The sequence below is a fragment of the Talpa europaea genome (assembly GCF_964194135.1).
Source record: "Talpa europaea genome assembly, chromosome: 14".
Taxonomy (NCBI): Eukaryota; Metazoa; Chordata; class Mammalia; order Eulipotyphla; family Talpidae; genus Talpa; species Talpa europaea.
Window position 1 is genome coordinate 86,569,053 of NC_140082.1, and position 144,179 is coordinate 86,713,231.

The 144,179-nt window shown below is 43.4% G+C and overlaps 2 protein-coding genes across 2 annotated transcripts in view; one reads left to right on the top strand and one right to left on the bottom strand.

Annotated features, from left to right (window-relative positions):
- Nucleotides 1-3,157, top strand: part of RGMA (repulsive guidance molecule BMP co-receptor a) — a gene marked incomplete at its 3' end in the record, with an annotated part of 19,546 nt that extends 16,389 nt beyond the window's left edge. Inside the window, exon 3 of the mRNA XM_084254001.1 lies at nucleotides 2,432-3,157. Within this exon, the coding sequence (XP_084110127.1) occupies nucleotides 2,432-3,157 (726 nt within the window). The remainder of the gene's footprint in view (nucleotides 1-2,431) is intronic.
- A 13,584-nt stretch (nucleotides 3,158-16,741) lies between these two features.
- CHD2 (chromodomain helicase DNA binding protein 2) lies at nucleotides 16,742-113,731 on the bottom strand (the record flags this gene model as incomplete). The annotated part of the gene is made up of 38 exons (XM_084253509.1): nucleotides 16,742-17,075; nucleotides 18,852-19,098; nucleotides 24,305-24,518; nucleotides 26,554-26,653; nucleotides 28,814-28,992; nucleotides 33,035-33,169; nucleotides 35,092-35,232; nucleotides 36,144-36,272; nucleotides 37,441-37,563; nucleotides 38,714-38,864; nucleotides 39,046-39,184; nucleotides 43,609-43,748; nucleotides 45,014-45,055; nucleotides 49,513-49,688; nucleotides 50,673-50,843; nucleotides 52,679-52,771; nucleotides 53,185-53,281; nucleotides 54,611-54,759; nucleotides 55,510-55,659; nucleotides 59,305-59,376; nucleotides 62,926-63,078; nucleotides 63,910-64,072; nucleotides 67,132-67,320; nucleotides 72,828-73,018; nucleotides 73,854-73,943; nucleotides 75,752-75,968; nucleotides 78,492-78,616; nucleotides 81,059-81,237; nucleotides 81,407-81,451; nucleotides 82,607-82,707; nucleotides 83,812-84,037; nucleotides 85,226-85,359; nucleotides 86,737-86,877; nucleotides 88,863-88,970; nucleotides 94,226-94,287; nucleotides 95,941-96,027; nucleotides 99,774-100,005; nucleotides 113,670-113,731. 38 exons carry the CDS (start codon nucleotides 113,729-113,731, stop codon nucleotides 16,742-16,744), a joined length of 5,487 nt encoding a protein of 1,828 aa, XP_084109635.1.
- Between the last annotated feature and the right edge of the window lie 30,448 nt (nucleotides 113,732-144,179).

Sequence of the window (144,179 nt, forward strand, 5' to 3'; positions counted from 1 at the left end):
GAAGCCTAGTGGGCAGCAGAATTGTTGCAGGTGCCCCCCACCCCACCCTCGTGGACCCCTCACTTAACTACCTCCCTTCCAAGACTCAAGAAAAGGGAAGTCCAGGAGCCTGAAGCAGTAGCTTCTAGATCCAGCCACATACCCAGGGCAGGAGGGGACCCTTCCCTGTCCCAGCTTGGCAGGGGCACACGGGGAGTTGAGGGGTGAGCGGGACAGAGACCTTTGGGGGCTGCCCCACCCTCCCCAGGGTGGTGCATGTCCCACGTGTGACGAGAGCCACACACAGACCTGGAGAATCACGCTGTGACCAGCGAGGGAGGAGGCCACCCCCACTGATGGAGTGAGGCGGAGCCTTCAGCCACCCCTGTTGGGTGGGCAGACTGGCTCCACGTGGCCGCGTGGACACTGGCACCTTGAGGCCAGGCATCTGTCCAAAACGCAAATACTTTAATTGAGCCTTTCATTCCTCCGTTCTTTCTGGCATCCCATTCGATCAGCATGTTTTTCGAACGCCTGCCCAGCTCCCTGGGCACTGTGGGCAGCGGAGCAGCCCGGCGGGGATGGAAGCACCTCCCTCCGTGGCCCTGTGTGCACTTTCCAGAAGGGTCTGGAGTGCTGTAGCAGAGACCGCCCAGCCCCTTTCTGCTGTGGCAGACCCCCAGCCCCCCACCCCGCCCCAGCAGGCAGAGAGCCCCGTGGCCTCTGTTCTAGCCCAGCTGCCGGATACGGCGCGAGCTCTGCCCAGGGCCCGGCGGGGACAGGATCGGGGCCAGTGGCCGAGCCAGGCCAGCCTCGGGACTCGGGCAGCCGGGGACCTATGGCTCCCCGCTGAGCAACATCCCCTTGGGTTGCCCCTGCCTGCTGGCTTCGGCCTCCATGGCTCGGGTGTGTTTGCTCATTCTTGGACCCGGCAGTTTCGAAACCTCCTTGCTCAGCTTCCCCCCTCCCTGCAGCCCCCAGGCTACCCATGGGAACAAAGACCAGCCCAGGGTGTTGGGGGAGCGGGGTGCTCGGGGTCCTGGGACCCCGGCTCGGCCTAGAGCACTGGACAAGGCCTCCTTCAGCTACCGCTGCTGAGGTTGCCCCCAGGGGATGGGAAGAAGAAAGGAAGAGATGGCTGGACTCACCGTCCCCCCCTGGCTGCACCCGAGCCCCTTCCTGTCACCTACAGAATTCACGTCTTGGGCTGCACCCCAGGATGTGGGCTTCCTGAGGCCAGGCCTCTGAGCCTGTTTCTTTCCCTGGCGTGGAGACAGCGGCTGGCACATGCTTGCCCTCCGTAGAGCGTGGGTGAGGCCCTGACCCAGTGGTGGACAGGGCCTCGGCCCCCATGGGTGGGGGAGACAGGAGCAGCAGCCCCACTGCGGCTGTGCTGGCAGCCGGCCGCCCGGCTTTCGACAGGCCCCCTTCATGCCGTTACTTGTGGTTGAGGCCCTGGCACGGGTGCCAGGAAGAGTCAGACCGCCTGTCAGCCCTTCCAGGAGGCTGTCTCTGCGGGAGGGCGGGAGCGCCGAACCCGCCTTTCCTGTTCCAGGGAGTCTGATGGCACTTGGAAAGCAGCCCCCCAGTGTCTGTGTGGCCCTGCACACCCGCCAGGGACACCCGAGTCCCTCATCCACCGCCCCGCCCCCATACAGGACCACCCACTGCCCAGACCACCCGCAGGCACCCAGCTCCGGGGCACAGGAGGCCTGGCCAGAGGAGGCCGCCGCTTTCCTAGGTCACCCTGGACACCCGACCCCTGTGTCCACAGGGCCCCCCATCCCAGCCGTACCTGGGGCTGATGGACATGGAGGTGGCACGGTCTGCTGTCTTCACGGGACAAGCGGGGGCACTGGCATCCCGAAGACCAAGCGTGGAGGCCAACCGCTCGCAGCCTCCGGTCTGTGCCCCCGGCCACCCGGGAGCAGCAGCAGCAGACACGCTCCACAGCCTGTGGCCTGGCCCCAGACCCGCCCTGGGCCTCACGCAGCCACAGCACTGACCCCACTGCTGGGCCGAGGTCCCCGCCTTGCCTTCCATGTCAGTCGCTTTGGGTCCTTGTCTCTAGTCCATCCGGGCCTTGCCCTTGTCACACACCCGCTGCAGGCCTGAGGCTCCCTCTCGGCACTGCCCTCCGCCTGAGAGTCTTATCGGGGGGCTGAATAGCCTATGACAGTGGGTGAAGACCTTTCATTCTTCATTAGCTGCCTTTCTTTTATGGTTCACCCCCACATGTAGTAAAGGAGAGCTGATCTGGGTCCCTTTCCGTGACAGTTTTTAAGTCAAGAGAAACATGGCTTCATAGTGACGGTGGAGCTGAACGTGGACCAAAATGGGGAAGGGACCGTCAGGGGGCATCGGGAGGCTCCTCCAGCCCCTCCTCTCAGCCCCGGGGGCTGGGCCTGCACCCCCACCATCACTCACCCCCTCTCTGTCCCTTCCTCTCCAGCTCACCATCATCTTCAAGAACTTCCAGGAGTGTGTGGACCAGAAGGTCTACCAGGCCGAGATGGACGAGCTGCCGGCCGCCTTCGCCGACGGCTCCAAGAACGGCGGGGACAAGCACGGGGCCAACAGCCTGAAGATCACGGAGAAGGTGTCGGGCCAGCACGTGGAGATCCAGGCCAAGTACATCGGCACCACCATCGTGGTCCGCCAGGTGGGCCGCTACCTGACTTTCGCCGTGCGCATGCCCGAGGAGGTGGTCAACGCCGTCGAGGACCGGGACAGCCAGGGCCTCTACCTGTGCCTGCGCGGCTGCCCCCTCAACCAGCAGATCGACTTCCAGGCCTTTCACGCCAACGCCGAGGGCCCCGGAGGCCGCCGGCCCCCGGCGGCCGCCAGCCCCGTCCCCACGGCCCCCGACACCTTCCCCTACGAGACGGCCGTGGCCAAGTGCAAGGAGAAGCTGCCGGTGGAGGACCTGTACTACCAGGCGTGCGTCTTCGACCTGCTCACCACCGGGGACGTGAACTTCACGCTGGCGGCCTACTACGCACTGGAGGACGTCAAGATGCTCCACTCCAACAAGGACAAGCTGCATCTGTACGAGAGGACTCAGGAGCCCCCGGGCCGGGCCGCAGCTTCCAGGCCACCCCCGGTGCCCCGGCCCCTGCTGGGCGGGCTCCTGCTCCTCACCTTGCTCCCCGCCTTCCTGGCGGCCCTGGCCGCGTAGGGCAGAGAGCTGGGCGCACAGCCTGTCCCTGAACCCCGGGTCCCCGCTGGCGTCGGGAGGTGACCACTGGCCAGCGGGCATTGGGACTTTACCTCAGAGCTGCCTTGGGCTGATGGCCCAGGGCTGGGGTGTGCGGGCGCCCCTCGCCTGCTCTGGGGCCTCTGACAGGTTGTGGTGACTAGTGCTGTGATGTTGGTGGAACTAGCCGGCCCCGCTGTGTGAATGTGCAAAGCAGCCCCTCAGGCCGCAGCCCCCGCCCCGCCAGGGACACTGGGAGTGGTTGGGTCCAGCCCCCGCCCCTACCATGCACTGAAAAGGCCACCAGGCCAGCACCTGCCCACCGGCCGCGCGCGCGCACACTTACACGAGCACACTCGCACACACCACGTCTGCAGGGCCAGCCGGACACAAGGCTGGGCCCAGCCCAGGTCTCCTTAGCCTGGGGCTTCGGGACACCCGCAGGGCGGCTGGGCATCTTCCAGAAGTCGATGTAACCCTTTGGCCAAAAGGTGCCCTCCTGTGCCTTGCTGCCCGGGGCCTCCGTGGGGGCCAAGGAAAGGCCATCGTGCGCGCCCCAGCTGCTGTGGCACGGGTTCGGAGCTCAGGCCAGCACCCCACAGCTGGGGACCATGCATGTCGGCGCGTGGTCTGAACAATGCCACTCGTGGGGCCAGGCGCCCTCTCGGGCTCCTTCCCCACCCCCATTCCCCTGAGCTTAGGAAGTCAAGTCCTCGTGTCTAAATGTCTAAACAGAAGCGACCCCGTGACCTCTGTCCCTTCCTTTCGGGCAGGGCCCCGAGCCAGGGAGTGTGGGCCGCAGGGCCTGGCAGGAGACCAGTGGACGGGGCCAGCTGGCCTGCCCTGATCCTCTGCTCTCTCCCCACTCCTGTCCCGAGCCTCCTGCCTCTCCCTCACCCATGTCTGCATTCTGGGGAGAGCAGTGGGGTCTAGAAGGCCTGAGCACCCCTGGCCCAGTCCCTTCTTCACATCCTGAGACCGCACAGCCAGGAGACACTTGCCACTGGTTGCTGCTCCTGTCCCCCGCTGGCCCAGGCTGCCTGACCGTGGAGCCCCAAACTAGCCCCACCTGTGCTGCTGGTGCAGGGGCTCCCCCCACCCCACCCTGAGGGAGCAGCACCCAAAGGTGCAGCCCCAGCAGGCCATCCTCCCAGAAGCCCTGCCGCCCCGCACTGTCCTCCCTGCCCATCGGGCAGCCCCTCTGTTGTCCCCAGGGACCTCTCATACACTGGCCCGGGAGGCTGCGGACTTGTCCGGCCTCCCCCTCCACGAGGTCCCCTCTGCCGAACCACGGGTGGGTGGGTGGGTGGGCGGGAGGGGCGCGGCCCAGCCCCCCTGCTGGTGTAGATGGCCCCAACGTTGGAAGTACAAAGTGAAGCACTTTATTTTGGTTGTGTTTGATTGCGTTCTGCTTGGAAGTGGGGACCCCTCACTGCGTCCTCTGTCTGCGACCTGTGGGGAACGTCACCCTGTACATACTGTAAATTATTTATTATTGGCTAAATGCAAGTAAAGTTTGGGGTTTTTTTGTTATTTTCTTTGGGCCTCTGTCGTGCAGTTTTTTTTCCTGAGCAGACTTGGGTGCCATGGGGGGAGGGGGTCTTGGAGGGTTGCCTCTGGGCAATCCCTGGGTGGGTGGGTGGGTGGGTGGGTGGTGTGTGTGTGTGTGTGTGTGTGTTGAAGGCTGTGGCGGCAGCAGAGACAGCCCTGCGCCACTAAGATTGCTTTTTCTCCTTCCAAGACCTCCCAGGGCCTAGGGGTCCAGGTTCCCTTGCTCTTGCAAAGCTGTGAACAAGGTCTTGGGTCTCGGTCACAGCTGGACACTGGTGGGCACCTAGTGCCCTCTGGGATGAGGCGGTGGCCAGCCCGAGGCCCAGGGACTTCATCTCCGCCACCGACTGCAGTGGCCCCAGGCCTGGGACTCGCTGCCACCCCCTCCGCAGCCTCCCTCCTGGCACACGGCCCAGGCGAGAATGGTGCTGCTTCAAGGAGGCCGCCCTGTGGGGGAGAGTGAGGAGGACCACGGCTATAAAGGTCCATCATCACATTCATCTTCAAAACAGTGAGTTAGGAACAGATTCACCCCAGTTCACAGGTGGAAAAGGGACTCAGGTGAGCTGACTCGCCCCGGGCTGGTCGCAAGGTCAGGGCTGCGATGGACACCTGGAGGGGGGGTGCCCGCCCTCCCTGCTCTTAGCACCAAGTGCCACAGGCAAAGCCTCCAGGTGGAGCCCCCTCCGTCCCAGCCCCGCCACTTCCCCAGCTGTGTAGCCGCGGGCAAACCACCGAGCCTTTCCGAGCCTCCGTCCCCTCCTCTAAAACGGGAACGGGTGCTTGAATTCCCTGAGAGCGCTGAGCAGGGGGCCTGGCGTGCCGTGAGCATCCAGCGCAGGCTTGCTGTTCTTATAGCAAGAGGGGCCGAGAGGAAGCCCAGGGTGCGGGGGAGGGCGAGGGCCACAGGGTCCCAGGAAGCTCAGGAGGGAGGTGAACTGAAGGGCGAGGAGTCCAGAGAGGGAGCATTAGCAGCATCCCCTAAGAGGGCCAGAAACTAGGAAGAACTTTCTAGAACCTTAAACACAGTCTCCCAGAGAGGAACAGGAGTCTGGGCCGTGGGGGGAGGGAGCCAGACTGGGACACGCCACGCATCTCGCTGCCTGGTCAGCCTGTGGGTGCCGCTGGCCTCCCCCGTGGTAATGGACGGACTGCCTGGTGGGGAGGCACCCCAGGGCCTGGGCCGTGGAAGAACTGACCCCTGGGGAGCCGGGGTGCACGAAAGGAAAACAGCCTCATCTGCACCAGTGGAAATGCCACGGCACTGATCAGAAAACACTTGTCAGGGCCCTAACGAGCAGCTGGAATCCTCGTCTGCGTCCCAGGAGCCTGGTGTGCCGTGAACACAGAAACTGCCTTTCTCACCATGAACATGGCGCACAGGCCTGAGCCAACATGGTGCCCATGAAGCGACTTGGGTCTTGCACCGCCATGGGTTGGGTTTGTAGCACACGTCCTGGTGCCCGCTTAGGGGGGCCGGTCAGCCTAGAGGTTAATGCATGAGCAGATGGGGGTGCAGGCACCACCCCCTCAGGCTCCTGTGTGGTACCACCACTTGGCGACCCAGGATTTGCAAGGATAGATAAAAGACTGCAGAGAAAGGGCAATTCAAGCAAATAAAGGAGAGTCACTTCTAAGGGAGAGGGGGGCGCATCTGGGGAAGAAAGTAATTTCCAGAACACTCGGGCAGAGACCCACCCAGCCAGGCTCATCAGCGGGATGCCAGCTAGCAGGGCCCTGGGTCTTGGGCGGCAAGCCGACTTGGCGGGCAGACTGCCTCTGCCCGACGCTCGCTGTGTGGTCTCGCTTGGATTTTTGGAGCCTTAGATGCCTTATTTGTAAAATGGGGCTGTGCGCACCTACCTCCCAAGGCCACTGGAAACCCAGTGAGCTCATGCTCAGCGCCGCCCCCCACCTGGGCCTGGCAGTCCTGCTCGGCGACAGGGCGCCTGGTGGTCACTTGGGCTGGGGGGGGAAGGGCAGAGAGCCACACGGGGCCCTGGCATGCGCTGGGGGAGACAGGTCAATAAAAAGTCATGTTGCAGAATGCTCCTTGGTGCCAAGCCCCACCCTGGAGGAGGGGAAGCAGATTAAAGGTTCAGGGAGAGACAGACTCACCCCGGGTCCGGGAGGGTAGGGAGGAGCTTTCATCTCTGAACTCAGAGCTTGACGGGAATTTTGGGAACAAGCCATGCAAAGATGAGGGAGAATGTTCTAGACAGAGAGGACAGTCAGCGCGAAGGCCCTGGAGACAGCAGCCAAGAGTAAAGGGCGCAGGAAGCAATGTGGCCGATGCCGAATGGACAGTCCAGCGCCCAAGGTGAGGCCGCAGTGCCACTGAGGCACTGGCCGGGAGGACTTCCTGCTTTGCTCCAGGGCCACAGGAAGCAGACGGCAGCTTTGTGCGTGGGAGTGGCAATTGTCTGACTTGGGGCTTCAAAGGGATGGCTCCCGCTGGTGTAAGAAGCAAACAGGGGGACCCCTGGGGAGAGAGGAACCAGGAGCGCTGGGGCAGCAATGCCCCCTGGTTGGAATGGTGGACGGGGGTTCAGCCAGCAGGTGGGCGGGGTGGGGAGACGCCACCTGTGGGGCCGAGCGCCTGGTAAACCTCGGTGCCTTTTACTGGGAGCTCCACAGAGGATGGGTTTGGGGGCGCTGCCATCACAGCGTGGCTTGGGGACACCTGAAAGCACACACAGCTCGACCATTCTCAGTGTGGAAATCTAAAGGCTGCAAACTTCCCAGAGCACCTGGTACGGAGCGGCACGCTCGTAGAGCGAACTTCCCAAATAGAGGGATGTAGAGCACGCCTTGTAGGGGAGAAGCCTGGTTGGTGAGAAGACAGGAGAGCGAGCGCCCCTGCTTGTCCCGTGGGGGCTGAAACCCCAGAAGGCCCCAGATCTGCCTAGGCCCCCAACCCCTCCGGCTTGTGGCAACAATTTCACTAAGTTGGGTTTTACAGACAGTGACCAAAGTTCTGATCCGGACGAGGACAATGACTAACATTTGAATAAAGGAACCCAGGGTGGGGCATCACGAACCCCCCCAGCTGCCAGGTGAGGAGCTGGTGGGGCCCTCCCTACCCCCAGCCACTCGCCTGCTGGCGGCGGGGAACCTCAGTTTCCTCGTCTCGTGATGGCGGTGGATCCGCCGCCAGGGCTGATGGAGAAGCGCAGGAAGAGAGCAACGGAAGGAAGAGGCAAGCCCCCAGACACCCAGCCAGCGGGGGCCCTGCCCCCCCCTTCCCAGGCCAGGTCCCCCACCGTGGGTTGGCCCAGCCAGTTCCATGGCCTCTCCGGGCCCGGCAGCCCCTGCCCCTTGCTGCGGGTGGCCAGATGACAGAGAAGAGCCCCCTGAGGCAAAGGCCTCATCCCAGCCTCGCAGGCCTGCGTCCTCCTCAGACATTTGGGGTGGACACCCAGCTTTGGTCACTGTCCCTCTCCGTGTGCTGACCTCTTAGGTCCAGAAATCACATCTCTGGAACGATGGGCCTTATATGTCCACAGAGAGCAACTGAAGACTCTTCATGCAGCTCCCTCTTGGGCTGAAAAAGCCTGGTGTTGCATCCAGGGGCCCACGGGAGCCCCCTTCCCGAATCAGGAGTCCAGGGGTCGTCCATCATCCCAGGGAACCATCACCTCCTGAGTCTGTGGGGCCCTCGGCCGCCATCCAGTGCTGGTGCCCATCCTGCCTGTGCTATGGGCTTAGGCCCCGGGCCTGGAGGAGAGGGGCGGAGATGAGCAGGCCCCTAAGTCCCTGCGGGATGGCTCACCTCGGGGACCGCAGCAGGCAGAGACTGTGTGGGTCCCCCACGTGTCCCTCATGGTCTAGATTTGGGGGGCCTGCTCATTTCCTCAACACATATGTAAGGCAGCCCTGGGGTGTGTCGGGCTCTTGGGGGACACCGCAGTCATGCAGGAGGTGAATGTGGCCTTCCCCCCGGACTGACTTTGTGGGGTGAGAGGCCACCAGCGCAGTTCTGTGGGGTGTCCGCAGAGCAGGAAGGGGATGCCGGAGGATGCCCCTCAACTGAAAAATGGGATCAGTCCAAGCTCATAGCGACTCCTGGGACTGCATGCGCAAGGGGGTGGGGGCTGGGCTCTCAGCCCCGCGGCTGTCACTCACAGGTCGGGGTCACCCCGGGCTCAGGGCTCCCTAAGGGGAATAACAGGACGCTCCCTGGGGCTGGGGTTGATTTTATGAATCATGAGGCTCGACATAAACGTGCAGTCACAGCGCCTTTCAACTCGAGAATCAAGACACATTTTCTAATTAAGGTCAAAAGAAACTGCAAACCTCATAAAACTCAACCAACAGCTTCCATTTAAAGCCTTGGCTGCACCAGGGCCGGCGCGTCTGCATTCGCTCTCCCGGGGAAACCTGTTGGCCCGCCCTTCCACCACCCCACACACCAGGGGTTTCCCCACCCTTCACCCCACACACCAGGGGACGAGGCCCCTGTGCAAACCTCAGGCCCTGGCTCCCTCCCACCCTTCCGGATAATCCAGGATTTGCTTACATGGATGTAAAAAGGTCTTACAACCTTTGAAAACTCAAAAACATTTCATTCTTCCAGAGGCCCTAAGGGCCCCCTCCCAGCACACACTGTGGGCCCCAAGTTTGGGCAGCACAGAAGCAGCACACAGGTAGATGGGCTGAGACTGCTCCGAAGGAAGCGGCGGACAAGGCGGTGGGGACAGGGTGGAGGCGGAGAGGACCCCACCTGCTGGTGGGGGCAGAGGGAGCTCATTGGGGGGAAGAGGAGCCTGGTGGTGGCCAGGGGAGGCCCTGAGGCCAAGGCCGGCCTCTGCAGGGCAGGGAGGGGCTGGCATAGAGGCCTGGGCCTGGGCGCAAGCGAAGACGGCCAGGACGGTGACCCCATGTGCCCGCACACAACCGGCCCAGGTGCCAGGAGACTGAAGTAATACCCCATGTGGTGGCAGAAGTGGTGGTGTTATTAGTAGTAAATAGTCTCTATTTTCATTTGCCCGGGCTCCTAATCACCCTTCCTGCCGGCTCCCTATGGTTCCCCCTGACCTCCCAGCATCCAGCAACTACAGGTTAGCACCAGGGCCTGGGGCTGGGGGTAGGGGTGGGGGCAGTTAGGAAGGATTAGAAAGCAGTTCTGCCACAAGAATTGGCTAAAACTCATTAAACATCCCCACCCCTGGGCTTCCCTGGTGGCGCAAGGGGTTGAGCACCACACTATGAAACCATCCGCAGCCTCTGCAGCACGGGCTCCATCCCCGCCGGCCAGAGAGCAACCCACATGGCACAGCAGACCTCTTCTGTCTCCCCGCTGCTCCCCTCAGCAGTGTATTTCGTCAGTCTGCCTGTTCTGCTCCCCGTTCTGTCTCTGGTGGACCCTCTCACCCCTCGCATCTCTGGCCTGTGCCCCAGCTCTTGTGTGCATAAATAAATAAATAAATCTTTAAAAAAAATAAACGTCCTCACCCCAAGGTCGAAGAAACCAATTGAGACCTGAGCTCTGGCCTGAGCCGCAGGCTTCTCAATCCCCAGAACAGAAAGGCACGCTTCCTCACCTGCACCCCCATCCCTGGGCACCCCACACTGTGGGCACCCAGAAGTGCCCCCAAGGCCACGGCCCAGGCAGAAGGACCCCCAAGGAGTCCCAGCTGGAGAGGAAGGACATCACACACACACCCCCCAGCCACCTGTTGGGCACCCAGCGATGACTAGGAGGCTGGGGGCAGCACAGGGCGCCAGGGCCTCTGAGCACCCCGGTCCAGGGAAGGCAGCACCCGGAAAGGGAAAAGCAGACCTGAGACATCTTGGAGCTGGCCAGGCCCACTTGGGGCTGCAGGTGACAGGGCCGGGGAGGGCGCAGGGCCCGTGGCCTAGAGACCGTGCTGGGATGTCTGCGGTGGTCAGGCCAGTCGGCTCCGGAGGGGCAGCAGCACCAGATGCTAGAGGGCCCAGACCCAGCCCAGGAGCCTGGAGTCCGGGGGTGGCGCGGAGCAGCGGGGCGGTGGTGGGGCCCCTCTCACTCGTGGGCAGGAGGAGCAGGAGGCCGCGCGGTCCTGAACCCTGATCCCAGGGGTAGGTGCCCAGGGCCCTGCTCGGCTACAGCGCCCCGGCCGGCTGCAGCGTCCCCCTCACGGCCTCTCGGCTCCGGCGGCCACGCTTCCTGCGGGGACACGGCCCCGGCTCCTGGCGCGCGACGGGGACCGCGCGGGCAAGTGGCGGCGCCCAGGCTTCCCCGGCTTTGGTTGGGGTGGCCGAGGCCTCTTTGTGGAGCCCTGCTGCCCCCTGCAGGACGGCCCCGGAACCGCACCCCCTCCGACCCCGCCGCCCCAGGACCTGACACCTCAAGGGCCCCACCTCGCCCTCACACTGACCCATGCCGAGCCATCCTGTGACGTCCCAGGGACCCCACGCACCCCGACACAGCCAGGGAGGGGCTCACGGATCCGCCTTTTGTAGTTGAGGCTCCTTGACTGTCCCGGCCCAGACCTGCGCCCCCTCCCTTGGTGCTGGGCCCGCCCTGGGGCCCTGAACTCGCCCCTGCCTGATGGGACATTTTGACGTCTTAACTCTGAGCTGTTCAGGGTCCCCCTCAGCTCCCAGCGGAGGGCGCCACCTGAGCCGGCCTCCAATAGGGCTAAGACCCGGGACTGGGGTGTGCCCGGCCAGTCCCAGCCCTATCTCCACCTGACGGTGGCGCCTTGTCAGACCCCCAGTCCCTGCCAGCTCTCCCGGGGGTGTCATCGCCCCCAGAGCCACCCCTCTGTGGAAGCCCTTCTCCAGCGCCAGCAAGCCCCGGGCAGCTTCTGTATGCATTTGGACAGACTGGTAAGAGTCTTGGAACCCTCAGAGGCCTTTTCAGGCTGTAATGATCTTTCCATGCCAGTGGTTGTGGGGCAAGCCCGCAGCCTGGGCAAGGCAGGGAGGCCAGGGGGGGCGAATCTTTACTCACTTTTCTCTTTGGGCTCTCCGGCGTCTTCCTCTCGTAGCTATCCGGCTGTCCATTCTTTCCGTGTGACGCCACCCTTAGAGCCTCGGGCTCAGGCTCAGGTGTGCACGCTCACACACGCCCACACCACACTCCAGGTGTGTACAATCAGGCATGCTGCCTCGAGGCCACGCTCCCACGTGCCTTCTGCATCAGCACGACCGAGGCTGCAGGTGATAGGACCTGAGGCCAGAGGCGTAAAAGCCTGACAAATCCTCATGGGTTTGAGGAGCAAAGCTAAACCAGGCCTGCCCTCAAGTGGGGGAAATGCAGCCCTCGGCCTCCCCATGTCCCCTTCCCAGTCAAGGACTGAGGAAGTCTCCTTCCTCCGAGGGTTTAAAACCTTTTTGCTTTTCCACTGTGCCCAGCAAGTAAAAACCGCAGTAATCGCAGAAACTGCCTCCTTCATTGGCAAGTGAGGATGCCCAAGGGCACACAGGTGGACCACATGGGCCCAGGGAACAGACTTTGCTGCTGGGCTCCCAGGGGGCCTGTGGTTAGCCAGGAGGGGGCTTCGGTAACTTAAGATGCCCTCTCAGGTTGGGAAATGGCAGCAGGTGGGAACTTTCCTGCAGCAGCTGCTACATCGTTGACCTGGAAGTTCTTTCCAGTCTTCCAGGTGAAAAGCCTGTAGGCCACGGACTTAGCCACTTTCCCACAGAAAGGAATGGCCACAGCCCTGACCAGGACGCCCAGACAGCAAGCGGAGCAGGGTTCCGCAGCAGCAGCACCCAGCCCAGGCTTCTCCGGGATAAAGAACTTTTATTCTTCAGGCCTCATCTCTCCCCCTCCTTCACGTCAGAGAACAGTGAGGCAGGCTGGGTGGAGACGAGAGCAGAGTGGGAGTCCCTGAGGCCAGGGCCGGCACCAGGCTGGGTCAGCCTTAGTGAGGAGGCTGTTCAGCTCCTTTAAGAGCCGCAGGTTGGACTGGGGACCCGGGCTGGGCTGGCAGAAGCAGGGCCTCCCGATTCGGCCAGTGACCTTTCTGCTGGCGCTAAGGGAGGTCTGGCCCAGCTGCCAGGGGGGTGGGAGGGGCCCAGGCCTGCCACTTCCAGTAAAAGGCGGGTGTTTGGACACAGCCAGATGCCTCAGCAGCCTTGCTGCTATCAAGAATGCTAAGATTAAGGCACTTGTTCTTCGTTTCCCCACGTTTCCTGCCGACTTGAGAGTTGCGACTCAAGTGTGAGTGGACTCTAAGGCGGGAAAAACACTGTTTTTAGGTCTTTCCCTCCACACCCCCCGGCACTGAAACCCCTGCTTCTCCTCCCCACAAGGCGGGGGGGGGGGGGGGGGCGAGGCCGGATCTCCAGGGCTGACGGCCACCGAGTTAACCCTCCACTCTGAGCTATGGTTTCTCTGGTATCAGTTTCACAAAGATTGGGGTTTGGTTGCAAAGTTACTGGAGTGTTAGTAAAACCCCTTGGGCCTGGCAAGCTTCTCCAGGACTGTGCAGACGGCCCTCCACCCGCAGGCCGGGCCGCCCTTCCTCTGTCTGGGCCTCGCCGGAGCTGGGCCTGCCGGTGCCAAGCTGCTCGAGTTAACATTTGTGTCAGTGTTTCCATTATAAAACGCCTTTTTCCCCTTCAAGAATATATGACCCAACTGCTAAATTACCCTCAAGGCTGCAGGCTGGCAGGCATGGCGTTTTTATTTCCTCTGCACGGAGGGGGCTGAGGACCCGTTGGGACGGCACAGGTCTTCCCCGTCCAGGCCCCCAGGATCTTCCTCCCGAGCAGGACCAACACGGGCCATGAAGGGCCACCCTCTGCACCGCTCATCTCCTCCAGGGGAGGGACTGGCGCTTCAGCCAGGGACCATCAGCCTCCGAGAAAGGTTACTCGGGGTCAGCAGCTCAGAGAAAGCCTAAGAAACCTGCGGGGCGGAGCCCAGCCCCAACACCACAACCGTTGTCAGGGGAAAAACTGCTACTCTAAAGGGCTGACAATCTGACAAAACACCGATGGCCCAGGGACCAAGGAAGGGGGCTGGAGGGCATCCAGTCACGGCTCACGCCAACGCAATGCATTTGCCCAGTTCTCAAGACCCTGAGTGGCACTTCTCACAATGTAAGAATCAACAGTACCGCAGTTTTACAATGTAGGAAAATTTAATACATACTATATAAACAACATTATTTACATCAGAAATCACTAGGACAGTGGCATTTTTCACAAATATAAATTAATTACTGTTTAGTCAACAGGTTTTTAAAAGTCCACAATTTTACAATAAAGAAAAACCATCTGTCCCAAACGAGTGGGTGCAGATGGACTAAAGCAGCCTGGACCCTTGGCCTGGCTCTCCCGGCCCGACTTGCCCGCCCTCAGCATCCAGACGACCGCCGGGGCCGGGGCGGGGGCTGGGCCCGGGCCACTGCTCCTGCTGACGAGTGGGTTTTGGTCTGTAGGGTTTCAGTGTACTGTGTCAACTTGTAACGTGCACCGCGTCCTGAGGCAACTGTCAGACGCCAGCTAGAGGGGCGGGTGCGGGAACGTTCTGGTCTGCCGAGGGGCTCAAGGAATGACTGGCAGGAGAGGGGCCCGAGGGCGGGCTCCTCCAGGGAGCCCGGGGCGTCCCCCGCCCTCTGCTAGGGCCGTGGCTGACCAGAGTAATGCTTGTCATGCTCGGGCTTTAGGTGATGTTCACGGCCCTCCTCCTCCACCCTGCTGTCTCTACCCAGTACATCACATTTTCCAAAGCGAGTTTCTGGGAAATACCCGCCGACGGCCTGGGCCGCCTCTCCTTCCCCGCGTGAGCGCGTCCACCTGTGCCAGCTCCCGGCCGTGCCCTAAGCACGGTATTCACACTGATTTCGCATCAGTGAGGAAGTGCCTCCTTTCCCCCCACCCATTCTTCCAACACTTCAGCATCTCAAGGGGATGCTTCTATGGGGATACTGTCGTTTATAATCAATTTAACACTGATCTGGCGGATACTGCCTTTTGCTACATCATATGGCACTCAAAGTCCTGAATGTGAACAAAAGGAAGTTGCTTTTTCCTCATGATGAGACATCTTTGGGAATAACTCACACCTCCCACCAACTTCAGAGAAAAAAACCCTGAATATGCAACACGGAGGGCAGCGAAGAATCCTCCTGCTGTCTCCCCTCCCAGGGGACACGTCCTGGCCCCCTCAGCCCCACCTCGGATGGCTCAAGGACCCAGGAAGCCAAGCTGACCTAGCCCCCTCGGGCTGGGGCAAGATACACATGGGGCAGCCTGTGTACTTTCAGCAAGAAGCTACACCTGAGGTGGTAAAACCCAGCCGTGACTTCCTGCCTGTCCCAAGCCTGAGCAGTGTATCCTCAGCGAGCGCGCCCTGGCTGGGGCCCTCTGGGCTCTGCTCCCTGATGAACAGCCCCAGGTGCCATAAGGAGATGAACAAGGGGCTAAGGGTGGGCCCAGCCTCCAAACAACACACCACGAGGACCCAGAGGGCGGGCAGGCCACCCAGGAGTCTCAGTAAAGGCATGAATGGTGCTCCCCAGGGTCCAGCCTCGCGACGCCGGAGAGCTCACGAGTTCCCCACTGCTGACTGCCAGGAGCCGGACCCTGCGTCTGCCCGATGACAGCGTGCCCCAGCCGAGCCTGGACTCCCTGCAAGCACACTGTAGGCACACTGTGAGTCAAGTCAGTGAGCCAGCCTGCATCTAGAAAGGCCTTTGGATATGCTAACAATACTGACAAGCGATACTTAAAAGGAATCAAATGGAAGGTCCCAAAATCAGTCCAATGAGAAGAATCTTGTGTGGATACAACCGACTTCAGCCTCCCAGTCCTACCCAGTGTGACCCTGCTCTTCACCGCTCAGTCACCTGTCCTGGGATGCTCCCTGTTTTGGAAAAATTTTAACTTACATGTATACTTGATGTTACGCTAAGAGAAACGGAGTTTAATTCTAACGCTTTCCAACTGGCAGTGGATACCTGTTCGCCATGGTGACTTCGCTCACCCACCCACCCACCATGTTGAGTAAGAGGAGAGGGACTGCCCTGTAATCTACTTCTTCAAGCTGTGCAACAGGAACTAAAATGCAGTGGACTGCAACACTGACCCCATGCCCCTGGCACCCCTCTCTGGGAAGCTGCCGAGCATGCCCCTTCCTGGAACACCTGACCACCTGCACTGACCCCGCCCGCCCAGGTGTGCCTGCCCCTCCCTCCTCTCCAGGCCTCCTGGTTTCACGTCACATCACAGGGACCATCCACCAGGGACTCCAGTTCCCTGGCCACACTCCCCACCCTCCCCAGCCCGCCCCGCTCCCCTCCATGGAAGCCCATCTGCCTCACTCACAGCACTCAGGTCAGGTGCACGGGCCCACTTCCCAAATGCAGAAGACCCACTCAGAAGACTCACCCTTTGAAATGTACAGAGAGCATGGGGAGACCTGGTGTTGGCAGGAAGAAGCTGCTGTGGGAGCTGTTTCCCTCTCTGTAACCCCCCACCCCCTGGCACCACAGAGGCCACATAATGAGGCCCGACTGTCACTTTTCCCAAGAACATGTTTGAGGGGTTTCTGCCCCCTTCTAAGTCCTATGATGAGACCCCACCACTCAACCCCATGCCCTGCTCCCCCTCGGCAGCATTTGTCACAGCAGAGGCCGCGTGAGGCGCTGTCCAGCTGTCCTGCAGCCTGCACACACACATGTGCACAGGCACACATGCCTCTCCACCCCACGCCAGGTCCCAGGTCTACTGACCCGGCCAGAGAACATTCACAGCGCAAAGATCCTTCCTCCTTCAGCAGGGACGCAGCCCAGGAAGTGGGTACACAAAAACCACCTCTTTCTTCTAGCACCCGTTCAGGGGGAGGCCAGAACCAAGCTGGAATAGGACAAGGTGCCAAGTGCAGGAGTGGTGACCCTGCCCAACGGACCGGACCACAGGCCCTGCTCCGCGAAGTGCCCCTCAGGCAGCGAGCCGCCGTCGCATGTCCAGAAACTCCACTCACTGGTCCAGATGACTGGCTACTGTTGGATCAGACCAAAAATATCCAGGTGCTTAGTGACTCTTGCTCTCCCCTTCTTTTCAAGCTGTCTTTTATGTTTTTCGAACATTCCAGTTATAATCTGGGTTGTTTTTCTGTTCTAGGGATCTCTCCAAAGGAGACCGATGATCCAGGGGTGACTTGGAATCATGAGGCGATTTCTGCGACGGGGGTGAGCGAGGATCTGAGACAGCAGGGTGTAAGGGGGGCAGAGGCTGTTTATACTCCCCCAATTTGTCTGTGTGGAAAGAACGGTAATGGTCTGAAGGTCCCTGGCCATGGTAGCCCATAGGGGGACGGTGATCAGACATTCGTCGGAAATCCTGCTGGTGGTAATTTTGAGGCCGGAAGTCATCGGATCGCCTCCGCTTAGAGTCATGGTGGTGCCTGGAAGAGAAAGGCTGGGGGTGAGCGAGAGCCCAAAGCCAGTCCCGCCCTTCTTCCTGAGCCCACTGGGCTTCCTCAAGCATGCAGGGTGAAAGCTTGTGTCGTGAGAAAAAATAAAACTAAAGATGACAAAAGGCTACTTTATATTTGTTGGCAAGACACATCCTATAAGCGGACCTGAGCCTCATCAGGCTCTGTGACGAGACAACTGCACACGGGATCCGCCAATGGCACTGCTGGGTCACACTCCCTATAGGAAAACTGGCAAGAACTGCTAATGTTTCCAGACTCTTTGACCCAGTCCAGGGGAAGAAGAGGAACAAAAATGCTTTTGTAACAGCACAAGTTGCAATTAACTAAAATATTCAACAGTAAGTGAAGGAATAATTAAATTGTTTTTAAAATGGTGAAGAATATTTAAATTCTTAGTCAGAACCACAGTACCCTGCTTGTTCAACTATGAAGAGAACTGGGCGTGTCAATGATAAGACGACAGTCAAGCCGGTTCAAAAATGGGTGTGAACAGACATTTCTCAAAAAAAATGCACAATGGCTACAGAGTGCTGAAAAATGCTTCATGTCTTTAATAATTAGGGAACTACAAATCAAAACAATGATGCGATACCACTTAGTACCTAGGATGGCTACATATACATATATTTTTAAAAGACAACAGAAAATATATTGCAAAGATGTGGAAAAACGGCAATTCTTGCGCATTGCTGGTTAAGACTGTAACAAGGTCCAGGTGCTATGGATAACAGCTTGATGGCTCTGAAAAAAGTAAAACTGAACAACCATATGACTAAGCTAAGTACACACCCAAAATAAGTGAAGACAAGTATTCACACAAACACTTGCACGCCCATTTTTACAGCAGCACTATTCTTTTTATTTATTTATTATTTTTTAAATTTTTTGTGGGACCCTCGCCAGCAGCCGGGGAACGTACCGGCGCTCAACCGCTGCGCCACCAGGGGAGGCCCTACAACAGCACTATTCACTAAAAGACCGAAACAATTCAAATATCCTAGAATGTAGCACATAGATACAACAGTATATTATTCAGCCATGAGAAGAAATGAAGTACAGTCCTGGATCATGTGATGACAGGAATCTGTTCTGAGAAATGCATCCTTAGGTGACTCTGTCCTTGTGTGAATGTCATAGAGTAACACAAACTAGGATGGTGCTGCCCACTACACACCTAGGCTACATGGGACCACCATCACATACATAGCCCACCCTTCACCCTGGTGTGACGCATGACTGTGCTGAGACAGGCCACAACATGGATAAACCTCTAAAACATGCTAAGTGTTCAGAGAAGCCAGGAAACTCCTCCTGCACCAGTGAAATGAAACTGCAAATGGCTCCCTAGGGCCCAGAGAATAAAAGGATAAACCTGTAACATGAGATTCAAGGCTCCCCCCTATCTCACACTATCCAACCTGTTAACTCTTCTCAGCATTCCTCCTGGGCCTGCCCTGGACTTGGGCCTCAGCTAATCCTTTTCTCTCTGCTCAGTGGACTCTTCTGGGCCCAAGTCAGTCACAAGCCTTCCCTCTTCCCACAAGCCTTTCTTTCCTCAGCCTCCAGGAAACACTCAAACATGCCTCCTTTTAGCTATCTACGCAGTACCGTGCCAGCCCTCCACCGTACTTCCAGGCCCCAGTGTAAAGCGAATGTGACGCTGCTTATTTCCCCTATAGAAGAACAGTTCAGCCAGCGAGCCACTGGTACATGTCCAGAAACTCCAATCCATTATTATGATACCTGTCATAATAATCTCTGTGGCCCCGGTGGTCTCGGTCACTGCTATACTGGTCATAAGGTCTCTTTCTGGACAGGTTGTTGGGCCGGTAGCTCCCAGAACGGTGGGTGTCCATGTGTCGCCGATCCCCATAATGGTGGTCCTTGTACCAGTGCTGATCATATTGGTGGTGCCTGTCACTAGCCCACGGTGGGTTGTTGCTGCCTCCACCATAGTTGAACTTCCTTTCCCTCTGCCAGTCTCCTCGATCTACAGAAAAAGAAAGTGATTTCATGACTACAAAAATTGGTTGGATTTCACTTCCACAGAAGTTTAAATGGAATGGCTGAGCCAGACTATAAATAGACAATTAATTTCCTTCTCCTTGGCCTCTTTACTGCTGGTTAACATAATGAGTCTTGACATTCTTTCCTCCCAATTTTAAGGCAAAAGAAAATTCACCATCCTTCCCTTTCTAAAGCCTTAAGAACTACGATTTTTCACTTTCCACACCTGTTTTTCCTTTCAATATGGGGCAGATTCTTAATACGAGATTTGACCTTTCCCAAAAAAAGCAAACCAAAAAAAAAGTACATCCAAACATTAATTTGGAAAATGGCACTGCTAGATTTCACAGCTGCAGGTAATGCTTCTGTTTCCACATCTCAAGTTTATTTACCTCCTGGTGCCATAAGCTGTGCCTGGTCTCTGAAAATCTTTCTAGACTATACTTACTGATTATCATTTCCCAGTTCACATCTGGGCCTCCCCTATATGAAGCACTTTTTCTCACTCTGGACCTACATCGACACTCCAACAGGGCCCAACCAAAACGTTTTACTTTGTCATCCTTCCTTCTCCCCTGAGGAAAAGAGCTGCACTTATTTCAATCAGGAAGGTGAAAACACAGAAATCCAGAAAAGGAGCACAGAGTGAGCTGAACTGCAGACTTAGAACCTGTGCATGTGACCATCCTTGGAAATAGGATCTCTGTAGATGCAATTAAGTTAGGATTTTGTGATATCATCATTTAGGTCAGGCCCTATACCCAATGACAGATATTCCTTGAAGAGAAGGCAGAGGGCGCCTAGAGGTGCAGCGAGGAAGGCTACGTGGAGACAGAAGAGAGACTGGGGCCATGTGGCTGTGTTCAGGAACACAAATGCTGGCTGCAGGAGAGACCTGGAACAGATTCTCCTTCAGCCTCTCTTGAAGGAACCAACCCTGTCGACACCAAGATGTCAGAACTGTAAGGAATCGATTCCTGTTGTGCTGTGCAACCCAACTGGTGGTTCTTTGTTACAGGCAGCCTAGGAAATGAACAGACTTAACCAGGGGAGCTATGTGGCCTCCTGGGAAATCCATATTCTATAGCAATTATGTTAAGGCCAACCATAATACTACCAAATAAATGTCTCCATCCATTTTGTTGGCACTCTAGCATTTTCCCATAGGCAAAAAGTAGCGCCATCAAGGAACCTGTGCAGTTCAGATGTTTATACCGCTGAAACAACACAAGTCAGCCAGGGACTGATCCAGGAGACAAATGAGTGGAAACTTGGGCCTATTCAAACTAAGGATCACCGATCAATGATAGCCTGAACGGATCATTTGAAAATGGCCTCAAACCAAACGGAAAGAGAGATTTCAGAGGATCCATGGTGAGGTGGAGAAGCTGAAATTCAAGCCAAGTCACTTATTTCAGAGAAACCCAACAGCGCTATCCATTTGGTTTCATTCTTCATGAGGCAGGTCACCAGTTAGGAAATACTGAGAAAGGAGGCGAGTGAGGAATACAACGTTTAAACAAAAGACTAGAGTTACCTTACAAGTGGGGTTCTTTCAAAGGATCAAACAATAAGTGTCATCATATGAATAACAAACCAGTCTGATACCAGGAAAAACTCAGTACAACCAACACAACTGGCTCTAAGACCATGGAAACATTTCCCCATCACCTTGTGCAGTCATTATCTTTTGCCCCCCCTCAATAAAATGCTGCTCAATTAATGCTGAAATACTTAGATTTTTTTTAAGAAGACATGGAACTTCTGCTTCCAGGTAGTTTAGAGTAGCTTGTAGCAGAAGATAAGAAAGGCCAGATAAAATATAATCTGTTTAAAGACTTCAAAGAGTAGCCAAAACAATCAGATCTAAAAGGGGTAAGATCCCCAAGAGCAGAAAACCTCAAGGAAAGTAAAAGTTACTTTGCAGCCAGTGGGAAGATCTACAGCTATGAGGCTGAATATCCAGGCTTTCCCCAGGAGAGCAGAGCTACTAGGGGAACAGGGCCAACAGCAGAGTCTCTGCTCTTCCTGGGCTACAGGTGCATTAAGACATCAAACACATGGCCAATCTACCCTTAGGATACTTGCCAGAAGGAGCAGAAGGCTAAAAAAGCTAAGCTGATAGCCTTCAAAAAAGCAGAGCAGTGTGGAGCAACCTCATGGTGCGGAGGAAACCAAAACTGGTGCAGAAGACCTGCTGAGGAGAGGGTCTGAGAATACCACGGCTCTCTGTAGAGCACTACGCAGAGCTAAGCCCCAGAAGAGGGTGGCCAGAGGTGGCTAAATTAAAGCACTTCCCACTCCATGCGCACGGAGGAGGGAAAGGTGAATCATCTGAGGGAAGGTACCACCACCTGGAGCTTCTACAGTTTATAAAAACACATTTACCCCCATTTACTCAAAAATAATTAGGCACACCCAGAGACAAGACTGAAAGTCAAGAGAAAAAATGCATATACCAGAAAATGACTCACAGTAACTCAGACTATGTTAGCAGGAAAGGACTAAGTAACCATAATTTTTATGTTCAAAAAGAGAGGAAAAGATGAGAAAATAAAGTTTTCCAAAAGCTTGAGTTTTACTATAAGACTGAAATGTCTTTTTCAAAACAAATAGAAATGCTGAAACTGAAGTTTAGAAAGGAGTGTACTTCATTTTGATTATTATGGACTATATGCCTCTTTGTAAAATCTTGGATTATGATTCCACACACACTACATATTTTTTCCAAAAGATTTTATTTACTTTTGCTTAGAATAACTTGGGGTGTAGCCCAGAGGTATGTGTGGGGTATGTGAGAGAGAGGATTTACCAGAGACAAAGTGGGGAGCAGAACAGGCAGATCTACTGAACTACACTGATAAGGCGAGCAGGAGAGAGGAGAGGTTTGCTGCGCCATGTGGGTCAGCTCCTTGGCTGGGGATCAAACTCAGGTCATCGCAGTGGGCCTTTGAGGTGGTAACACTGAGACTTAACCGCAGGCCACCACACTACATACTTTTTTTTTTAATTAATTTATTTATTTATTTATTTATTTATGCAAGGAATGGGTACAGTCAGAAGCACAGGAGGGTAAGAGAATTCACCAGAGCCAGAGCAGGGAGCAGAACAGGCAGACTGACAAAGTACATTGCTGAGGGGAGCAGCAGGCATGGCAGGAGAGATCTGCACGCCATGTGGGACCCTTACTGATGGCTGGGGATCAAACCGGCGCTGCAGAGGCTGCAGGCAGCTTCACAGCCCAACACTCAACCACTGCGCCATCGGGGAGGCCCACACACTACATAATTTAAAGGCTCTGTTCTTTATGCTTTTTTTCCCTTACAACTTTTATCTTTAAAAGCAACTCAGGCTCACTGTAATCAGTGAAGCAATAGACAATGCAGAAATTATTAAATTTTCTACAATTTCCCCTCCATTCCCACCATCCTACGGTGGACTGCTACTGTGTGTATGCTTTCACATCTGTCTCTATGATGTTCAAATATCAAACAGACTATGGAAAACGGGTGATTTGTCACATGCACTTCTCAGATCATACTCCTGTCATCAGGCAATGTGTGAGTGTGCCAATATGTGCTACAAACAAGTTGGATGGGCAGTGGAGTTGGTATTCCAAGTGAAGAAAGTCAGACACATACTGTCTGATTCCACTTAGGCAAAATAGCCAGAATAAGCAAATCTACAGAGACAGAATGCAGACTGGTGTTTGTCAAGAGCTGGGGAGACAGTAGAAAGGAGAGTGGCTGCTTAATGGTCATGGGATTTTCTTACGGGAGATAACACTGTTTTGGAACTTGACAGAGATAGTGGTTGTACCTGAAAATACAAAATGACAATGAACTATTCATTTAAAATGGTTACATTTATATGAATTATACTTTGATAGACACAAAAAAAAGATTTTCTTGTTGCTGTTGCTATTACATTTCCACTTTTATTTTATTTAGAAAATCAACTTATCCTAATAGAGTACCAATGTCCTACTACTCATCTAATCATTCCACTATTAATGGACTTCTAAGTTATCTCCAGTTTTTTGCCATTAAGACTGGAGCCACAGCCTCACACATACAGGTTTTGTTTTTATGGGACAGCCTCCCAGAAAAAGAAATATGTTGTGAATGGGCCTGTATATTTAAATAACTGAGATTACTATCTGGGAAGTGCAGCAATTCAGACTCTTAGCAATGTGTGTGCATTTCACCTTCCAATTTTTTTTTTTTTAAGATTTATTTATTTATTTATGCAACCACTGGGTACAGTCAGAAGCACGGGAGGGAGAGAGAATTCACCAGAGCCAGAGCGGGGAACAGAACAGGCAGACTGACGAAGTACACTGCTGAGGGGAGCAGCTGGCGGCAGGAGAGGTCTGCCGTGCCATGTGGGACCCTTGCCTGCGGCCTGGGATCAAACCGGTGCTGCAGAGGCTGAGGGCAGCTTCGCAGCCCAGCGCTCAACCACTGCACCACCAGGGAGGCCCTCTATTTTTTTTAAACATTTATTTTTGCATAGAAGAACTGTGGTGTAGGCCAGAGGTGCGGGGATTGAGAGGATTCACCTGAGACAGAGTGGGGAGCAAAGCAAGTGGATTTACTGAAATACACAGCTGAGGGGAACTGTGGATGAGACAGGAGAGGTCTGCTGCGTCATAGGTGGGTCAGCTCCCTGGCCGGCAAATCTAACTCAGGCCATCACAGTGACAGCACCGAGATTCAACCCCTAGGCCTCCAGGGAGGCTGCACTTTCAATTTTTGATAACCTAAATGGATTAAAAAAATTGATAGACTTACTATTGCTTTAATTTACATTTCCCGAGTAGCCAAGATTGTCTTGTCAAACTGGCGTCTTCAATTTCTGCTACTCTATGGATTCCCTATCCTAACTGTTGCCCATTTTATTTGGTTATCCTTTTGTTACTACTTTAAAAGGGTTTGTTCAATATTATCAGTTTAGCTATTTAACTGCAAATTGTTTCCCTCAGTCAATCATTTGTTTATGGTAACTATGTTCTTAAAGCTCAAAGAGACTTTTGGATTGTTAATCTCATGCTATATCTCACAGAGGGAAAAAAGAGGACAATAAAATATGGGAGGAGAATAAAGTATACAAAAGGTCCAGTTGCTTCTCTGGAAAGTGAAACATTCTTCTTTTTGTGCCTCTTTAAAAAACTCCACTTAATGACCCACCTGCATTGCTGAAGTGTCTCTTATTGGGGTGATTGTAGTTATCTCTGGGGTGTCCATGCATCTGTGGGCCATGGGAGGCAGGCAAATGAGGCTTCTGTGGGTGCAGGTTGTGTGGGGTATGGGACTGAGACATCAGTGAGTCCCGGCTTGAGCCTGAGGCCTCTGGTCTAAATGGCTTCTTACCACCAATCACATCATCTTTCTTCTTTTGCTCCTATAGAGTAAAAGGAACCCAGAGACTTTCAAGATCCCAGGTTGCATCTCCAACAACAGTAGAAAAATCATCCATCACCTCTGAACTTTCCCTTTTGGCTTCTAACATGCTATCTACTACCTTCTCGCCCAAAGATATCCCTAAACCCCCACTGAGTTCCCACACCACCAACAGCCCCACAGAGCCCCACCTGCTATTGGCCACACTGACATCCAAACTCCACCACAAGCAGTTTGTGCCAACAGCTGGATGTCGCTGCTGGGGCTGAAACAGCTGCTAGTATCCCCAAGAATGGTCATGAGACCAAGTTAACTAGAACAACAGAACAAACCACCCCTGACTAGTCCAGCAGGAATGAGTTTCTATGTCTAAGCCATCACGCTAAATGCTCAATTAACACCGTTCCTTTAGCACACAAATAAAACATTCCATATCAAAATATCAGAAGCAATAGTAAAGAAAAATAAGAAATATACGTAGTGTAAAGTGTCCTAAAATCCAAGCACAAAGGAAATTAAAGTTAATAATTTGGTTTATGTCTTTCTAAGCCTCTGTATACGTGTATATATGTGCAAATATATGTGTATATGTGTGTATTTCACATGTATAAACATATACACTTTTATTAAAAAACAAAAATATTTGGTATTTTTTGTATGAATACATTGTAAAAATCTTCTCATATACTTATTTCCATAATACACTATATTTACAGTTGAATAATACTCCCCAATATAGATATCATGATCTACTTAATCTACTCCATATTATTGGGGTTATTTCCACTATAAACATTTTTCTATTCTTCTCCCTTAAATTTTTATAAGTAAAACAGTGGTTTTGTCTTTGCTAAATCTTACTGGATTGGTCCTCTATGAGGGGGGTGACAACTGTGCTCCCCACAAGGTCACTCTTCTTATCACTCACGAGTACAACATCTGACTCTGGATGAAGGGAGGCTTCGCCATTGTACATCCAGCTTCAAACCTTCCTCCTAACTTTCACTCCCACCTAGAAGCCTTGCCCAACTATATCATTTCCTTTCATTTCCTTCATTTCCATCTGACTATTCCTTCAAAGACATTTTAAAGTGATTAAAATTTACATTAGCATTCAGCAATTAACATATTAATTATTCCTATTGATGTGCTATTATCATTTTCTTCCTATCATTAAACATAAAATTCAATTTATAAACTAATGGAAGGTATTTCTTCACAGACTACCCAGTGTTGGGCATGCAACAAATACTTAAAGCGCCTGCCCTGTGCCCAGCACTATTTCTGCTATGAAGAGAGCACAAAGGATTAGAGATATACGACCTCCACCTTCACAGAGCTGCTGTGTCAGTGAAAGAGATGTTCAGTCTTCCTAGACTAGGCTTCAATGGCTGGTTAGGCAGGGCCACACAAAGTCAGCAGATGTGCAAACAGGTGTGCCTTTACACTGCATCCCTGTACAAAGCTCAGTTCCTTCACTTCTGTGCCCACCCCCCAATCCAAAGAAGAGAGTGCAACTTCTGGATACCTTCCTTGTGTGAGGAGTGGGGACCCTGTGCAAAAGCAGGCAGATCACCAAGTACACATGGCTCAGATAAGAATGGAAAAAGCATTTCTGACCACAGTGCTGCCAGCTATCAGGAATGACATTTATAAGCTATGGTACGGTCCAGTAAACAAAGTTCAGGGCATTAAAAACCCAGGGTAACAACCCCTTGTCAGAATTTGAACATTGTGTGGCTCCAATACATTGGTTATTTTACCCATAAGGCCGTACTGTCAGCCCAACTACTAAGGACTGTGCTGAGGAAGTGAAGTGCAAGCACCGTGAAAGAGCAGGCTGCAGGGGAAGATGGCCAAGGTGGGCTCCCTTACCCCCCTTTCAGACTTGGGATTTCACCTGTGAAGCAAGATCCAGCAACACTTCTAGCACCAACTACCTATTAATTCTATGACCATTTCCTCAGGGAGAAACCATAATTAAGGAATTTTGCTGGCTTTTATCTGTTTGTACAAATGAAAAATTTGTATTTTACCTCCTCTTCCTGAGATCTTTTCTTATGAGCCATCTTGTATAACTTATGCAATTTTCGAGCATCGAATTCTGTAAACTTGGAAACAAAAATCCATAGGTTCCTTAAAAACAAAAAAAACAGTTCTGATGAATTATGGAATTTTCAAGATAGCTTTTTATTCTTTTTATGAAAGGCACGCTACTGAATTTTGTTATGGAATATTCTGCAAGTATAGAGATTAAATCACAGAATTATTCTTTTAGTTCTCAGCATCAATAACACAACTTTAGATGCTACTGTCAACAGAGGTTGGCCAAGGAGCCTGGAGACAAGGTTCTGTCTATGAGCTAGAGATCCTCTATTTATTTCACAGGTGTCCAGGGCTCCAGTCCTAAGCCTTCCCGTCTTCCATGCCTCCTGTACCCTCTGCACAGCACATCACACCACCAGCCCTGGGCCGGGACCTGCACAGGTGGCACTCTGCATTACTGCCCTTCTTCCTGCCTAGCTGTCACCACCAAGGCCTGTCGTTTCTTCCTTAAAACTGCAAGGGACTCCTCCCCTCCAGTCCGACGGCACTGGCCTGGCATTCCAGTCAATGTGATTAAAGAGCAGCAGTCAATATGATTGAAGAGGAGGCACATGAGCTGGCACAGAAGCTGTGAGTCCTCTCCCACTTTTGTGAGTATTGCAGGCCAGGCCACTGACGAACCCTGTTCTGGCTTCCTCTCCAGCAAGCCAGCTGTATCATAAGTAAAGCCACGTACCTTCCTCCTAGATCTTTCTGTAACAAGGTTTCAAGCATCTTGACAAACTGCCTTTCAACTCTAAACCCTCTCGTCCCCTCCCTGTCTCACTTCTAGGCCGCTGCTGAAGCCTGAGGACTCTCTTTCTCTAAGCAACCCCACTCTACCTGTCTACGCCCAGCCCATGTGTGTCTGCAACCTCAAGGAAGATGCCCTCCCTGACCACTGTTCTGCGTGTGCTTTCTCCTCCTCAGGGCTCCCATTCTTCTTAGTCTTGCAATTAACACGTCATGATAGACAGTTTCTCAGGCCTGGGAAGGGGCTTCTTATGAGCTACTATTGGCCAGGCCCTCAGTGCCTGGCAAATTAAGATACAGACAAGTCAAAGCTCAGCAGAAGCCTAGCTTCATGGATCACATGCTAGGATGGCCTCTCATTATTGCCTAACAGAGAGGAAACCATGTAAAAAGCCAGCCAGGTGGCTAGGTGTAGGAAGAAGCGGGGAACAGGACACAGGAAAAGAAAAGCAACGTCTCAAACTTCTTTTTTTTAATGGATAGCATTGGGACAGGTTTCCCTAAATCTGTTTTTCACTTAAAACCAATCCACAGAGACAAGACAAAGTAATTAACCACGAAAATATGAATTCAAAATAGCTGGCTTATGAAGCTAAGGTTACAGGTGTCGGAGAAATTGCAATAGTGAGCCTCCCTGGTGGAGCAAGGGGTTAAGTCTCAGCACTATGAAGCTATCTCACAGCCACTGCAGCACGAATTCGATCGCCAGCCAGGGAGCTGACCCACATGGCGCAGCAGACCTCTCCTGTCTCGCCCGCTGCTCCCTTCAGCAGTGTATTTCGTCAGTCTGCCTGTTCTGCTCCCCACTCTGTCTCTGGTGAATCCTCTCACCCCCTGCACCTCTGGCCTGTACCCTAGTTCTTATATGCATAAATGAATCTTTGAAAAGAAAAAAAAGAAATTGCAATCGTGTTTTTTTTTTAATGTGAAAAGTGAATACATAAATGAATGTACCTAAGTAATGATGCCTTACAAACTACAGTTCTGGATTAACTGCATTGTTCTAGATTACTACTAGTACACTCTCATTATCAGACAGTAGACAACTCAGAATTCTGGGTTTTAGCCTTGGTTTCATCTGATGGACTACAGACAACTTATAATTTAGTTACTATACTCTGAGTATCAACCTGAGAGGGGAAAGTAGCCTAGCAGGAGGTTTCCTACCCCTTCTAGGTTTAAGAGCTGAGTTTTTATCCTGAAAATGGGCCAGCAAATACAGCATCCCTGTCATTCTCTTAACAACAACGATATCATTCTACCAACTGGCCTTAGCAGGGGGCACCCATTTCAGAAAAATAAAATGGAGATCTGCAGCTATGTCAATAAATGATGGTTTTTTTGGAAATACATTATCTTCAGGTGGCCATGTCCTCTTTTACAGAAGGCAAACAGGACACTTGTCCACACACACACACAGGTCACTCAAGCCGGACAAGTGGAGGTTCAGGCACTTACCTCCTCCATAGTTTGATGTGCTCCTGGTCTGAGTAGGCTTTAAGGCACTCAGCAATCCGGTCTCCAATCTTCAGCAGGCAGTTCCTAGTGTGCTCCAGCTGTTCCTGCACGTTGAGTCCCTTGTCAGGTTTGTCCAGCTGTTTTAGTGCCTTTTTCACAGGTCTCATCCTCTCCTTACACTGCAATGTGAGACAACAGAGTGGAGACTTAAGACATCTGCAGCAAAATGCCTCCTTTGCTTACTATGCTCTAAAGTCCCAGAGCAAGCACAGCTGACCCTCATGCTATATCATCAGTGAAGGAGGAGAGGGGAAGGCCTGGGGACAGATATAACCATCAGGGTGAGAGTGGGCTAGATAATCCTCCTAGGGCCTGAAGATCAAAAGAGAAGCAAAACAGATTGAAAACCTCCCACCATGAGCTTTGAACAAGTACAGGGTGATGATACTGGCAAGTCCTCTAGGCTTGAAAGAAACTGGGGAAAGATTTGTGGATAAAGATGACTGGAAAACAAGACTCTCTCCCCATAAAAACAGTGAAGGGATTGTCATAAGAGATAAGCCCGCAAAGACAGGGGAAATGGGGAGAAAACAACAGCAACAACACCTTGCCTAAATGCAAATGACTTAGTAGATCTGAGAACATGAAATCCTAAGCCAGCAGTGGAGAGAGAGGAGAACCAACCTGAGTTATACTGCAAAATTGTCCCCAAGTCCAGGTACCTCTGGAAGTAGTGGATCAGGGCTAAAATAAGGATTGGAATTTTAAAGACTGCTTGATAACAACAGATATCTAGACTAAAAACAGACACCCAGATCTCCCATTCTGCCCAGCAAAAGATAGGGAAGTTTCTTCTCTAGAGAGAGTAAAAGAAAGGTCCCGACTGGGCTACAACATGGGGACGGTTGTGGGCAGGGCTTTTGCATTGAAAATAGGGTTAGATAGTAGCCAGGATCCTCTGCCTCTCTGATTCCAGAATGAAGAGAGCTGTGCCTTCCCCTCCAGTCAGGAGATTAGGGGATTCTTCTTCATAAAAATCCGACAACCCAAGAGGAAGAACCAAAAGATGCTGGTCACCCACTGGAAGTTTCCAATGCAGCAGCCAGGCCAGACCAGCCTACGGTGATGGCTCTCAAAGTGGAGCAAGCCTGGCCCACATGCTCAGAGCCTCCAGTCAGATAAGCTTAGGGAAGTAAGCTATGAGCAGAACACCAAGGATTACTGAGACATTTGATAAGCATATAACATGAATAACAGAAAACTTATTAAAGACAAACAGAAAACATTCAGATAACTATAGTGGGAAATAAAATGTGACAAGAGAAATGGAAAGACAAAAAGAAATAACGGGAGACAAAGTGGAGGTCTCTCTCAGCAGAAACGAAAATGAAAAATGTAATTACGGGGACCGCTCCCAAAACCCAAGATCTCAAATACAAGGAATTTATAAAGATAAAATTAAGAACAGAGAGAAAAAAATTCTAAAATAAATTGAGAAAATTTCTCAGACCATTAAGACAGGGTTGTCAGTCAGTTAGAATCTGGCATGAAGAACTAACAAGGCACATGAAATTTTAGAACAATGAAATTCTTAGACATTTCCATCAGTTGTGACAATTCTTGTAGTTAAACACTAATCTGTTTATTTTTCAGTAACTGGAAAATACTTGTAATGACTATAACAGAAAAAAAAAATCAGTATTATGAATTAAAAAGGATTCTTACAGAAAAGGAAGAAAAAGACAAATTATCCAAAATAGCTATAGAACAGGAATGGGCAACCCCCAGTATTTCATATCTTTCACAATGGCAAAAATTAAAAAGTCAGAAATTACCATATATTTCTGAGACAGGAACACAATCAGAACCCATTTTCACTGCTGAAAGGAGAACAAATCTCTACTGCTGCTTTGAAGAGTGATTCAGCAAATTCTAATAAAATCTCAGACAGACCCAACATTTCTGCTGAAGCTATACACGCCAGAAAACTCTTACACATTTATAAAAAATATCTGGGGGCCTTCCTGGTGGCGCAAGGGATTAAGCACCGCACTACGAAGCAATCCGCCGCCTCTGCAGTGCCAGTTCGATCCCCGCTGGCCTTGGAGCAACCCACATGGCAAGCAGACCTCTCCTGTCTTGCCTGCTGCTCCCATCAGCAGTGTATTTCGTCAGTCTGCCTGTTCTGTTCCCCGCTCTGTCTCTGGTGAATCCTCTCACCCTCCCCACGCATCTAGCCTGTACCCCAGCCCTTGTATGCATAAATAAATATTTTTAAAAAAGAGTATTAAAAAAAATATCTGCCACAATTTTACCATAGCCTATTTGGTAGTAAGCATATAAAAACACCCCTATCAGTAAAAGAAAGAAAAAATTGTCAAGTCATAAAACCAAGTAACATGAAACATTTAGATCAGATAATAGTCCTATGTATAAATCTCAAAACTGAAGATTCTGAGGGAAGAAAAACAAGTTACAAGACACACATGGCGTAGCATTTATAAAAACATGGAAAGCAGGGCCTCCCCTGGTGGCGCAGCGGTTGAGTGCTGGGCTGCGAAGCTGCCCGCAGCCTCTACGGTGCCGGTTAGATCCCCGGCCGCAGGTGAGGGTCCCACATGGCGCGACAGACCTCTCCTGCCGCCCACTGCTCCCCTCAGCAGTGTATTTCGTCAGTTTTCCTGTTCTGTTCCCCGCTCTGGTGAATCCTCTCACCCTCCTGTGCTTCTGACAGTACCCAGTGCTTGTGTAAATAAATAAATAAATCTATATTAAAAAAAAAAAAAAAAAAAAAAACATGGAAAGCACAGGACATGCTGTTTATGGTACAATGGTTAAAAACTCAGGCTCGGGCCTCCCCTGGTGGCGCAGTGGTTGAGCGCTGGGCTGTGATGCTGCCCGCAGCCTCTACGGCGCCGGTTTGATCCCCGGCCGCTGGTGAGGGTCCCACACAGTGTGCAGACCTCTCCTGCCGCCCGCTGCTCCCCTCAGCAGTGTACTTCGTCAGTCGGCCTGCTCTGCTCTCCCCTCTGGCTCTGGTGAATTCTCTCACCCTCCCGCGCTTCTGACTGTACCCGGTGCTAGTATAAATAAATAAATAAATAAATAAATAAATCTTTAAAAAACAAACAAACAAAAAAAAAAAAAAACTCAGGCTCTTAGCCAAATTGCCTGGGTCAAATCTTTGCTCTATATCTTATTTGTGTGACAGAGGACAAGTTAATTTTCATCACCTTGTTTTTTTGTATGTAAAATATTACCTCCCTTATAGAACTGCTATGCAGAAAATACATGTTAAGCCCACACACAGTGCTTGGCTATGAGTTCTTAAGTGTCTTTAGAGACACAAGTAGAACTTGGAAGCCTTGCATGACAATGATCACCAAATTTAGAATCGGTAACTCCTGGGGAGGTGACAAAGGAAAAGCATTTGGTTTAGACAGGATGTCACTTCAGCTTTGTATTCTAAGTCTTAAAAAAAATCCAGATTTGAAAAAGCTCATGGCATCACTAGTAATGTCTATGATAGTCCAGAAATTTCCTGGATATTTGAAATTTTATAACATAAAAACAAGAGTAAATGAACTAATATGAGCCTTTTTTAAAAATAGTATGGTACCACCATGAAAAGCTCATGGCATCACTAGTAATGTCTATCATATTCCAGAAATTTTCTGGATATTTGAAATTTTGTAACACAAAAACAAGAGCAAATGAGCTAATATGAGCCTTTTTAAAAATAATATGGTACCACCATGACATCAAATTCCTTCTGCACAGGATCTTCAAAGTATCAATCTCTCCCACACAGCCCCATTACAGATGCACAAATACGGCTTATGTAGTTTCCTAAATTCACGACTCAAATGTAAAATCTGCAGCAACAAAAACAGTTATCTATTCACCCTTTGTGTCTGCAGCACAGACACAAAGGAAGTGTCCAAAGAAAGGCAGGCTCAATGAGCACCTCTGCTTTCCAAAGGCCTCTGAGAGTCTCTGCAGAACAGACATAAAACCTATTCCCTAAAATTCCTCACTGGAAAGCGAATGAGAAAATCTCTTCCTGGCAGCCTGTTCCAAAGCACAAGGTTTTTAAATAATAGAAGCAACATGCTTCCAAAGCAATGCTGAGTGCTCAGACCCATGGGGCTTCATGGCTGACCCTATGAAAGATGAGCAGGGTGGCTGCAGACGCTGGTACCCCTCAGCTTCAGGACTTACTATGCTGAATGTCTCCTGGTCCAGATCATCGTCCTCGTCCTCTCCGATGGGGACAGGTTCGCTTCCTGCTGTAATGTGGACAGGCCCCTGAGATCGCTTGGATTTACTGGAAGATTTGGCATCACCACTTTTAGGCTTTAAAGAGAGTGACAGAAATCACTGTTATTTGTGCAATCTTGTTTACCCTTGTCTACATCACATGGTGGGTAAAGTAGATGGCCTCTGATCACAAAGAAGATAAAGTCCTCTGAGGCAAACCGACACCACGCCTACATGATTAAGAGCTTCATCATCACTGCTCCCCTTTCTGTCTCTAAACGACCCAAATGTAATTTCAGGTTCAGCAAGGCTATTTTGACTTCCATTCCCTCATCTATAAAATGCACAAATATGTCATCAAGCGGTTTAAGATGGTAATCAGCAGAACTTTTGTGAAGTGTAGAAATTTATATTACCAGCTCATAAATGAATTTACACGGATCTAGGAATGTGTATTAACTAAAAAAAACTTAGATGACTGAAAACTACATGAATCCACATGGATAAATTTCATATAAACATGAAAAGATGAAGAATGAAGAGACAAAGAGATATATATTATTTTTAAAAGTGACTTCATGTATGGACATTTAAAAACAAAACAATACTATTCTTTGTTTGTAATCACATAGTATGCAGTCAAAGTAGAAATAACATGGACAGGAAGTTCCAGATCAACTTCAGATTACTGTTCGGGAGAGAAGGGAGAACAGTAAAATCAGGTGAAGTAATGGTGAGGAGGACATCAGCAGCCATCAGTATGTGAGTATAAAACACAAAGCAAAGTAACCAAAAAGCAGTCACTTGACTTAAACATGAAAAATGATACCAACAGCCATAATACCTGGGAGATAAATCAGTATTTGTAAATTGGGCTTTGTGCTTTCATTTTTGGAATACTTTAAGAATAGTATCTTTCTGTGGAAGCACAAAAATATGTCATAGTATGATTTACAACATTAGATATTTGGAAGCAATTTCAATGTAAGAGATATGTATGGCTTCCAAAATGTTGTAACCAAATAGAATCTTCCTTATCTATTAATATTTATTCACCTGGAAAGTTGCTGGGTGATATACACCAGGAGTAAGAAAGGGTATCCAAATAGTCTGATCAGATTTTTATACTCTATTTCTTTTATGTATAAAGCAAAAGTTCCAAAGAAATCTACTAGGGTGCCTCCCTAGTGGCGCAGGCAGTTGAGCACAGCGCTGTGAAGCTGTCCGCAGCCTCTCTGCAGTGCCGGTTTGATACCCGCTGGCCTCAGAGCAACCCACATGGCGAGCACACCTCTCCTGCTCGCCCACTGCTCCCCTCAGCAGTGTATTTTGTCAGTCTGCCTGTTCTGTCTCTGGTGAATCCTCTCTGTCTCTGGTGAATCCTCTCACCCTCCAGCACATCTGGCCTGTACCCCAGCCCTTGTATAAATAAAAAAAATCTACTGGAGTTATCACTCTGCTAGAACAATAGCAGGTATTTGTTTTCATGTTTTAACAATAATTAACACAAAGGACTAAGTGTAAAATATTTTCATCAGAAGTCAGCAAACATATACACAACAGTGAACCAGAATTCTGTGGTTTAGAATGAACGTCATAAAACCCCTAAAGTGAAGATTATTCCATAGCAGGATCATCCCTGATAGTATCTGGGGTGAGTCTTGAACCCCTCAAATATTCAAATTCACCTGCAGATTGTCCTCTTCTACCATGACGCTGAGAACGTATTTCAAGTAGTTACCTGCTGCAACTGCTGCAGGTTTCCCGCAGTTATCCTATCTCACTCCAAACAGGCCCTGTGAAATACTCAACAGAAGAGCCAGTAGAGGTTTCTGGATGAAAGGACACCCTAACTGCAGGCTGTCTTTGCTGCACTGCATTCCTGACAGCCCTCCTGCTTTCTTGGACATACTCCTGAAATGACAATGCTTTCAGGGTCTTCACACCGCCTCTATTTCTAACCCAGGAAGGGACTTTCAGAGACCTGGGGGGCTCAGTAAGAAGAGAGAGAGTGATACCTTTTCCTTCTTATCTTTTGACTTCTTCCTTTCCTTCTCCCCTTCTTTGTCTTTCCTAGAACTCATTTGTTTCTCCTTGTTCTCCTTGTTCTCTTTCTTCTTCTGTTTCTTTTTCATTGGACTTTTTTCTAAGCCATCGTCCTAGAAAATGAACAGGGCTATATAAGCTTTTGCCACAAACTTTACATTTACTTGTTTACATCCTGAAGAAAGCAGCAGGGCCCATGATGGCTCACCACCACACATGGAAGCCTAGCTGCAAGCACACAACCTTCAGCACTTACTCACACAATTCCAAACTCTCTGGTGCTCACCAGTGATGCCTGCACAGGCAGATGTGGGCTTTTGTTCCCATGACAACCCTTCAAGATAAGCATTATATTTCCCATTTCACAGATGGAAAAAACCAAGGACCAAAGAGGTTATATTCCAGTGCACAGTCAGCCAGCCACTTTCGGTAAAGGTAGCTAGTATTCTGAATTCCTGTGTTTGACCCAAATCTATGCTAATTCCTGTACACACTCCTGACCCCCTTGGAGCTAATTTGGAAATACAATTATACTCAAAGAGTATAACAGAATCCCATTAAGTTGTCACTACACACACAATGAATGGTACCAATTTACTTTTAATGTTGCTGAGACCATAGGTTACAAACTTGCAGGCCTTGGGCCAAGCCTCATCAGCAGATGGATTTCATCCAGTTCATCAATAAACTGAACTGTGGAGCAGGTGCCCCCTTCTCCTTCAGCAGAAGCTGCCTGGGGAGCCTCGGTGCCCTCCACACCCTTTCCTTCCCAACAATGAGGTCGAGTGTCAATCGCTCTTCATCATTAAAACTGTCCCCTTCGTTTACTTCCATCATCCATACATTTGCAATCACTGACTTTAATGAACTATGTTCCTCTCTCACAGGTTAATCCAAGACACATCTCTTCTAATTTCATTTTATCTACCAGCCATGTAAACCAAACATATTTCAGATCGTTTTGCACCAGTTTGCATAGTAAATGCAGCTTAAATTATCTCTCAATGGAGACTCAGCCCCGTACCTTCACTTCCCCCTCTTCAGAAGGATTGTCGGAGTGTCTAGGAGATGAAAACTCAATCCCATGCTCATCTTTCAGCCGAGGAGCTTTGTTCTCCTTTTTCACTCGAGGTTTCCTCTTCTTTAATTTGGCCTAGAAAGGGAGAGGAAATGATGATAAAAGTACAAATCAAGTCCCTCAAAAGCATGATCAAATAACATGACCAGTAACAGTAGCAGCTAAATAATTTAAAAAAGAAAATTCAGAGGAAATCCAAAAGAGCACAACAAATTTCACCTAGGGAAAAAAAGATGTAGGCTTTATGCAGCTCCTACATCACATCAAAACACAAGTCCTTGAGCCTATTTATTCCTAAAGATGTAACTCAAACGAAGGAAAAACACTTTATATACAAAAAATACAATTAAATATTATATAAAAGAGTTACACTTAAAAAACCTGGAAGCACAATGCATCTAAAAATAAGGAAAAGGTGCTTAAACTACTCCATCAAATATAATATAATAATCTAGAACAGGTATGAACGCATTTCTCCAAGACCTAACTTGCTGTATATACTTGGCATATTACCTCAAGAATAATACTTATGACATTGCAAAGTGAAAAATGACAAGATATGAGATCAGGATATTTTGGATTTTCTGAAATTTGTTTTGCTTATAACACAAGAAATTAATACAAACGGCACAGCTCTACCGGATTCAAGACACATGCACACACAAAGGCTGCTAGCACCAGTGTAAATTTCTCCAATGTGATTCCCGCTTTTCCAGGCCCGAATTCAAAAGTCGGGAAAATAAAAGGAAATAAGAGTTTGGATGAGTCCATCAGCAACTGTGGTGGTATTGCCACAGAGCAAATCTGACAGTCATAACTGAAGTCCAGTTTTTTAATTAACTGTGGATTCCAATTTTATCCTTGGGATCCATCGTGACAAGTCAGCCAGGAGTTGGCTATAACAATAGGCCGACCCCCGTGGCACTCATACAGTAACCAAAACTATGCTCCAGAATTGCAGAAACAGCGTAAGGAAACAGCAACAGTTTATCTGGGCCAGTGGTGGTAGGGAAAGAGGACTACTTTGTTGAAGAGACCAGGCTTACAAGAAAGTTGCCAAAATACATTGAGTGAATTAATAAATGAATTATTTCTATTATAAGCAAGCAAATTATGATTACTAGAACCTCCAACACCACACCTGACTGGGCAAAGGTACGATTTGCATAAAGTATTTCCTCCCCTACCACAGAAGGCTGGGCATCAGGCCCATGAGGCAGGTCTAGCTGGTGGCCACACTCACCTCTTCCCCGGCAGGCACAGCCCCTTTCTTCTCCAGACTCTTCCTGAGTAGCTTTAGTAGGTAGTCGGCACGGGTCTGCAGCTGCTTCCCCTGAGGTTTTTTATCTGTCTCCACGGGCAGAATCTTCAACAGGAGAGGAAGAAAAGCACCCGCCACCACCCATGTCCCGGTTAGTGAATCAGGATATAAGGAGGCAACAATGAACTGTACAGTCCTTTCCCTCCCCAGCCACCCGATATCAATTAAGCCTCAGCTCCTATCTCATGTCCGTGGCTCCCAGTCACTGAGAATCCCTCACGAGCCGTTCTCGTTTTACAAAACGGGATGGAGAATCCAGCTCTCCCATGGCTCCTACCTGTGCTGTTAACAGGGTAGAACAACTCAGGTAGGAGGGGCTTGGTGGCTTCATCTGCTAGAGCATCCCAGCCGTCGTGGATTTCCTCCTTCCAGGAGCAGGGAATCCCTGGAGCTAGGTTAAAGCTTCGTTTTAGATTGAAAATGCTTCTTAGAGCATTGCCGGAGAGCACTGAGCTATGCCAGGACAGATGTGTCCCTGCTACCACAGCTGCACCTCTCGGGCCACACGGATTTGGTCTCGATGCTTACGGCAGGGTGCTGCCACCCTCTTAGGACACCACACATGGGATGAGCATTGACATGGCATGAATCCTACTTAAATGTGAGCTGCTCGGACTTCCCTGCTTACCGTCTCCAGTATGGCCTAACCACTTGGTGACCTGATCTGCAACAGATAGGGTGGGAGGCTCGATATTGTGGGAGAAGTACAGCCCATGTTTTACTCCATTACAAAAATACCACTGTGGGGCTCTTTTTTAGTGCACAGAACTGAAACAGAGTTGTTTCAAATGCAGTTTTAAATAAATAGCCAACAAGGGAGGCCAAGGAAGGTTTTTATTATTAATCCTCTCACCATGGTATTTGTTGCAATGAGATTTGACCTATAATAAAAAGTGAATTTCAAGCTTTTTCCTGTAATTTCCCCAAAATTTCACCTATTATCTTCATCTATGAAATTGTGCCACAGTCCATAAAGATGGCAACATTTCCAAGGACAGAGAAATCCTGGTAATTTACTATAGTACTAATTTCCAATTTGATCCCCACCCCCCAGAAAATAATTAAAAATAAGTAATCAATATAAAAATATTATCTTCTAGAAATATAGAAGAAATATATAGAAAAAAAATAGAGAAAGAAGTATATATAGAAAAGATAGTCTTCCGGAAAGCTCCAGCATCACAGAGTTACTTACTTTGTCAGTTAATTTAAGCTCTGGATCCGTTTTAATTAACTCCCAGTTTCCATAGCCATGTTCATAAATGCCCAGCAACAGACGAGAATCATCTTCTACTCCCCACTCTACATCAAAATGGGCAGCTTTGACCCGACAGGTTAAGCAATATCTAAATGGATTTCAAAAACAACAGGACATTAATGGTAGGGCCTTTCTGATTTGGAAATGAATACAAATGAATATAGACGCAGTATTCAATGTATTATAGAAAAAAGCTAACACTACACATTTAATTTCAAGTCAGTTTTCTTAAGTCACAACCCCCATGCAAGTGCATGTAAAACACTCACTTTTTTTTTTCTTCAGGATCCACAGGGATAGATTTATGCAGCATCTCAAACTCTTCTTCATGTTGGATAATGGATTTCACATTAACCTGAACCCCAGATATCTTGATTGTTGGGCCTCGCTTTTTCCCTGGTCCTTTCCCTAAATAATACCAATTTCACATCAGTGAAATGAGAATCCGCTGAAGTTCCCCAGAAAACATGTAACAGCGAACTGTGAAGTCTTAATCCTTCACTATACATCCCTGGCAATAAAGCAAACATTTTTCTCAATGTTTGCAAAAATAATCTCTAAACAATTCTGTTTTTTAGCTCTGGGGTTTTTTTTAAACCCTTTAGTGTTTATATTTCAATCTTCCTGTTTGTTATATACTTTGATCCTAGAAGTAATGAAAGATTCTGAAGGAATAATATTAATGCTGACTGTTCCATTAACAGAGCTCCCCCACCCACCAAAATGTTTTAAAGATGATCTTCTCTATTGAAAAAGTATGAGATCAAGTTAATAGCTAACACATTTTAAATGATGAACAAAAGATGTCATGAATAGATGACCCAGCCCTAAATTAAAGTTAAATAATTCTAGAAGTAAAATTAAATCCAAAATTAACTTTAACCAAAGAGATTCCACTGAAATTCATGAGATAGTGACACCTGTCTGTGAGAAAAGGCAGCTCAGAACCTAAGAGAAGATTTCTTTTTTTTTTTTTTTAAGATTTTATTTATTTTTATACAAGAGCTGGGGTACAGGCCAGAGGCGCAGAAGGGTGAGAGAATTCACCAGAGACAGAGCAGGGAGCAGAACAGGCAGATCTACTGAAATATACTGCTGAGGGGCACAGCGGGCCCGACAGGAGAGGTCTGCCACACCATGTGGGAATCTCCCTGGCTGGCTGGGAATTGAACCTGCCCTGCAGAGGTTGTGAACAGCTTCACAGCGCTGCACTCAACCCGCTGCGCCACCAGGGAGGCCCAAAGATTTCCTTTTTTTTTCTTTTTTTTTTTTTTTAAGGCAAGAGTACAAGCAATTCTTTAAGATTTATTTATTTATATTTATACAAGCACTGGGTACAGTCAGAAGCGCGGGAGGGTGAGAGAATTCACCAGAGCCAGAGCGGGGAACAGAGCAGGCAGAATGATGAAATGCACTGCTGAGGGGAGCAGCAGGAGCAGCAGGAGCAGCAGGAGAGCTCTGCACGCCATGTGGGACCCTCGCCAGCGGCCAGGAATCAAACTGGCGCTGCAGAGGCTGCGAGCAGCTTCACAACCCAGCGCTCAACTGCTGTGCCACCAGGGAGGCCCGGGATTTTTTTTTTTTTAAAGGATTTTGTTGAAAGTAATAGAATTTAAAAATATCATAATAGCATCAATATTTCTTTGGATATATTTTCTTTTTTTATGAAAGAATCTTAGATAGCTTGAGTGGTTTGGAGAGTGGTCTGAATATGTGCATTTATAGAACCCAGAATCCACCCAAATGTAAACTGTAATTGCTTTGGCTGGCCATTACACTTACATGGCTCAAAAAATGAAAAACCAATATCCCTATTTTTTGTAGCTTTCCTGAATTATGAAACTACACATACAAAAAATAAATATTGTTTTCCCCCCATTTCTGCACATATGGTAGTACAGCGTCCTCCCTGATGGGATTAAAGTCTCAGTGCTATCAAGCTATTGCCAGGCACTGCAGCATGAGTTCAGTCCCCAGCCAGGGAGCTGACCCACATGGTGCAGCAGACCTCTGCTGTCTCCCCTCAGCAGTGTATTTTTAGTAGATCCGCTTCTTCTGCTCCCCACTCTGGCACTGGTGAATCCTTTCACACCCTCCCCCCACCCGACATACACCCCTGGCCTATTCCCTAGTTTTTGTATGCATAGATAACTAAAATAAATCATTTTAAAAAACCCACATAGTTGTGTAGCATGCACTGTTCTAGAACTTGCCTTTTCTGTCTCAGTATTTTGGAGCTGTTTTTCTGGAACTGACTGGTTATTTCCTCCTGGCAGTGATAACTTGTTTCCCTATACCTGAATGTTCTGTGAACTGGGATTTAGTATATTCTGAGACGAGGTTGGCATTTTCAATTCAAATGTAAGATTCTTTATCATTTCTTTTCTTGGGTCACAAATTTTTATTCCTAAAATTGTTAATGTGTTTGTCTTAACATATATTGTGCACAATTTTTCAAATATTAATACCGATCTTACTGTTAGCAGTAGGACTTCTCAGTGTAATCTTTGCATTTCTTTTTGTACTTGGATATATTCCATTAGCAAAAAAATTGTATAGTTAAATACTGTGCTTTAAAATTACTTGAAGTACTTTTCTCTGTGTGGTTATGTCACCAATTTAATACCTAGTGTAGCCTCTTTCGTTTTTTATTTTCTATCTTAAGGGATTGTTTTTCTCATTTTAATTTAACTTTGTTTTTGCCGGGGACCAGCCTCCGGCAAAATGTCGTGATACATATAATTTATTGCCTAATATACTTGCTGATAAATTTTTTTCTTTGTATGACAAGGAACAAAAAGCAAAGGATGCCAGATCTTCAGCCCCACGGTGTGAAGCCCCCTCTCTTAGCTGCTTGTCAGTATCCTATCTGGCTGGCGTAGCAAGGCCCCCTGCAGCATGTTTTTAAAATTATGTAACAATATTAGAACGGCTCAAAGTCAAAATTAAAAAACAAGGTATACTTGAAGAAACTTACTTCCATCCTGGTTCCCCAGTCCTGTTCTCTTCCTCCCCCGTAGGTAACCAACCATTTCTATTAGCTTTATCTTTCAGTTTGTTTTTTTTTTTTAAATTAAGAGAGAGAGACTCTGTGTGTGTGTGTGTGTGTGTGTGTTCCCCTCTAAACAGAAGATAACATGCAGTGTATTCTTTATTGTCACATATGGACATCATTCCATATCATGTAGAGATCATCCTTCTTTTCTTTCACAATTGCAGTGTTTCACTGGGTAGGTAGATGTTAATTCATACTTTATTGTCCCCTGGGAGTGAATATTTCATTGTTTTCAGCCTTTTGCCATTATAAATAAACTACAATGAATAAATAGTCTACTGAATAGATTGCTTCAATATCTGTCAGCATATCTTTGACAGATTTCTGGACATGGGATTGGATTTGCATCCTGGGAAAGATGCATAGGTGATTTGGATAGATAATGACCAGTTCTCCTCCATAAGTCTGATACTTTATATTGCTACCAGCAATGTATTTTGGTGCTATTCATAAGCCTCACAAACGATGTATTTTCAAAGTTTGGATTTTTTTCCTAGCTTATAGGTTGAAATGGTATCTCATTTTCCTTTTAATAAGCAAGGTTAGGGCCTCCCTGGTGGCGCAGCAGTTGAGCGCTGGGTTGCGAAGTTGCTCGCAGCCTCTGCAGCACCAGTTCAATCCCTGGCCGCCAGCGCGAGGGTCCCACGTGGCGCGCAGACCTCTCCTGCCGCCCACTGCTCCCGTCAGCAGTGTACTTTGTGGTTTGTCAGTCTGCCTGTTTTGTTCCCTGCTCTGTTGAATTCTCTTACCCTCCCGCACTTCTGACTGTACCCAGTGCTTGTATAAATAAATAAATAAATAAATCTTTAAAAAAAAAAAATTCCCAAACATAAATGCTTCTTTGCTTAATGGTCAAAGCTAACTCTGCAAGCCAGACACTATGCTAAGCACTTCACATGTTTGAGCTTAATCAAGCAACCAAACCTTATGAGGTAGGTCCTATTTCCCTATTTTGCAAATGAGACTCTGGCATGGGAGGAAGGGGGTGGGGAGTAGGTGGTTGTTTCAGGTCTCTTAGCAAGGAAAGGGCAGAACCAAGACTCCAGGGAAATCTGCTGACTACTTCACCTCTGCTGACAGAGCCTCCTGTGGGGGTGTTATGGGAGGGAGGGGACCTCCTTGATAATACAGTGACAAAAGAATGGGGAAACCAGCACAGACAAAGCAGAATTCAGTGAAGGGGGACAGCACCACCTGCATTTATTTGAGGTTCAACAGGGAGGGTGTCTTTTAAAAATAACTACTTAGAGATCTGTGCTCACAGCCTCAGCACCTCCTGCTTTGAGGACAGGCAAAAACTCTCAGAGAGAACACACCACAGGTCAAACCCAACTCCAAGTTCTAGTAACATGAAAATCTCACTGTAACAAAAATGTGCATAACATTCATCCAATTAGTTCTCTAATTCCCATGAGCTTGTCACAACACAACAGTATGTATAAATATATCCAAGCTGATTACTGATGCTTGTAGTCTATGATGTCCTCAACTACAGACAAAATACAAAAAAGTGTGTTCAGCTTCAACGGTTGGGTCTTCCATCATTCAAACCAATTAGACCTTCTACAGCAACATAAAAGAAAAAATTCATCTTGTTCACCTTCTGTAATTCTACTCTGGTTGTGAATAGGTCTTATAATGAGCTCACATAAAGGCAGGTCAGAACACACACCTCCAAGGATTAGAATGCCTGGGATCCAAGTCTGTTCTAAAGCAGCCCTTTAACAGCTCTAAGCAACAGGTTGGGAGAACCAGTAAAAGAGACTTGATGACTTACCCTCGCTGGCATTTTCCTTCAGCTGTTCTTCATATTCCTGCATTGCTGACACACAACTGTTGTGAATCAGTTCACCCAGGCGTTTCAGATCCGCCACAGACTTATCGACCAGCTCAGCATCACGTGCTATGCACTCCAGCCTGCAGAAGATCAAATATGGGACTTGTGAAAAGCCCTGTGCTATGCTCTGCTCTGCTATGTTATGCTATGCTATGATGCTATGCTATGCCCCCTCTTTCAACCTCTCATATAAGCTTGCTCCTGCAAAGACAACTTTCCACACTTGCTTTTATAGGCCAATCCAAGCCTCCCACAAGAACCCTCCAACAGTGAATGAGGACTAACTTACTCATTTTCCATTAGAAAGAATGAGCCTCATCCACAAAATAGGTCAAGTCAGCTTTCCTTACTAAGCACACTGTCTGGTAACTAGCCGCAGGAAGGACCCAAAGACCAAGCACCCTGGGCTGCTTCTTGGTGCTCACTGTCCTTCCTCCCCCACCTTCCTTCATCACAATGTTCCTAGAAGGAAACCTTTACAGTGTGTTTTGTCTCTCCAAGTCATATGAATATGAATGTATAGAAATCATGCTGTCAAAAGATGCCAGACACACTTCACACACCTTGTGAATTCTGAGGTAACTATTCAAAGCCAGGGACTTCTACTTAAGGGAAGGCCCTGAGGTGCTGGCTCCACAGCACCAACTGCTGCTCCACCTCATGACCTCCTTATCAAATGCAAAAGACAAAGCTAGACACACAGGCCTGAAATTTCCATCTACTCTGAAAGTTTGCCAGGAGAGAAAGGAAGCTGACTATTTTCTTTAAATCAGTGCTACTATTTAGAGGACATATTGCTAATTTCGCAAAAACATCAAGCTACTTTAAATAATCTTTTGTTAAAATCCAACTTCTGAATTCATCTTCTGAATGCTTATAAAATAGTAATCCTTTCGGAAGTGACTGTTGATAGGATGTTAATAAACACTTAGCACTGTATCATCACGAAAGCAATTAAGTAGAAGACTACAATACCACAAAGAGGATTTTACCTTTGCCATTATCAAATCCAAGAACTAGAATGTAAGTAGTAACTACATTTATTCTTCTCCACCTGAGTTATCTGAACATTTCTTCTGCAAATTATTTCTCTGTACTATGGCTTTGAATGTCCTGCTCCATCTCCCTCACTCAGGTAAAATCTCTGTCCAGATGGTGGGTCTTTACCATCTCTGTCACTCTTCCTCAGAGGGAACTGCATGCATGACAGGCACCCAATACACATTTCTAAAAGAGTGTTTTCAGGAAAAGCACTAGTGTCACATGGAAGAGAGTAACAGAAAAAAGAAATAGCTGCGTAATAAAAGTGAAAAAGAGGCAGATAAGGAACTATTACTGAGCTTACCGTTCAAGAGGGAGACCAAACTTCTTATACGCCTTGATGAACCTAAGAATATGATCAATAAAGCACATTTTAAAACAGAGATTTTAGTCATGCTAATCAGAACATATACTGTGGTGATATGTGAGCCATGGAAATCATCAAAACTAGATTGGGTACAATCTTCATGATTAGCAAATGTTGAATGTGTTCGAAACTGGTCAACATAACCTAATGAATGCTAAAAATCTATTCAAACAAAAGATACACATCATGCTCAGTTACCAATCATGAAACTGATGATGACTTGACTTTAGTACTACCCTTTTGGAAGGTAAAGTTTATGAATTTCAATATGTAAAAAATGATTTGATCACCACAACTCTTGTTGTAAAACTCCAACAGAATTAACAGGTAGATTCGGCCCACTATTGTTAATTGCAGCTCCACACTGCAATATTTTTCACCATTTTCCGGTTAATAATATAACTAAGATTTTGTTGGACTAATTCAAAAAACACTTTTTGAAATGAGAAAAAGTAAAATAGGGCCTCCCCGTTGGCGCAGCGGTTGAGCGCTGGGTTGCGAAGCTGCCCGCGGCCTCTGAGGCGCCGGTTCGATCCTCGGCTGCTCCCCGGCCACCGGAGGAGGGTCCCACATGGCGTGCAGACCTCTCCTGCCGCCCGCTGCTCCCCTCAGCAGTGTACTTCGGTCCTTCTGCCTGCTCTGCTCCCTGCTCTGGCTCTGGTGAATTCTCTCACCCTCCCGCGCTTCTGACTGTACCCAGTGCATGTACAAACAAAACAAACAAATAAATAAATAAATAACATGCCTCTATTAAAAAAAAAAAAGAGAGAGAAAAAGTAAAATAAATATATGATTTAAAACATTTTAAGGCAAAACTATTTTGGAAACGCTGTTGTTCCTCCTACACAATCCTGTCTCTAGCCAAAAAGGTAGTCAGTTTTTCCCTCCATAACTCTCTACCTTAAACCACATTACTTCCAACCACATGTCATCAGCTCCCTTTCTGAAAACATCCATTAGCCCTTCCACTACAGAGCAAGATGCCACAATATGTGAGGTACTTCCTTGTAATAAGCCAATTACTACAATAATCCACACAGAGCCCTCAGCGAAGGCTGGTAGACGTACTGCCTCAAGGAAGTCAAGAAAATCTCTGTCCAATCTTTAGCTGACCACTAAGCTACATGAGCAGAGCCTTCAATAACATAACAGAAAAAAGACTTCCTAGAACAAGGCCAGGAAAGTTAGTGAGTAAGCAAAGAACAATAGCAAACACAACAAACTCTGGTTGGTGAGAGAGATCTGATTCTCAGATCTATGTCACACTGTATCATTTAAAATGTCCAGTTTTCAATAAAAAATTATGAGACCAAGAAACACGGAAATATGGTCCCTATACAAGGAAGGAAAGCAGTCAATGGAGATGTTCCCTGAGGAAATTCAGAAGTTGGACTTATTAGACAAAGATTTAATCAGTTATTATAAATAATACAAAAACTAAAGGAATTCATGTCTAAAGAATTACAAGAAAATACAGGAATTATATGCCACCAATAGAGCACATCAACAGAGACAGAAATTAATTAAAAAAAGAGCCAAATAGATATTTTGGAGTTAAAAGGTATAATAACTAAAATGGGAAAAAAGAAAATCTGACTGTGGCAACTCAAGCCCAGATATGAACTGGCAGAAGAGAGAATTCACAAGATAGGTTGAGGTTATCCAGTATGAGAAAAAGGAAGAAGAAAACTTATCATTCAAAAAAAAACAAAACAAAACAAACAAAACAGGAGAAATTAATACATCCTCAGATAAACAATAACATAGAACTTGTTGCTAGTAAACCTGCCCTAAAAAGATAAGTCCAGAGGGAAGAAATGAAAGGCCACTGAACATTAACTCAAACCCACATGAAGAAATAACAGCCTCTGAAAAGATAATGAGTATGTAAATATAAAGATAACACAAAAATGGGCCTTCCTGGTGACACAGGCGGTTGAACGCAGCACTGTGATGCTGCTCACAGCCACTGAAGTGCGGGTTTGATCCCAGCCGGCCAGGGAGATACCCACATGGCGCGGCAGACCTCTCCTGTCTCGTCCGCTGCTCCCCTCAGCAGTGGATTTCAGTCAGTCTGCTTGTTCTGTTCCCCACTCTGTCTCTGGTGAATCCTCTCACCCTCCCGCTCAACCTGCCTGTACCCCGGTTCCTGCATAAATAAATAAATCTTTAAAAAAAAAAGATAATACAAAAATATCTTGTCCCCATGTGATTTTTTTTCAAATTACATAAACCAAAAATTATAAAACTGTGAATGTGTTTGTACAGCAGTAATAGCACAAAAGAGGGAGGAAGAATGGAGTGAAATTTTAGTATTCCACTGAAATCAAGTTATTATTCCAAACCAAATTCTTCTAATTTATTTCTATTAACTTATTTCTAACTTATTAACTTACTTATAATCTCCAGGACAACCACTAGGAAATAACTGAGACAAACAAGGGAATTAAAATGGTATGCTAAAAAATATCTTGTGATACTAAAGAAGGCAGTAATGGTGGGATTTAAAAGAAAAAAAAAGAAAAAAAAGGAAAAAAAGAAAATATGAAGATGTAAATTCTATCTTATCAGTAAATACATTAAATATGAAAGAACTAAAGATTTCAAACAAAAGAAAGATACTGATAGAAATGGAGTTTTAAAACATGGCCCAACTATACATAGTACCTACAAGAAACACAGCTAGATTCAAGGCCACAAAAATATCAAAATAAAGAAGAGAGGAAATGATACACCACACATATAATATCCAAAAGAGAGCTGCAGACTAAAAAATACACTTGAAGAAAAAATTATTACCACAAACATAAAAGGGCATCTTATAATGATAAAGAAGCCAATCTCTCACAGGAGATATAACAATTATAAAATGTATGTAGCTAACAACAGAGCCCCAAAACAATACTAATTAAGACTTCAACATCCCATTTTCAACAATGGATAAGCCAATCAGGTAGAAGAAAAATAAGGAAAGGGAAGACTTGAACACTAAATCAAGCAGAACACAGGGCCTCCTTGGTGGCACCAGGGGCTAAGTTGTTGCACTATGAAGCTATCTGCAGCAACTGCAGCACTTGCAGCAGGAGTTCGACCCCCTACCAGGGAGCTGACCCACAAGTCTCACTCACTGCTCTCCTCAGCAGTGTATTTTAGTCAGTCCACCTGTTCTGTTTCCCACACCGTCTCTGGTGAATCCTCTCACTCCCCACACCTCTGGCCTGTACCCCAGTTCTTACATTCATAAATAAATAAATCTTTAAAAAAAATCTACAGAACATTCCATGCAACTGCAGCAGAATACACATTATTCTCAAAATAATACTGAGATGGGCCTCCCCTGGTGGTGCAGTGGTTCAGTGCTGGGTTGCAAAGCTGCCCGCAGGCTCTGCAGTGCCAGTTCGATCCCCAGACACCGGCGAGGGTTCCACACACAAAAAAAAAATACTGAGGGTGAAGGGTGAGAAGAGCAAATAGGGTATTAGCTACAACATGTCTGACAACAAATTCAAAAGGATTAAACTGATAAGTATGGAGGATTGGTTTGTATTTTATCATTGTTTTTATATATTTATATTTTTCATAATAAATTGAAGACTACGTAGAGTATCAAAATATGATTTCAGATATACTGCTAAGAAACTATTTGACATATTATATGAATTGGACCAAAAAGCAAACTATCTTCACACTTTCTATTCTCTTTAATCTTTAAAAAATAACATGCATGGAAACTGGGGAAAATGGTTTGGAGGCTGCAATTTTTTATCTATTTATTTTTTGGGGAAGCAGGGTGATGTGAATCAGACTCCAACAAGTATGGAATGAGGACCGACACAGGAAGACTTCTCAAATGAATTATAAGTGACAAAAAACAACAAGATTCATAACAATATGTTGTATATACTTCTGATAAACCAAACCAAACCAAACTGACACCAGCACTAACAGTGCTGGGAAGGGGATAGATGGGAAGTCAAAGGTGAGATGTTGAGTAGATAGTGTGAGGGAAGCCTTACTTATACCATTTTAAGTTTTATATTCATAGTATTTCTTTTATATAAAAAGGTACATTTGTATGTATAAGTATGAGTGTATGTATGCATTCAAATTTTTTAATAAAAGCAAAAAGAAAGTTATTTAGCCCAAGCTTATCTCCAATCATTTCTTTTCTCTTGGCTGGAATTTCTTTGCAAAAATGTCAACAATAACTAGAGAATAGGAAGGAAACAAAAAGAGACAAGCAACAAAGATAGTTCAGCTGAGAGAAACCCTGGCAAAGGAAGAATCACCCTGGAAATCTGGAGGTGAACTCAGCCTCTCGTGCCTTTCTTGCAGCTACTAGTTTTTTCCCACTCTGTCATCACATAGGGGTCCAGTCTGAAGGTTACAGCATGCCCTTCCAAACAAGCTCAAGGGAGAAAGGAGCCTCCACCAACCTGCGGATCTCCGCATCAGTAAATCCCTCCACAAGGTCCTTCCGTACACTTCGGGGGCGTCCTCTGCGCTTTGGCTTCTTGTCATCATCAGAATCATCAGTCTCACTCTCAGAAGCAGAGGACCTCTGAGCCTGCCTCTTAGACTCAGTGTCAGAGTCACTATCATTTGTCTGAGCCTGAGAAAACAAAGTCACACTGTAGCAAGTGCCAGGTTCAAGAAATCAAATGACTAAGACCAGCCCATCTTAAATCTTTAGTACTCAGAACTTTCCATGATATCAGACACATCAATTTTCTGTTAATAAATAAGGAGACAGATATCATGTGATGAAGAAAGACCTACTTGGGATAGTCACACTTACAGAGACACTATCCTAATATAATATCCTAGTAATAAATGAACTGGAATAAAAATATTTGAATTGTAGGCTTCTATTTACTTCCTTGGGCAAGTTACTATACCTCTTTATGCCTTTGGTTTCCATTTACAAAATGAGGATAATTATACCTATAATATAGGGTTTTCTTGAAGAGTAAATAAATGAGTCATTAATTGTAAAAGCACTTAGAACTACAACTGGCAGAGCCAGTACCCAATAAATGGTAGCTACTATTAGATAATATTTATTTGCTATTATCTTTGACAAACCTGAGTCTGTTATCTCCAACAAACTGGGTAATAAAACCTACTTTTCAATATTACAAAACTCAAATTACACAGTGCCTATGATGGCGCTTTGTAAAGCTAAAGTGTAAGTTCTTTGTTGATAATTATATAATCTTTTACTAAGTATACCAAGAGCTATTAACAAACACTTAAAGGTGGAAAAAGAACTGATATTTTCAAAGTTGAAGATATTATCAATTAGAACCAAATTATTAGGATAACTGGTTCTAATCCAAAAGACAAAATGCAAGGTTCTATAAAACTCAGATCCCACTCAGCTATCTCCCAACAGTCCGCTTACAAAGATCCAGTGTCTGAAAGGTGTGCTGCTGACCCCCTGTGTATTTGTCCATTTTCCTTGGTGAGGTTTCCTCTAACTCTGCCTAGAGTCTGCAAGGTCAGGCAGTAAAGTAAAGCCTCTTTGTGGTACAATCGGCACTTGTATAGCCTTCACAGAGTAGGTTCTGTCCTCTCTCTCCTGTCACTTCATTACCTTTTTAGTGGAACTCCGAATTCGAGGCAGCATGTAAATTTCCTCCAGCTCCTTCTGTCGCTCCTCCTCCTCCACTTTCTTCCTTTGCTCCTCAGGAATGATCTCATCCCAGTCCTTGTGAGGACGCTCTTCCAGCTCTTCTTCATCTTCCATTGTAGCAAAGTTGGCAACCTTAAAACAACGTGCAACCCGTTGTCTGAATGTCATTTTCCTATTTTCCAAACACCAACTCATTGAATGAGTGGTTTGGAAAATACTCATCCAGTGCTCATACTAACCAAGACACTCTGAATAACAAACAGAACTCCTGTGACATTAGAAAGCCAGATAAACAATTTTCTACTAATCAGAAATTTTATTGAAAAGGAAAGAGATATAAAGATATAAACTGCCTTCTAAGTTTTATTGAAATATGTTAAACAATACATTTCTTAATGAATTAGACTAATCAGAGAATTTACATTTATTTAATTATAAAATCCTGAATATTTAATACTAATCTACATAAATCTACAGTTTTAAAATTATGAGTTATTGTTGAATAGAACACAATGGAAACAATGCATAACTCAAAGCAACTTCTATCATCTAACCACCTAGCTACTCTTCAGTTTCATCCAAAGACAGACGCTAAAGATATGTAAGGACTCATGCACTCAAAAGAGCTCTTTTTAGCCCTAAGGATGAAAGTGCATTTACACAATTCAAACAATTCAAATAAACCTTGAAGAATACTCCAATTACTCAGTAACAAATATATAACACCTGGTGCCTGCTTTCACTGAAATAGTATGTACCCCAGAAAGAAAACTACATTACGTGAAAGCACATCAAAGACCCAAGACTATAGCTACAGAGCAACAGCCTCCAATCTGAACAACTCTGGAGTAGTGGTGGATGCCCCTTTCTTTTTATCCCATCCCATCTTGCCTTGAAAACTAAAATGAAGAACAGCAGGTCCTCCAATAACGTAAGGAAAAAAAAAAAAATCCAGCTGACACTTTTTTTGTCCAAAGGCCAGCTCCTCCATTTGTACTTTTGATTATCTCCTTCCAGTCTCCTCTGTGGCAAGGTACCATTAAGTTTTCCTTATTTTCTTAGAGCCCTTAAGATCTTCCTATTTTCAAATTCTTCTCTCAATCCATGGTACTGTCTTTCAAAATCCTTGTCTTGCTTGATGATTCCGTCCTCTTTCATTACCTTCACTGTACTCTTCATTAAGTGTTTTTTTGGTTTTTTTTTTAAAGATTTTATTTTTTTTTTTGCATAGACCTGGGGTATAGGCCAGAGGTACAGGGGTGACGGTACTCACCAGAAACAGAGTAGGAAGCAGAACAGGGAGAGCTCCTGAAATACACTACTAAAGGGAGACAGGAGAGGTCTGCTGTGCCATGTGGGTTAGCTCCTTGGAGGGGGATCGAACTCGGGTCATTGTGGTGATAGTGCTGAGACTTAACCCCTAGGCCACCAGGGAGGCCCCCTTCATGAAGCTTATTAATAATCTCTATACACAATGCTTCCACCTCCAAGACATCTGGTACCTAGCTTCTGTGTTCAGTTCTGATCGCAAAATGTTTTCTTTTATAGGAGATACCATTGATCACCCTATAATCAGCCTGAAAAAAACTCACCAACTCATGAAAGTGTCCTGTCACCTTCTTTTTTCATACCTCTGCCCTCTCTTTGTCATCCTATTCTATTTGTTTCCTACAACCTGCCACACGTCCCAGAGTTCCACCCTAGCTGGTTTCCACTATAGTATATTCTAAACTATAACTTCTTCTCTTCTACCCAGGGACTCTGGGCAGGATGGGACACTTCAGTGGCTAACTTCGAGGGTAGACCCAATCTACACTCACAACACATGCGGAACTCAAGAAAATTACATCGAAGATATGAGTCCATTCAGGTAAAAGGCAGAACTTGCCTTTAACACAGGAAGTCCTCACAGACGTTAGTTATCATTCATGAATCCACATTGAAAACTCTCTCCCTCAATTTCATACCTTAAATTGTGACAGAAGCTCATCTGTTGCACTAGTTGACACTTCATTCTCTCTGGTTTCAGCCAAGCGCAAAATTTCATCTATGTCCATTTCCTAAAGGAACAAGAGCAATACAAATATAGTAAAAATTTAACAGTGATCAGGATCTGCTAAAAATGTTTGGTGCAAATAAACCAAATCTCCTTTCTGATATTCCATTTATTTTCATAGTACTCAGGTTTATACCTATGGCATCTAACATTTCGGACTATTACTTACACAAATGACAAGGTGAAACTTCAAAAAAATAAAATTGGAATAAAACAAACTAAAAACAGAATTATCACAAGGCTTTTCTTTCTTTCCTAATCTATTTAATAAGAGCTCTGAGTTCCATAAGGAAAAAAGAAACCATGTCCTTTTACTCTTTCTTTATGAAAACCTCTAATACAGACTCAGTTTGCTTCCAGGAAAATTGATTGTCATGGATATTTGTCAAAAAAATATTTTTCCTCATTGTTCATTACCTGAGGCTCTGACTCTTCGCCTTCAAGTTCTTTGAAGAGATCCTCTGCTCCAAATTTCAAAATAGCTGTCAGCTCTTCTTTATTAAAAGGATTTGAGCTGTAGAATAAAATGTAGCTGTAATCTCTTAGGAATGTCAAATAAACTCTGTGGAGTTCTACTGTCAAATAGTCATTCTTCATAAAGGAACCAAATTACTAGAGAAAAATAAAAATTCTGTCCCAAGAAAAATGATCTCTCAAATATTTCTTTTTTTTTTTTTTTTAAATCCACAGATTGAATCTGTGGTGATAAACCTCACTTGGCAGGAGACTAAGTATTCAATTGTTCTCCTGTTAGTCTATTATGTGGTTAAGCAAGAAAGACAACTGGCAGTATCAGAGGAGAAAGTTCTTTGTCCTTTGTCTCAGAAAGATCTCTCTCATTCATCAAGAATCTTCAACAGGGGCCTCCCCGGTGGCGCAGTGGTTGAGCGCTGGGTTATGAAGCTGCCCGCGGCCTCTGTGGCGCCGGTTCGATCCCCGGCTGCTCCCCGGCCACAGGAGGAGGGTCCCACATGGCGCGCAGACCTCTCCTGCCGCCCGCTGCTCCCCTCAGCAGTGTACTTCGGTCCTTCTGCCTGCTCTGCTCCCCGCTCTGGCTCTGGTGAATTCTCTCACCCTCCCGCGTTTCTGACTGTACCCAGTGCATGTGTAAACAAAACAAACAAACAAATAAATAAAAACATGCCTCTATTTAAAAAAAAAAAAAAAAAAAAAAGAATCTTCAACAGCTTCACCTCTGATCCAAAACAAAAAGAACCAAGCTCTTCCTCTCTAGTTTCTACTTTACTGGAAACTATTTAAACGCATTCCCCTCAGGAAGGACAGACTCCTCTGCTTTCAGCTGTGCCACCAGCGACAGGCCGGCCACAGGAGACGCCTCCCACTCTAGTTTGGTCATAGTATAAACTCTCTTGGAGAAATCACTATGTTCCAAATAAAGCCAATTTAAACTTGACTGTTTTCTTTCATTATACCTTATCCTCAGTAAAAAAATAACGATCTGCACAAAAATATTTTTACCAATAGTAAGGAAAAACAGCTGCCAATTCAAGCCACTGAATTTTCACTGCTGAAAAGCCCAAGGCAACATAAGATGGTGCCAGGATGAAACCCTTAGGGGCAGTACATCATGCACTGCTGGGCTGTGTCATGTCACTCACAGAGCCAAAAGCAAAAGGGAGGGGGTTGACGCTGACACATAAAAATAAACAAGAAACTGGGAAAACAAAATGAAAACGCTATCTACTGTGGTCTTGGTTTGGCGTTTTCTAGGCAATTAATGGATAACATATTGTAGAGAATCCAATAAGAAGAATGAATTATATCAAATGTTGATGTAAAATCGGGTTGCCTGTCTATATCCACCCATCTTTGCAGCACTTACTTGGACCTTCCAGAGTTGTTTTCCAGGACAGTCCGGCCAGTGGTATCCATGCGCTGAATTACCAGATGGTCCAATACCATCTTCTTTTTGGCCCGTTCTATGATTTCTTCCTCCACAGTCCCCTTTGTGACCAAGCGATAAATATTTACCTGTTGGAAAAACAAATGTTATGCTTAAACCTGATCACACACCTACACCAAAAAAAGTAACTTCCTCTAAAACCATGAGGGGAAATCAAAGGAAGTGTTCTATACTACCACAAATGATTATAAACCATATCCATTCAAATGGGCAGCTTAACTAGGTGCAATAATTTTATTATCTGTAGCAGGTTGCATTCTTAAATAAAACTGCCTGTAATTACAGCTATTATAGCTATTTGCGATGATAATAATCTTGTGAAAGAACTATCAATTTCAGTGATGGAATGTTTCACCACAGTGAACCTTTGGCAGAGTATGAAACTCTTAACTTACCTAACACTAGAGCAAACTTTGAGATTCATATACTAAGGAATCAGTGTGTACTTTTCCAATGTACCTCAAAGCTAACACTGGTCATATATAATAAAAATAGACCACCTTGATCAAAGTCAGAATATTTAACTTTTCCATACTGAAAGAGAGGGGAAAGTTCAGTTATAAGTCTATCCCTTATATATCTATCTGGGGGTAAATGCACAGAAGTCACTGGTGATGTACTTTTCAAACAGCAAAAGAGAAAGTTCTCTAACAGGCTCATCTTGGGCCCTGGAAGATATGTGCTCTGTAGTAGTCAACAGACATCTACCCTTGGGGGGACAGGAAGGAAAAATAGGGAAAAAAGCATTTTCAAATATCCCAAAGAGGCTGAATAACTCCCTTTTCCCTAAGCCATATCCAGAAGCCTCTCCCACTGACCTGCTTCTTCTGGCCAATTCTATGGGCTCGGGCTTGTGCCTGCAAGTCGTTCTGGGGGTTCCAGTCGGAGTCAAAGATGACAACTGTGTCCGCTGAAGCCAAATTGATTCCCAAGCCACCAGCCCTTGTGGAGAGCAGGAAGCAGAAGTCCTGTACATAATGCAATATACTACTTTATGCAGTGGCCTTCTCAGAAACAGTTCACAGTCCAATAAGCCCTTATACCTGGAAGCCCTTATACCTGCAGGTGTGAAGAAAAGTGAGATATGATGGACAAACTTTATGGAGGCTAAAAGCATGTCAGGGTCTTGATGGCAGAGTGAATTTTCATTTGATTGAGAGGAAGGAGTTATTGTGGTAAACTAAGAAGTAAAGCAGAATCTGCTAAGGCAACTGAAGCAAAAGAATCAGTTTCCTATCCTAGCTATCAACAGTATAGAAGGAGTTAACAAAAACCAAATCAACTTAATGATCAAGGATATCAATCCAGCAAGTTGCCTAGATTTGGGTGGCCAGGCAGTCAGTGTAAACACAGGAACATTACAATGCTAGGCTAGTGAGGACACAGGAACACCACACTAGCAGACCCAGGGCTGCTAAGCAGCACAGGGCCTCACTCTCTACTGAACACAGAGAAGAAAACCAGAGTAGAGATGACTGAGGAGCCAGGCATGGGCAAGACCTCAGCACTGCCAGTTCCAGCTTGCACAGTGGTGATCACAGAGACTGGGCCTCATGAGACACCTGCCTGCATCTGAGCACTCGGAAAAGCAGGGTTGAGAGCAGGAAATTCACTACATGAGCCAGAAAACAGGGAAGCCAAACAATAAAACACAGGGAATTTGATCATGTATGCCAAAGCCCGACACCTTTCTGGCACAGAAGTAGCACTCAAAATTGAGTTCCATTTTGACAAATGGGTAGATTTAGTAAATATACATAGATGCAGTAAAAAGGTCAACACATTCGAATAGCCACATTCATCAGCATTGTGCCATAGAAATATAAATGGGAGTAGTTGTCTCATATAAACTATTCCAATAAAGAAGTGATCACCAGGCATGTGGAGGCACATACTCTGTTCCTTGGTGAAAACACCAAGCCATATTACATTCTAAAGAGAAGTCTTTCAGGTAAATAATAGACATTTTTAAATAAGGTACCAAAAGCTTAAATAAAATCATGGATCTGAATGATTATATATAAACCATTCCAATGTCAGTCTTTATCAAAGATAATATGAATTATAAGCTACTGATCAAATTATGATCATGTACAAATTTGTATACAAATTATGAAAATGTAGCTAAGGGTGAGGTAAAACAGAAATACACATAAACAGTATAAATATAAATTGGGGAAAGTGATTAGCAAAGTGTATGAAAACTCTGTTGTAAAGACTCATACTCTTTTTTTTTTTTTAAAGAATTACTCCTTTATTGTGAGATTTTTATTTATTTTATTTATTTTGCAAAGAACTGGGTTATAGGCCGGAGGTGTGGGTGGATGAGAGGATCCACAGAGACAGAGTGGGTAGCAGAATAAACAGTTCTACTGAAATACACTGCTAAGGGGAACAGTGGGTGAAAAAGGAGAGGTCTTCTGTGCCATGTGGGTTAGCTCCCTGGCTGGGGATAGAACTCAGATCATCACGGTGGGCCTTCATGGTGGTAGCGCTAAGACTCAACCCCTAGGTCACCAGGGAGGCCCCAATTTTAAAGAATCATACTCTTTTTTTAAAAAAAAAAAGATTTATTAATTTATTCATACAAGCACTGGGTATAGTCAGAAGTGCGGGAGGGTGAGAGAATTCACCAGAGCCAGAGCAGGGAGCAGAACAGGCAGAAGGACCAAAGTACACTGCTGAGGGGAACAGCAGGCGGCAGGAGAGGTCTGCTCGCCATGTGGGACCCTCCCGCAGGTGGCCGCAGATTGAACCAGCGCTGCAGAGGCTGCACGCCATGTGGGACCCTCGCCAGTGGCCAGGGATCAAACCGGCGCTGCAGAGGCTGCCGCAGCTTCGCAGCCCAGCGCTCAACCGCTGCGCCACCAGGGGAGGCCCAAGACTCATACTCTTTTAATTAGACATCTAACAATAAACCAGTTACATAAATAACAGTACAGCCGTGAGAAAATATTAGAAATAAATATTTTTAAATCATTAATGATATGGGAAAAGTGCTTCATGTATAATTTTGAGTGAAAAGTGATGACAAAATATATGCAGCAGGACCCAAATCAGATAAACATAAAGAAACGAACAGTTTCATCCAGTAAGAATGGAGGGTGTAGTTTTTGAGTGTAAGGAAACACATCCAAATGACATGAATAGCAAGTTGTCTCTTGAATGGGAATTTTGTATAATTTTTTCCCTTGTACTGTTCATCTTCTTCCAAATGTCTTAATGTGCATATAATATCTCCTCCCTGATAAAATATGTAATTTTTTAATTAAAAAAAAAAAGGTTCAGATTTACAGAAAAAGAAAGAAGCTGCATTATATACATAGCCATGGTGCAGGGTACTGAGTACTATTTAAAATAAAAAGGTTAACATTGGCTTTTTTCCGAGAAAGGGCAACATGAAACATTCAACTCATACTATTGTTAAACTGAGAGTAGGTAACACAAAAATCAATCCACCAAATATTACCCAATAAAACTAGCTAACATTTCTTATTACTGTGCACTGGGTGCTCAATGTTGTATCTGACCCTTGCAGCGTGTTCCAGAGCAGGTATATGGAATTACAGAGATTTCGCAGTGGAGGAAGTAGGAAGGGGGGAAGGAAGGGATGGGAATAAGAAGATAATCTATGTTTTCAGTAATTCAATTCCTCTTCTCCTTAACTACACAGAGCTTGTAGTTAAGCTTGTAGTTAAGCTAATAATGAGTGTCCCATGCTCCTCAGGGGAAAATAAATTTTTGGCTAAAGAGAATCGAGAATACTGCAGTTTCTCTAAGACTATAAACAATGCTAGAGACTGAAGGCAGATGATTCTGGACAGTCAGACACAGAAAGTAAAGTTTACCAAGCTCTTCGGAAAGCAGGAAGTTAAGTATGTCTATCTATATAAAACAGTGGTCCAGGTTTCAGAACATCTTCGGTTCTGGTTGGGCTCTCTCCAATGCTACTGAGTTACCTACACTAAGCCTCTCCTTCCCCCTTCTCTCAAATCCCATGGCATTTGCTAGTCTAATGTGCCCAAACTACAGTGCTACCACCGCTTCTAACTGGTCCAAATAGCTCTTCTAGATGTGTCTTCAAAACAAAATACTTTATAACGCCAAATCCAAGTTGGACACTTAATGGTTAGCAAATGCGGCTGTCAGACAAAAAAAAGAACACTGTCACACAGTACCAGATCCAACAAATTTGAGAGATGTGGCAAATGTACACTACAAGCTTCAGTCACAAAAAAACTACAGTTCAGAACCTTCTGATGTCATGTATAATGCAAAATTAACTCTGCTGGTTAGCCTTAGCCAGCCTTTTCCTTGCTATTCTCCTAGTCCAATAAATTTGGTATTTGGAAGCCCCAGAGAACTCTCAGTTGATAGCAGAGCTACATTCTTTAACCCAGACCATGGGAGACTGTAAGCAAGCACCTGTGTGCTTTGCGGGAGTGGCAAACAACAAAATCAAGAGGCACCTTGTATGTCTCTGATTCCTCAGTCCCTTCTAGAGAAAGGACTGCACTGTGAAATGCTTCTGAAATAGAATACATGAAGTTTGAGAGGCTTTCCCTTTGAGCTTTTCCCCAGCTCCCCAAATAAAAAAGCCATGCACGGTGTACCTCAGACCCATCTGCGTTGAAGTGGTCCAGTGCCTGTTTCCGTATTTCTCCCTTTATGGAACCATCCAGACGCTGTAAAAATAAACCAGAAAATGATATGATAGGAAGATCAGCTACACTCAGAATAGAACACTAGACTTGCAAGCTTCATCACTTCAATACCCACTGAGTAAAAATAACCAGAATGTGCTGGCAAAGTGCTGTCAGGGGCTGTGCTGTTAAGCAACACACCATGCCAGGCCCAAGCTCTCCAGTTACAAACGCAAGGCCAGAAGCCTCTGATTCCAAGGGCTATCCAAGGATCAGAATGGCCAGCAGGGCCTACAAGGAGAAAGACAACAACCCACGCTGTACTCAGAGGCTTTGCCTCTATATCCGCAGGGACAGGAGAGATGAGGAAACAGCACCACCAGTCAGGTAGTAATTAGCTCCTGCAGAAAAATGCATCTTAGCTAATGTGACTACATTAAGTGCTACAAAAACCGAAAAATTACTTACACAGTTTTATTTGAAGAACATTTTGCTGTAACACTGAAAACGTTAAAATTAAGTTGGCCATGTCACAGCTGTTCCAAAAACTATACTCTGAAATCAGAGCAGTGTTCAAAGTGCATTTTCAACAGTCTCTGGCATTTACTAGTAAACATGATTCTTTTGCTGTTTTTTTGCTTTTTAATTTTAGATTTTTATTAATTGACTTTTTCCAGTAAACAAATTACATAACATTTGAAACACCTTTTTGAAAAAGATGCTTCTCCCATCTATACATCTTATAAATTTTATTATTTTTAAGATTTTGAAAATACATTTTATTTTTTTACATCATTGCTCATTTTTAAACAATATTTGCTTCCCCCCACCCTCTCAGATGTAGTCCCCATAGAGTTTCCTTCACCAGTGCACCCATGCGCCATTACCTCAGTTCCCTATGCTCCTCCCTTCCTCCCTCTGATCCCTCTCCCTCCTCCTCCCCTGCAGGATGTCTGTGATTTATAGTTGTCTGTTTTTGCTTGTTGTGTTTTGTACTATTACTATTTTTTTACACTGATGTCTTATTTGGTTCCCCTATATTCCTGCTGTAAGTGAAACCATCCGGTATTTTTCTTTTTCCTTCTGGCTTATTTCACTGAGCATAATTCCTTCTAGCTCCATCCACGTTGCTGCGAATGACATGAGTTTATCTTTTTTGATTGCTGAATAGTATTCCATTGTGTATGTATGCCACATCTTCTTGATCTAGTCATCTATTTTTGGGCATTTGGGATGTTTCCAGGTATTGCCTATTGTAAATGGTGCTGCGATAAACAGGGGTATAGATGTTCTTTTGAATCAATGTGTTTGTGTACTTTGGGTTGATCCCTAGGAGTGGAATTGCTGGGTCATGCGGTGGCTCCATTTTCAGTAGACTGAGGAACCTCCAGGCAGCTTTCCATAGTGGTTGGACCAGTTTGCACTCCCACCAGCCATATAGGAGAGTTCCTTTTTCACCACATCCTCGCCAACATTTGTTGCTACTTGTTTTTTTGATATGTGCCATTCTCACTGGTGTAAGGTTGTATCTCAATGTGGTTTTGATTTGTATTTCCCTAATTATAAGAGATGTTGAACATTTTTTCATATGCCTGTTGGTCATTTGCATTTCCTCTTCGGAGAAGTAAACATGATTCTTTTGTATGTGTTAGCTGTAGTTGTGAAATAATGCATCATAGGGAAACCACATAACGTATAAAATACTGAAAAATTCTATGTATGTTGCACAATAAGCATTTCCCACTCTTTAATATTATTTTCACATTTCTCCTCCTCACAATCATCCCTTGGGATATTCATCAGTACCTCATTTTATAAAACACAAATGACCCAAGATTATGTCAGCTGGCCAGGGAGCAATGACTGGATGTGGCAGAGCAAGTAGAAGGATCTACACCTCCCAGCTCAAGTTCTGCCCCTGAACCCAGAGTCACCTCAACACATGTCTAAAGCCCCCATCTTTCCTTTTTTTTTTTTTTTTAAAGATTTATATATTTATTTATTAATACAAGAACCAGAGTACAGGCCAGATGCGAGGGAGGGTGAGAGGATTCACCAGAGACAGAGCGGGGAACAGAACAGGCAGACTGACGAAATACACTGCCGAGGGGAGCAGCGGGCGAGACAGGAGAGGTCTGCTGCGCCAAGTGGGACCCTCGCCGGCCGGCCGGGATCAAACCAGCACTGCAGAGGCTGCAGGCAGCTTCACAGGAAGGCGCTCAACCGCCTGTGCCACCAGGGGAAGCCCATAAAGCCTCCATCTTTCTTTCTGACTACCGAATCTACTCAGAGCCTTCAACCAAATACAGGTTTTAATAGCAGACTAACAGCCAATATTTGAAATCAGAGAAATCAAATATCTGCCTTTTAATGTTCCCATTAATAGGAGACATTAGGCATGGACTCTAGCCCACTTATTCCCTAGAGAGCAAAGTAACTGTTTTGCTAGTATCAAATGATTAGCTAGAACTGAGAGTGCACAGGGATCAGACAACTCTTTTTGCAATGAGCCATATCTGATAATATCTAGCATTAAACTATACTCTAAGACAGCATGCTGAAGAACCACACAAGCTATTATGGCTATAACAGCACCCTACAGGATATTCTCAAAGACAATCTGTCAGTTATTCATAAAGCTTGGCTTTCTTGGGAAATAGTGACTGACTCCAAGTTTCTTCAAGGCCAGCAAAACTACATGAGTTAGTAGAACAGTCCATCCACTCAAAGTTAAAGGAAAAAATTTTTTATTAAATCTTAGAAATAAAAGCACTGTAAAAATATTACACCAAGGTCAAGATAAATGACACTCATGTGTATGAACAGATCAAAAATAAATTTTTCATAGGCTAACACCCAGAAAGCCATTATTGGGATGAAGAAACTCTTTTCCTACATAGGAAACAACTGAATGAAGATGAAAATCTGTAGTAACTAATTCCTGCAGAGACAGAACCAGCAAGGAAATACAGCATGTCCTCAAATAATGCTACCTCCTTAAGGCTTAAAAAAAAAAAAATTCAGCTAATATCGAAGTAAATGAGGTTATTTTGTTGTCATTATATATCATTTCGCTTAGAGCCAGAGTCCAAGAACCTACTTGTGAAGTTAAGTGAGAACTTAAGGTCCACTGATCTGCTGTGATGCCAGCCTCATAGCCAGCATCGACTTCCTTTTGTGTGCCTATTCAACAGTCATCTCTCCTTTTCCTTCTTTTCAAAATTCAGGCTTCTTAAACCAGGTTCATACTTCCTTCCTTTTTTTACCACAGACCTGAAATGTAAGACACCCTCCAACATATTACCCTCCAATTTGCCTTTCACTAATCCCCATCCTTGCCCAACCTCTCCAAAACAATCATCTTCACATGACCATTTTCATGATAGGGTAGGCTAGGGGTATGAAAGTTTAAAAAAAAGATCTTCATCTCAATTTGTTTCAAGCAAGGTAAGGCTTGTTTATGATTTTAGGAGGCTTGCTCATGATTTTAGGAAAATTTAGCAAAAGCAAACATGCAACCCAATAAGGGAGAAGAAGAGAAGAAAAGAGAGAGAGTTGGGGTAAAGGACCCGAATTACCAAACACTCTTACCTGGAAAGGATAGTGTTTAATAGTCAGGTACTCAGCCAGGATATCCAACATTCTCACCATCTGGGAGAAGATAAGGACTCTGTTCCCCCTTTCTCGAAGTCTTGTCAACAGTTTATCTAACAGAATCAGCTTCCCGCTGCTCTTGATCAGGGACTGAAGGTTGAAAAGATATTCTAGTCATCATGTTCCAAACCATACATGGATCTGTTCTCAAGTGCTAAGAGTTCTATTTTCTTTTTAATTTTTATTGAAGTAACACCAGTTCATACAAGGCTCAAGTGCACAACTTTGTAAATCACCATCTGTTTAGACATAACTAACCAAACAGATCCTAGAAATCTGACTATAGAATTTAGACAGCCAAATGGGGAGGCTGGCGCAGCAAGAGAAGGGGAGAGGGGCACTGTGGTAGAGGATTATGGCTGCTTTGGTGGTGGATATGACACAATAACATACTTCTGAAGAGGTGTGCACCTATTCCCATAATCATACACAGTATTATAAACCAATATTACCTCAATAAAAAATAATACAATAAAAATAAGTAAAAATAACAAAAAATAAACAAAAAATCAACATCTGTTTATAGTTTACACTAAGTTATGTTTTCCACCAAAAGTCTAGTTTCCAAAAGTCTAGTTGGCCCCTTCCCCCCAATACCTACTTTTCTCCCTCCCCTTCTAACGGTTTGTTTTGGTTTTGCTTGTTGCTCTCCCACATATGTGAAACATTATGGTATTGACGTTTGTATTTTTCTAAACCATCTTTAAGACAGTCTTCTGCATTCTGGCCGAAATGCTCTTTACCTAGCACCTTGACACTATACTTCCAGATTTTTCCTAGTTATTTAACTTTCTTCACCTGCATTGAAAGCTTCTTGTGATGCTCCCTGAGGAATCATAAGGAGAAAAAGGAGCATTCTGGACAAAGATCATCTCGAGAAACAGACCTATCTTTGAGAAATTAAACACTGTCATCACACACCAGGAGAATCTCCTGTCCATTCTCCCTCTCATTCTCCTCGGGGGCTTTGATCAGGTAGCAGTGGTTGCAGCATTTCTTCAGTTCCATCACAATATTCAAGAAACCAGATGTGCTGCCTCGTGTTCCTTTCGCCAGAGCCTTGTAATTCCTGGTCAGAATCCATCTGAAAATTAAGATGACAGTAACATTAGATCCAAAGACAGAGAGGTTTAGGGGTACAAGAAGATTAGGAGAGAACAGGTGGTGGAGGGGAAGGGCAGGGAAGAGATGTTTTGCATCTCCTACCCCCTAAGCTGAACCTCTCACAACTCCAGTCAGACTCAGAATGTTAGTCATTCAAATGGATATTTCAACCTCACTGAATACAGGAAGGAATATTAAAAGGAAAAAAACACAAAAGTCACACACTCGTGTTTGTACGAAGGAGTGTCACTAACACTCTTTATTACAGCAAAAAAGTGAAAATAAGTCATCAAAAAAATTAGAAGTGATTAAAGTAAGCCATAAGATAGAAGCTATGTTTCATCCATTCAAACTATTGTGAGTGTGTTATACTACACAAAGCTCACATTAAGTGTGTTGTATGCCCCAATCTGGAAAGAGTGGAGGAGAAACACATTCACATATTTCCATATGCTAGCTTTAAGCATAAATCGCCAAATATTAAAAGTACCTTTTCCTAAGCAGTGGAACTTCTTTATACTTTTAGCAATCAGACTTACAGGAATATATCTCAAAGATGATGCACAGGGATTTTCACTGCAGCACAAATTGTACAAGCAAGGTTTAAAGCACTGAAAATATCCACTACTAGGGGACAGGCTGAATGAATGAATGACCCTATGGACCCAAGTGGGATTCTACATAGCTGTAAGAAGAAAGGCAAACGTCTCTATCCATAAAGTTTGATAGAGTTTTCTTTAGCACATCTTTAAATAAAAAAGGCAATAGGAGAGAATGTATACAATATACAACAACTTGTAGTAGGAAAATGGAGGCAATTAAAAAGTTAAAATACATTTGCTGGGGCCTCCTTGGTAGCACAAGGGGTTAAGTCTCAGCACCATGAAGCTATCAGCAGCTACTGTGACATGAGTTGGAACCCCAGCCAGGGAGCTGATCCACATGACACAGCAGACCTCTCCTGGATCACCCGCTGCTCCCCTCAGCAGTGTATTCCAGTAGATTCACCTGTTCTGCTTCCCCACTCTGTCTCTGGTGAATCTTCTCACTCCCTCTCACCCCCACACCTCTGGCCTGTACCCCAGTTCTTACATGCAAAAACAAATAGATCTTTTAAAAAAAATTGCTCCTATTTTTACATTAAAAATAAAAGAAATATGAACACTGAGGTTGTTTTAAATAACATTATCATCAAGGATGGAAGATACTGAGATAGCAGCTAGAATTCTTTGAATATAGCAGGTTTTGTAGTTTTGCCTTTGCAACTACTATAAATACTGCACATAAGTATAAAACATCATTAGACAAAGCAAAATCAAAAATAAAATAAACTTTTGTATCAACTCTACAACTACAGTCTTAGAAAAGAGTGAAATGAGTTTTTAAACATTTTAGAAACATCTTTAAAAACAAATTTCTGAATTTTCCACTGAAACAGACTGAATATTGTCCTCTGTAGCAGCAGAGAATACCCCCTAATGTCCAGTTTATGGTCTCCAAATGCCATTTTCCACTAAGATAGCATTAAGTGGACATTATAAAAATATTAGGGAATTCTAGACTTTCTTAAAGCATGACAATAGTATGGAAATGTGCTTAACAATAATAAAACTTAGACTCCCTCTATTTTAGAAATACAACTGAGATATTTGGTTATAGACCTGGAATGCTTCAAACTACCTGGGGCAGGGATGGCGATGCAAGAGAAGATATAGATGAGCTAAAATGGGTCATGAATCAATAACTGTTGAAGCTAGACTATGGGTACACGACTAAAAACAGAACAGTACTATTTTTGTAGATATTTGAGTTTTTCCATAATAAAAAAATTTATTTTCAAAATTCAAGTCAGATAGCAGTTTTTGAAAATTAAAACCTAGTTTTCATTTAGTTGTATTAATTAAGAGCAAGCTGGGAATGTTATTAGGAAAATCACCAGATCTCCAGCTTTTATTTAAAAGAACAATTTTCTTGTCAATTCAATTTAGCTTCAATAATTCCAGATCCAACTCTAAACCATAAAAACTAAGGCCCAGGACAAGCAAGTTATTTACTGGCCCCTGTTCCAAACCTACCACATTCTGTCTTTAACATATTATAACCTAACCAAGCCCACAGTCTGGATGCCACTGTGCAAGAAAGGAAAGTGTCTTCACCATTCAGTACAGAGGTGAGCACTCCTGCAAACCCACAGCCCCTACGCATATGCCTCAGTTATCAGACAATACCAAGCTTTCACTACTCATCTCCAGTCTGGCTTCCCAGTTACTAGACTATGACGCTGCTGGCAGGGTCATAGCCCGTTCATTTTTCACATTCCCAGTATCTAGTTGAATGCCTGGCACATTTCAGAAGCTTAAAACATGTTTCAATGAATGGCAAAGAAGAAATACAAATAAGTAAATATGGCTGATTATTAGTAGGGGAATTAGCATTAAACCTTAATATAGGGGGACACCCCTGGTGGCGCAGTGGTTGAGCACTGGGCTGCGAAGCTGCCCACAGCGCCGGTTCATTCCCCGGCCACCGGCAAGGGTCCCACCAAAAAAAAAAAAAAAAAACTTAATATAGGGCCTCCCTGGTGGCTCAAGGGGTTAAGCACCGTACTATGAAGCAATCCACAGTCTCTGCAGTGCGTGTTCGATCCCTGGCCCACCAGAGAAAAACCCACATGGCGCAGCAGACCTCTCCTGTCTCAGCCGCTGCTCCCCTCAGCAGCGTATTTCAATCTGCCTGTTCTGTTCCCTACTCTGTCTCTGGTGAATCCTCTCACCCCCTGCATCTCTGGCCTGTACCCCAGCTCTTGTATGCATAAATAAATAAATCTTAAAAAAAAAAACTTTATATTTCAGATCACTTAATGAAAAGTATTATGCAAATTCTGACCCAAATGAAAAAGGCAGAATAAAAAAACTTCCCATTTCTGTACATAAATTGCTACTTAAATCTGTTGAAGCTTCACTGAAAAAAGGAATTTGTCAAATACCTATCATGGCACTGATCTCAACCCCAGTTGAGCCTCCCCTACCAGTGACGTACTTGTAATACTGTTTCTGAAGGGCAGACATCTCCACCCTGAGGATCTGTTCCACCTTGGCAGGAAGGGATTTCTCCACATCCTTTTTGACTCTCCGTAGAAGGAAAGGCTCTAGCACCTTATGAAGACTCTGGTAGCCATTCTCTCTCCCCTTCCCATGGTCTTCTTCAAAGTCTTCCCAGAACTCAAACCTAGAGATAAAGTAGTATTGTGTTACTTAGTTACATAAAGCACTTTTCCAATTAAAATTTATTTTAAAAGCAATTAGGTGGGGGGAAAAAAATCTGTAAAAAAAAGTCTTCCCAGACCTCCCCTGGTGGCACAGGTGGGTGAGCACCGCTCTGTGAAGCTGTCCGCAGACTCTGCAGCGCGGGTTCGATCCCAGCCTGCCGGCGAGGGTCCCACATGGCATGCCAGACCTCTCCTGTCACACCCGCTGCTCTCCTCAGCAGTGTATTTCAGTCAGTCTGCCTGTTCTGCTCCCCACTCTGTCTCTGGTGAATACTCTCACCCTCCCGCACCTCTGGCCTATACCCCAGTTCTTGCATAAACAAATATTTAAAAAAAAAATCACCAAACTGAATCCAGCAACAACTTTATTTATTTAAACATCATGACCACGTCAGTTTTATCCCAGGAATGAAAGGTTGACTTAACATCTAAGATGTAATTAAAGTAATAACCATATTGGTAAAGAACAAAAACCACATGGTCATCTCAATAGACACAGGAAAAAAGCATGTGAGAAAATCCAACACTCATTATAGAAACCCTTAAAAACAAGGAACAGAAGAAAACATCTTCTACCTGATAAAGGGTATCTATAAAAAAGCTACTGCTAACATCCTCTTCCCACCAATTCTATTCAAGATGAAGGTTCTGGCCAGTACAATAAGGCACGAAATAACACCCATATTGGAAAAGAAGTTTAACAGTCTTATCTTAGAGAAGCTGTAGAAAATACTGCTACAAAAAATACTGCTACAAGAAAATAAACAAAAACAGTGGGAATACATTTAACAAGTTCACAGGATTAGAGGTCAATAAAAAAACGTCGATTTACGCTAATACACTCTGAAAATTACATAGAAAATACAACTCCACTCAAAATCAAAATTCAAGTAAGTAGAAATAAATTCAGCAAAAGATATACAAAATTCGATAATTCACCACGACCAAGTAGGATTCATTCCAGGGACACAAGGATGGTTTAACATCCGAAAATCAATCAATGTTATCCAACACATCAACAAAAAGAAATACAAAAACCATATGATAATATCAATAGATGCTGAGAAAGCTTTCGACAAAGTGCAACACCCATTCATGATAAAAACCCTTGAAATTCTTGGGATATAAGGAACATACCTCAACATCATAAAGGCCATCTATGACAAGCCAACAGCCAGTATCATTTTCAATGGTGAAAAGCTGAAAGCAATTCCATTAAGATCTGGAACAAGACAAGGATGTCCACTCTCACCACTGCTTTTCAATATAACACTGGAAGTCCTAGCCAGAGCAATAAGACAAGAGAAAGACATCCAAGGATTCCAAATAGGAAAAGAAGAAGTCAAACTATCACTATTTGCAGATGATATGATAATATACATAGAGAACCCCAAAAACTCCACAGAAAAACTAATTCAACTCATCAATCAGTTCAGTAAAGTGGCAGGATACAAAATCAACACGCAAAAGTCAGTAGCCTTCCTATACACAAACAATAAATCTGAAGAAGAAGAAATCAAAAAAAAACCATCCCTTTTTTTATTGAAACAAAAAAAATCAAATATTTGGGAATAAATCTAACAAAAGAGGTAAAGGACCTATACAAAGAAAACTATAAAACACTGTTAAAAGAAATAGAAGAAGACACAAAGAAATGGAAAGACATCCCCTGCTCATGGATTGGAAGAACATTATTAAAATGGCCATACTTCCAAAAGCAATACACAGATTCAATGCTATTCCAATCAAAATTTCAATGTCATTCTTCAAAGAAATAGAACAATTATTGATGAAATTCATATGGAATCACAAAAAACCCCGAATAGCCAAAGCTCTCCTGAAAAAAAAAGAAGGGAATGGAGGCATCACACTTCCAGACTTCAAACTATACTACAAAGCCATAATCATCAAAACTGCATGGTATTGGAACAAGAACAGACAGACAGACCAATGGACTCAAATAGAAAATCCAGAAATAAACCCACAGATTTATGGTCAACTAATCTTTCACAAAGGAGCAAAGACTATGCATTGGAGCAAAGAAAGTTTGTTCAATAAATGGTGCTGGGAAAACTGGGTCGCTACATGCAAAAGAATGAAGCTTGACCACTACCTCACACCATACACAAAGATCAACTCAAAATGGATTAAAGAACTAGATATAAGATCTGAAACCATAAAATATATAGAAGGAAACATAGGCGAAACACTACGTGATTTGCACATCAAAGACATCTTTACAGACACATCACCCAAAGCAGTGATAGTAAAGGCAAAGATAAACAGCTGGGACTACATCAAATTAAAGAGCTTCTGCACAGCAAAAGAGACAATAACAAAAACAAAGAGAAACCCCACCAACTGGGAGAACATTTTTGCACCCAACACTAATGATAAAGGACTGATCACAAAAATCTGCAAAGAGCTGATGAGACTCAACAACAACAAAGAAAATAATCCAGTCAAAAAATGGGCAGAAGAGCTAAAAAGAAACTTCTCTGAGAAGGAAATGCAAATGGCCAACAGGCATATGAAAAAATGTTCAACATCACTTGTCATCAGGGAAATGCAAATCAAAACTACCATGAGATACCATCTTACACCAGTGAGAATGGCACATATTAAAAAAACTAGCAACAACAAATGTTGGCGAGGGTGTGGAGAAAAAGGAACTCTTCTGCACTGTTGGTGGGAGTGCAAACTGGTCCAACCACTGTGGAGAGCTGTGTGGAGATTTCTGGACCTACTAAACATAGAGCTTCCATATGATCCAGCAATTCCACTCCTAGGTATTTACCCAAAGGACACAGAAACATCAATTCCAAAGAACACCTGCACCCCTATGTTTATAGCAGCACTGTTTACAATAGCTAAGCTTTGGAAACAACCCAAATGCCCAAAAATAGATGACTGGATCAAGAAGATGTGGTACATATATACCATGGAATATTACTCAGCATTCAAAAAAGATAAACACATGCAATTTGCAGCAACATGGATGGCGCTGGAAGGGATCATGCTCAGCGAAATAAGCCAAAAAGAAAAAGAAAAATACCGGATGGTCTCACTCATAGCAGGAATCTAGAAAACTTAAATAAGGGACCAGGAAAATGAATAACTGTAAGAAAGTGAAAATCAAAATCAACAAAAAACTATGAACCAGAGACACTTTTAGGGGGGCGGGGGCGGGAGGGGAGGGATTGGGGTCAGAATGGGGGGGCTGCAATTGTATGGGGAATATAAAAATAAAATTTATTACCTAAAAAAAAAAGTAAGATCTTGCTCTGTATTGTATTATGCTATAACAATCTATCACAAATTGCCTATATTTCCTTTACAATTTCTAGAAAACACCACATTTTAATAAATTTTAAAAATATAATTAAAAAAAAGATATACAAATGACTAATGAACACATGAAAAGATGTTCTACATTATAAGTCATTATAAAGATGCAAGTCAAAAACCCCAATGAGATACCATTACACACCCATCAGAAGAACATGCATCAAAAAGATTAATAATATGCCAATTACTTTTGACAATAGAGAAACTAGTAAATTCAAACATTTCTGGGGGGAATGCAATTGCTTTGGAAAATAGTCCGGTAAACTTTATTTCCCAAATAACCCATCAATTCCATACCTAAGTATCAAACCAAAATACTAAAAGCATATCCATAAAGACACATAAAGACAGAAAGCCTCAAATAGAAACAATCCAAATGTCCATCAACTTGCTAGAAATACAGACAGTGGAGTATTACTCCGTAGGAAGAGAGTAACTATTGGTAAACTCTAGGACTTAGGTGAATCTCAAAATCATTATGCAAAGAGAAAGAAGCTAAAACAAAAGAGGACATATTAGGATTATATGAAACTTCTAGAAAAAGTAAATTTGTAGAGTTGAAAGCTGATTAGGGATGCCTAAGACTAAAGGTGGAAGCAGAGATTACAACAATCAAGAGGGAACTTGCTGAGTGAGGGCAATATTCTTTAACTATATTAAGGTAATGGTTGTACAACTCTATAAATTCACCAAACACACTGAATCATTTATATTTACAATGGTGCATCTCATGGTATATAAATTATACTCAACAGACTGCTCTAAAAAGTTAAACACGTGGGGCAAGGGATTACTACTCATTAGGCTGCCCAAAATGCCTGCTCAAGTTTATGCACACAGCAGCACTGGAAACTTTTCTGAATTTAAAAAAAAGTTGTGGCACATTTACCTGTCAATATGGATTGTTTAACTGAACTGTTTTCTGCATGCCAGATACCATTCTAGGCAATGTGGCCCACTGATGAATAAAAGCAAACAAGATGGCTGCTATTTTTGAATGCATAAATTTAATAACATGAATGAAGCAGTAAATAAATGAAAAAGGGTACCATACAAATAATAAAAGGATGATAAACACATCTGTTAGGCTGTTTTAGGTTAACTATATGAGAAGATCTCAAGAAGGAGATGGCACATAAAAGCTGAGGAAGAAATATCAAGTAATGACTGTCCATGTGAAGACAAAGAGAAGAAAACTTCCTGAAAAAAAAAAAGGGGGCAGCAATGGCATGGAAGCATAACGAATGATGAAGAAAGTAGTGAGGAGTCAGTGTTGTCAAGGGGCAAACTCAGTGGGGTCTTCAGCACATGACAACAAATTCAAACTTCACTTTAAGAATCATCAAACACCACTGACTAATTTTAGGTTTCATAAAAGTGAACACTGGCCCTCCCTGGTGGCGCAAGGGGTTAGGCACCGCACTATGAAGCAATCTGCAGCCTCTGCAGCATGAGTTCAATCCCCAGCCCGCCAGGGAGCAACCCACATGGCGCAGCAGACCTCTCCTGACTCGCCCGCTGCTCCCCTCAGCAGTGTACTTAGGTCAATCTGCCTGTTCTGTTCCCCACTCTGTCTATGGTGAATCCTCTCACCCCCTGTATCTCTGGCCTGTACCCCAGGTTAAAAAAAAAAAAGTGAACATCATCTCTGCCATAAAAACCTTTTCAGTAAGAATAGTCCATAATTCTTTGATCAGTTAAATATAAGAGCTATATATAGAAACAGCAGTTAAACACAGCTGATGCTTTGGTTTGAATATAAGATATATTTTAATACTTGTCCAGTTATGTACCTTGTATACTTCATTCAATATATAGAGTGCCTTATAACAACAGTAAGAAGATGTGACATTTCTTATCTACCAATTATTTCCCCAAAGTACTAACTGATTTAATCATGTCATAGACAATATGCTTAGTTCTTTTACAGGTTAGTTTCTGTGCCTTCTGTCATTTATTATGGAATATATTACTGCCTTTGTTGCTGCCTCAGTTTAATGTTTTGCTTTCCCCAAACCAGGCCATTGTTTTCCCTAAAGTCTATTAAAAAAAAAATTTTTTTAAACATTGGCATGTCAGACAGTCTCACATCTTTTGAAATACAGAGGAAGGAGCTTACTTCTCCGGCATAATAAAGTGCAGCAAGGACCAGAGCTCTTTGAGGGAATTCTGAAGAGGGGTCCCCGTAATCAGGAGCCTATGGTTGGACTTGAAATCAATCAGAGTTTTATACAATAAGGAGTCATCATTCTTCAACCGATGGGCTTCGTCCACTCCCAGAAAGGCCCAGTTAATACTGCCCAGCACAGTCTAAAGTGAAAACAAAACAGAACGAGCCACCAGATCAGAAGGGCACTGGAAAGTACTTTCAATGTTAATTATCTTTGTACAAATACCATCACAAAGGTACACACAGACACATATATTCTTCGCTGACAAGGTATATTAGGACTCCTCTGTTTATTCCATTAGTTGTCAAATTGGTGTCTACTCAAAAGAGCACATCACCACCTACAAAGTATTAGTGGGTCACTTACACCAGGTATGGCCATGAGGTATGTTCCAAGATAAGAATATTAAAAACTGGTATGCTGGGCAAAAACATGTGGCTTTCCAGTCTCCTCTAGATTGAGATTCTTCTATTGCCTATTCTCCATCCCAACCCAGAAGCACAAAAACACCAAGAATCACCAAGTTGAGCTTATTGACGCATATTAGCATCAATGAGAACAACTGCCACACACACATTATACAAAGTAATTATAGAAAAGAGTATTTAAAGGACTTCATTTTTCTACTCTCCTCATGGAGACCATCCACACCATCTGTTCTGGAGAAACCTCAGAGACGACATGATGGGAAACGCCTGAGATAGCGCTCAGGCCCAGTTTCCAATGACTGACTAGAATTACAGGTACATTACAGGTGTCATACCCTTTCAGCCTGCTTGAATCAACTGCACGAAGGCACCTAAGGTCCCCTTGACCTCTAAGGCTTTCTGTTTCATTTATAAACTTAATGTTCTTTATAGATTTGTTTCCCTTTTCAAACAGGGAGAAAAATAACATGGCCCATGGGAGCCGGAGCCCCCACCACTGAGAAACATCACTGCTCATGGGTGAAGCTTCTGGCCACCAGTACACACCTTGTCCTTGAGCAGGATCTCGTATGTGGTTATAAGTGCGTTGAACTTTAGCCTTTTGGTCTGAGAATGAATCCATTCATATTCCCGGATCTGTACGAGAGAACAGTAATTAAGATGCAATTTCCCCTTTTATCTTTCCTTATCACCAGAAGTCTTATAATAAAGTCAATAGCAAAATGCCAAATACAAAATAAATCTCATTAGAATTTAGCATCTTATCCCTTCTAAACTGAACCAAGCAACCAAATATAGAACAGTGAAAGAATTAAGAATAATTAACCAATCACCTCACAGCAAAACTTTATAGTCAAAATTCAAATACAGCCACAGCACCCCCTCCCCCCAACACACACCTAACTGAGAAAATGCACTGTTAGCAACCGAACCCCGGTGACTTGAACTAATCCAGAAATCTCCTGGAATGAGAATTTTCTTGCAGAAATGTATCTCAATTATTTTGGGTCTCAATTATTTTGGGTGTAGGGCAATACTCATTAACAAATAAAACAAATTTCAGCCTCTGGCTATCTCAAAAATTTCATTAATAATAGAACAAAAAGCTATGGGTCCCAAGAAAGAAGAATGGGAATCTCACAGGATGGAAACATCATTTAATATGAATGAAAATAACGTCAATGTAAAGGAACATAAGAAGTCACGTCTTCACCCTGAAGTTTAACTGGACACCCTGAAAGTACAATGGCCCATGACAAAGCCCTGGCAGTTTGGTTGTTAAGTCAGAACTGGGGACCAGTCCAGCAATGCCTACAGGTGATCACCAGCAAGAAGGAAGAGAGAACAGAGAAAAGCAATAACAGAAACTGCAGAGAAAACTACCTGACTTCACAATGTCTCAGAGTTTATTTTCTTTGTCTTCATTTTTAGAAGTAGCACTTGAAGACATCCTGCACAACCTAGGAAGTTTTTCTCTTAATGGATTAACAAAGCTAAGAACTACCATTTGCTTAGAAATTCAAATTTAGGGCAATAAAATCTGCCAGAGTTAAGGTTAGGCAATGCTGATGAAAATATCTGAGAAAAATAAATCTGAATTTGCATGCTAATATGATTATGCTGCATCTCTCAAGGGGTTGAGAATTCCTAAATTGTTCTGATCATAAGCAAACCCCCCAGAAACAGTTTACTTATATGAAGTAGTAAAGAGCAAATGTCTAGGACCAGACACCTTTGTCTCAACCCCAGCTCTACCATATTCTAGCTAGTCTGGGACAAGCGTGGGACTCTCTGAATCAATTTCTTCACAAGTTGGTTGGAAATAATAGCACCCACTTTGAAGACTATCATGTGAATTACATGTAACATACTAGGCCCTGCACAGGGCCTAGTACGTAACAGGTGCTTTACAAAAAGAAATTATCAAGAAAAGGTTTACTAAACAGAAATAAACACAAGCCCCTGGGCTCTATGTTCCTGATGGTCAAGTTAAGTTTGAAAAGACAATTCTCATTTCTGCCCCCCTAGAATGGCTCATCATCATTTCTCTATTCTTTATTACAGGTCATGTACCCTCACCATTTACATGGAAGGTTGAAAAACAATTCTAAGAACTCAATTATTTTCAGTAATTTTTTTGCTCTGATAGTAAAAATAAGATTACTGTCCCAAAAGGTATTGGAAACAGAAACAACAGAGAGAAGAAATTTACTGCTACAATCTAACTTAAAGTTTCTCACTTGCTTATTGCTAAACCTCTTCATTAAATAAAGCATTAAGGGAATGTATGAGTTGAAACTTTGTGACACATACACCTTCCAATACCAGGGGCATAACACAGAACCATAACTTTGTGATTTACTAAAGACTATAATGGCTTTAGATAAATTTCCTAAATACATTCATATTTATAACAGAGTCTATCCCAATTTTTGTTTACACACCGTATTTCTGCTCATCAGGTCACCTATGTAAACCACTACGTTAATCTCTGGTGCCCAGATTTCAAACTCCCTCTGCCATGAGGTGAGGGTGGATAAAGGGACGACTATAAGAAAGGGGCCATACAGCTGGTGTTGGTGGAACAGGTAGGAGAGGAATGATATGGTTTGGATGGTCTTTCCTAGGCCCATTTCATCAGCAAGGATTACACTGTTACTTCTGCGGAAAGAAAAAAATAAAAATAATTATTAGCTCACCAGAAAAATAGTATGTGCACCAATAGCAATGACACCCATGCCTCACAATGTCAGCTGAGCAAGACATCAATTCTAGCCTCAAATGCACTTTCTCTCATTTATAATTACTTACGCCTCTACAAAAGGAAGACAGTAGAAGGTTAAAGAGTGGAATAACAAGTGCTCTAAGTTGTTGTCCACAAGCACATGACCATGCATTCCATCGATACAGAAAGCAGGGTAGACAGGCCGCCCTGATGGCGGTGATCCCTACTCTACCATCTGACAGTCACGTGCCTTTACTCAAATCACCCACCCACTCCACTGCATACCACTGGCAGTGTAATGCTGCTGATACTGACCATGATGGCACAGAGCCTGCTTTAATTATACTACACTCCACAGCTAGCGGAGGCTGCAGATCCCATTTGTGAGCCACTACCTCCAACTTGACCTACTAGATGAAACTATCTGGGGAACAGCTCAGGAATTTGTATTTTTAACAAGCACTTTTGGAGATTCTGATGCAGAATCTTGCAGAATCTTTGGTCTGGGCTCCTAGTACCAAACTTTGAGAAACACCGTTTTAGCATATGGACTGGATTTCAACAGGAAAAGATTGTCCCGATGGAAAAATTAAAATTTGTAGAAATGGCCAGAGTGAGGAAAGCATGGTCAAGAAATATAAAATAGCCCATTGGGCAGGAAATTAGGAATACATGCATGACAAAAGGCTGCAAACATTATGAAAAGATTCTATAAAACCATGTCACTGGGAACCACATCACAAACACACCTCTTACAAGCGTTAACGTAAAGCAGAGGGAATCAAAAGGAATATACAAGTTAAAGTTGACTTAAGTGATTAGAAAAACATTTAGTTCACCAATAATAAAGATTTTAAAAATACATTCAGTGTTCCAAAGAATGACTAATTCTAGAGGGCAAGTACAGAAAAGAACAAAACCATGTACAGGGAGAACGAGGAGGCCATCCATACCACCACAAATCTCAGGTACACTGAAGTTCAGACACAGCGTTCTCCTTTGAGTATTTCCCCCTTATATTTCTCTCACCCTTCCACACTAATGGGGGAGGAAACAGGAAAAATTTTCTCCAGTATCTCCTCTCCTGACAAGTTGTCACTGTCAACAAATATGCACTTAAGTAGACTTGAATTGATTTACCTGTTTTCCTAAAACTAGACCAAAATGATCTGTTACTTTCCGTAAGGTTCCTGTGACCAGGGCCGAACTGCTGTTTGGGCCTGCTGCTTGGCTCTGAATTGGTCAATTTAAAGTACAAAACACTGGCCAAGGCTTCTACATGAAACGTGTGACAATGAACACAGTACTTCAAGACACCTTTGCTCCTAAGAGCCCTCAACTGTATATGGCCTTAAGGATCAACCTAGCTTTATCCTTTCTTCCTTTAGGAAGAGCCTCTGAAACAAAAGTAGTTTTCAAGCAATTCAAAATAAGTATTATCAGGATCTACTTTCCAGCCATATAAGCTGAAAAACCTCCTTAAAACCTCCAATTTTCACAAATGAATGTTAAACATTGTATTAGATTTTGTACAATAGAGTGGTGTGTGGCTCATTTGGGAAACAGTCATTATAAATGTGGCTCTATAACTAGAACCCACCTTTATTACACTGAGAAAAGCTCACATTTCTATTTTCAGGTTGTGGTTTAGCTTTGTAGTAAGAATTTTTGCTTTACTATGAAACACTGAAGAAATGAAGAGTTTGCATATGGGGGAGGAATATTAAAGTATGCATCGAAGGTACCTGTCACACCGCATGTTCTACGAGGACAGGGAAATGATTTCTGTTCACTGCTTAGTTCTCAAATCCTAGATGGGTCCCTAAAACTTAGTAAGTAGGCACACCTGAATGTACAAGTGAATTTGGAGAATAAAATTTAGGAGTACTACCTCAAAGTACCTTTAAACCTCAAGTGCTATCATTGGTTCATCTCTCTCTTTTTTTGCAAGATGAAAATGGTTCTGCTACAAAAAAGAAAGGAAAATTCCACATGTTTAATTGTCCAAGAGCTTTCATTAAATGGTTTGGACAGAACAGTAGAGTCAGGTGGGGTACACTCACATACTCTACAGAAAAACTAAGTTTCCTTGAGAAGAAATTAAGTTAAAGGTTTCCCTGGCTTAGAATGAAAATGAATTTAAAAAGATATTTTCTTATATATTCTGAGAATAACTCCTTTCACACCAAATATTTGGGCAAATTAACTTGCTATTTATATTCATGAATAATATTATGATACATGTATCTGGCTATGACAAATTACCCCCGCACCCTCCCCCCAAAAAAAAAACCAATAAAGTATTTTTGCCTCAGATTAAAATCTCCCAGGTTGGGACTTCTCTCAAGTGCACGATTTTATTTCTATAATATACAGTTGAGCAAGAAGTAATCTTTGCATCCAGCAATAAAGAAGCCAGAGAACAGTAAAGGAAACTGCAAACATCTTTTTCTACCTACTTGCACCAGGAATGCGCAAGCCAGTTGAGACCTTCTAGCTGATAATCACGGAGCTCCAGGTTCTCCCCTCCTAAATAAGTTGGTTGTTTCTTTAAAGCCACAAATCGTGGTCTCTGCTTCAGGGCCTAAGGAAAAAAAGTTAACAAAGTCCAAATAAAGAGAACTTTGCTCTTGTTCCTCTGTTAAAATGCTAGTTATAACTTACATGCTCAGCACCAAAGCAAAGACATTCACATTTGACATCTTTCTCAGCACCCCCAGCCCGGCCCACAAGCCATCCCTGTGGTATATACTCCAGAGTCAGACTGCAACTCAAAATATCATTTAGCTAACTTGCTCCTTCGCTGAATTAAGTCTGTGAACATTGTCAAGTGGCACATACGTCACATCATGTCCACTGTGTAGCAGTGAGCCTCCTGGCTTCATCTTTGCTATTTCATTCAAAACTGTACAAGTGATGCCTCTGAAGAGGTCTGTCATGCTGTCTGCGGCCAAAGCAGAACTTTGCTACGGCAGCATTTGTAAACCCTGAAAATGCAGCCCACCAACTTTAAACCCCCAACTATGTGATTATGGTTTCTGAAGGAAAGACTGCTGTTTTCACCTCTGAAGGTATGAAGAAAAGCAATCTAATAAGGGCATGTCTCTATGGTTTGCAAAAAATGTAGATTCCATGGCCTAATCAGTTGGAAACAAAGGATTAAAAATATATACAAATTTCACTAGCTGTGACTTTTCAAAGTAACATGCCTGTGTGTATTATGAATTCACAAGAGACACTTACTCTAGAATGCTTCTCAAAACTATTTGATTACAAGCCTTTTTTCAGAGCGCATTTCTCTGAAGATTAGCGCCCCATCAGGAGAAGTACCGTAACACAGTCAATTAGATATAGTAACTCTTGGTAGTTTCAGCTGTCCTCTTTAAATACCTGGCAGTAAATGAAACCTTTTTTTTTTTTTTAAGATTTATTTATTTATGCACACAAGAGATGGGGCACAGGCCAGATGCACGGGAGGGTGAGAGGATCCACCAGAGACAGAGTGGGGAACAGAACAGGCAGACTGGCTGAAATACACTGCTGAGGGGAACAGCACGCGAGACAGGAGAGGACTGCCTCGCCATGTGGGTTTCTCCCTGGCTGGGGATCAAACTCTTGCTGCAGAGGCTGCAGATTGCCTCATAGTGTGGTGCTTAACCCCTTGCACCACCAGGGAGGCCAGTAAATGAAATCTTACTCCTCACTCTCACCAGCCAAAATCTGGCTGTTCCCTCCCACCAAGCCCCCCGTTGATGCCTCTCCCATACAATCCTCACACTCACAAACTAATTCTTCCTTTATAGACGTCTCTGACATCTTCCTGGTTGGAGCAGATTCTCTAACTTAATTTGAATAAGCACGCTTCTTACACGCTGCCTACAGATGGAACTTTCTAAAGGAAATCCTGTTTTCAAGTTGCTGCTCTTCTCAAAAGGGTAAGTTTATCAAAACCCAGTCCAAATTCTTTCAAGGTTCTCAAGACACACACACACTCTGACCTACTGAACTAACCACATCACACCGCCCTCTCTTCTGGCCACGGCCTCCAGGCATCCTCCAGCTGCACTGTGTGAACATCTCAGGGGAAGGCCATCACCTGGGCCCCTCTGTCCGTCTGCCCAGCACCCATCATTCTTTCAGGACCAGGGCCAGCTCGAGGGCCACAACTTCCTCTCTGAAGCCCCTTCAGTGACACTGGAACTCAGTGACCTCTGTCTCTATCACACTCATCAGATATTGCTTTTCACAGAGGGAAGGCCTGTGCCATGAACAGGAATGTCACCTTCTCAGAGACAGAGCCCCATGTCTGACCTTTATTACTGAGGACCAAAGCACTCCATCTGAGAGAGAAGATAAATTCCAGAGAAGGAAAAGTATTTGTATAACCAAATCTAACAAATAAAAAAGGCTATGTATTTAATTTCTAAGGTAGAATCCAGAGATGCTCCCTTTCCCCATTACTTCTTTAAAATGCTTAAATCCTTTCAAGTATCCACAATCTCCCCTAGAGATTATCTGTCAGTCGTTAAGATTTAAAGAAGTTAACAGAGCAGTATCTCTCATCACCTTTGTTTTCATTCCTCTTCTTGGATGTCAAGGTTAAGTCATCTTTCCCTTCAAATGGGAATTACATTTCTTTGTATAAAATTTTCTCCTCCTGGGCCTCCCTGGTGGCGCAGCGGTTGAGCGCTGGGTTGCGAAGCTGCCCGCAGCCTCTGCAGCGCCGGTTCGATACCCGGCTGCTCCCCGGCCACCAGAGGAGGGTCCCACATGGCGTGCAGACCTCTCCTGCCGCCCGCTGCTCCCCTCAGCAGTGTACTTCGGTCCTTCTGCCTGCTCTGCTCCCCGCTCTGGTGAATTCTCTCACCCTCCCGCGCTTCTGACTGTACCCAGTGCTTGTATAAATAATAAATAAATAAATCTTTAAAAAAAAAAAAAATTTTCTCCTCCTATTATCTGTGTGACCAGCCCTTTGAATCAATACATCTTTCCCCTGAAAAACCAAAACCCTGTGGCCGTCACCCACCTTGCATTCTCTTGTGGGAATGGTTTTAGAGTTGTTCCGACTATGGAAGCTATCGATGCAGCTCTGGAATTTCTTCCCAATCAGGGCTTCATCCTCCCAGCTGCACTCTGAATAGGGCAGCCCCATCCATTTGCATAGATACTCCGGTTCATTCGAAGGTGCTGGCTTCCGACTATGAGCTATTTCACATGGAAAAATGTATAGATCAGCAACTGTCAATTAGAGGAGGGGAATGACAGTCTGCTTGACACACAACCAGTGACACAGCACATGGCAAAACTCATCACTGCAAAACAGGGACTGTTCTTACATGCTAAATCATACTTATAAACAAGATCTCTTGCTTACCTGGGAAATCTGTCTGACCCAATGCAGATTTACTTGTCTTCACAGCTAAACAAACACAAAAGAAGAGAAAAATGATCACTGTAAACAGTGATATTTTTGGTTCCATGAACAAGCATACATAAATGCTCTACTCTCTTACATCTCACTGCCCTCTCCAGCTGTCACAAGCCTCTCTGTTCTGATGCTTTGCAGATCACACTTTAGAAGCAACCCTTCCCATTCTCTCTAGAACCCACCCCAATCAGGCCTGTAAATTCAAGGGTCAAGCCTCAGTCCTCACTACCTGACCGGCAGCATTTCCTAATCTGAGCCCTGTGATCACACGGCTCCAGCACACACACTGCCTTCAGTCTCATTGGCTCTTCATTCTCAGCCTCCTTTGCTGGTTCCAAAAGCTGGAATTCTTTCAGACTTCCTATTCTCAGCATGTATACTCTACTTCTGATGATCTCATGAAATCTGAGGCTTTAAATACTACCTAAATACTGATAACTTTCCCAAATTTAAGTATCCAGCCCAGTCTAAGAGTTCTAACTACAGGCTCACATATCACAGCCTTCACAAACCTCTCTACTTAGATACCTGACAAGAACATCAAACTTAAAAAGATCAAACTGAGTTCTTTTTTTTTTGTTTGTTTTTGAAGATTTATTTATGTATGCATACAAGAACTGGGGTATAGGCCAGAAGTGGGCGTGGCGGGGGGGGGCGGTGAGAGGATTCACCAGAGACAGTGGAGAATAGAACAGGCAGACTGACTGAAATACACTGCTAAGGGGAGCAGCAGGCAAGATAGGAGAGGTCTACTGTGCCATGTGGGCCACTCCCTGGCCAGCCGGATATCAAATTTGCGCTGCAGAGGCTGCGGATAGCTTCACAGTGCTATGTTTAACACTTTACGCCATCAGGGAGGCCAATCAAACTAAGTTCTTGATTTCCACTCCAAATATTAGCCCTTCTCTTGATCTTTCCATTTTAATAAATGGTGGATCTAGTCTCCCATTGGCTCAGGTCAAAAATCTTGGCATCATCTGTGACACCTTTATCTTATCCCCCACATCCATGGTTACCAGCAAATCTTGTTAGTTTTTCCCTCAAAATAAATCTAGGCATTTATTCTCAAAAAGTAAACCCATTTTTGCATTATTTTATTTACATTATTCCTGGAGCTCAAACCCTGACAGACCTCCATATACTTACCTATCACTCTCTCTACTATCTGATACTGTTTGTTCAACTCTGAGGCCAGCTCCTGTTGGCAGCTAAAATACTCCACATCTTCAGGAGAAACTTTCCCTAACCTGGAGAGAAGACAGAAAGAATGAGCACATACTGATTACATTTGGGAATTTATACACATATGTTGAAGCAAAGCCAAAGATAGTAAAGGAATCAGTCTTTCCCCCACCTGCCCCTTTGGTAATCTTTTACCAGCAATTAGAGAGTTTACAAAACACGTACACTATTAGAAAACACTGAGAACCTTATAGTCAAGGGACACAGCGGCAGTTCTCTGCTATGTGGCCTACTTATAAAGAAATGAAAAATAACTATTTATGTGTTAAGTTCATGTGATAAACTCACACGCCTAACAATTTCTAATTGCTTTACAATCTATCTTAGGGATACACATTTTTGGTTCTGATCAATACATGATTTACTGAGGCAGCACATTTTGCTTAGTAGTAAAAACTGGAATTAGAAGCTACCTGTCCCTATTTCTAAAACACAACAAACAACCTGCTCACATTAACTAGCACGTTTTCCTTTAAGGTTGAATCTGACACCTCTTACTCGTTCCCTTAGATTTGCACATATTTCATATACAAACTAACACATTCAAAGGTGTAAGTACACTCAAAACCCCATTGGTTGTCAGTTTCAGAAGTTATGTTTTGCCACATCATTTCTGAAGACTGCAAACCAAGATAAGTTTTTAGTGACTCATAACCAGAGCTCGAGGATATTAATACCTGAGATCTAAATGACCCCAGCATAGACACTGGAAAATAGCAGGGTGCTTAAGACCTTGGGTTCTGGACACAAGCTACCAAAATTCAAATCCTGGGTCCATTTGCAGAGTTGCTCTTGTACCTCATTCTTCACACTCATGAAATTTTGTACAAGGGTACAAATCTCACAGTCTCACAGTACAATCAGTAAAGAGATCCAATATAAAAAAGATAATAATGCTTCACATGCTAGTTGTTATTATTAAACTACAAATTTGGTGGCCAAATATCATCAACCACAGTTTAATGAAATGGAATGGCAGATGGCTCCAGGTTCAGTGATCAAGGAGCAATTTGAGATCCTAGATAGCTGTGTTCTCCAGGAATTATTTAAAAACCTTCCCTTTCCTCAGGTTGCATATACATTTCTTTAACCTATGACAGAATATTTACCATTGCTTGATTTCATCTTCTTTCTTCTTGAAGTTCTCTAGCTTTTTCAGGCCCTTCACTTTCTGCTGCTGTAAGGATTCTTCACTCTCCCATGTGCTATGGATGTAAGACCAGCCCTTCCACTTGATGAGGTACTGGACTTCACCTTCATCCTTTTCAGTGTCAAAGTCACCACTCGGGTCGCCATTAGCTTCAATCGCATACACAGTAGTGGAAGCTCCAGTGGCTGCAAAGGGATTCAGTTAAACTTTGAAAAGCAAAATAACCAGACTCTAAAAAGTTTCCCAAGTAAGTTAAAAGAGTTAAAGAGTCTTTTTGAATGAAACATCAAAACACTCTGATGTGAAATAAGCAGAAATTCAGACAATACAGGATGAACAAGATCATAATTGCAAGTATTATAAAAATGCAAATCCAAATTTCACAAGTTTAAACATACTCCAAAATTTGCAGGTGAAATTGAAAGAAACTCTTGTGCCCAAACACAATAAAATGGAATAACAACATCCTTTTGTTTAGGTCTAACTCAGAAAACAAATCTATCAACCCAGGAATATTAAGACTAAGGTAAGAAAATCACCTCTCTCCCCTCCTCACCCATTCACCCAAAGTTTTGTTAATTCTTTTTTTTTTTAAGAGGCACGTATTTTATTTATTTATTTGTTTGTTTGTTTGTTTATACAAGCACTGGGTACAGTCAGAAGCGCGGGAGGGTGAGAGAATTCACCAGAGCCAGAGCAGGGAGCAGAGCAGGCAGAAGGACCAAAGTACACTGCTGAGGGGAGCAGCGGGCGGCAGGAGAGGTCTGCGCGCCATGTGGGACCCTCCTCCGGTGGCCGGGGAGCAGCCGGGGATCGAACCGGCGCGGCAGAGGCCGAGGGGAGCCTCGCAACCCACCGCTCAACCGCTGCGCCACCAGGGGAGGCCCCTGTTAATTCTTTTTAATCTCATGTGAAGTTGAATGGGGAAAAAAGACAAAGAAAAAGGAACTGAATATTGTTTTGATATTTAATATAGTAACCTATATGGAAAGATTATTTAGAGAAATTGAGATACAAATTATCTCAACTTGGATGTTAAAAAATTTTCACTATCAATCAAATATGTATTTAACCAGTGTGATACTTTTCACAAGAATATTCGGAAGCAACTAACTGAATACGAATAAGAGGAAATCTCTACTACACAGGTGCTTTTAAAAATATTAACACATTTTCATTAACTTTGAGATTTAAAAAGCTCAAAGATATATATACTGGATATATCCCTGGATCCACAGCTAATGAAGAAGACTGCATCAGAAAACTTTCTCTTTCACAATAAATACAGGACATGGAGTGAAATTCATCATTTCAGAGTTGAAATAAAGTTTCCTAAGCAGACATAAAAAAGATTAGCTTCCAAAAACACATACCTCCTTTCTTCCCCAGCCTTGAGTCTAAGACCTTCTCAATAGTCTCACTGTTATCCTGTTGTTCATCAACCCCTTCTCCAGTCATTTCAATGAGGTCATCTGAGTCAGTCTCAAAGTCATCATCCTCTTTGTAACTGCATGAAGAATAAAGTTCAACAAATAAGAAAATGCCTTTTCAGAACTAAAAAGAAATAACCTAACACCATCAGAATAAGGAACTGCACCTATCTGGCTCCAACATGCTATTTTACAGATCAAGATCTTTTTTTCCTGCTGCAGGAGGGTTATCTCATGTTTTGGAAATAAAAAAGGACTATATTCACAGCAATTTGTGTAAGCAAGCATTAGGAAACTACAAAAATAGTCTGTGTTTTTGTTGTTTCTTTTTTTAATGAGATCATTTTTACGTAAACAAAGGAATAACTGGAAGACTCACAATGAATGGGGGAAAATGCTACCATTTCAATAGGTAAAAGAGAAGCAGTATTTCTAAGATTAAATGTTTCAACCCTGTATTTTATCACCCAATAACAAGAATATGAAATTTAAGTGTTAATTGTTAAGAACTTTAATAAACCTACTCCCTGATATTAAAATTTGAAAATGTAAGCTTCCATCACATATTAACAACAAATGGCTTGAGAAAAACCATCCCAGATGCAGTACAAGTGTAAGAAGAAAAAGCAGTAAGCTCTCTTTCTCAGAATTAGAGAATTAGTCACTGGACAGGACTAAGATCCATTTCACCTCCTCTAAGTAGACTAAAAGAAATCTATATGTCCTCCAAAAGAAAATTAAGTGCCCTTTGATTCACAGAAAATAAAATACTAATATTGGCATGTACCTATTCTTTTATTTCAATTTCTATTACGCTTCATATCTATTAGCAAGCTTGAGAAAATTATTATACTCAAATACCATTACATAAGCTGAACCTAGAAGAATCTGTCTTGATTCAAAAAGCAATTCAAAAGTGAGAATATAATTCAAACATCTTTCCTAAAGTGATGAAAGACCTGGAGGTATCATCACTAGGCCAGCTCAATAGCACATAGCTTGAAGCACTTTTCTTGACAGGAATGAAGGTTTGAAATGAGCTGTCACCATTTCCTCTAGATTCCTATTGGCCAACCACTCTTCATGTAAGAATACTAATCAGGGCTTCCCTGGTGGCCTAGGGGTTAAATCTCAGCACTATCACTATGATGGCCCACTGTGGTGGCCTGAGTTCAATCCCTTGCCAGGGAGATAACCCACATATGACACAGCAGACCTCTCCTATCTCGCCTGCCAGTACCTTACCCCTTGCACCTCTAGCCTACACCCCAGTTCTTCTATACAAAAATAAAATCTTAGGGAAAAAAAAGAAAGAACACTACTCAGATTTCAGAATACAACATAAAGACATTACCTCTGCCTATGAAATGTATGCCCCTCAACTTAACAGAAATCATGTTCTAGCCAACTACAATTGCCCTCAGACTAGTGAAAACCTCTGCGGCATAACCTACCTAACATTTTTAGCTGCCCTGCGACGAGTCTGCCTTTTGGGGGCCTCATCATCTTCATCATCATCATCAGAGGAATCTTGCTTTTTCCTCTTTCCACGCTGAGTCTTAGGTTGCTTTTTAACACGAGATTTGGGCACTGTTCTAAAAAGGGAAGTGAAAAAAAGACAAAGTTTTTACTCCATCATTTGATGTGTATTTCAAATCTCTATGACAGAATTTCTCAAAGCAAGGGTATATATGTACATACATACATGCATGGGATTCACCAAGTGAATATTAGAAATATACATTCCTGGGTCCCATTCCTTGAGATTATAATTCATTAAAAACCTGCATTTGCAACATGAAAATGAGTCTAATGCCCACAGCCCTCAATCTTTTATAGAAGATACAATAGGTTTTGAGGCAAAGGTTCTATTTATTCCTCTGGATCACCTGATATAAAATTATACAAGGGGTGTGTCACTAATGGCACCTTGTTGCCAGGCAATGTGGAAATATCTAACTTACAAATATAACAATTTTACTACTGGGATTGATCTTACATATACAGGCATAATTCACTGTAACATTATTTGCAATAATAAAAGATTAGAAATACTCTAAATGTTCACCAACAAGGAACTATTTTAATAAATACTATGTGGCCATAAAAAGGAAAAGAAAAAGGGACTGTATGATATGGAAAAATTCCCAATAAAAGAAAAATACAAAGTAAGCTGCATGGAATGCTACCATCTCTATAAAGTGAATAAAGACCAAGAGTTAACCATACAGATTTCCTCATATGCGCACACACTACACCTGGAAGACCACTGAGACCATGACCAGTCACAGAGCCATGGAAAGTCTGAAGTGAGGCCCAATGGCAACTCCCAGACACAGCCAGGACTGGCAGGCTAGTCTAGGGTTCTCATCAGGAACTCCCCAAATACTGTATCAGGGATAAAAAGACGGACAAAAGAGGAAAGGACAAAGAGGGAGATGGAAACTCAACATCCCACTCTCTGTCTCTCTCAGCCACCATCACCAATACTACCCAGGGTTTCAATAAATGAGGGATAAAATCTAAGAAGAAAGAACTCAAGTGGCATTCCAGTCCCGAGAGCTTAAACTCAGACAAAAGGAGACAGAACTCAGTTGATGGATTTCCCTTTCTTTGGGAGGGGGGAGGGTGTTGAGGGGGAAGTGGTACAGGGAGTAAGTACACTGTCCTAAGCCAGGGAGAGGCAAATGTTTTCTCTAAATGGCCAGAACATAAATATTTTGCCAGACAAAAGGCAAAATTGAGACTACTATGTTGGTATTTACATACAAGTGAAAACAAAATTTTATAAATTATTTGACAAAGTTCAAAATAGTCATTGAGTATAATTTTAGTGATACTTACCTACTGATGAGAAGAAAAGAATTCTTTCTGAAGGGAGATTTCACTTAATGGAGTTTCAAACTTACTATTCCCTATCATCCTATTATATATTATACGTGTTCATTTATAAGTTATTCTTAGGTTGCAGGCTACATAAAAGTGATACGTGGATTTTGGCCCAAAAGCAATAGCTTCCAAAGACCATTCAGATTAAAACTACAAGGAAGTCCAATTTCCTGGGGCTTCTCTGTCTCCTGCCTTCCTTTCCCCATCACCAGTACTTTGTATTGCCCTCTGTGTAATCACATACCATCAAATTCACCTGCTCTCTGTTTCTCTACAGTCACATCCTCTGCTTAACATTATGTAGACTATATTAACAATGTAATAAAGTAAAGTATACTTCCAAACAGTATTTTAAACTTAAGAATCAGGTCTCCTAACAAAAACCTGAACACCTGCCAAACACATGGGAGCTTTTATTAAAAATGGAAGACAGACTGTTCCTAGTAACTAGTCCACCCTGGAGTAAGAAAGTTAAGATTCACTCTCAGAGATACATACCCTGTAAACAATCACAACCAATATAAATAGCCAGCCCAGTTATCTAATAACTTGCCGATGAAGCAGGCTGGCAAGAAGTGAACCAGACATTCAAAACCCTGACTCACAATACATAGGATCCCAGCAATGTAGTCTCCCCACCGCTGCCGCCAGCAATGCATCTCCCTCCTCATACATTCAAGCAAACATGTACCTTCTGGGGACGGGTCTTCTGGCTTTCACTCTTTTTTGCTCTGGCTCACTCTCTGCACTGCTACCTTGTTCTTGTTCATCTTCTGAAGGTTCCCGTTTCCATTTTTCTCTGTGATCAAAAGCAAAGTAAAATGATTTTTTTCTAAAGGAATTCTTCACAATTGTTGAGCTTGAAGAATCTGACAAAACTGATTTTGAACTGACTATCCAAAAGACAGAACATGCCTATTTTAAATATTATGCTGAAAGAGAGTTATTCTAACTCTTTCAAACTTCAGTTGTGTTCTATTCCAAATTTATCTCTGGTAACAAAGCTAAATGAAAATGTAAACTAAGGATGCATTTTTAAACTATCTGTTGCGCAAAAAATTACTCACATTCTATTTTGATTTACTAATATTAATGATAAGATAATGCCAAAGGTTATGCAAGTGGATCTCAAATTCCAGCACAGATCAGAAGCACTTAAAGGGCTTGTTCAAATATAGATTCTAGATCAGAAGATCTAAGATGAGGCCTAAAAATTAGAATTTTAACAAATTCACAGATGATGCTGATACTGGTTAGAGACTTCTTTGAGAACCACTATACTATTTTAACATCTTTAGAAAGTATTTGTGGAAATACACTCTAAAATTATTTTTTAATGATAAACCTAGCAGCTACTAAATAATCTATTAAACTAACAACATAATTTTAAATAATTATTAGATATAGTATGTATCCCTTCCTCCTTGAGATCTTAGAAGGCTTGACAGAGCCATAACCAAGTGGTGTCCTACTACCCCAGGTTTTGAAATTTACTTGAAGACCAAACAAGGAATCACAGAAACCTTGCTCATTTCTCCCTTGTAGCAAAGAAGGAAGGAACATATAATAGCTACTGGGTATTTATTATCCAGGGGGAAAAAACTGAAAGGAATGTGCCTGGAGAGCTCAGTAAACAAACAATTGCCACTGTGCCACTGGCACCATGTACAGGAAAGGAGGCCATGACAAAGACAACTGCTGCAGAGTGGCAAAACCAAATCAATGTTCTACATGGGAGAACAGGTCCAAGTAACAGCAGAAGCCTCCTGCAAGAAAAGCAGCTAATCTGAAGACTCCTGAGACCCTTCAAGAAGGGCCTACCTTGTTTATGGAGACTAGGGAAAAATATTCCAAGTCTTCCATGAAAAGGCAGTGGAGCACTTTTCTGTAGACTACTCAAATCCGCCACACATCCATTTCATTAATAGCAGGACACTCCCTGTGGGCAAGGTCACTTGTTCACCTTTGTAACAGAGTTTAGCACAAAAGGCAGATGGAGTTGTGCCTTTGTTAAATAAAGAAACAGCCAAAGATGCTACCATCAGGGAAGTGGGATGTTTTGGGAAACCAACTGGTCAGGACAGAAAGGCCTGACTGATGTCCTGAGAGCTTCAGTCTCACTTTAAAACAAAGGCCTCCTTCTATCTACCTACGCTCTGGTCACTTGTGTCATTCTGCTTCCTTAGAGCCCAGAACAATAATGTGTGCTAAAGAACTCAAGGAATAGAAGATGATCGCCAAGAAAGAAGATGCACTACTGGGAGGTTGGCCCATGAGTGTGTAATCGTCCAAGTCCAAAACAGTTTACCCTAAAGAAGGGAATCCTACAAAGTGGAGATAAGGGCTGTCACAGGAAATGGGTTTGAAGACACATGAGCAATTAAGACCTGAAGGAGAGCAGCTCAGGTGAGAAAGGTCCACAGAAAAGTCTCCGTAGTAATTTAAAAACAATACCAGGAACTGAGACTCTAAATCAAAGCAGTTAATGAGATCCACTTCCACAAGTTTGGGAGACTAAAATGGTGGTGAAGAGAGAAAGGATATTGAGAGTTAAAATTTTCCAGTTAAACTGCAGAGTTATAAATTTACTGGACAAGCAGGACTTGCTTAAGATTCTTATCAGAATCTTCTGATAAGAAAGTATTTTTAAAAAATCAGCAAAGCAATTGGTCTAAAGACCTCTTCCTTGCGAAGGAAACCAAAGCCCGTTGAAAACAGGTAGTCTGGCCACATGTCAAGCCCTCAGCCCCTGCTCCCAACCATTCCCACAGAAGATCAAAGATCGGTTGAAAGTGAATCCAGTTCACACACTAAGAGAGGATCTTAACACTGGAGGCTCAAAAGCCCTCAATGAGTTTTATGTATGTGTATTTTAAAACTGGCTGGATTGTTTTAACTTTGATTTTCAAGAAAAGAAAAAAAACTCAGGATCAATACTACTAAGTTACTTTGTATACAAGGAGTGAGGTGAAACTAGTGATCAGTTACAAAAAAATTATTTTCAATCCTGCCGATGAATAGGGCACTTCAACAAGGGGAACAACTGTCCATCTAGATTACTGGTTTCCTATAAAATGCAAATTTTATAAGGAAGACTTCCTAAGTCACACATTGCTAAGTCTATAGTGAAGGAATTTTAAAATATAACATTTAAATTCTTCATGTTAAAGACTTGAATTTCCAGATCCAGCTCTAAAAGTACCTCAGTGGAATTCCCCTAATCAATGGGATTTTTGCCAAAATTTTGGAAACTGGAGAGAAATATACCAAGATTTGGTCAAAATGCATTTTACCTGGGTATAGTTTTCTCCCCTTACTGAGAAAAGGGGACTGGTGGGACCAAACTCCTGTGAAACAAATCAAATCTAAACAACTGTAAAAAAGGGAATGAACAAAAGCCATTTAAAATAAAACAAGCCTATGGCCTCCCGTGGTGGCACAGCGGTTGAGCACTGGGTTGCGAGGCTGCCCACAACCTCTGCAGCACCGGTTCGATCCCCTGGCCGCCGGCGAGGGGCCCACAAAAAATAAATAAATAAAATAAAACAAGCCTAAACCCTGGCCACCAGTCACTGAGGCTGCTATGTAAAACAACTGTCAGAGACCGCAGAAAGGAATTCCTTTCTCCTCCACTTTAGAAGGCAGATGAGTGGGAAAGGACAGCAGCTGCTTTAACTTCCCTGACTTTCAGGAGATTTTCCCAGGGACAATGCTCCCCTGGGACAAATTCCAAAGGAAAAGGTAAAATCTAGGGTTAACAGGGTTCTCACTCATTGTGTCACAGGGGCGAGAGTTTGTTCCCACTCAAGACCCTGGCACAGAACTCAAGGCAAGAACAGAAGACATTGCTATGATCCCAAGAGAAAAACTTCAAGTGATTATGGCTTAAAATACTTTTTAAAATTCCAGTTGGGAGAAATGGTTCTGGAACAATGATGGAAAGACTGTCAGCACTACTAAAATCTTACCAAGTAAGCAGAAACCCTGTATATCTCACAAATTTGGGTAACAATAATAGGTATTATATGAGTTAGGGTGTAATGAGGGTTATCTGAGTTGGTTAAATTTTGTTTGTATGACTCATTTTGTTTGTATGACTCATTTCTTAAGAAATGAACATTTAAGAATTTAGGGATAAAGGGCCAAGTGTGTTAATCTTGTATTAAATGGTTGAGAAAAAATATTATGTGTGCGTATAAAAATATATGCAATGCTAAGTCAAACAGGGCAAAACTGATGACCAGTAAATATGGGGAAATATGGGGAAAATATCCAGGCATTTATACTACTTTTATGCTTATAACTTTCTTAATTTGAAATTTATTACTCCCCCCCAAAAAAAAAGGTTTTTTAAATAGTTCCTTTTTAAAATCCCTAAAAATCTTAAAACACTGCAGGGTTTCAAAAAGCATCTCCAGTGTTAATATCTCAAGTTTTTTACTCCCTTCAGAATGAGTCATTCTCAACTCCTAAATGCCTGTGCCCACACATACACACACAAACACACATGCAGACCCCTTAGTGTTATGCCTTGCAACTAGTCTTAGCAGCCACAGCACCTCCTCCAGTTAATCCGACTCGTTCAACTGACCCAGGAGAAGAGGCGCTCACTACACAGCACAGTACTCACAGCTGCCCAGACTATAGATGGGTGGGAAGCGAGATGAGCCCTGTACCCAAACGCACAAGCATGAGGAGAAGGAGCTAAGGGAGGGAAGTGGCACTGAAGTAGACGCACCCCAGGCTACAAGGAACTAAAAGGGGGAAAGAAAGGTCCAGAAAGGCCTCCAAGTTGCCAAGTTCAGAGAGCTCCTAGGACAGACAGGAGAGGGAAATCATGTAGGAGCCAGTCAAGAGCTTAAGTCTGATGTGTTACACAACGGCTTCTGCACACCTAAATGTGCACCCATTAAAAAGGAAGTTGAGGTGTTCAAACAAAGTACCATTCAGACGCAGTTAAGAGACCAGAAGAATTTAGTCAGATGGTGGAGCAAAGAGCACAGGCTTGGGCTTCCCAAAGGCCCTCGAGAGGCCACAAGAACAGTGAGCTAAGAAGAGTCTCCCAGCAGGCTGAGGGACTGGGGTAGAATAATTGCCTTCTAAGATGCCAAGAAGTACAGGCTTGCTTACATCCACTATTTCTCCAGCTCTAACTAATAAACACTGGCCTGTATCTTTCAGCAGGATAACAGCAAATACTCGATTTTCCTACCATTGCTTCAAATAACACTGCTAGGTCAGCAGATGAAATATTACTCTATTTTGGAAATGGGTTTGAAAAACTCAAATTATTTTGCCTTATTAGATTACTAATATTTTAGAACATAGATGATATAGCTAGAATTCTTAATCGGGGCCATGGACAATTGTTTACCATGAGAATCCCCAGATTTTATGTGCAAAGTTTTCAATAATATCTACATTTTCTGAAAAGATGAGCTTCAGAACTCAAACATCAAAGGGATCTGTACCCACCCCACCCCCAAGAAATGATTTTTAGTAATTCTAGCGGGGGGGGGGGGGACACCTTATTTTGGTGTTTTTTTACATTAAGTGGAATTTTTTTTTTAAATGAACATGTGATCTACATTATAAGTAATAAGCCCAAGAATTAAAATTTTCTGGCTTATGAACTATAATATTAAAACTATATGGAATCAACAATGCGAAATTTCATACTAAAATGGCGTACAACCAATATAATTTTGCCATGCCAGCACAAATGACAAAATGAATAATCTGAATTTCTTCCTTTAACTAGAACAGAATGCCAAATTCCTACATATTGGCTATTTGTGTGCGTTTAAAAAAAAAAAAAATCACTGGGCTAGGGCTGACCCACAGGAAGAAGCTGGAGTCTGCCCCAAGAATGAGCCCAGGTGCATGTGGAGCACCTCCACCAGTGCAAACAGGCATCTTGGGTGAACAGTACCCCAAAGGAGGAAGATGTAGGCACCAGAACCGGACTGGACAAAAGACACAGTAAAGTCACGCCCAAAAATGCTGGCATGTTTCAAACTACTAGTTTATGTTGTTTCCCCATGAAAGACTTACTGTTTTTTCAGCTGCCTCTGGCCTCTTCTTTTTGGGCTCCCACTCTCAGACCCGCTACTTGCCTTCAGTGTATGAGGGGAGAAATGATTACAGACTTTAATTCACAGTTCTTAGGGACAGCACTGCCTCCTGGTTCAACAACCTGGTCAATACAGCATTATTCAGTTCCAGATAGAAAGAACCCTAAGCACTCATTTGGTGCTGCTCATTCTTCTACTTTGAAATAAATGAATGTGTATCGAACTCAGCAGAACTGTTTTTCTCAGTATGACTTTCAGTAGAGCACAGTCCAAATAAACTTTGTGACAATAGAAATGGTGTGTATCTGCAAAGTCCAATATAGCAGCCATGAGTCCTGTGAATGCTGAGCACCTGAACCATGCTGATATCAATAAGGAAGAGAAGTTTTCAATTTACTTACTTTTAATTAATATAAGTTTTAAAAGCCACATGTTAGGTGGCAATAACACTGGATATTGCACATCTACAAAATCAAATAAAAATGCCACAGCATTTAGCTGGCATGCCACTGAAAGTGGTGCATGTCCATTCATGTCATCTGAGACTCACAGAAGAGCATGTTCAACCTAATGCTGTACAACAGCACCAGGCCAAAGAAAGTTTATAACCAGACAAATGAACAGCTCTTTTCCTTCCCCAAATTAAGCAAAATGGCTAACTACTCCTCTTGCTGATAAGTCTTGTGCCCCATAGAGAATGTCTTACTTTATATATATAAAAGAAGAAAAGATTTACACAGCTGTTTGACTGCCTAGTACAAACATGGCTTGGTAACCAAGTCCTAGACACTATGGAAAACCAAAGCTTAGGCAAATGAGCTCAGAGGCCACTCAAAACACTATAAATGCAATATGGATATTAAGGACAATTCAATTCTTAAAGCACATTTGCCCACCCTGAACTCACTAGCCTTTTGACTATCAATGTTTAACTATCAGAAGGATGTTCTATAACTAAGACCAGCACAGTTCCCCTAAGAATGCAGAAAGGTCACATCTCACTGAGACAAAAGAGCATCTCTTCAGAATGCAGCCTACAAACCTAACACAGAGGTAAGAATCCATAAAATATCACACAGACCAAGAAAGGTAAGAAAAGTCTAATGTTACAGAAACAAGAGAACCCAGTATGTGATACTAATTATAAAAATTACCAATCTATTCAATCTCTCCCAGTTAGATCTGAGAAAAATAATGTGTGACACATGTATACTGCACACTAAAAGTGAGGTAGAAAACCAAATTTAAAGAAATCAGATAAAGTAAAAATGCATTATTTAAATTAAGCAAATTCTCCTTCCTGTCTCAAGAAATTAACATTTGTTTACCAAGCAAGTTACTGTAACAAAATCTAGGAGATTTAGAAACTAAAGAATAAAAAATGTAAAGCTCTTGGTATAATCAATTTCATTATAAAAAACTTAAAACAAAAAAACAAACTTAAATAAAAAGATTTGCGGTCAGTTCTGTGTAACACTCTAACAGTACCAAGACATTCACTAAAACGTGGTGGGTCTGGTAGGCTTCTTTGTTTAAAGCCATGTGTGCTTTCCCATGCAGGACTGGGTGAGAAAGCTCACGTCAGTGTCCGAAGTCCAGTCTTTTTAATGGTGATACATACCAGAGTTGGAAAGGATGAGGTAAGATAAGGAGTTTGAATGTAGCCCCTTACAACGTTTTTTTTTTTTTTCTTACCTCCTCCTTAATATTAAATCGTGATGGTTCTTGTCTGCTTCGGTTTGACCGCCTAACCCCATAAACATCAGGATATTCTTCCCACATCTGTAAAATTAACAGACCATGTATGAATTTTTTTCTCAACCCCCATTTACTATTTTTATTACTGGAACAAGTGGTCTAGCTTAATAGAACCGAAGTAATTATCGAATGGATTGTTTAGTTTCGTCAGATAATGAAGTACCCATCTTTAAAAAAATTAATTATCCCAAAACACAAAATTTAACAATGTATCTTCATTACTAAACAATTACTAAATAATACGGTGTGACACTTATCTTTAAAATATAAAGTTGAATATCGGCAAGGTAAGAGAACCACCGCTGGGGAAAGTCTCTAATGACTTCAGTTTTGACTGATTGCAAACTGACCCATTTGAGAAACTCAAAAAGCAAGCAAGGCTCCACCACGTCTTACGCAGTAAGAATCTCTTCAGCGCTCCTCAGGACGTGTTTCTGACATGGTCTCCCAGGGTGAGGACCAAGGCTGCCTGCCCTTTCCCTGGCACACCCATCTATGCTATACCAGTACTTAGCCCTTCGCTTTCAGTACTTGATTTGGAAACATTCACCAGCGATTAAAAAAATAAAATCTAAAGAAGGGGTGAGGTGAAAATTTTCTCCACAATAATGAATAACATCTTATAAAAATTCACACACACAAATGCAGAGAAAAAGGTCCCTCTTTCTCAACCCCTAAATGATTAGACTGACCCCCAGCCTCACTCTCCTTCCCACCGAGAACGAAGTATACTGTCTGCTCTTTTCATGAAATCCATCACATACAGGCAAAAATGAACTAGAACAGACTGTGGAACATTCAAGTGAAGATGTTTAACAAGGTTAAACATGTAGCAGAGATGCTTGGCAGCCAAGATTAGAAATGTGGGTTTGTCATTAAAACACAGGTTGACAGCTAACATCATGAACATATTTGGAAAGTGAGGCAACAGGAGACGCCACAGGCTGAGACCAGTGAAATGTATGGGAAGTAGACCCTCCCCCAAAAAAGACAAAACTGATGAAAGACAACCCAGAGAAATCAAACTAATAAGCCAAAAGAGGACATTATCAACGGTGCCTTAAAAAAAAAAAAAAAAAAAACAAACCCAGTTAAGCTGAAGAAAAACAAGGACTCAAATGAAAACAAGCAAGATGTCCCAGGAATAGGCATTTTAGAACTGGAATCCAAAGCAATCATGTCATCCTGTGTTCTCAGTTTAAAAAGGTGTAAAATCCATAATCTGGGTCAGAAGACAAAAAGCCCAACCAAAAGGGTTAGAATAAATTAGTGGTAGGAAATACAGGCAAAGAGGCAACGAATGCAGAGCATGCTTACCACATCTGGGGAAGGAAGGAAGGAGGCAGAACTTTCTTATAGTCCCATGTGTCAACCCCACCTCCACCCATCCTGGATCTCTGCTAAAGTGACAAAATTACTTCACTCAACACAAGTATTTATGAAGCCTTTATTAACTGGGGTGGCTAAATTATGTTTATGTCACTACAGCAATTAATTTTATTGTTTTAAAATATTACGCATTCAGGTCAAGTGTTGGACTTCATGACAGTTCCATCCTAGTGCTTACATCCTAAAGTCATCTTGTGTTCTTCTGTCCTTTTGAGAACTGATGATATTTAATTTCCCAATGAAAAAGCAACCATGTAAAAAGGACATGTGTACAGAAAATAAAAAACTTCCTTTATAAGTTCCCATTTTAGAATAATCATTAAAATCACAATACCATCATTCTAATTGGCAGGTAGGTCTAGCTACAAGTTAATTAACTTTTTGATAAGGAAAAAGAGGGAAGGAAGCACAGTGGATTATGGGGAGGACTATGGGTGAGTTTGGTAGTAGATGCACTACAGTGGCAATATCTGATGGGGTATTCTAATATTATCACAATTAAAAATTAATAAAAATGTTTATAAGTTAACTTTTTGGAGTTAAACACCTTTACATTTCTATGTGTCTGCCTAAAGCTACATTTTTATCATAAAATTAAATCTTAGTCATGCTTCTCCTTTTGTCTTAGTTCCCCTTTGTCTTTTTAAATAAACTTAAAGCTACACAGTCTTAGAGTGAACATTTGTGAATCCCGGTCAACACAGTTCAATAGTTTTGAACATGCTATGCAAGTTATGGTTGCTATGGTTTCCTTCAACCCCTACAAGTAAAAAACTCTGCACTGTAAAAAAGAAAGTTATACCCAGACTTATTTTTGTCTGTTATACTTCACTCAAAAATGTGTCGTGGACTTCTAGAAAGAGCACCTGGTCCAGATGCACAGAGGGAACCTCAGACCTGACTCTGAGGACAGCTGGGCAAGGCCAACTGCCAGGTACCTGGGGGTAGTTTCTGAGTTTAATGACCTCATAGAGCAAGATGTGTAGATGGCATTTCTACATGCAGGGGCTTTGGGAAGAAGTCATCACTTGAATGATCTCCCATAAAAGCTCTACCACACACAGAATGGGTATCCAGGAACAATACCTGAGGGTCTGAAGGTCATGGCTCTAGTAATGAGTCAACTGGCAAAGCCAACTTTTATCTCCCTATCACTAAGAAAACCATCTCTGCCTTCTGACTAGTTCCTGAGGGTCACTTCCAGGAAACAATGACTACACTTGGAACAGAAGAATTAAAATGGCATACTTAATTCCAAGTCTGTCTCAAGAGTTAAATGAACTTCCATGTTTTGTTTTTTCTAATTTCAGGTTTGTTGAAGGTAACTTGCAGACAATTTAAAATCATTTGTAGGGCCTCCCCAGTGGCGCAGCGGTTGAGCACTGGGTTGCGAAGCTGCCCACAGCCTCTGCAGCGCTGGTTCGATCCCAGGCTGCTCCCCGGCCACCGAAGGAGGGTCCCACATAGCGCGCAGACCTCTCCTGCCGCCCGCTGCTCCCCTCAGCAGTGTATTTCGGTCCTTCTGCCTGCTCTGCTCCCCGCTCTGGTTCTGGTGAATTCTCTCACCCTCCCGCACTTCTGACTGTACCCAGTGCTTGTATAAATAAATAAATAAATAAATCTTTGAAAAAAAAAAAAAAAAAGAATATTATTAAAAAAAATAAAATCATTTGTACCATGAAAATCAGTATGTAGATGTAGATTTGTATCTTAGAATGAAACTGATTGATCATAAAACCTTTAATTTCACTAATTTTATTTTTAAATTCCTAAAAGCAATATTCCTTGGCATCAGTGATTCAAATACAATTCTCTCAAAATGGAATTTTAAAAGATCAGCTGCATTCTTATGATTTCTTATACCAACTCATTAATTTTTCACCAAAAAGAATGTGCATTACGAAGTTCAAGCATCAATGGAAAAAGGATATGGCAACTCATTTTTACCTTTTTTGCATTTTTTTGCCAGGAGTCTTTGCTGTTAAATAAAGAACACCTACATGGCCTAGGGGTAAATGTTTTTACTGTAGGGAGTATTTCTTTCACTGTCATCTGTCAATGACTCTAATATTTTTCAGTATTCAGTATTTTTCAGTATTGCATAAAAAAATAATTTTAACCACCTATTATAAATGTTAAAAACCCAAATTATAAATATTTGTCTTTCTGCCCTATACTCTGATGCTTCCAGTGGAAGCCATAGTTACCATACCAGTAAACAGAACAGAAAGCGGTCCACATTTCTATCCACAGAGAATGCATTATCAGAAAAGGTGACTGTAGTTTCATCATCAAGGTACACTAATGAGTTTTGCATGGGAAATAAAAGATCTGCTAGCTGGGCCAGCTAGCAGCACATTCGTATGGCACAGATGTAATACCTTCTTCACATCAGCTATCCGTTCCTTCTTGGAGGCTGGCTTCTCTTTGGCTTCTGGAAGAACGGGCTGGGATTTGGAACCTGCTGATTCACTTTCAGATTCAGACTGACTCTCTGAAGATTCAGAACTGCTATTCGACTCGCTGCCATGTCCGCTTCCTGGATCGCTGCCCTGCTCACTTTCCGACTGGCTGCCCGAGTCTGAACCTGAAGCTTCTTCAGATGCTGAATGACTTAATTCAAAAAAAATTTTTAATTGATTTAAAAGAGATTTAAAAACTGCCAAATAAATCTGTTAAAACATTTTTTAGTAAAATGACAATAGTAATTTTATTTACACAAGATCAACATTTTCAAATCCACTTTCATATTCTTATATTGTGAATAATGTCATTACCATCATTCTCAACTCCTCAGTTTCAACCATTCCCTGAGAATATAATGCCAGATACCAGTTAATTTGTACAGAGTGACTCTTTTACAAAAACTCAGAAAAAGAACATTACTGTCCCATTCAGATGAGGAAAACTAAACCTCAGAACGTGTAACTCTCCCAATATGTCACCGGATTTGTAACCAGATCAATCTGATCCGTCTGAATCCACCAACCCTTGTTTTTATTTGTTCAGTATTTGCCCTCATCGAGACAAAAAAAGAAAAAAACAAAAACAAAAAAACACAGAAAACGAAACAAGGCAGTTACCCAAAGACTAAGGATACAAACTGGGTGCAATTATCCAGTCAGTGGTCCTCAACAGGTGAGCTATATAAAAACATTAACCCCAACCCAGAGCCCTGGTCTTGGAATCTCCTGCAGTGAGTCTTAGTCCAGATAGAGCAGAAAAAAATAACCCCTCCTCCTCATTCCAAACAGACCTCAGGGAGGAGCGAGCTAAAGTGGGTAGGTGCCAGAGGAAACCACAGAAGAGAAATGCCAGAATGCTGTGGAAAGAAAGGCAGTCTATCAACCTCGGCTGCAGAGAAGCCGAGTGCTCTATAGTGAACAGGCAACTGAGGTCTCACTGGGAAGAATAAAGAAATTTTAGAGACCTACAGTTGACAGAAAAGCAGGTGAAAAGCTCACAACTGTTGATTGAAAACAAGCTTGTCACTTAGGAGAGTGGCAAGTAGCAGGATTTAAGTAATTTAAGTATTATCTTCACATAAAGGTGCTTACATTTACCAACCAGAAGGCATCCCATGAAGGCCACAGGCCAATTTAATACCACTGCATTTCCCAAACTAGAAATGAAGTCACCCCCTACCCCCTTCACAAACATGGCCACAGAATGAATAAGCAGTACACTGGAAACTCCAGGATGGAAACCCAAAATCCAGGACCCTTTTCATTAAGATGAGGAAACAATGAGAATAAACAGGGACAAAGGATGTCTCCACCTATGGAGGGGAGAAGAGAAAAAAAAATTTAATAACTTCATGATAACTTCGTAGGTGCCTGGTGTTAAAGTACTTGTGTGCATTCTTTTTTTTTGTTGTTTGTTTTTGGGTTTTTTTTATATATATAATTTTTTTTTTAATTTTTATATTCCCCATACAATTGCGACCACCTTGTATTGACCCCAAAACATACCTACTACACATTATCATGTGAGTGTGAAAGGTGAAAAAAATTCAGATGTTTTAAGTAACTTGGTCAATGACAAAACTAGAAAGTGGGGGACTGGAGTGGAGGGTTGGGATTCCACCCCAAATCTGGGCCTGTTAGGGGGAAAAGGATGTCCTAAAGCTAATTCCATACAGGCTTTGTGGACTCCACCCCCACCCCAGGCCAAAGCCAAAGACACTGGGAACTCCAAATCCCATCCCCACCAAAGGGAAGGTGGCTGGGACCAGAGGGTGGGGTTAAGCAGCCAAGTGAGTATAAAGACAGCCACGTGGGCTTTGAGGGGCCCCCATTTTGGCTCTCGGCCAGCTCGCAGCTTCCGGCCAGCTCTGAGAGTGACTTTGGGTTTCCAGGTCGGCAGATCGGGTAGGACGCATGAAAGACTTTATTTCCCTATTTTCTCCCTGAGTTGTACATTTTCCTTATTTCCTTTTCCCTTGTAAATAAACCTTTTATTAACCTTTTGTGTGTGTCTGTAGTGAAGTATTCATAAGTCCCTTTTAAGCGCGCGGGTGAGGACCCACAGCCAGGAACACGTTCAATACCGGGGCTGACCTATAACAGGCCTAAAGCCCATATTCTTATTTTGTCACAGGACAGCTCAAAACCTTGGAGACACAGAAAATAAATCTTATCTGTGTTACAAACCATCCAAGGCCAGTCCACACACTGACTCACCACGGCTCCCTCAGCCTGGCGGCCAAGCTGCCCAGCTCACCAGGGTATCATCAGTCGCTTATTCTCCTCTGTGACCAAGCAGCAGGCAGTCACCAGGCAAGAGAAAAGGAGGGCAGGCTTGCACAGTGAGAAGGGCAGCCCAACTCCCAAGGCTGTGTCTGTGACACCATCTGTAGCATCAGAAGAGCATCAAATGACAGCGATGAAGGCAGTGCTGCGCCAAGATGCAAAAGCCTCACCCGATATTTAAAGAAATGGCATATTTCACATCTGCACTCATGCCTCCTCTGGCACACGCTAGTGAAGATCGAGAACTTTACATCAAAAGCGGGAATTTATTGGTTTTACCTCCACAGTTTGTTCACAGAAAGGTAGAGCCAGCAGCTACAGAATTTCCTGGAAAGTTAGGGATCTGCAAGGGCAGGTCTACTGGGAGGGTGGGGTGTAGTATTTACATATTTACATAGCAAAAGCCAGTGATGTTTGCCCAGGCATGAATAGAGAGCTCAGGCCACCCACCTCCTCCCACCCCAAGCTACAGCCTATGCCCTATGAAACCTGACCTCCAACCACTCCTTCCCAGGACCCGCTGCTGGGTACTCTGGCCATACTCCACCTGCACCATAAGAAGGCCCAGCATTGTTCGCCTCCAACCTCTGCCTACACATCAGGCTCGAATCCTCTCTAACTCATCACCCTCTCACCTTCTCTAAAGTTTCACCCACCATGGTCCACTGGTTCTCCTTACCCTCAGCAGCAACAAACCCCCTGGCCTAGAAGACTTTTGGAGAGCACACTATCTTTTCAAAAACTTTAAAACGGTTTAATTTTTTAACTCCAGTCAATCATTCTTAACTCCAGAAAAGAGATTATAGATGGAATATATTCTGGCAATCACCAGCAATTAAAATTGTCACAGGACCCTATAGTATGGTACATACACTCCCAAGAAACTGAAAATATTCCATGAGTATCTTCAACTACCTACTTAAACGAACAGAAAGCCACAAAAATCTGCATTTGTCTTCTGCAGAAAACTACAGCCATCGGATTAGCTAGAAATCCTTCCAATGTTTGCACTGAAAAGCAGTCACTGCTGAAATGATGGAAACATCCCAAGTGCAGCACCCATGTCAGGGGGTCAGGATGTGTGCAGATTCATGAGCATCGTGCTCCCTCTCATGCTCCCAAGATATGAATACACTACACTGAACCTGCCCCCCATTAAAGGTATGTTATTATTTAAATTGTTCTCTTAACCAATAAGTACCCAAGATATACGTCCATATTTCTGTATTTCTCAGCATATTTAAGTTTCCAAATCATTCACTATAATCAGTAAAACCATATACATGCCTGTATACATCTTCTCTGTTTATGCAAGAGAGGGTCCCCTAGAAATTTAACAATGCACACAGTCTTTCAGGTACAAACACAACCATATGTCTATCAGCACATGTCCATGTGCATAAACACATTTTAATCAAATTGTTAACAGTGGTTTATTCTGTTGGGGGGTTAAGTGTACTAGGCAAACTACTTCTGTAATTCCACCCCCTGAAAAAAATTTCAGAAACTATGAAAATTAAACCCAAATTAAACCAAATAAACACCAAATTCAGTCTCCCTCTGTGGGCTGAGGGAGATAGACATGATCAGAAACTAATATTGGTGCTGTTTTTATGGCTGAAGCTGAATGATATGTCCAAAGTTGTTCATTACATAAGCATTAAATCTTTTTACTATTTAAGATGGTTCAGAATTAATCAAATGATTCAAATCCAAGGAATATAAACCACCAGGCAAGCCTACATTAAAAAAAAAAACTAATTGGGGCCTCCCTGGTGGCACAGGAGTTAAGTCTCAGCACTGTGATGCTATACTGCTGCACAAGTTCAATCCCCATTCAGGAAGGTGATCCACATGGCGCAGCAGACTTTGCCTGTCTCACCTGCCACTCCCCTCAGCAGTGTATCTCAGTAGATTTGCCTGTTCTGCTCCCCACTCTGTCTCTGTTGAATCCTCTCACCCTCCCCGCTTCTAGTCTGTACCCCAGCTCTTGTATGCACATCTTCAAAAATAAATAAATAAATAAAATCATTTGAATGACAATAACACTAATATTTTTTAATTATTTTTGGAACAAGCAAGTCAGATTTAATGGACTTAAAATAATATTTTGGGGGTCAGAAGTTTTTTTTTTTTTTTTGAGCCCTGATAAAGATATATCTTGATAAAGACAAATGTTAAAATGAAATGGGAATTTTTTTTAAGAAACTATAAATACCTCCACAATCAAGGCATTCAATGACAGTCTAACTGTCCCTAAAAAAGACACTATTTCTCAAAATATGATGCACATTTGCTATTAATATGTAATTATGACACAAATACTATTAATACTAGATAATTAATTTTAGAAGATGTTAAAAGCCCACAAAAATGATAAAAGGGCAATCAAGTTACTGGGTGAGGAGTCCTTTAGGCTTCACCTTAACAAGAAAGTAATAAAACTAGCTGATTCCCAATGGCATAGTAAGGCAATTTAAAATCGGATTTTCAGGAATGTTACTCCCCCGCAACCATAATCCTCATGAACAAATTTATCTTTGAAAATTACTTAGAATACAACATGCAAACAAGTTTTATAATTTTTGATTGAACTATTACTGTAAAGGAAATACACTGCATAAATAAAAGGGATGCAAGCCAAAAAACTGACTCCAACAGAAAATGCTTATGAAAAAATGTTGAACACACCTTTCCATTTGTGGATAACAATGATTTGATATCTCTTTAAAATCCCTTCTGAAGCAGGCAAAAACGGAGAGATGAAATATTTCGTACCCCAGGACTTTGCAAGCAAGCAGCATGAACAGCGACTGTGCTGCAGTTAGCCTCCATTCTTCAAACGGCCACCAGAGGGCAGCACACCAACACCTCGCTCAAAGTTCTCTGCCCAAGGCTGCCATTTCAGCACTGGGGTAGTGTTTATTCTCCTAAATTTACAAAATGGCCGAAATGCTCAGCAGAGCTTGGGCTTTTTCTGCTGATGAAAGCAAAATCTGGTAAACAACACAGTGTACACTGGAACGCCATAAAATTTATTCCCAGACTAAGCTTTTACCCATGATGAGAGAGGTGATACTTGTGGTGTCCCTATGGGTCAGGCATATACGAAAAGTTCTCCTCTAATCCTGTCAATAAGTTATCCTCGCTGTGCAGAAGAGGGTCAGCCCAAGTGTGTGTGTACTGTCACCTCCAACCCCACAGTCTGAATTAGGGAGTCCACACTGAATCAAACTGCTTCCCTGCCAATCACACATTCTTAAGTGGATTATCAAACCAACCAAGATTGAAGAACCATTCCTTCTTAATTGAGTCTGATGGAATTAGCTCAGGACATCCTTTCCCCCAAACATTACGAGAATGGAAAAGCAAGGACTGTTCGTCACAAGTTTCTTATTAGTAAGAACTGTAACTGCATCTTTAAGAACTCCATCTATGATCCAACGCTTATGAGCCTGAAGAATAAACAAGGTTAAAAGACAACAGGCTGGGATAAGAAATTGCAGAGTATACCCAATAAAGGCACTACACAAACAACACATGACGTATCACGTATCAGAGAAAAGTCCAACAGAATAAATAGTAGGCAAAGGAAATAACATGCAGTTATAGAAAAGGAACTGATACGGCCAACTTGTGGAAAAGATAATTTAAAACTCACTGGTAATTAAGGAAATGTATATTACAACAGATTATTTTATGTTCATCTGCTCTGCAAAAGTTAAAAAGATCTGATAATATTTGATAATATTAAATGCTGGTAAGAAAGTAGGGGAAATAGTACTCCCATGCCACTATGGAAAAAAAATAACAAGTGGAGGATTTGGAAAGCAACTTAGCATTTCCAGTAAACCTTAAACTATGCATATGAATCATGCAATTCAATCTGTAGGTATACAGCTGAGATGAGACAAGTGATCAAAATAGCATAAGAGGTGGGAAGTATAAAAATGTTCAGCGCTCCACTCACCAGATCAAAGAAAGGAAATAATGTAAATGTTCGCGTATATTTAGTTCTGTAAATGTGAAATACCCCTGCCATGCAATTAACCACAGTGGTTAAGACTAGGGATGAATCAGATCTTTAAAAATCAACATGACGATCGCAGAACTACTGAATTTTTAAAACATAAAAGGCACACATGAACCATGCACAGCTCAGACATAACTAGGGATATAGGATTTTAACCACACCTAATTTAATATTAAATTTTAATGTACTGGAAAGTTTCTGTATTGTATTCTTTGAATGTTACTGAATTTTCCCCTTACTCTCTCAAAAATGAGCTCTAATACTGCAGAATCTATCAATATTCAGTAGACCTTGCTAGAATTCAGCAGTTCTTCTCGAAGTTATTCTAACACTAGTAACAAACAGTATGGATTCTCTTTTCAGGAAAAAAAGCACATCGAGGGAAAAAAAAAAAAAAAATGGGCACACTAAAATGCTGCTCAGGGTCTCCCCGGCGGCCTAAGGGTTAAGTCTCAGCGCTATCACCTCTATAGCCTGAGTTCAATCCCAGCCAGGGAGCTGACCCAAGCAGCAGACCTCTCCTGTCTTGCCTGCTGCTCCACTGAGCAGTGTATGTCAGTAGATCCACCTATTCTGCTCCCCACTGTTTCTGGTGAGTCCTTTCTTTCACACACACACACCACCCCCCATACCTCTGGCCTACACCCCAGTTCTTCTATGCATAAATAAATAAATGTTAAAATGCTGCTCAGTTTCAAAAGATTAAAAAAAAAAGTAAGTCAGAGATACTGTACCCTTAAAAATCCATATGAAGAGATGAATAAGCACAGAGGCTCCTGCCCAAGATTTTACAGCTGAAAGCAGCCAGAGTAATCCAAGTTCCTGTCCCATCAGCTAGCATTTCCCAAACCCACCTCAGCACAAGAAGAACTGAGGCAATTATTTGGCATCTGGTACCAGGGCACCATCCTGGAACCACTGAAATCCAACTTCCAGACAAGAAATCTGGGAATCCGTTTAGCAAGAACCAAGGGCTGGAAAGGAATATAACAAGGGCTCCATCAGAAGATGTGAAACACATGGAGAGACAGGCAACTTAAAACACATGGAGAGTTTTCACAACTCTTACTCCTTCCCTAGGGTGTGCGCTCAACAGTGGTATTTTTAGAAGGTCTCCAAGGACTGATATTGGAACAAAAAATAGAACTCAAGTAACTCATAAACCATAAAGGAAAAGAAATGAAGTAGAGGAAACCAAAAGCACACAAATCCTGAGGGTTCTAACAGAATCAACCAGAATTCGGGGCACTATGCTCTGTCACATATCTGATGCTATGGTGAAGACTGGTTACTAAAACCCAGCCACCCCCAATTAGACATTGGTTGTAAGTATCAGCGCATTTACATGCAAGTAGCACGGCACACCTCTGTATTCATGACTCACTCCTCCACTGCCTGAGAGGGGAAATGACATAGAGGGTAAACCAGAGCAGTAATTACTAGTTACAGGAGTAAAAAGGTAGCTACTCAGTGATTGGCAAAAGTAGGGCTAAGGCTCATCAGACGAGCTCTTCTAGTCCAGAAAGAATCTTATGCTCCCTTCAAAAGGAGAGTTTTCGCAGGGGGGAAAAAAAATTCTGGGAGGATTAACCACAAAACATACTCAATTAACTACAGGGGACTTGCCTCCTAAAATCATGTTAACAAACCTCTCCTAATTGGCCTGAACAGCCTCTTCTGGGGGCCTGAACACCAACCAAGGTGATGCATTCGGAAGAAAACAGTACTACCACTAAGCCCTCTCGATGTTAACAGGCTCTTTGTTAATGACTACTATATTATTTAATTTTCATAACCCAGTGAACATCACCATGACCCACATCTTTTAAATGAGAACACTGCAATTCCAACAATGAGTACTTCACGGTCCTAAATTGGGGTGGGAAGGGGTAGTTTTAAGTACACGGCTCTGCTGGAAAGAATTTGAATCCAAGTATAAAATCACATCTATCCCTAGAAAGCTACAACATTCTCCTCAATAGCAGGGTAATCCACATCTTCCCCCAAACTCAGGGAGTTCACCAATAAAGGAAATTTAAATACATGTTTAAATACATGTTAATAAGAAACAGTCCAGATGGCACTTGAAATGCAAAGGGGAAAAAAACTGACCCTTAACCAAACATGTTAACAATAAAATGCCAAATTGAAACTGTTTCCAAATGTAGCATGAATGGGTTCACCCAGGTTTATTTCAGGACCTCCAAGTCACTCAACTGTATCCGCAGTCAGAGCTGCTTAGGGAAGGTCTCTGCCCCAGACTTGCCCTATCCGTGACAGCGTAGACTGATCAGAGGTGGTCCGCACAGACAGAAACACAAAGTGTTTCCACAGCGTGCAGAATTACAGATTACAATAGAAACACGATAGACCTTGGGCATTTGGCGATTGAGCCAACTTTTGTCGGCCTGGCTTTATACGTATAATGCCAAAGTTCCAGAGCAAGTGCTAACAGGTCATTTTGCTAAGGTATGCATTAGAATTCAAGGTATGCATTAGATTCCTGGAAAACCAGAATGCAGGAGGGAACTACCTGCTCTAATGGCTCTCTCGGAGCCTAAGGAAACCAACAGTTATTTTATTTGCATACAAAGTGACTCTCAGAGGGTGGGAGGGCAGTGTTTATTTACTAAAGTGATCCTCCTTCCAGAAAACCAGTGAAGTCCTAAGGTTTAAAAAACACAAACCCTTAAAGACCTTTTAGAGAATGTCTCAAAGCCGGGAGTTCGCAGAGCTGTCACTTATTTTTTTTTATGTCTACAGGACATTTCATGGGAGAAGTGATGAGTGTGCAAATCTCGGGAGGAGCGTCACGACTGTCAGGGGCTTGCTGTGTCGAGGGGCTGTGAGGGTCACATGCTGTCGAGTAAATCAACTCAACTTCCAGATTCACCTCTCAAGCTGTAACTCCTTAAACTTTGACAAAACTCCTTATGGGATCCGGTCTGCCTGCCTTCCTGCCCCGACTTAACCTTTGCATCTCCTCGCTAACTTCCAAGGAGCCAAATATCATCTGGCAACTGCGGGTGTTCAAAGAATGCGGGATTCGTCCACTTTCCTTCCGCTGGTTACGCCAATCGGTGCAGAGGAGCCCCCAGGGAAGGCGCCAGGAGCAGCCTGGCGCTCTCGGGTAATATTTTAGGCGTGAACTGGCTCCAAGCAGCGAGCAGAAGTCCACAGAGACGGCGCCTGAGCTGCCCTTTAGCGAAGCGATGTTACACTAACCACCTCCAACAGAGGAGCCCCCGGAACAAGACTACGGTGCTGTTTCACTCTAGCCCGCTTTCAGGAGTTTGAGGGCGTCTGCAAAATCTTAGTACAGCTGAGCAGAATTCACGCCGACACAGGAGAGCCCATGTCGCGGCGCCGCCGAAGCGCGGGCTCTGCGGCTGTGAGGCGCCTGCTCGCAGACCCTGTCGGGGCGCTCGGGGATCTCCGGGCCGGTCCATGCAGGAGGGTGAAGCCCGGGCCTCCGGTGAGCCAGGCGAGGAACTCCGCCCGCCCGCCCGCGACTCCGGGCCCGCCTCGCAGCGGCTCTCGGGAACCGGCCGGGCTCCAGGCCTGGCGCGGCCCTGGGTGGCGGGCTCGGCAGAGGGGCCTCGCCGGGCGGGCGCCGCGGGCCACACGCTCCTGGGGACCCGGCTGCCCTGGGGCCCGGGCGCCCCCCAACCCCCCCCCCCGCAGAGGGCCGGGCCGCGCGAGGGGGCTCCGGGCCCGGGCGGGGGCGGGGCGAGGCGGGTCTCGGGGGCTCCGCGGCCCAGTCCCCAAACGCGGGGAGCTCCGCGGGGAGCAGGGCCGGGGCCCAGCCGGGCGCTGCGGGGGGTGTCAGGTCCCCAGCGCGGGGGCCGGGGGGCGGGGCCGGGCGCGGGGCCAGGGGCTCCCGGGCACCCGGCGGCGGCGCCCGCCGTCGGCCCTGCGCATACTGACCTGAGCGTTTCTCCGTCAAGGGGCCACTGAGGACACGTGTGGCACCAAGCGGGGACACTCGAGGCGCGGCCCGGGCCCTGCCCCCCGCGCGTGCGCGCCATGTGACGGCGCGGCCGCTCGGGCGGCTGCCAGGGCGCGGCCGCGGCCCGCGGGACGGGGCTGGGCCCGCTCGGGCCCTCGCGCGCCACGGAGGAAAGGGGCCTGGGCGGGTGGCGGGCGAGAGAGACCTAGGAGCTGCGGGCGCTCGCTCTGAGGTTCCTGACCGGCACCTTGTACTTTCCCCAGAGCGGAGGCCGCGCCGGGGACCGGCCGCCCCCAGAGCCGGCCGCCGCGGGCCGCCGCGGGGCGCGACAGGCACCGCGAAAAGCACCGGCGCCAGGTGCCGGCCGTCCCCGCCCACCCCGCCCCAGGCCAGCGGCTCGCGACGCGGAGGCGACGGCGCCCGGCGGCGCACGCCGCCCAACGTCACCACGCTCGCCCCGCCCTGCGCGAGACGCCTGGCGTCACGGGGCGGGGCCCTCTCGAAGGCCGCCGCTGTTGACCTGCTGTTACCAGGCGCGCGCCCAGCCAATCAGCGCACGGCGCCGGCCGGCCGGCCTTTGAACTCCGCACGGCAACTTCCTGCTGTTTGGCGAGTACACAGTGCAATGCAGTATGTCTGTCAGCGCTGCGGCACAAAGGAACAGCCATTTTGTGACTAAGCTGGACCTGCACCAACATGCCAGGGGCTCGCAGAGCGGCTCGCTACCGAGCTGCCCCCTATTTGCGCACCGGGAAACCAAAAGGGGGGAGGGCGGGCCGGAGATTTTGGTATCTCAAAATTTCGATTCGTTTTGTGTTCTCAAAAATCCCGATTCTTAAGAATTACCAGCGTCATAAAATGGCTGCCACTTAAAAACTGCTTGTTCCCGTCCACATGCAACTGTATTATGCCATTTCTAATCACCCCCCAGGCTTTTACAGTAACTCCTGAAAGGCCGATTATAAAGCGAGATTTCACCTACACCAGAGGTGATCAACATAAATCTGACTCCAAGGTAGACGATTTGGAGATAAATGTGATAAACTGCTTCAGTTCTTTTGATTGCAAACGGCCCCAGCGCGCACACAACTGCACTTTCCACTCACCTCCCCTTAGATTCCGTGTTCTCTTTTTGACACTACTTGTAGTTACTCCAAACTCCAAATTAAATAAAGTGTGTGGTAACATTTTGTACAGATGTCCATCACTAAAACTTTGTTTTAAAATTTCACAAACGTTACAAGTATGCTTCTAAATTGTATTTTTGAAAGTGAACGTTTTTAATCCTCGAAAATCACGATATACAATGTATAACATTAGACTTACACATTACTTAGCATTAACTTCAAAAGACTACAGGAATAACGAAATTATATAATCACTATTGAGTACTGCATTATGTCCCAAAACAGGTACGGAAGTATCAGGTTTAACCTAAACTTGCACTCGATCCTTTCAGATCTGACAGTAATTCTCAAACCAAAGTTTACTTGACCTGCAAATTCCTCCCTTTCTCTCCTGTGGCTCAGATTGCCAAAGTGAGTTTTGTAGCATAGAAACTTGGAAAAAACATTCAGATGGGTTAAAGAACCAAGTATTAGTTACCCCATAGGGTCACCTTAATTTAAATTTGCTAAAAATAACACTAATCTACATAAGACACCACATCCTTTGGCTTTACAATGCATAAAGGAAGTGATGTCATAACTATGTATCTGTATTAAGGCATGGAATTTGGGGTAACTAATTTAAAACTCCATCTCTTCCAGAACTCTCAAGTATCTGTGAGCATTCATCAGGTACATGATTCAAAATAAATCTGAAAAATGCACTGAGAAGTGTAGTGCATGCTTCCTGAACTTTTAAACCCACTGCTAGCAGGCAAATGCACGACAGCCTCCAAGAAGTTTCTCAGGTAAGAGTAATTATTTAAAAGAATAGCAACACTGCTTGATTTCTTCTTTTTAAATTAGAAAGCAGAGTCTGATCAATGTTAACCACAAACCTTACATAAGAAAACCAAAACCCATGTGAGACATGCAAATCATACACTCAAGGGGGTAACAAGTTTAACAATTGCATCTTTAATAATTTGTCAAATATACCTGGGGACTCCCATTTCCTCAAATAGTCACTGCTTTTCAGAAAAGTCAGTTTAAGATTAGCAGAAAAGTTTTCTGACTGAAATCTGAACCTAGGTAATTACATGGACAATTCAGTTCAAAAATGCAACATTCCAAACTGTGTGGCAACTCAATCTGCAAAAGTATTTGGAAATGTATTTTAAAAGCCAAGGGTCAAATGTTTTGAAGTCTAATAAAAAAACATTTGTACTAACCAAACCATACTCGAGAATTTCAAATTCACTAACCTAATGCTAAAATTATTTATATAAAATTATAAAAGCAAAGGCAAAATTGTTGAGAAATATCCTATAATCAATCACTTCCTTGTTAACTGCATCATTTAAAATGTATATCCTAAGAATTCAGAAGAGAACACATCCAAAAATACATTTATAATTACTATTAAAAATATACAGATCGTACAACAAAACATCTTAGAGGCTTTATTACTTTAGTCACTAAAGAGGTATTCCAAGGAATGTGAAAACAAATCATGATTTGAACAAACAGTACATTTGTGAGCTTCAGAAAATAAAGCATTCCAGGCGACTCTGTCGAAATAAATCAATATATTTAAAGCAGCTACAGCTAAAATGCAAAGAATAAAATACTGCATCTAACCAACCAGAAAGCACTGTCTGAATATAAACATACAAATTTAAACCTTAAAATAGCTTAAATGTAAAATGTACAATTAAAATGATCAGTTAGAAAAACAAAAGTGTTATCAAGTTTCCAGGATTTCTGTAATCACAGGTTTGAGTTCATAAATGCAGAAACTATAACCACTGAGCAAAGGTTTTGATAAATCATACCAAAATTGCCTAAAATGTCAAGAGTATCAAAAGAAATAGACTCAGATAAAAATACAAACTGAGAGGCATCAGTCAAAGGGTCCTTTTTGCAATTTCATCTTAAAATGCACAATTTTTCATTCATATAACTTTCTCAAATGTCTATTTACTATAATTTACTACCACAAGGCTCCTCTATGGCCTTCGGTTACAAGTTTGGGTATCCTAGATTCTTCAAAGAAAAAATTTGCCTTGTATGTAAAATGGTGCAATGCAGCAATGGCTAAACCGACAAGGTCATTTTTCTACAGTACAAAAATCTGAAAACTGAAATTTATTGACAGAAAAACTGTAGTTTACAGGAAAAGCCCCCTTGAATAAAGGTACCTTACCTTTTGACTGATCTAAGAGGCCTTAAGTCACAACTCAACTTTCATAAATTGCTACCAAAAAATTAGGGTGTGGCATATTAGCAATCTCAAGGTCATGCTTTAAAAACCGAATCCAAATTAGTAAAATGTTTAAAATAAAGCAGACAGCTATCCTTGTCTGTCCCGGTAAACAATGTAAGCTGAGGTTTCCCCCAAAAAAAAAGAAAAAAGGAAGAAAGTTGATAGCTCATACCTCGAAGCATTGCTGTGTAGCGAACTGTCCTCCTCTTGGCTTTTGTCCTTATTTCTCATCATCTTTTAATTCTTAAATATTAAGGGGGAAGGGGGATCTGTGTTTGCTTTGAAGTCCTGTGCCCAGGTATTTACTGTCAAAAGTTGAAAGAAAGGTAAGGTCCCAGCTTCTACCAAAGGTTTTTATTATCAGGAACAAAGTCCTGACGATGGAACGATATTGTTATAATGCAACAGCGGTAAGCACCGAAAAACAAAATATTTCTAATTTTCCTTTAAAAAAAAAAAACCACACACACACAGAGGATAAACCGAACAGGCAGAATCATCACTATCAATAAGGAAAGTTTCTCAAAGTAACCCACTGGATACAAATAACAATCTCTGAATCTTATTGCGTCATCCAGGAATTTCTCATATTTACAAAAAATAAAGCAAACTTAGACATGTAAATCTTTAAAATTATCACTAATGATCATGAACTTACCTGATCCATGTAGTAGGTCCAAAGCCAGAGTGCTATCTAGTAGTAGGAAAATATCAGATCCCAAATAATTAAAAATAAAAACAAGACTCTCCGTTAAAAAACGAAAAATAAATAAAATAAGCTTCAAACAGGTTAACTGGTCAAAAAAAATAAAGCTACAATTAATACTAAAACGGGTCCGGAAGAAAAAAAACCTCATTAGCAGAGCGCACAAAAATGGAGGTGCGCCATGGCTTCTAAGCTGGAAAAACAACGACCTGGGCTCTCAGTACGGCTGCTTCTTTCCAGCAAGGCACGAAAAGAAAGCTCCTAAAAGCTGCTTTTCTCCCTAAAAAAGGTTCCAATCGACCCCAGTCAGTCACTAGGAGAGGCAGGGGGCTGCGGGGGCCCCCTGAGGCTGCCTGAAAGTTAGGGAAAGTTGCGTAAAGTGAGGCAAAGGCAGAGAGCAGAGCGCGCTCTAAGGCACAGCCGCCATCTAGAGCCTCCTTCCCAGCTCTGAGAGCTCTGCCTTTGATTGACACTCTCTACATTTACCCCACAACTCAGGTGATGTACCATAGACCCACCCCTTCATCTCAACCAAAAAAAAAAAAAAGATTCTTCATCCCAGGGAGCCTGAGGACCCCCACCCCCACACCTCCCTGCCCCTCCAGACCACCCCATCAGGGGAAGGGGGGAGGGTTTCTTAACCCCCCTCTGGCTCAAGCACCCTTTTTAAGCCAGAGAGAAATGTAATTTGTTCCTTTTGTCTAAAGATCTGCTAAATATTTCAGTCCTTGAGCTAAAATAACTTCCTCTCTGGACAGGAAGTGGTGTTTTATCAAGCCATTTTGAAAGAGGGATAATTCTTAGAGAATATAAAGCTCAGCTTAAGTACTAATCTTTTTTAAAAATTAACCCCCCCATGGGTAAAATGGCTTACAAATGAAAGCAAAGCCTCAGTTTCATAAATTAAATTCCACTTTTGCCTTCTTTATTAAGTCTAAAAATTAACTACAGGCAAAGCTTAAGGGGTAATTTTCCATCCCAATTGGAAGAAAGGGGTACAACTCAAGAGCGCCTCCCTAGTGTTCAGTTGCAGGAGAGCAAAAATTAATGCAACTTGCTTTTAAATCAAGATTTTCAATGTTTCTTTGTTCTTGCACAAAATTCTTTAACCCATTATATAACCTTGCAAACCTTGTTCCCCTAAAATTCTCATAACCACAATAAATTTACTTCCCATATTGATTCCGACAAAAGTTCTTCAAATTCAAGAGTATGAAACTACCAGTCAACTGTAACAAACCCAAGAGACTCCACCTCTAAAGCCAGCACATCACATATATCCCCAACCCCCCCCTTGTTTTTGAAATCAAATTGCAAGTGTATACCCATGTCAACAAAGACAAGTTGCTAACAACTGATCTTATCTGATGGCAAGTAATCAGTCAAAAGGAAAATTCTAAATATCAAATTCATGTTATCTATGGAAACACATTACTAATGCCAAAAAAGAAACTATTCAACACTTTCTTCTCCCAACAAGCACTCCCAAGAAGACAGTCACACATCCAAAGAAAATCAACTTTCCTCACTCAGCATCATACTCTAAGAACAATATACCCTTCCCTCTCTGAGGAAATCCATTTTAGATTTAAACCCTACCAAACCAATAATGTTGCGTATCTAAGTAAATGTAAAAATCCATCATCAAAATCCAGTTGCAATTCCTTATTTTCTACAGAAGGTAATTTTGTACCAACCAAAATCCACATTCCACTTCTGGTTTATACAGATCAACCACCTGAAATCAGTCAATGGAGAATACCACACATATACTGATCATGAATGCGTGTTAAGGTATTTGACATTAAACATGAACACATTATGACTATTTCTCACACCCCCCCAAAATCAAAGCTTAACTATCCCTTGTTCTCAATATAAGAGTACAATATAATCTATTCCAGTTGGTCTATCAAAATAAAGCTTACCTGCCACACCTTTATAATAGTTAATAAAACTGACATTGGTTGGTTATAAGCAAATTGAAACTTCAGTATTCAAATGGAACTCAGACATCGATGATATGGTATGATTTCATTTAGTCTAAATTCCACTTGTACACAAGACACAAGCTAGTAATTCTATTTTATATTTACATAAAACATATTAGATATTGCCACCAAAACTTTATGTTCTTATATGACTGCCCCAAGAATATGTTCCAATAAGTCAACACTTCTTATCCTATTATTAAGTATTAAGAGGCATCAGTTTAGTTAAAATGTTCAGGTGAATAAATTATTGGAACAATGCCTTATTTATAATATTTTTTAAAAATGGTAAAGGAGAATCTTTCACATCAACACAAAATCCTAATTGAGGCAAATGGCATTTTGTTGTAAAAGTTCATTAAAATATCATGGCAAATTAAAGATGTTATTATTAACCAATGATAGTTTTCCAAGTTATTTTGCAAGATGTTTCAAGAAAACACAAAATAGCATTTCAACCAACCGTCCCTCCCCTAAAGCACCAGTTTCCACAACTTGATGACAAAGGACGAATTCTTAACCAACCAAGTAAAACATTTCCCAGCACACCATTTCCATTTGACCAACTTTATTCAGTACACTTTACTGCTAGGAAACTGTAACGGTCAAAGTGTTATTTAAGGCGATAACCGAACATTTAATGAAATTTCAAGCTTGAAAAAAAAAAAGCCCAAACTGAGAAATTTTAAAGTGTTAGAAATTTTATTAAAGGTAACATTCCACATGGTCATACAAAACTATTGAAAATTCCAGGCATACAAACTATCATCTGTGTTAATATACCATCTTCTCCAAATGTCAAAAATATACTTGATTTAACGATACAAAAAGTCTTTAGAAAGTCAAATCCACTGTCCATTGTGTCGGGACTATAGGTAAGAAACCTATATCTTCATTTCATGAAATCCATGTTAAAAGAACCCTGTCTCGGTTGCATATTATCACAGCATTCGTGTATTAATCCATTTTCCTCAAGTGGACTGCCATCTTGATTTCTCAGTGGTAGGGTCCATTTGAGACTCTTCAAGCTGACTGGGTGCTTGATGAAAACATCAAAAGAAAAAAATGCTGTTGGAATACCAATAATCTGATTCCTTCAAACAGAACATCCACCCACCTTGAAGGTATCCTTACAATATACAAAGCTTTAATTTTGTAACAACTTTAAAGTATAAAACTGTATTCAAATTGTATGTGCTATTTACAACTTCTCAATGAGAATCAAGGAGAGAATGCACAAAAGTAACAAAGTTCTACTGTCACAGATACATGTTACCATTTAAAAAGGCAGCACTGAGAGTCAAATTTTTAAGTCAAATTTAATGTCTTAGTACTCTCTAGTAGAAGTAAAAGCAAAAATTTAAATTCAAAATCCCTGGAAAGCAAAATTACAGCAACATTATGGATTCTAAATCTCAATGCAGAAAACTTTCCAAGTTTCTTCAAATAAAACTAATTATGTTGAAGAATCTTTAGGGATAAAAAAAAAAAAACTAAACCAGTGGATCTCAGTTTTCCTCTCCAACAGATGTTAATTAATTTTGCTTAGATAATTCAAATGGCCAATATAGAGTCCACCTTCTCTAGCTACATCAGAGAATGCATGAATGTACCACTTGGGAGATAAAAAGTATCTGGCCTGAATTATTTGATGTTTGCCAAAAAATGCTGTCGATCTCAAGTTAAATACAAATAAAATACTTCCATTGCCAAAATATCAAATGTACCTTATAGAAAAAATAAATTCATTACTTACATAAGTTGAACTAAAGATAGTATAAAACCAGGAGATTTTACCATAAAACAAATGATCCTGAGTCACCATGATCAAAGATAATAATTGCAAAGTAAGCTGTAACCCTAGTCTTTACAAATTTTACAGTTCTCACACTAAATTTGTAGATATGCTCCAGGTGACTAAGAACTTATATGTAAGGCTATTTTTTTTCCTCATTAGGTAATTTACTTGTCTCCTAAACTATAATTAGGACTTGTCTACTATAGAGAAATCTACATAGTAAACTGGTTAACCAAGAGACACTGTCACTGTTTTTAAAAACTGTTGAAAATGAGTTATCACATCATCAATAAAAAACACCCAATACAAGATATTTCTCAATATATTTTTGCCAGTTCCTCCCAGCCTAAAAAAAAAACAAAACTCATTCATTCCGCATAACAGTAAAATACCTTCCCATTTGAATAGTTCATTCCTTAAAATTAAGTGACACACTTCTGTATAAGTAAAAATTTTAAAATATGATTGTGCATCTTGCAGACTTAATTATAAAAGAATTTCTCCCTAATCTCTATAGTTACACTGCGAGATCAAGCTCTAAATGATGTCAATGCTATTATGATGAAAGACACTGTTGCAGTGACATCAAGTTGCCATCCTTTCAATGACTATAGGTGCAACTAAATTTAGTATGTTGAACAATGCTTTATATTCTTTTGCCTCAGGAGAAGAGGTGAAGTTTATCCAGGATATTATATAAAATTTCCTCTTAAAACCATTATCTTTTAAAAACTCAAAAGAAAACCTAATGATATGTATATTAAAGTCATTTCAAAATTACTCAATAAAATGCACTAGTTTACATGACAGAAACAAATTATAAAGTACTAGCCTAGCATATTGGTGATGCTGTCACATGTACTGTCATGTTTAGGATGGTTTAAAAAAAAAAAACAAAGAGAAAGATACAAGAGAAAGACAACTCTGATGACAGTAAGAGGCCATGGTCAATCTGCCCTCCTGCTGCAAAGCCAATCAAAAGCCAATCAAGTGCTCAGTTAAGTATCCAAGTACATAAAACATCATTGATTTAGGATCAGTAAGTAATTAAGCTTAATTCTTGCAAAACTAAATTTGCAAAATAAGCAGTTGTGTTAAAAATTTAAAAATGCAGGCATGAGTTCTGTGAGCTTGGAAATTTTCGTATTAACCAAATCCACAATTCTTCATCTGTGAAAGAGAAACAGTAGTACCTACCTCATGTGCAGTATTGAACTTTAATTAGTACATTTTATAGCATATATATTACCTGGCATACAGAAAGACCTCAATGAAGGTTAGCTTTTATTCTGATATAACACAATAACCAAAGTATTGGTCATTACCTACAAAGTAACCATTCTAAATCAAAATAATTTACATTCTAACAATGTTAGCTCTAAAGAATCCATGGGATTATGGGGTCAATTATTAAAAAAAAAAAAAACCACTTTCTGTGCTTCAAAAGATAATGTAATCTTGCATGAAAACAAGAACAGTAAAATCAATTGAGTAGGGTTAGATATGAAAGCTCTATGTATTATTCCAGTCTCTCCAATAACTTCTAAATTATGGTGGATACTTTAGAGATGATGGTATGTTCTAGAAGTCTATCATAAACAGACCTAGATCATTTCTGTATTGCACATATGAGCTTCCAAGTTCACACAAAGGTTAGGATAATTTTTCCATTGAGATATTCACTACACCTCCTTTTAAAGGAAAATTCCTTGTTTTAAAATAATTCCTACAAGCAAAGACAAAGACTTCTATGTCAAGAAGGTAAATAACCATCTCTTCAAACCCCCAAATACTGTATATCCAACAGTCATGGACATAAAATTGAGCACAGAGGTCATTTCTTAAATTCTAATGCAATAAATTTGCTTCAAAAACACTGGGACATTGTAAAATAAAGTTGTTAGCAGAAATGCAAGTCATTCATCATTTGGATGGGATGTGTAAGAGTCACCCCTAAAAAAGCCATCTCCTCACTATTAATTTCCAGCAAACTCTCACTTTTAACAGAACCAAAAAAAAAAAAATTATACAAGGAAAATGATTAACAATTTTTAATTTAAAAAATAGGTGGTTCTGATAATGCCATAATGTATTAGTATTAAATAATTGTAATTCACTGTTTAAGCTCAAATGAAGAAACCAGTGGGCACAAAATTATAATGTACAGTGAAAATGGGTCCTTCCTATAAGATAATGAAGATTCTTGGTGCTTATGGCTTCATTTAATCTTCTTTGTATGGCCTTGAAATATAAAATCATTTAATAGCAGATTCACCAGTTTTGTCCTATTACCAAAAATGCTTGAATCCTCAAGAGAATTAACAATATATGACAAGTTAGGGTCTAAATAAGGTGTATATAAAAAATACAAATCATAGTTTCAAAATGATTTGAAAAAGAGCTGTTCATCACAAAAAGTAAGATCATTTATGGTGACTAAGAAAAAGTCATTTTATGATTTTACAATCTAATCAAATCTTACCCATTACCCTTATTGGTTTTAAACTAACCTATACACGCTCATGAAGAGGCGGAAAATTGTCGTTTCTGGTAACATTTAATGTTTGAATGAAGCTTTAAATTTTAGCATATTTAAAAATTAATATTTAAAACTTATGTTTTAATAATGAATTTCACTGTTATCAATTAGATACAAAACAAATTGGTAAAAGTTAGATTATATACACTAAATCAACAAATGTTGAGCATTCACTATGTGCCATGCAATCAATCTCTGTAAAATATGGTAAGACATTTAGTCAGTTATACCATGTTAATAAAATTTTCATCTGTGCTTACCATCCCCCATAAAGAAAAATTTTTCACTATTTTGCAGGCCAAAGTAGCCATTTCTACAATCTAAGTTTAAGTAGTACTTAAAGGTAAAAATTATCACCTAGAATCTAGAGCCCCAAACATGATTCAAAAGTAATTTTTATGAAACAGCTAGTATGTAATTTTCATATACAAAAAGGTGCCAATAAATAAATTCTTTGGAAAATCCAACTAAATTCACTTAAACAGCCTTACCACTAACTTTTTCCTCCATTATTTTTCTTATGTTGGCAATTAGAAAAACTACTTCGTATTAGTAGGAACCAAGTCCTCTGAGAGCAAAGCAAAATCCCTAGTGTGAAAACAACTTTTTGTATGGCCTACAAGTTAAGTTCAGAATTACTTAGTTAGAATTACTACATTGAAATCAATGGAAAAGTATGTTCTAGCACAGTGGGGGAAAAAAATCAAAAAGGTCTCTCAGTTCTAAATAGGTAAAGTAGGCAAAAGGGATGAGGCAAGACAAGGATAGGCAAGCTTTCCTTACAAGTTAAGACGTTAATATTTTATAAGTTTTGTGGTCACTAGCTCTGACTACTTTCAACTCTGCAGTTGTGGTGAGAAAGCAAAGACAACATGTAAATGTATTTCAATAAAACTTTATTTAAAGAAATAGGGGGCCACGAGCCAACACTCAGTTCTAGAATGTGTCACAAGCATATTCAAATGAAGGTCCCTTTGCATTTTAACTTTGCCTGAATTTAAGTTTAAAAATTACACAATTGCTAATAGGAGAAAATTAATAACCAAAATTTTAACAGTGAACTTCACACACATCTAGCCATGCTGACTTTCTATTTTGTGCTGCTTTGGGCTTCACTAATTCCCTCTATAGCTCTATAATTCTGATTCAAATTACTCAAAATTTACAGTCATATTTAAAATTTAAAAAACAGATTAAACATGTAAATTGAGTAAAACTTACTAAATGCTTCCACCAACATCTATTACGTTGTACAGGCCCTTTAGAGAATTCAGTCTCAGGATACACATTTCTGCAAAAATCAAAAAGAATATAATTTTATGCATAGGAAAAGACAAAAACCAATTATTAAATTGCCATGTTTTATTTGGAAACTTAAACAGCTTATATAAAAAGCATGTGCCGGGGCCCTCCCTGATGGTGCAAGGGGTTAAGTCTCAGCACTATGAAGGTAGCAGAAACCACGGAAGCAGAAATTCAATCCCCAGCCAGGGAGATGACAAACATGGCGCACCAGACCTCGACTGTCTCACCCGCTGCTCCCCTCAGCAGTGTATTTCAGTAGATCTGCCTGTTCTGCTCCCCACCCTCTCTGGTGAATCCTCTCACCCCAATCCCCGCGCCTCTGGCCTTCACCCCAGTTCTTGTATGCATAAATAAATAAAAATAAATCTTTCCCAAAAAAGGAAAATATCCAAGTCTTTCCTTAGTTAAAGCAGAACTATGGCACAAAGAACTGCCCTTCTGACATTTTGTAGATGGTTTTTGGGAGACATGAGATGAACCCAGACTGTGGTTGCGGGGTACAGCAGGTCCTCAAATAATGGCCTTTTGTTCAACATTGTTTCATTATAATGTGAATGAGAGGGAAAAAACCCTAGCTGATATGAAAAATATTGAGAACCTGAGAAAACCAAGAGATATACATGTGTAAGAGTTATATAGCCCAAACAGTGAAAGATAAAAGCAAAACAAACATCAAGTTGGATCTTAAATTTAAGGCGCTAAAATTTGGCTGTATAGAAGTCTCACCTATATATAAGTCCCGAAGAACTCCAAGAGCAGGTAAAAACTTAGGCTCCCAAGGTGAATTTAATGGACAGCCAGGAATGAGAACACCGTTTAACAAAACTAATATAACTACTTATAACACAGATTTATCTACCTCCTGGCTCATCTACTTTCTAGACTTTTACATCTTTCATCACCCACCAGCAAATCCATGTTTCTCACTCTTTAATGTTACAGTATTATTTCAAATTACCATGTACTTTAACCAGTATTGAAAGATAAAATATTAAAAAGGAAACCTTAGACAAATTTCAAACTGTATTTGCTAATTATTTTGACTTACTCAACACTAACCCTTTCTAAAACACGTATTTGAGAACCAAAAAAACAAAAACCACTTTTTACCAGTGAGAGTGAAGCACCTCATAAGCCACATATGGAAGGTAGTGTTTTCCCTTTTCGCAAACAACTTCTGAGTACAGATTAAGTTTTTTCAGTAACTCCTGCTCTAAACTATAAATAATTACAATATGAAGAGCTAACAAAAAATCTGTTTTAAAAGTTCATTATCAAAGTGTGGCAATTTAAGGCCTTTTAGAAACAAAAGAATAGTTTTTAAGTTAAAACTAAGTTGCCCAAATACTTTTCAAAGACTAGGTTTCTGTTTTTCTAATTATAAAGCAAATCTGATTATCAAGTCTAAATTCCTTTAGTTCTTTTTCACTAATCATACTGAGAAAATACAGCAAAGATCTACTTCAAAAATTACTTCTAAGAATACAATATTAAAATATCCTCCCAAGTTAACAAATAAAGACATTTAATTAAAACATTATTTGTCTGCTTCCAAACTTAACCTGACCTTATAAAGGAGAGAAGACAAAATCTTAAATCAACCAAACAAAATAAATTAAGCCACTAAGGGAAAGGTGTATTGACTTCAAAATATTGAAACATCTGAGTTTCAATATATGTTTCATCTAAGTCTGATAATATGGCTTATTTAAAAGCTACCAGAAGACACTCCTCCAACACAAGAAAAGGATTTGGGTCTCACTTTGCACCATTGTCAAAATTACTGACCATACCAACTACTTTCCCAAAAATCAACAAATCAGTGTTTTGTCTTCCTTTGAAGGCAGGAGCAGAGATCCATTTAAGGAGACTACAAAGGTTGATCATTTCGCTCATATTCCTACCTATCTCTAATATTAAGCAGCACGGACTGTTTTCATTTGGAAATTGAAGCTATAATGTAAAAACCGCTTTGACTGCACATCCTTTTACAATAAAAAGCAAAGCTATCTTTAGTCAAGCCTGTCATCATCAGTCCAATTATGCTTTTCTTCTAATATTTGGTTCTGCAACATCTTAAAGATGTTAAAACAATTTTTCTATTAAAGAATAAAATCTGAGGACAATAAAATAAAGAAATCTTTCACAAAAAGAAGGTAGTTACTAATTCCTAAGAAAACTGCCAACAAGACAGCTCACAAACCACTGAAGTTAAGCATAATTTCTAGACTGATAATCTAAATTAAAATTATTACAATATAGCACACACATAAAGGTTTAAGTGATTGTTTGAGAAACAATCCATTTCAAATTAAGTGGTTTAATTTCAAAAAGCAAAGGCTTTCCAAAACAGATGTAGCTTTATAAAGGGTATACAGCAACACCTTATCAATTATACTTTAACATTATGTAAATAATCAAGTCACAATCAAGTCATGTAGTATTGCTTCACAAAGTCCAGAATATCAATTAATTTAAATGATAATGGTTAATTACATTCAGAAATAACAGCCAATTTGAAAATTAAGCTTATAGTGCGCCATTCAATCTGGAAAAGGAAGACAGCTGGAAAAATGCTGGTATTTAAAGTTTAAAACTTTAAGGAAATTAAATAAGCCATGTCAGGGATGTAAACTATAATTCTTCTTGCGTATATTCTCAATGGTGAGCAAGAACCGTTAAATGACGTTAAACTTTAGACAAAATCCAAAATGTTTTTTGGCAGCATCCTAAATCTTAAATTGTTTAAGGATAATTTCACCCCTTAACTGCTTTTTAAAATTAACTTCCCAATGTTTCACATGTTATGTTTATACTGTTAATGACTACTTTGGAATGCCTAAAATTTATAAAATCAGGCATACTATTCCCCAGGTCTTCTGTTACTCAGTTAACTTCACAACATGAGTGATTCACAATGAAAAATTACAAAAACTATTTTCCAGTTTGCAAAATAAAATTAGACACTAATACTTAAGAGCTAACGGGTATCTTAAAGAGACTAGAAATTCTAAATACTTTATACAAATTAGGGGATAAGGTCTATGCAATGTCAAGATTACAGGGATAATTTACATTAGAAGCTAAGTTTCTTGATTGCTGAATCAGTTATTATTTTCCACTCTATCACACACCTCTCATTAAAACAGCATTAAAGCAAAAGACGGAGATGTCCTCGAATTATTAACTCCCCCCCCATACCTCTCAACAAAGAATAAAATTTGAGAGGAGAAAAAGTAATCTAATTGGTTTCCCACAGTCCAAATTTTTAAATAATAAACAATTTAGGTAACACTAAACTAAACTTGAAAGAAAAATTACATTCAAAAATCACCATTTCACATAATCGAGGCCTTTGTATTACGTCATGGTTGATGGAAAAAACTTGTGATTAACTATGAGCATGACTTCTTGGATTTATGTGGAACTTCAGGTAATTTTTTAAACAGTTATAACCGTAACAAATGCAATCCAACCCTTTCACCAACCTCATCAGCTGATGTTTATGCTTCAAAAACTAGTCCACAATGCTAAATTAAATGAAAACAACCATTTAAGTACTTACCACTGATTTTTTGGTTCTTAAGCAGAAAATAATAGTAAACTAATAACTTACTTTTCTTATGAAAAATAGTCATTTAGAATAGCAGTATCTACTTTTGTATTTGCAGTCACATCTGTTACTTTTGTCCAGCAAAAATATTGCCCATTATACAAGCATGGGTCAATCAGCAAACGTTGAAACAGAACGTAAGGAACATCATGAAGGTCAAAATACATGTAGACCTTTTAAAATTTTATTTTTCAATCTCTTATCTTGTGAGATTCCTTTAGGTTGGGAAACAACAAGTTACTATATCATTTACATATTTTTAATTACTGTTAAGTAAAATAAAAAAATCTTTCACGTTTCTAGCCTAGGTTTTCTAAGATGTCAGATATTTAAGCTTATTCATTTTTTATTTTACAGGCCATATTACACCTCTGTAGGCCATTATAAATTTATTGCTTATTTATACTTAAAACGTACGTTACACTTCACATACATTTATTCCTTAAGAGGCCCAATTCTTTGTTTTCATAAGAGTGCCCAATCACATCTGAATGCCAATCTAATATGCTACCATTGACACATACAGAAAACCATGGCATTTGTGTTCAAGAAGCTGAGCATGAAGAGGTATCTTCACTTTTCTGTCTATCTTTAAAACATCACAGTTAAACCTCCAGTATTTAATTCTCTTTTACAAGCTATAATAAACAATCTGATCAAGTTGCAAAAGGACTGAAAAGGAAAAATTAAGTTAAAGCAAAGGCAATAATATTATTAATCACCTATCTCAATAGGGAGAATAAGCCAACACCAACAGAAAAGATTTTATTTTCCACATAAAATTCACGGATAAAGGTAAACTTGCCCTTATTTTCATTGTTTATTTGGCTGTCCTTAAAATTTTAAGACATTTGTTATAGTATGTATTTACTGTATCACTACGAACAACTTGACATTAATTTCCAGACTTAGTGTTAACTTTTGAAAAATTATTCCCTAAAAATTATCAGTGGACATAGCTTTCTCATATACATATCTAATTTTAACATGTCCACGTACTGACTACATGTTGGCAGGTATTTCTTCCATTTATGCTTTAAATTACAAATTGAAACATAAAAATAGGTAAAATTTTAACTCCAATAAATAACTAGACTGTGAACATGCTTTTGTTTTTGAAACATAACTGAATTAAGAATCGCAAGATCAGTAAACACAAAATTCTAGACCATTTCTAAAATAAGATCTATATCATAATAGCTAAAGAATGCACATTTCAGATTGCAAAAACCACTAATTGTGATTGACTCAAAACTGATTTAAGCACTTTTACTTAAAGGACTGAATGTCTTACTGCTCAGATACAAATTACATGTATCACCTGCTTTAGAATTAAAAATCCTTTGACGAAAGGTAAAAGAATTTGATGGACTTTCCTCATGCCATTTTCAAGGGAAAAAACAGCCTTATGTTTGTTTCACTGACAAACTTTAATGACATTTAGAAATTTTCCTATTCAAATGTTGTATTAAAACATTTACTTACTTGCTATATAAAAATAAAGACATTCGCAAAGATTTCCTTTATCCTCAGAAAAACACTCCGGTCTCAAGTCTTCAAAATGGCACCTTTTGTGGGGGGGGATGGGGGGAATACTCTAAACAATTTATTGATGGATCAAAAAAGTATTAAGTAGGATTTAGTGTTTTTAAGGCGTTTATTATATAAAAGAAACAAAAACTAAACTCTATGCTCAAAAAACCTAATTTTTAAAGTGTTTTTCTTTACAATCTGTTAGTATGAATAGTTACCAGTTCAAATTTTCCAGTAAGCTTATTTCTTTAAATATTTAAAAAGATTTAAATTGCTTGCACAGTGTATTAGTGAGCTAAAAAGAAAAGGTATATCTGTGGTGCACGGTTTTCCTCAAAATATAACCAGCCCTTTCTCATTCCCAAAATTAAACAAAGGCTTAAAAGTCTTTCAGCATTTAAAGTATTCAAAACATACATTAAGTTACAACGGGTATGCACATACACCTTTCATTCCAAGACAAGATTTAAAGAAAGGTTTTTTAAGGTTTTTTCCAGATGTTTAAGCTTACTTATAGTCACTACTTACTGGAAATATAAATTATCAGTGAAAACTAAAACCTAATAAGCTTAGAACAATAAAAATTTACCCCGTCTTACCTCAAATTAACGCTGTATTTGCTCAGGACCATCATCAACCAAATTTACTGTAATCTCGTAAGTTACCTTTAAGAAAAAAAAAAGATGATATCAATGTTTACAGTTCTGGGTTTTGTTTTGTTTTATTTTCCAACATTTCTTGACCAAAATTTCAGTGAAAAGAAATAATGAGAAAATATTCCAAAGACTGGATCTATGGGCAAATTTAAGGCAACTCACTGGCATACTACCTACACATTTGGGTTGCGGCAATTTAATCGCAAAATCTAACAGTCCTTTTCCTCCTCTTCTGGAGGTATGGAAAGAACAGTAGAAATTAAAGCATCACGATTAAAAAGAAACAGAAAATCCACATCTTTAGACAGATGTAAGATTATGACCTTGTTTTTATTTTTCTCCTGATACCAGGCAATACACAAACACAAAGGAAAAGTTTGCCCTTTTTTTAAGACTCAGATCATCTTAAAATTTCCTTTACCATCTTTATTAAAAATTAACTCCTCCAGGAGAAATTAGTGAAGTTAAAATGGCCACTGGTTAAATTTTTAAACCACAAGTTATTTGATCTCACCAAATGGGTTATTAGTCCTGTCTTTAAGCAAGCCTGAAATACGTAATATCTGTGACCTTTATTCAATTTCAGACCAGGATCCCGAACATTTTCAGTCTCTCCCTCCCCCAATACCTCACGTAAAATGATAGGAGGTTAAACTGCTAGCAATTATTTTGCATTTCATTGTTCCAAAAGGATTCTCAGAATCTAGATTCCAAATACCCGTTGAAAACCCCTTCCAGGGTTCAAAATGCTCAAAACTGTTGACTGGAAAAACCAAAATTGGTATTTAAAGAACAGCTTCTGTTACAACAAGATATGCGCAATGGATGCAACATGCAACCCTAGCAAAGGCTATTCGAAAGACACAATTTCACTGACGAAAAAGTCCTCGGAAACATGGTCCTGATGAAACCAGGACCCTCGATTTTACCAGCCCTACGTGCATCTGCCAGCACCGCTTTGGCGGAGACCCGCACCTTCCCGGGCGCTACCGCAGACCCCAGACACAGCCCGAAACACACAAAGGTCTGTGCATTTCTGGCAGGTTCTCCAAACCGTTCAACTTTACATTCCCTCTCGAGCAGTTTCTAAGATTCAGACTTGACAGAAAAGACGGCAAATTTTCTCGAACCCCGTTTACACCATCAACACAGCGCTCCGTCCGAGGCGAGCCCCGGGCTCCCCTGCACGCAACTAATGCACCAACATGGCTCCCGTCCTCGCCGCGGCGGCGGGCGAGTCCCGCTCCAGTATTTACACTGCGGGACGGAAACTTCACAAAGGGACCCGGCGTCCGCGCAGTCCCCGGGAAAACTTTTGGCGGCGGCGGCGGCTCAGGCTACCGGGCAGATCTCAGCACACAGTCAAAGGGCGAACTCGGAACTTCGGGCCGTCCAGGGGCCGAGCCCGGCGCAGCGCGCCCCGCGCTCAGGCGCGGCCGGGGAGAGATAACGGCTCCCGACGGCCTTTCACGAAGGGCCGGCCCGGCCCCGAACCGCCCCCCGCGGCCCCGGCCCCGGCCCCGGGCGATGACTCGGGGAAACCGACCGTCTCCCCGACGCCCGCCCCGCGCCGGGCTCGCGCGCCCCGGCGCCCCTCAGGCCCGGCCGGCGCCGCTCCGGCGCGCCCGCCGAGGACGCCCCCCGGCCTCGGGGCCCCGCGCCGGCCCCCCGCGCCGGCCTCGGCCTCGGCTCGGAAAGAGTTAACGGCCAACACCCAACAGAACGGGCGAGAAGGCAAGTTTTCCGTCTGCGTGAGCGCAGCCGGCCCGGCGTCCATTGTTCTTTCACATTCGCCCCCGAGGACGGGCCCCCCGGCGCCCCGGAGCGGGGCTCGGCCTCCCCGCGGCCGCTCGCCCGGGACGCCCGGCGGCCGCTCCGGCCCCCTCCGCGCTCCGGCCGCCGCCGCCCCGACCCGGCGGGGCCGTCCCGGGCCGCCCCCCCGGCCGCAGGGGCCCCGCGCCCCCCGCCCGGGCCCGCCCGCCGCCGCCCGCCGCCGCCCCGGCCGCCCGCGCCCCTCCCGCGCGCTCAAGGACGCCGGCTCCCTCCCAAGGACAAAGGACGGTCGGGGCCCGGGGCCACTCACCGGGTCCGGGCGCGGCGGCCGGCCCCGTCGGGTCGCCCGCCCCCAGGTCCGCGCCGGCCCGCCCGCCCGCGCCGCGCCGAGCCGCCCCGGCCCCGGGAGCCGCCGCGGCGCCGTCGGCGTCGCGGGCCCGGCCGCCCCGGGCGCCTCGGCCGCGGGCTCCGCCGCCGGCGCGCGGCCCCGCCTCGCCTCGGCCGCGGCCGCCGCGCTCCCGCGGGCCCGAGGGCGGCCCGGGCGCCGCTCCCCGCCGGCCGCAGAGCCCCGCGGCCGCGGCGGCGCGCCTGACAGCTCGGGGTGCTGCTGCCTCTCCGGCCATCTTGTGCCGTGTGTGTGGTGTCTCTCCCCGTCTCCTCGCTCGGCTCTGCTCCCTCCTCCTCCTCCCCCCGCCCCACGCCACACAACATGGCCTCTTCGCTGCGGCGGCGGCTGCGGCGGCGGCAGCAGCTCCGCCGCGCTCCGGCCCGCTCCCCGCCCCCCGCCTCCCGCCCGCAGCCGCGGCCCCCAGCGCGCACGCGCGCCGCCGCCCGCCCGCCGCGGCCATTGGCTCCGCGCGCTTCCCGCCGCCCCTTCCCCGACAGCGGCCTCACGCACGCGCGCTGTCGTCTGCCTCCCGCCCCACCACCGCTCCTTCGAGGCCATTGGCTGTCCTCGGCCCCAACCCCGCCGCTGCCTCGCGCCGATTGGCTGGGGGCGGTGCCGCTCACCCCCCGTCCGTGTTTCTGGTGTTCGGAAGGGGCCCTGGCAGGCGATTGGCTGGCGACGGAGCCCTTGGGTTTGGCGCTGAACCCGGGCCCGGCGCCCCGCAGTGCGGACCCCCGTGGGGAGGGGGCTGGGCTGCGGGGGCCCGGGGCTGGGCCTGGCCGAGGCCGGAGTGAGGCGAGCCGTGCCCTCGCGTGCGGGCGCAGCCCCGGGGGAGCAGGAGTCCCTGGTGCTCGGCTGAGGTGTTTGTCTTGTTTCAAAAAAAGAAAATGACTGACAGGATGACGGGCCGCGCCGTGCGGGCCCCGCCGGGCGGGCGGGCGTCGCCTGCCCTGGACCCTTCCCCGAGCCGCAGCCCTTCCTCGGGTCGCGGAGTGAGCGCTGGTGGCTCCACCACCCGCTTGTCCCCCCGGCCCGGGCCCTGGGCCCGCGCGCGTGTCCCTGAGGGGGAAGCGGCCCTGCCCGCGTGGGGGAGGCGGCCTGGGGCGCCCTGTCTCCTGGGCCCCGGCGGCTCCCCCGAAGCTGCCGGGTCTGCCTGCCCGCCCTTTCCCGAGAATCACGCACACGAGCTTCGTTTCCTTGAAGCCAATTTCATTTTGCTTCCTTCCTTCCATGTGGAAGGAGCAGACCACGGGAATAACCGAAAACCCAAACTTTTCCTAGAATGGATGAGACAAGAAAAGGGCGACCCACTCCCACCACACACCTTAGAAACCTCGTCCCTTTGGCCAGTGGGGGAGGGAGGGGGAAGACCACCAGGAGTTCTTCCTTTTAACATGTTTGTTTTGTTTTTGGGGTTTTTTTTTTTTTTTTGAGGGGCAGGCCGTTGGGGCGGGGTGAGTAGCTCTTAAATCCTCTTGAGACTTTGCCCTGGGTTTCAGTTCCAGTCGTACCTACTGGCCCCTTCCTTTAAAACTGACACAATTGTTCATTCGCTTGGCTCCGATGACAGCTTCTCTGAGGGCAAAACAAACTAGGACTAGACCCCAAATCTGCAGCTGCTTCTCTACAACCTAACCTCTCCCCTTAGCGATATAAATTGGAGCTTTCATTGTCCCCCCCGCCCCCAAGAAGGTTTGTGTAACTGAAATTAAACTTTCTGCATTTCACTTCCTTACACAATCTAGCTTTGAACATTAGAGACCTGCAACAAAGCTGTTTTCTCAGACATGGACCCACCTTTTTCTCCATTCTTCCGGGTGTGTTCTTGCTGTGCTCTTGTTCACACTTTCCCCTCCTACCACTACCTGAAATCCATCTCTGACTCTGCCTTTCCAGAGTCATGCCCCGAGTAATTCTGTGCCAACACAACAAGCCTGAACAGGCCTTTACTGAAGATCGTCATGACTGGCAAGTGTGCGAGCGACAGCCAGGCGTTGTTCTAAGCCCTCAAACTGGGTTGATCACACAACAGCCTCTGAGAGACTATTACTATCTTTGCGTATTTTCCCTGTTAGGAAACCAAGGCACAAAGAGTTTTAACTTCACCAGGTTCATCCACACTGGTAAGAAATACTGCAGACCTCTCCTGTCTTGCCTGCTGTTCCCCTCAGCAGTGTATTTCAGTAGATCTGCCTGTTCTGCTCCCCACTCTGTCTCTGGTGAATCTTCTTGACCCCCTCGCCTCTGGCCTATACCCTAGTTCTTCTACGCAAAAATAAATAAATCTTTGAAAAAACAACAACAAATAGGTTAAGTTGGGTCTTCTGTGGTGTGGAGCTACTCCCTCCTCTACTCCTTGAAAGTTCTACCCTCAGCTTTGGACTTCCCTCCCTTCTAACTCAAGGCCAGACCCGGGCCCCACCCTATTGCTCTCAGTCTACTGGCATGCCACCTGGCAACCATATAGCTCTGTTTTTCCCTCTTTGATCATGGATCCCCGCAGTTCAACTGTGGGGTGACACCCGCTTGTGAAAATACACCACGGGCAGCTTATATAAAATGACTTTCTTCTCCCAAACTCACATCCCACACGACGTCCTCTTCAGAGGAGGCCCTGATGTGCCCATCATAGTGAAACTTTACTCCCCATGACACATGACAACGTTGATTGTTTTGCCTTATCTTTAGCATGACTTTAGCCATCCTTGCTAAAAGCTAGATGAACTCTACCCTCAATTAAAAGCACCTGCCACCTGGCCAGTCCCTACTTATTGCTCCCCCTGCCTGTTCAAGCAAGGTGATCTGCCTATGCAAGGAGAGGAGATCTTCCCTCCCTGTCCCAAGGGCTCCTGTTACTCCGGTTCTTTAGGCTGCAGTAAAGAGCTGGAGCCTTTTGCTTTTGACTCACTTAGAGGAAAGACCTCTGCTTATGCTTTGAGTAGCTCTGTTCCTACTTAACAGCGTCCAAAAGAAAACCTGGATGGGAAGAGGCTATTTCTGAAAGTATACAAAGATCTGTTTACACTGGGCACCCCCAAAGAGACCTCAAAGGGAAGTGGAGAATAGGGGCGGGAGCACTGTACGCTCTACACCCCTTTGTGAACCAGAATTTTGAACCATGGGAATGTATTACCCATGGATTTTTCTTCTTTTGTTTCAAAAGAAAGAAGAGAAAGAGAACACTAAACTCAAGCTGTTGAGCTAAAAGCTGACACTATTGCAGAGAAAGGCTACTTTTTTTTTAGACTTTTTTTAAGTGTGTTATCTGCCTTTCTTACAATAAACACCTGTAACTTCCTTTTGTCAAAATGAGGTCACATGGCCTCAGTACCTCCAAGGAGGTGAAGGGCACCTGAGAGGTCGCTGGTGGATGATGAGCATCCCCGTTACATATACTGGAGCAGCAGATTCCATTCCAGGTACTGCGGCCTCACACATTGCAGAACAGGACTTCCTGCCCTGCTCCCTGCTTCCTGGAGCTCTCAGGTCTGTTTCCCTGCTTCTGCACTCCTCTCCTTCTGTGGCAATTAAAGAAGCAGAGACGTCATCTGGGTCCATAGTCCTCCATATCCAGTGTTGCCTGGGGTGTCTCCTTGAGATGGTCAACCCAGCTCATCCTGGAGGCTCAGCGGAAACCCAGATGACCTTGACAGAAAATATGAGACAGTTTTCAGATGCAGGCCTTTGCAGATCGCTGCAGCTCTGCTCTTGCTCTCTGTGGGTGTTCTGTTTGCTCATCCTCTGCATGTCTGACCTGCAGGCTCTGTCTTATTTCTCAGTATACCTCCTCCTTCTTCACATGTGACAGTCTTTCTTCCCTTTTCCCAGGTTGGAGCACACACAGGGCTGAGGTTCATCTGATACTCATATATTATTTCCAAGCACAGTTATTGAGATTCTTTCATGTACCAGGTAGTTTTAGAAGCTGGGGGTGCTGCATGGACTGGGGTACCTGTCCTCATGGAGCTTACATTCTAATGAAGAAGCCCAGAAATAAGAAATTATCAGGTAGCAGGCCTCCCTGGTGGCGCAAGGGGTTAAAACGCAATCTATGAAGTTAACTGCAGCCACTGCAGCACGAGTTCGATCCCCAGCAGGGAGCAACCCACATGGCCCAGCAGACCACTCCTGTCTCTCCTGCTGCTCCCCTCTGCAGTGTATTTCAGTCATTCTGCCTGGTCTGTTCCCCAATCTGTCTCTGGTGAATCTTCTCACCTCCCACACCTCTGACCTGTACCACAGTTCTTGTATGCATAAATAAATAAATCTCAAAAAAGAAAGAAATTATCAGGTGGTGATATGTGCTGTGATCATGATGGACTAATTTCATTGTGGTGTTCACGGAAGGCCACTCTGAGGAGGTAATATTTATGTTGAAGCAGGGAAGACACAAAGGAGGCAGTTATGTGTATATCTGTATGTGGGTTCCAGGCAAGATGGCAGATGGTATGCATGCAACTAATTTTGTTCCATCCCAAAACTGCATTGAACAGATTTTCTCTCTCTCCCTCCCTCCCTCCCTCCCTCCTTCCCTCTCTCTCTCTCTCTCTCTCTCTCTCTCTCTCTCTCTCTCTCTCTCTCTCTGTCATAAATTCATGAAGAAAGGAAAAAAGAGCAACATAATTTGGGAAGCTGGAAAATAGACACATGAGTGGTAACTGACTTAGCAGAACTGAGAAAGCATAAACCCAGATCAAATTATACTGCAAATACCTCAGAAGGTTCAGAAACTGCCAGAACCAGGAGTCAATGGGATGAGGATGGAGAAGTCTAAAATAAGAAGTGAGTGAAAGCAACTTGGAAGCAATTAGATCCCAAATCCCACTCCCTAATTCTGGCTTAAGACTGGAAGATAACCTGAGGGAGGGTTTCTGGTATGGGGACACCACACACAATTGAGGACATGGGGCCTACACTCGAAATGAAGGATCGGGAGACCAAATACACAGTGAAGGTGGGGACCCTTCTGTCTTGTCCCATCTGGCAGTCAGCATGCTAGCAACATAACCTTCACCTTCCAGCTGGGAGAGTGGAAACTTCTTCTTGAGGAATCTTTTTTTTTTTAAAGATTTATTTATTTATGCATACAAGAACTGGGGTGTGAGCCAGAGGTGTGGGGGGTGAGAAGATCCACCAGAGAGAATGGGGAGCAGAACAGGCAGACCCACTGAAACACACTGCCGAGGGGAGCAGCAGGCGAGACAGGGGAGGTTGGCTGCACCAAGTGGGCCAGCTCCCTGGATCGAACTTGTGACGCAGTGGGATCGAACTTGTGCTGCAATGGCCCAAGAGCTCAATAGTGTGCTATCTTTAACTCCTGTGCCACCAGGGAGGCCCTCTTCTTGAGGAATCTAATCAGCCTAAGAAGAAAGACCCATTGAGGGATCTCAGTGGTTCAGCCAGGTCACCCTGCAACAGGGTGGTCCCCAGGAAAGGGGGAGGTTCCCTGCCCCACCCAAGGGAGGGTGGAGCTGAGCAGGGAGAGAAGAAGCTGCAGAAGAGACTGAGGAAGGAAGCAGGATGGAGCCAGGAGACCTGGAGGAGGCGCATGGAGCCTAGAGACACGTGAAGAAACTGCGCTTGTCTTGTGGTCGTGGACTGGGTGACACAGATGTGGGTGAGACCCGTGGGGAAGTGACAGTGGCAGCTTTTATCTTGATGTTGATTTTGCTCTTTTCCTTCCGGGCTTGTCTGGTTATTTCTGACCCTTTGCTGTGGGTCCCCACTGGAAGATGCTTTAGACTTGTGGCAGGCTTTGGGGCCTTGCTCTGGGCCGATCCCATATGGATGGACTTTTACCCACGAGGGGACGGGTAACTTTGGGTGTTTCATTTAGAAACTAGACTCTTTGCCTTTCCTGTATTGTTTCCTAGTTTTATTAAAGTTCCTTCCCATTAGTCTCATGTGTTTTGTGTTGATGCGGCGGATGGCAGAACCCATTTAGAATAGGCAGGTATGCGGGGTTTGGGCTGCCCCTCTCCCTGTCCTATAACAACCCTTCTGTAAGGCTCAGGATCAGGCTATCAAACACCTTTTGTGGTCCTCCCTGGTGGCACAGCGGGTTGAGCGCAGCGCTGTGAAGCTGTCTGCAGCCTCTGCAGTGCCGATTCAATTCCCAGCTGGCCAGGGAGAGTCCCACATGGCACGAGGAGGCAAACCTCTCCTGTCTCACCTGCTGCTCCCCTCAGCAGTGTATTTCACTCCTTCTGCCTGTTCTGCTCACTGCTCTGTCTCTGGTGAATTCTCTCACCTTCCCGCAACTCTGGCTTGTACCCCAGTGCTTGTATAAATAAATAAATCTTTAAAAAAAAAAAAACACCACCTTTTGTGTATCACTTCTAATTCTTGACAATCTCATCTCACCTCTTAATGCCACACACTGTTCCAGCAAGTTCCACACAATTTCCAGAGCACGTGTGATGGTTAATTTCATATGACAGCCTACCTAACTGGGCCACAGGATGCACAGGTATCAATCATTACTTCTGGGTTGTCTGTGAGGATGTTTAGGGGTGAGATTAGCATTTGAAGCGGTAGACTGAGTAAAGCAGATGGCCCTCCCCAGTGTGCCAGCGGAAGCTGGAAGCCTGTCCACTGGGAACTGAATGGAAAGTCAGAGGAGAATTAACTCTTTCTGCCTCATTGTTTTTGAGCTGGGTCATCGGTCTCCTAGACTCTGAAAGGAAGAGCCCACTGGTTCTCCTGGGCCTCTAGCTTACAGATATGACGGATCAGGGGACTTTCCCATCACTGCATGAGCCAGTGTCTTATATCTAGGACTACATTGGTGTATGTATCTCCTATTGGTTCTGTTTCTCTGGAAAATGCCAACTGATAAAGCAAGCAAAGTCTCACCTCAGCCCTCACGCTTGCTTTCTGTCCCACAACTTCTTTCATGTCCCTGTCAGTCTGTGAACCACTTAGCATCAGCCACAGGCAGGTGCAACCCAGAAATTCAGGGAGGATGACATCTTTGAGGCTCATTTGCAAAATAAATGCTTCCTTCTTTTACCCCGTGAGTGGCCAGTTCTAAGACCAGCTCCATAACAGACACACCGTCCATGGCATGGAGCACCACCCCAAGGCAAGGCTGTCTGGTTGATACATGTAACCCTGGGACTGGCGCGTGCTCTCTTTCTCGCACCTTCTATCTCTCATTCCTGCTTATGTGAATCAGGATTTTCCCCAAGAATCACTCGTGCCCTTGCCTAGAAGACGTTCTGAGAAATTCCCAAGGGAAATTGAAGTCAGATTATAACCTAGAGACAGTTCTTCTCCTGGGAGTCTTTACCTCACTGGAAGTTTCACAGTGTTACAGCGCTCTGTGTGCCTGCTACTTAGGCTTTTTTTTATTATTACTATTTTTTTTTAAGATTTTTTAAATTTATGCATATAAGAACTGGGATACAGGCCAGAGGTATGAGGGGTGAGAGGATTCACCAGAGAGAGTGGGGAGCAGAACAGGCAGACTGACTGAAATACACTGGTGAGGGGAGCCGCAGGTGAGCCAGGAGAGGTCTGCTGTGCCATGTGGATAGCTCCCTGGCCTGCAGGGGGTCGAACTTGTGCTGTGGTGGCTGCCAATAGTTTGATGGCGCTGTCTTTAACCCCTGCACCACCAGGGAGGTCCCTACTCAGGCTTTTAAAATTAAATGATAACTGTTCAGGGAGTCCTATATGGGTGAGTTTTTCACTATGAAGAAAAGTAAGAGATAAATTAATTCAAAGCTCAAGCAAATAGGTAACCTCTGTTAGGAGTCGGGGGAAGGACACCATCACGCAGGGGCACCCGGGGGCCTTCAAATGCACTGCTCAGTTTGCTCACTTAAGCTGAATTGTGGGACAAGGATATGCCTTTTGTTAATGTCTTTTCCTGTATGCCTGTGCTTGACACACTCTCCAGTGTGCCAGTCTTTTGTATGACAATTTAGTTATAATTTCAATTAATTAAATTCATGATAATTTTTAAAATAATATCACAAAAAGGAGGGGAACACTACTAAGAATACCCTAAGGCAGAAACAAATTTGGTTTAATCTTTAATAGAGAGTGTTGGATGGAGATCAGCCTGTGGGATAGGAGAGCGAGGAACGAATGTGAATGTCAAACCCCTGCCTTTGCCTCAGGTGATTTTCTGTTCGGTGACCTTCCTCCTTCTCTCCTTCCTCTCCTCCCATCCCCCACAAGGCTAAAAGCCTTTGTCTGTGGAACATTAAGGTAAGAACTCATAGGAATGGGGCTGGGAACCGAGAAGGAGAGCTGCCATCAGAAATAAAGGACTCAGGGGCCTCCCTGGTGGTGCAGTGGGTTGAGCGCAGTGCTGTGAAGCTGTCTGTGGCCTCTGCAGCGCTGGTTTGATTCCCAGCGGGCCAGGGAGATTCCCACATGGCGTGGCAGACCTCTCTTGTCTCGCCTGCTGCTCCCCTCAACAGTGCTTTCAGTCCATCAGCCTGTTCTGCTTCCGACCCTGTCTCTGGTGAATCCTCTCACCCTCCCATGCCTCTGGCCTATACCCCAGTTCTTAGATAAATAAATAAATCTTTAAAAAAAAAAAAAAAAGAAATAAAGGACTCAGGTTCATAGGAAGTTGCTGTGGTTGTCAGCACCAAGAGGAAGATCCAAGCAAGAACACATACCAAAGCTTTATCCCAAAGCCTCCCCACTCAAAGATATAAAGTAGGAATTAACCATGGATTTTTCCATTATAAAGGATGGAAATGTTAAAAAGAAAACGATATTCCCAAAATGGAGATGCATGGACTAAGCTGAAAAAGATTGAATACCCAACCTAACTGTGGTTTGAAGCTCCCCCAGGAATGTGGTCTTGACTGGTCAGTGTGGAATTTTCTGATCAGCACCAATGACTTAAATTTTTCCAACCCCCAAAAGAAATGAGATAATCTGTCATGAGACCTTTATTCCATTTCCCATAGGTAGGTGACCTAAACTTGACATAATCCCCTCTTCCCTTGTCTTGCCCTCTTTGTGCGTATAAAAACCTTTCATTTTATATAGCTTTTCAGGACTCTCTTCTCCTTGTGGATAGAATGCTGTCCCATTCACGAATCATTGAATAAAGTCAATTCAGTCTTTAAAATTAACTTAGTTAGGGCCTCCTTGGTGGCACAAGGGGTTAAGTCTCAGCACTTTGAAGCTATCTGTAGCCACTGCAGCAAGAGTTTGATCCCAGGCAGGGAGCTGACCCACAGGGCGCAGCAGACCTCTCCTCTCTCCCCTGCTGCTCCCCTCAGCAGTGTATTTCACTAGATCTGCCAGTTCTGCTCCCCACTCTGTTCTGGTGAATCCTCTCACCCTCCCTCACCTCTGGCCTACACCCCAGCTCTTGTATGCATAAATAAATAAATCTTTAAAAAAAAAAAAAAGGAAATAACTATTATTGTGCCCAAATAACACCACAAAACTTAATGACTTAAACCAATTACTTACATGTACTATCTCATACAATTTCTGTGTGTCAGAAATCCAGGAGCAGCTTAGATAAGTAGTTCTGATTCAGGTAACATTTGGTTATTGTCAAAATGTCAGCACAGGGGTCTTCCTGGTGGTGTAAGAGGTTAAGACACAACCTATGAAGCAATCCGCAGCCTCTGCAGCACGAGTTCGATCCCTGGCCAGCCAGGGAGCAACCCACATGCCGCAGCAGACCTCTCCTGACTCGCACACTGCTCCCCTCAGCAGTGTACTTTGGTCAATCTGCCTGTTCTGTTCCCCACTCGGTCTCTGGTGAATCCTCTCACCCTCCACACCTCTGTCCTGTACCCCAGCTCTTGTATGCATAAATAAATAAATCTTTAAAAAAAAGTCAGCACAGCCAACAGTCATCTGAAGGCTTCATTGGGGCTGGAAGATTCACTTCCAAGATGGTTCCTCACAAGGTGATAAACAGGAGAACTTTGTCCCTTGCTGGTGGACCGTGCAAGGGACTGGTGGAGTGTTTTTACAACATGGTCACTAGCTTCTCTCAGAGTGAGTTATTCAAGAGAGATCAAAGATGGAAGACCCAATGTCTTTCAAGAGCCTGAGAAGCCACATATCACCATTTTTTCCCATAAACTGTTGGTTACGCAGGGCAGACCCATTCAGTGGGAGAGGACCATAAAAGAGAATGACTAGCTAGAGGCAGGTACAGAGTAATGTTGGGGCCAGCTTGAAGGCGGGCTGACATACCAAGACAAAATGGCTGAGAACCAAAGGCAGCCAATTGGTTTGGATGACTGAAAAGTTCCCTAGTAGGGCAGGCTTCCAGACATGGCCAGATCCAAAGGTACAGAGATGTCACCAAGACTCTCCATCTCTGCTCTGAAGCCCTTCTCTTTCCAGGCTTCATTCAGGAAGACCTTTCCCACGTGGTGACTAGCTGACCTTTGGAAAGTCAAGGTTTGTTTCTAAACCTTCCACTAACCCCAGCTCACAAGCTCTCATTGTTGATGACTGGTTCAACCTGTGTTACATGTCCATCCCTGAAGCAGTAGCTGCTATCCACGCCCATCATCACTCTGGGGTTCAGAGATGGGCCTCCCACCACCTGTGACTTGCCATTACCAAAAGAAACAGCAGTGGATTCTGAACATCAAGAGATAATCACTAGGGGCCTCCTTGGTGGCGCAAGGGGTTAAGCACCACACTATAAAGCAATCCACAGCCTCTGCAGCATGAGTTCAATCCCTGGCCAGCCACAGAGCAACCCACATGGTGCAGCAGATCTCTCCTGACTCGCCCACTGCTCCCCTCAGCAGTGTATTTCAGTCAATCTGCCTGTTCTGTTCCCCACTCTGTCTCTGGTGAATCCTTTTACCACCACCCCCACACACACACACACACCTCTGGCCTGTACCCCAGTTCTTATATGCATAAATAAATAAAATAAATCTTAAAAAAATACTCAGTGCATAATATTTAAAAAAAAATAGAGATACTCATTAGACAAAACACTGTATACACACTGCCTTTGCCAATTTGTGTGGCCAAAATGACAGGGAACAGGGATCACATTATAAGAATCTGGGTCATGGTTTTAACTTTGGTGGGAAAGGCTCATGTATTTTTGTTGTTCTAAATACCAATATACCTGCCCAAAGTTAGTTGTGCACATTTGTGCTACTTTTATCTGGTTGTTTCCCTAACACCTCTCTTGGTTCCATGGCACATGTGAAAATGTTACAGTGAATCCCTAGGAAATTGGAAATTTGATATTCTCAGAGTTTAGCTAAATAATCATTTTTGCATTTCTAGGTCTCTCAGTTCTCATAAAAATTCTTAGGCCTTCTCAGAAAAAAAATACATGTCCTATATACACAGTGTTGCATACAGTTTTGGAGGTTCCTAGACCCCCTGCAATCCATCCAAGCACCTTTAAGGCACAAGTGTTTCATTTCTCAGTTTTCACCTTAGCCACTGAACTCAAATTTCCATTTTGAAGCCAGACCATTTTCCACTATCACACCTTTTATTGGAAATGCACTTTCCCTTTCACTCAGAAAGTCTAATTTTATTAAACTTCAAAAGAGAGTTGAAAGGGACTTAGTCATCCACTCAAGATGGGGTTCACATGCAAAAAAACAGACAAAATACCAGAAGTAAGGGGGCTGAAGACATTCAGCATCAGCCAACAAAGGAAGTTATTCCTGAGTGTGGGAAACAAACCAGGTAGGCCCTCCTGTTGCCCTAGTTTCCTGGCTGGGTTGTGTTTCCAGGCCTCAGTTCTGGGAAGGGTAAGTCAGGCAGAGCCCAGCAAACTCCCTGATCTTAGGAGCTAAGGATGAAAAAGGTCACTGGAATTACCAGATCAGAGTACCATGGGGAAGAAAACATCAACCAAAGCATAAAAGATAAAATTCATAATGACTTCATAAAAGTTAAAAATGTCTCTTCCCTGAAATTGTTAAGAAAATGAAAAGACAAGCCATAGATTGGGATTAAATATTTATAAATCACACTTCCGGTCCAGGAAGGATTTGCATCTAGACTATACAAAGATCTCTGAACATTCAATAATAAATCAACTGAGTTTTTTAAATGGGGAGGTCAATGCTTTGGGGGTCTGGGATGGGAGAGAATGGCAGTATGATTCTCAAGGGGCATAAGGAAGTTGTCAAGGTAGTAAATAGATTCACTATCTTACTGCACTGATGGTTTCACAGAGGTAAATATATGCCAAAATTTACTAAATTAGACAATATAAACAGGATAGCATATGTGTCAATTACAAAGTTGTTTTTTAATTGCATAAGAATGTGCTTGTTTGCTTATTTTTTTTGAAGGAACATATTATGAAGATTGTACTCTCAGAACATGTGGTCCTATGTCATGCATTTTTTTCCAGCACTCTTGCATTTTAACCTTTGATTTTTAAAAAAATTTAATTTATTTTAATAGTTAGCACCTGATGGAAAATTCAAATTGTACGAAAGGTGTACTGTTCCCACCCAGCCAGCACTCATATCTATAAGCAGTTAATATAACTATTTCCTCAGTGTCCTTCCAAAGACATTTCAGATTTTTTATAAGGCGCTCACTATTCAGATGAACTAGAGTGTGATTATATTTTATCTGTTGGCTAAAAGGCTGCAGAATCAAGTTCATGTTCAACATCAGACAAACAGAACTGGTACTGTATTGTGAAGCCATCCGCCAGACACACACCCCCATCCTGCCTGAAAATATGCCCACAAACCTCAAGCACCTCTCTCTCCTTGACTTTGCTCCTGTACCTCACTCTGGCCACTCACCTCCTGTAGTTCTTGGGGCCTGGCCCCTCCTGACATGGCAGGGTCCTTGCTGGCTACTGACTGCCTCAACCACTTCTTTCTCAGTCTTTGTCTTTCTTCTCTAGTTCTTTTATGTGAATGCAGACCCCACCCACTGGCCTTGGAAAATCTCATCCCTTTCCAGCTCTCCGTATTAAAGCCACTTTCAAGCTTAAAATTGGTGCTTTGCCAGTTTAACTTAGCAGCTCAGCCAGGCTGTACAGTGTCACTCTCCTACAATCCTCTCTGGCACTGATTGCTCCCCCAACCTGTGCACAGATCCCCTCTCAATCGTCAAATGGGCACTGCCCATGTCTCCAGCTGGAACCAGCCCAACAGAACCAGCTCAGGCTAAGTATTCTGTTTTCTCCCTTCCAAAGTGACTGCTTCCCCACCTTGGAATGTCTGTGGGGGAATGACATTGTTATTGGCTCTCATCATAAGTTAGCATTCGTCATTTGGTATATGGGTCCTACCTCCCTAAGTAAACTCTACGTGGCTTTACCGTCAGTAGAGCTCTCAGCAGAGATCTTATTATGTTTATCCCTGCACAGTTGATAGACGTTCAAATAACAGCTGCCTGGAAACTGGCTACATTAGAATTACCCACCAGGCCATCAAAAATGCCCTCCCACTGTCAATCAAGTTCTATTAAATAGATTAGGGGAACTTGATATTGAACAAGTTTCAGTGTCATTTAGCCAAAGTAAATCTTGACAACTTAATGCACTTTTATGTAAATATAGGTTTCCACTTATTAGCACTCCTTAAAAGTAGGACATGCCTTGCCTGTTGGTGGTCAAAAATAGATCTTGCCCCTGGCTCGCTAGTAGAATCTCTGGAATGCTGGCGTGTTAGGCAATCACCCCTAACCAGCCAACCAGAAGTTTCTCTGGCCTGAGAACTCCTTGGAACCTGAGTTGGGCTTTTACTAGTTTCAGCATGAAGTAAAGCAGTTCATGTGTAGGCGTTTTCTGCTTACAAGGTGTAGATACTGGAGAGAGAGTGGGGGTTGGGGAGGATACAGGCGATAGAGCAACCAGCAAAGTCCAGGGACTTTGGCCCCTTCCACTTTGAGAAACAATCTGGACTGGGCCATTCTGGTATCTAACCCAACCAGGTTCTGAATGGCCTCTGCAGTCAAAACTCATGACTCCAGAAAGCCCCACGTGGCCCATCTGTATATGTAACATTGTCAACCCTTACGTCAACACCTAAGCTGGGGGCCTGGAAACCTCAGGCTGATCAAAGACTGTTTTCAGTGTGCAATAATGCACAGTCAAAACATGAGCAAACAGCAGATCTTTTAAACATTTTTAACATTTTGCTCATCAGAGATATTTTGGCACTAGTTTTACTTTTTCAAAATAGTACACGATATTATTTGTCTTGAGTACTGATGTGTTGGTGCCTGGTAGATTTTGTGCCCAAGGCACATACCTCAGCCTGATGCCAACCCTGCTAGAATATGTAGAATCTGAGAGAGGGGACTCTGGAAACTGAAAGACTGGGACTCTGACCTCAGCATTGCCATTAACAAGCTTCCTGACGTGGGATCCCTGGACTTAACTCACATACCTTCCTCAGTCATAAAATGTAGACGGTTATACGTG